The sequence below is a fragment of the Chionomys nivalis genome, chromosome 9, assembly GCF_950005125.1.
Source record: "Chionomys nivalis chromosome 9, mChiNiv1.1, whole genome shotgun sequence".
In the NCBI taxonomy this organism is placed as follows: Eukaryota; Metazoa; Chordata; class Mammalia; order Rodentia; family Cricetidae; genus Chionomys; species Chionomys nivalis.
Window position 1 is genome coordinate 12,631,115 of NC_080094.1, and position 120,266 is coordinate 12,751,380.

The 120,266-nt window shown below is 49.7% G+C and overlaps 1 protein-coding gene across 19 annotated transcripts; it reads left to right on the forward strand.

Annotated features, from left to right (window-relative positions):
• The first annotated feature begins 24,757 nt into the window (after nucleotides 1-24,757).
• Zmynd8 (zinc finger MYND-type containing 8) lies at nucleotides 24,758-119,906 on the forward strand. Of its 19 annotated transcripts, none has more exons than XM_057781605.1 (23): nucleotides 24,758-24,845; nucleotides 33,305-33,375; nucleotides 56,209-56,357; nucleotides 62,884-63,102; nucleotides 66,255-66,368; nucleotides 68,986-69,078; nucleotides 70,171-70,258; nucleotides 71,903-71,958; nucleotides 74,532-74,609; nucleotides 76,191-76,306; nucleotides 81,309-81,790; nucleotides 86,879-87,019; nucleotides 92,078-92,227; nucleotides 94,970-95,476; nucleotides 99,562-99,963; nucleotides 102,207-102,397; nucleotides 106,571-106,651; nucleotides 108,628-108,706; nucleotides 109,540-109,779; nucleotides 110,788-110,948; nucleotides 112,032-112,101; nucleotides 117,026-117,109; nucleotides 118,394-119,906. In XM_057781605.1, exons 1-23 carry the CDS (start codon nucleotides 24,832-24,834, stop codon nucleotides 118,540-118,542), a joined length of 3,735 nt encoding a protein of 1,244 aa, XP_057637588.1. In that variant the 5' UTR covers nucleotides 24,758-24,831; the 3' UTR covers nucleotides 118,543-119,906. The 19 variants fall into 19 exon arrangements, with proteins under 19 accessions (XP_057637588.1, XP_057637600.1, XP_057637594.1 ...); XM_057781617.1 differs by having other exon boundaries at nucleotides 99,562-99,804; XM_057781611.1 differs by having other exon boundaries at nucleotides 62,959-63,102.
• Nucleotides 119,907-120,266: the final 360 nt, after the last annotated feature.

Sequence of the window (120,266 nt, forward strand, 5' to 3'; positions counted from 1 at the left end):
CCAGAGTGGCTACTGCGAACCTTTCAACCTTCTGCAAGAGCTGAGCCCTTGCTTCCGCTCCAAATTAAAAACAAAACATCAAAACAACAAGTGAGGGCTGGGGACGTAGCTCAGTTGGTAGAGTCGGTAGCAAACACAAGGCCCTGGGTTTGAACCTCAGCACCACATAAACCAAACGCACACTCAGGCGCTCAGGAGATGGAGGCAGGAGGAAGTCCAAGGTGTCAGGATCCAGCTCCCTGGCAAGCCAGCCTAGCTCCAGCTTCCACGGGAGCCCTATATCCAGGGAGTGAGGCAGAGGGCCAAAAGTCACTGAGTGCAGGGCATGCATATGGACGGGTACAAGACAAAAAGTCAAAAATAAACCAAGAAAACAAAACTCTTGCCTGGCATGGTGGCATGCGCCTTTTAGCCTAGCAGAGTTTGAGGTCAGCCTGATCTACATAGAGAGTTCCAGGCTAGCCAGGGCTACGTGGTGAGACCCTGTCTCAATAAACAAATAAACAAACTGAAACTCTTCGGATACCATCAGTCCTCAAGGAAATCAAGGCTGAGTTGATTGGCAAACACCTCTGATCCCAGCACTTGGGAGACAGGGAACAGGATTGCCTCAAGTTTAAGCCTAAAGTTCCAAGCCAGCTACGACCCGTGCCATTCCAAATGCATGCAAAAATCAAGACCCATGCCATTCCAACTGCGTGCAAAAAGGGCTTCCAGGGCAACTTCACTGACTGTGACCTCTGGTTTGTTTGTTTACCTTTAATTTTTTTTTTCTTTTTTTTGAGATAGGGTTTCTCTGCAGAACTCTGACTGTCCTGGAACTCCTGCTGTAGACCAGGCGGACACTCATCCCCATACTTGGCTTGATTTATATTTAAATTGATATAAAAAAAAATCCACCCGTGTGCCTTTCTCTGTATCTGGGTAGTTGAGTCATTCTGATGAAATAAAAGTTAAGCTGCTATTTAAAGAGCAAGCGAGAGGGAAAGAGGCCAGCATCAGCTGTAGGCTGCCCAGGACAGCCACCAGAAAAACCTGTTACTCAAGTGGAAGCATCTGTTGGCACAGTCAGCAGCACCCCAGATGTGAGCCAGCAGGGTAGGACATTTGTCCTCACCCGACTTATAACCTTAAGTGGGTAGCTTTCAAACCGGTCTGGCCAGACAGGAAACTGCTTGGAGTTGGCAGACAGGTGGAGACACAGCAGCTTCCAATGGGTAGACACAGACAGGTAGCAGTCAGTCTTACTGTGAGTCTCTTTTCACTGTTTTTTTTGGCGGGGGGAGGGACTGAACCCTGGGTTTTATGTTCTACCACTCAACTAAATTCTCAAGCCCTGAAGAGAGCCTTGGCTTTTTCGTTCTCTATTTTTAATTTATGTTGAAATAGAGTCTCACATCCAGGCCTGGTCTCAAATGCACTAAGTAGCTGAGGATGTCCTTGAACTCCTGAACCTACTGCCTCCACTTCTTTTTGTTGTTGTTTTGAGGCAGGGTTTCTCTGTGTAGCCCTGGCTGTCCTGGAACTCACTCTGTAGACCAGGCTGGTCTTGAACTCAGAGATCTAGCTGCCTCTGCTGCCTGAGTGCTGGGAGTAAAGGTGTGTGCCAGGTGTGCCTGGCTTTTGTAGAGCTGGGGGTTGAACCCAGGGTCTCACACATATAGGCAAGTACTCCACCAATAAACCGCTTTAAAGAGAATATTTTAAAAACATTTTGTTGCCAGGCAGTGGTGGCGCACTCCTTTAATCCCAGCACTCAAACTCACAGAGATCCACCTGCCTCTGCCTCCTGAGTGCTGGGGAGAAAGACGTGTGCCCCCCCCAATAACACTTAACACTTTCGGAAGGAAGGAAGGAAGGAAGGAAGGAAGGAAGGAAGGAAGGAAGGAAGGAAGGAAGGAAGGAAGGAAGGAAGGAAGGAAAGAAAAGCCAGGCAGTGGTGGCGCACGCCTTTAATCCCAGCACTTGGGAGGCAGAGGCAGGCGGATCTCTGTGAGTTCGAGACCAGCCTGGTCTACAAGAGCTAGTTCCAGGATAGGCTCCAAAACCACAGAGAAACCCTGTCTTCGAAAAATAAAAAAAAAAAAAAAAAAAAAAAAAAAAAAGCCGGGCGGTGGTGGCACACGCCTTTAATCCCAGCACTCGGGAGGCAGAGGCAGGCGGATCTCTGTGAGTTCGAGACCAGCCTGGTCTACAAGAGCTAGTTCCAGGATAGGCTCCAAAACCACAGAGAAACCCTGTCTCGAAAAACCCCCCCAAAAAAAAAAAAAAAAGAGAGAGAGAGAAAGAATGAAATGAAAGTAAAGGAAAGAAAAGAAACATTGTCTCATTTGTCTCCTGAAGCGCAGGCTGCTCTCAGACTCTCTGTGCAATTGATTTTGTTTCTTTTTTTTTTTTAAATATTTATTTATTATGTATACAATATTCTGTCTGCATGTATGCCTGCAGGCCAGAAGAGGGCATCAGATCTCATTACAGATGGTTGTGGGCCACCATATGGTTGCTGGGAATTGAACTCAGGACCTTTGGAAGAGCAGGCAGTGCTCTTAACCACTGAGCCATCTCTCCAGCCCCCTGATTTTGTTTCTTATGACTCAGCTACCCAAATGCAAGAATTCCAGGCTGGTGTCAACCACAGCCTCAACCATTGCCTATTTTAACTCCTAACCATCTACCTCAGTCTCTTCATCTTGACTCCAGGCATTCGCCTAGAATGTTTTTTTTTTTTTTTTTTAAATATTCATTTATTTACTTATTATGTATACAATATTCTGTCTGTGTGTACATCTGCAGGCCAGAAGAGGGCACCAGGCCTCATTACAGATGGTTGTGAGCCACCATGTGGTTGCTGGGAATTGAACTCAGGACCTTTTGAAGTGCAAGCAATGTTCTTAACCACTGAGCCATCTCTCCAGCCCTAGAATGTTTTTTGTTTGTCTGTTTGGTTGGGTTTTTGAGGCAGGGTTTCTCCATGTAGCCCTGGCTGTCCGGAAACTAGCTCTTGTAGACCAGGCTGGCCTTGAGTGCTGGGATTAAAGGCGTGCACCACCACTGCCCCGCTTCCTAGAACGTTTTCTAACTTTTAGGATATCTGCCTGTCCATGTCAGGAAAAGGTCATTTCTTTGAGCCCTTGCTAGCAGGGTACCTGACTCTCAGGAAGTTTGAAATCATCTGTTCTGGGGCAAGTGTCAGCAGAGGCTTCATGGCCTCGAGAACCCATATGTCACTGGAGGTGTCTTTACATAAAGGCTCAGAAACAACTGTCACCAGGGTCCTTAAAAAGCACACTTCACTATTCAGTTCCCATGAGCTCATCCACCCTGAATAGTGTGGGAGTCACTGGGGGCAGGCAGGAACCTGTTCAAAGTCACGACAGTAGAAGATGCCCCAGTCAGGCACAAACTCTTTCCCGACAAACTTCACATGGTGACCTGAAGTGGCGGTCTTCTGAGGTCACCATCGGGTACCTCACCCGTGGCCGTCATGACTTCCTGCGGGTTTTAGTCAACTTGTTCTTTCTTTTCTTTTCTTTTTTTTTTTTTTTGGTTTTTCGAGACAGGGTTTCTCTGTGGTTTTGGAGCCTGTCCTGGAACTAGCTCTTGTAGACCAGGCTGGTCTGGAACTCACAGAGATCCGCCTGCCTCTGCCTCCCAAGTGCTGGGATTAAAGGCGTCCGCCACCACCGCCCGGCTTCAACTTGTTCTTTCTGAAACTTCAATTTAGCTAATCACTCCTTGCTTAAAACATTTCCTTCTGAAGATGTGACCCGACCCGCTGAAAAAGGTACCGAACCATGTAGCTAACATATACTAGAATAATGGGCTAATGTAGGTTATAAGAGTTAACAAAAAGCCTGAGCTAATGGGCCACAGTTTATGATTTTGAAAAAAAAAAAAACCCACTTCCTTCCCCAAAGGGTAGTCAGGTACCCCCTGGTCTGGTTCTCTCCTCACTTCTCTAAAAACTTCTAGCCATCTTTTTTTTTTTTTTGCCTTTTTCCCCTCTCCAAGACAGGGTCTCACTATATACTTCTGGCTGTCCCGAAACTTGCTCTTTAGACAAAACTGTTGCAGGACATTTGATAGCACTGTGAACCCAAGATTGCTTTATTTACTGGAAAATCCTGGTTTCCAGCTGTGGTGTGGCTCAGCCCTAGCACACAACTTTAATCCAAGAGCTTTCTGCTTGAATATTGTCAACAGGATTAAATAAAGTCAACCATAGGGGGGCTGGAGAGATGGCTCAGAGGTTAAGAGCATTGCCTGCTCTTCCAAAGGTCCTGAGTTCAATTTCCAGCAACCACATGGTGGCTCACAACCATCTGTAATGGGGTCTGGTGCCCTCTTCTGGCCTGCAGGCATAACACAGACAGAATATTGTATACATAATGAATAAATAAATATTAAAAAAAAATCAACCATAGGTCAAGAGGCGGAGCAAGTAACTAGCTAACAGGAAGCGAACATGGGATTATTAAAAAAAAATAGAGAAAGAGGGAGTCAGGAGGATAGATAGAAAGACATACAAATAGAAGGGAGGCTGGAGAGATGGCTCAGCAACTAAGAGCCCTGGCTGCTCTTCCAGAGGTCCTGAGATCAATTCTCAGCTACCACATGGTGGCTCACAACCATTTACAATGAGATATGGTGCCCTGTGGTTGACTTTATTTAATCCTGTTGACAATATTCAAGCAGAAATCCTCTGGCTTCCCAGGGCACCAGGCATGCATATGGTACACAGCCTTACATGCAAGCGAAACACCAATACACCTAACAGGAAACTAATTTTAAAAAAAGTAACAAACGCTCACGACATCTGAGTCATCCCTTTCTAGCCCTTGTTTGTGTTTTGAGACTAGATTCTATAGATCAGCTGCCCTCCAGCTTACTTGTATCCAAGGGTAACCTTGAACTCCTCATCCTTCTGCCTTCTCCTACCCAAGTGCCGGGATCAAAATCAGGACTGCAGCCATGATAACTAAAGACACTACCAAGTCAGCTACAGCCCTAGCTTTGGTTGCCTTTTTTTCCTCATTTATTTATTTATTGGTTTTTTCGAGACAGGGTTTCTCTGGTTTTGGAGCCTGTCCTGGAACTAGCTCTTGTAAACCAGGCTGGTCTCAAACTCACAGAGATCCGCCTGCCTCTGCCTCCCGAGTGCTGGGATTAAAGGCGTGCACCACCACCGCCGGGCCTTTTTTTCTCTTTTAAATATTTGTTTAGCCGGGCGGTGGTGGTGCACGCCTTTAATCCCAGCACTCGGGAGGCAGAGGCAGGCGGATCTCTGTGAGTTTGAGACCAGCCTGGTCTACAAGAGCTAGTTCCAGGACAGGCTCCCAAACCAGAGAAACCCTGTCTCGAAAAACCAAAAAAAAAAAAAAAAAAAAAAAAAAAAAGATTTGTTTATTTTTTACATGTACAGGTGTTCTACCTGCATGTATGCTTATTGGTCAGACGGGAACCAGATCTCATTACAGATAGTTATGAGCTACCATGTGGTTGCTGGGAATTGAACTCAGAACCTCTGGAAGATCATCCAGTGTTCTCAACCTCTGAGAGGCCCCCTTTCAAAGATTTTATTAAGGGATGTACATCACCAGGTCTGGCTAAAAGATTTTGTGTCTATGCAGCTACATGGAGGAGTATATATGCACGTGGGTGCAGATTCTGTGGGGGCCAGAAGAGGGCAGCAGATGCCCTAGAGCTGGCCTTACAAGCAGTTGTGAGCTACCTGAGTGCGTGCTGGAAATTCAAACTCAGGTGCTCCTTATGAACAGTAGGTGGTTTTTAACCCTAGAGCCATTTCTTCAGCTTTTGAGGGCTTTTGTGTTTGTTTGTTTTGTTTTTGTAGCCCAGGCTGGCCTCCCACTTGCTCTGTAGCTGAGGATGAGCTTGAACTGCCCCTCCTGTCTCCATGTGCTGGGATTCAGGCATGTACCACCACATCAGCCTCTCACCGAACTCTGGAAACTGGTCTGAGATCTCCTCCTGTTCTCCCATCTTCAAATGCCTCGTGCCCAGTTTCCTTCCAGAGCACAATAAGTCCTAGTACTGGGACCTCCTCATCCCCACAGTTCCAACAAAAGTCATGAAGTAGCTGGGGTGAGGTCTTCCGTCCTCTCCACACCTGAGGAATGTCTACCCCGAGGATCCTAAGAGTGGGACCTCTGTTCTATTACTGACATAGTCCTGGACATGGTGGGGTGATGAGCTGCGTCCTTGGTCACCATCTACTAGATGGAAGCAGACTTCATTCCCCAGGACCTCCAGAGCCGGGCGGTGGTGGTGCACGCCTTTAATCCCAGCACTTGGGAGGCAGAGGCAGGTGAATCTCTGTGAGTTCGAGACCAGCCTGGTCTACAAGAGCTAGTTCCAGGACAGGCTCCAAAGCCACAGAGAAACCCTGTCTCGAAAAAAAAACCAAAAAAACAAACAAACAAACAAACAAACAAAAAAAAAAAAAACCCAGGACCTCCAGACCCTGGAGGTACATACCCAATCCCTGCCCAACTTCTAATGTAGTTCCCTAGCCACGCCTGAACTTCCCTACTTGTCTCATCCAGGTCTGGCCTCAGCCGTCCCATCTTGAGAGGCCTCCACCCTCCTAATTGGCACTGCTGCTCATTCCCAATCTGTCTTCCTTCCTGGTTTCCTCCCTTGTGCTCAGCATCTGCTGACAGGTGGTCTGCTGCTGTCACTCACCATAACACAGGTTCCCGAAGCCAGCAAGTTGGTCTAGCTTCCAGGACCTTTGTCTCCAGCAATTGACAGCAGGACCTCGTACAGTGGACACTCGATAAACAGGTCTCTAAGCAAATAAATGCCAGCCCTAGTGACTGAAGCATGGGTGGGAGGTGTAGGGACACAGAGGGCGACGAATCTCTGTGAGTTCGAGACCAGCCTGGTCTACAAGAGCTAGTTCCAGGACAGGCTCCAAAACCACAGAGAAACCCTGTCTCAAAAAACCAAAAAAAAAAAAAAAAAAAAAGAAAAAAAGAAAAGAAACAAAAAGCTGGAAGTTGTGGCCCAGTTAACTGAGGGCCAATAGGTCCTAGTACTGGGCTGTCCCCATCCCAGCCTAGTACGCCAGAGAGCCTGCCTTTTTTTTTTTTTTTTTTTTTTTTTTTTTTTTTTTGGTTTTTTGAGACAGGGTTTCTCTGTGGTTTTGGAGCCTGTCCTGGAACTAGCTCTTGTAGAACAGGCTGGTCTCGAACTCACAGAGATCTGCCTGTCTCAGCCTCCCAAGTGCTGGGATTAAAGGCGTGTGCCACCACTGCCCGGCCGAGAGCCTGCCTTTGAGTCTCAGCACACTGGCTGGAAATCCCAGAAGACTGGGAGTGGAAGCAGAAAGACGAGTTCAAGGCCACCCTCCAGCCTCAACCAGTTCCTGGGTCACCAGGGCTGAGAAAGATCCTGTCTCAAAACAAACAGGGAGATGACAGGATGGAGGGATGGCTCCTATGTGGGCTGTTCTTGCAAAGGAACTGAGTTCTGTTTCCAGCGCCCACAGGCTACTTGGAACCACCTGTGACCCCAGCTCAGGGGATGAGGCCTCCTCCGGCCCCTGTCTCACGAGCACATAATGCCCTCTCCAACACAAAATACTAATATAAATAGTCCCCTAGAACCAACAAGGCAGACCTGGAGAGATGGCTCAGTGGATAGGAGCACTTGCTGTTCTCCGAGTGTCCGACACACAGCAGCCACATCAGAGGGCTCACAGCCACCTGCAACTCCAGGGTACTTGGCGGTGCCGTCTGTCATCCACACAGGTGGCATCCACAGACACAGAAATAAAAATAGTTCTTACAAAAAAATGTGATTGAAAATAAATGAAACAAGCAAGGCTCTGACTTGGGGCTTATAAAGTGGATCTGGGAGACCTGTCGGGGCTGGAGATCTCAGCTGAACGGGATTCCATCTGCAAGGTGTCTACGGCTTTCTTAGGAGTTCCAGGACAGCCAAGAGCTGGGGACGTAACTTGGTTTGGGGATGTGGCTCAGTTTGCAGAGTGCTTGTCTAGCAAGTGCAAACTCTGGGTGTCCACATACTGGGCACCATGGGGGAAGTGTCTGTGATTTTAGCACCGGAAGGAAGATGTGGGAGGATTGAAGTTCAAAGTCATCCTTGGCTAAGGCTGTCCTAATTGAGTCGCCAAGTTCCATATCACGATGAGCTATGGAGTGAGACCCTGTTTCAAAAACAAAGAGATTAGGTCTTTAATCTCAACAATCCGCTAAGGAGGCAGAAGTGAAGTCTGTGAGTTTGAGGCCAGCCCGGTCTATCTACGTGCTAAGTTCCAGGTCAGCCAGGGCTATGCAGTGAGACCTCAGTTACAACAAAACAAAACAACAAGGACAAGAACAACAGAGATAAAACACACAGTCAACGCAGCAGAAGTAACCCTGAAAAAGTAGGCGAGGCTGAAGTCTGGCCTTGGGCTTCCCGGAGGCTTTGACCTTCGGACCAAGAACTGGCTATAACTTTCTGTGTACAATATCAGTAGTGGTGCAGTAATCTGACTGATTGCATCCAGTTGCTGGAAGGGACATTCTTCCTGGGGCTGGATGTAGCTTAGCTGGTCCAGTGCTTGCCTAGCATGTATGAAGCCCTGGGTTCAATTTACTACCATATAAATTGAGAATGGAGGCAGGAGGCTCAGTTCAAGGTCCATCCTTGGCTAAATGGGTACATAGCCTGGGCAACATGAGACCCTGTCTCAAAAAAGAAAAGAAAAATTTATGTTGTTCTCTCCCCAATGAGGCTGTTCCTTTCAGTAGACTGATTTTCTACTTTCCATTTTTTTTTCCTTTATTGGAATTTTCGAGACAGGGTTTCTCCGTAGCTTTTTGGTTCCTGTCCTGGAACTAGCTCCTGTAGACCAGGCTGGCCTCCAACTCATAGAGATCTGCCTGCCTCTTCCTCCCGAGTGCTGGGATTAAAGGCGTGTGCCACCACCGCCCGGCTACTTTCCTTTTTTTTTTTTTTTTTGTTGTTGTTTTGAGATGGTCTTATGATACAGTCCTGACTGGCCTAAAACTTGCTTTGTAGGCTAGGGTGACGTTGACTTCATAGAGATTTGCCTCTGTCTCTCAAATCAAATACTGGAATTAGAGGTGTATACCACCTCGCCAATGATTTTTCTATTTCTAGGTTTTTTTGTTTGTTTGCTTGTTTGTTTTTTGAGACTGGGTCTCATGTAGTCCAGGCTGGTTTTAAACTTACTAGGTAGCAAAGGTTGGTCTTAACCTCCTGATTCTTTGGTCTCCACCTCCTGAGTGCTGGAATGGCAGGCTGGATCACTATGCAGGGTCTGCGAGCTGTCATCAGTTTGGAATGTTGAGTCACTGCCTTCAGAATCCCCTTCAGATGCTCCTGCAGGCTGTTATCCTAGCAGTCCCTGGGAAGCCAAAGGGACTTTGTCCTTGGGTTGCTGTCTAACAGCGCCCTCCCTGACAGAAACATTTCATCCTGCAGGGAAGCTCCTGAAGCAAGAAGGTGGACAACTTCAGGAAGTTGCTAAAATTGAGTAGGTTCACTAGGCCCCTCCCTGTCAGAGTCACTAATGAAAGCTAATGAAAGCCGGTTCTCAGAGAGACCTGCAAAGGACACCCTCCAGCCTGTGGAGCCGCCTGCAGGCTGTGCAGTGTGCTTCAGGTTCCCATCTCGATGAGCCGTCACCCATGCTGGGTGGACATCACCAAATAATGCGTCTTGAGTCATTTCTGCCCCTGTAAGTAACCCCAATAAAACCATTAGTTCACCGAGTTGGATTCTGGTGGTACCCATATTTTGGTCTGGCATGGGCTCCTGGCATGGGCTGAGTAGACAAGGGTGTGGTATCTTCCCCAGGAAAAGTCTTGTCACACAATTATACATACTATGCAGTCACATCTGGTACGGACTGGAATGTCATCAGGAGAGACCCAGAGACTGTGCAGACACTATTTCTAGTCCTTCCAATGGAATGGTAAGTCCTCAGTTTTCCTCTTCTGTAAGATGGGTCCAGCAGGACTCAGGAGAGGTATCTAGGATATACAGGAATACGAGCAGGAGGCCTAACCCTCTCCTAAGCAGCTGGTGTATTATCCCATTCAGCCAGAGTATAGAGGGGACTGGACACTCTTGTAGGCAGAATGCTTCATTGCCAGGTAGGTTTGATGGGACCAGAGGGGTAGGGTGCTACAGCAAACATGGGTGTCCTGTCCCAACCATTCCTTTTTTCTGACATTCTGATTCCCTGATGATGTCAGGATGGCAGAGACCTGAGCTGGGACCAGAGGCATTATGGGGTGCCACTGATCCTGAGTCTGCTGAGCAGGAGAAAGGGACAAGGGGGGCACCTTCTGACTCTTTCAGCTTTGGGCATTTCATCCACGGCAGCAGTCACTGCAGTGATGGAAGGAACAGCCAGTTCCTGGGTGGCCCACATCCTCACACCTCTGGTCCCAGCTCTCCCTACATCCCGGACTTGTTTTGCATATGGATAGATAGTAGCAGCTTCCTTTTGTCACAGAGGTGCCCCACCCCCAGCCTTGGCCTCCCCCCCCCCCCACACACACACCCCAGCAGGACTGGACTCCCTGTGCTACTTTTGAATGGAAAACAAGGATTTGGGGGATCCCGAAGTGTGTTGAGTCATTGAGTCATTGTCGCTCTCCAGATGGCTTTTGTTTTGTCCTTTGAGATGACCGGGTCTCTCACCTCTCACTTCGTAGCACTGCTTATCCTGCAGGAGCTAGGTAGCCCAGGCTAAATTCTAACTTCCTGGGTTACAGAGTAACTTCCCTCCTCCTACCGTGTGGTCCCAGAGGACCGGCTTGCATGGCAAGCACTTATCCCCTGGACTGACTTGCGTGTGCCCATCAGGTTTTAAAAGAGCATATTATGTGCCAGGGAGATACAAAATTGAGTCAGACATTAAGTGAGAAATCAGTTATAAGAATTTATGTGATTTTTTCCCCCTTCGTTTTCCACATTTTATTTCACGTGTATGGGTGTTTTGCCGGCTGTGTACCGCTAGTGCGCCTGGTCCCTGTGGAGGTCAGCAGAGGGCGTTGGATCCCCTGGATCTGGAGTTACTGACAGATGTGAGGAGCCATGTGGGTGCTGGGACTTAAATCTCTTCTTTTTCCCGTCCTTTCTCATGAGGTACTGGGATGCACTGAGCTGTATTCCAGCCCAGAGCTTATTCTCATATGTCAAACATCACTACGTGTTCATTTATGTTACTCACAAATGCTCCTGGACTGGCCTACATGGGCACTTTGAGACGAACTGATTTAATCCCGTCAGTGGTCGAGAGGCTCCTCTTGCCCCTAATTCACAAGCCCTGAGAAATTACTTACAGGAGAAGGATTTGTGTCCAGACAGCCCAGCTTTAGCGCCTTTCTGGCTGCCCTGTGCTCAGAGTTAGGCGCTCAAGTGGGAAAAGGGAATCTCGAAGGCCTCCAAAGGCAGGGGGAAGAATTTGAGACGGTCGCCTGAGAACAAAGGAAGACCTTTTAGGGGTTTTGGAGATGGGGGGTGGGGACAGGGAAGTGACCTGGTCAGAATCGAAATTTCAAAAGCTCCCAGTAGCTGGAGGGTGTGGGGGATGGGAAGAGTCAGGGCCTGGAGGCTGATGGGAGGCAGCTCCCTCCTATCCTGGGAACAGATAACTGAGGTCCTAGGCTGGTGTTGATCTGCCCATGGAGCTACGCAGTCGAAGGAGCCAGGGGTGGAAGATGTCGGAAAGGTACGTGTCACAGGGTTGGGGGTTGAAGGTCTCGGGGGCTTGCCAAACTGGACGGGTGGGATGTGGATGTATTTGGGAGGGGAACGGGATGGGACCGGCTCTGAGCTCGTCGTGGTTTCCATTATGTTGTTGGCGTGTTTTTGATGTTGCTCGGTTCTAATGGCCTCCTGCAAGTGAGTTCAGGTCCTCTTCGCATAAGATTTGTTTCTTGAGGTTTTAGAGGTGGAAGGGACCTATTTTTCTTATAAATGTCTTTTTCACATCCTGGAGCTGGGGATTGGAACTCAGGGCCTTGAGCACACTGTGTGAGCGCTGCAATGCTGGGCACACTGCCTTCCTTTTGTAGGTAGATTAGTGTCTCTGTGCCTGCTGCCACCCACCTGTGACCTGAGATATTAGCAGTACCCGCCTCGGAGGCCAGCTAGGACGATGCATTTGCGAAATGCACATGGATTAGCTCCAGCACTCAGAGGAATACTGTAGGTTTGAGCCCAGCTTGGGCTACACGGTAAAAAGGAAAAAAATAGTAACTAAAGATTGGTGAGATGGCTTAGCTGATAAAGGTGCTTGCTGCCAAACCTGCCAACCTGAGTTCAATCCCAGGGATCCCATGGTTGGAGGAGAGCGCTGACTCCTGCAAATTGTCCTTTGACCTCCACGTGAGGGAGAGCACACACCGCAAAAACACACACACACCGCATACCCCCACACACAGACAGAAAAACACAACAAAAGAAAAAATGTAAATAAAGAAATGAATCAAGTGTGAAATTTCAACTCCTGGGAGGTTGAGGGAGAATTATGGATTTAGATCAGCTTGGAATTCACGGTAAAAACAAAACAACAACCCATGACAGGTGTGGTGGCACACACCTTTAATCCCAGTCCTGGTGAGGCAGAGGCCAGCAGAGATCTCCGTGAGTGTGAGACCAGCCTGGTCTACACAGAGAGTTCTAGGTCAGTCTGGGCTACATAGCGAGACCTTATTTTTTAAAAAAGTATCTGGTACATGGTGAGCCTAGTGAGGACAAGCTGTTCTCAAAGGGAAAGTGGATGTAGTGTTGTCATGACAACAGGCTGTTGCCTTGGGAAGAGGTAAAGCCCATAGAAGTTGCCTCCGTACTGAGTAAGAGATACTAAGTAACCATAGTCAGTGACAGGAGGAGAGAACTCTTTTTTTCCCCTCTAGAGACTAGACAGGGTTTTTCTTTGTAGACTTTTTTTTTTTTTTTTTTTTTTTTTGGTTTTTCGAGATAGGGTTTCTCTGTGGCTTTGGAGCCTGTCCTGGAACTAGCTCTTGTAGACCAGGCTGGTCTCGAACTCACAGAGATCCGCCTACCTCTGCCTCCCAAGTGCTGGGATTAAAGGCGTGCGCCACCACCGCCCGGCTTTGTAGACTTTTTGTAGACTTTCTCAAACTTGCTTAGGCCAGGTTGGCCTTGAACTCACAGAGATTTCCCTTCCACTGCCTCCCCAGTGCTGGGATTAAACACCTGTGCCTGCCCTGTTGACAAGAGAACTCTCTCTCTCTCTCTTTGGTTTTTCGAGACAAGGTTTTTCTGTAGCTTTGGTGCCTGTCCTGGAACTAGCTAGCTCTTGTAGATCAGGCTGGCCTCGAACTCACAGACAGAGATATGCCTGTGCCTGCCTCTGCCTCCCGAGTGCTGGGATTAAAGGTGTTCACCACCACCGCCCAGCTGACAAGAGAACTCTTAAGAAAGATTTGCTTGTCTTTACTTGGACCAGCAGACCTCAAAACTCTTATTAATATGTGGGATATAGTAGTGAACTTGAATAACCAAGTTCCTGTCCCAGAAAGCAAGCCCCACAGACAGTTTTAAAAGGTGCTAAATGCCAGGAAAGAAATGAAAATGTCAGCGAGAAAACCCTAGAGGGCCCCTGGAGGAGGTGGCCTTTGGTCCTGGATCTGAAGCAGAAGGAACAAAGGTTCTGATATGACAGGAGGTATTTTCAGGAGACAGTAGATCCACTTTGGGACCCTCCCCACAAAAGTTGATAGGGTGAGTGACGCTATCAAACGGGAGGCAGAGGAATATTTATTTGATGTACAAGAGATAATCTTGTATGGTTCATAGTCATCTCTAAGCCAGAAGGTGCCAGGGTTGACGTACGGGACAGACACTTTACATAGAAACCATTCAAGAAGAAGCTGCTGTTCACAGGCAAATTATTTATTGATCAACTACGATGCCCCAGGCTTGTGCCAGCACTGGGGACAAGGCCAACGGGAGACACAATTCTTTGTTTTTATTCACGATTTCAAAATCGCAGAGAGAGAGAGAGAGAGAGAGAGAGAGAGAGAGAGAGACTGACTCTAGGAGAGCATGCTGGGTCCTAGAAGGAAAGGCGCGCGGGGGTGGGGGGGTAGAGGGGGGCTCAGAAATATGGGACCTGAGCTGTGGGAATGTGGTGGCGGTGTGGGGAGGTGGGGGTAGAGCAGGTTCTCAGGGCCTGGAGTGGGGAGGCTGAGAGCTGAGTAAGGAAGGAGGCAGGAAGTCACTGGCTAACCTGAGCATGGGGGAGGTGCTGGCCAGCCAGAGCCTGGGGAAGGTGCTGGCCAGTGTGTTTGCTCTTTTAGAGACAGCCTTAATTATGTAGCTCAGGTTGACCTGGAATTCATTAGATAGACCAGGCTAGCCTTAAATTCACAGAGACCCACCTGCCACTGCCTTCTGAGTGCTGGAATTAAAGGTGAACACGACCATGCCTGACAAGATTTATTTTATTTGGGACAGGGTCAACCATGAGGTTGGTCTGTTCTACTTGCTCTGTAACCCAGGCTGGCCTTAAACTCACAGATAAACATGTAGCTCAGGCTCGCCTCAAACTTGTGATCCTCTTGCCTTTGCCTCTTTACAGGCATGCACTACCCCAACTGCCTTATGCTTTGCTTTATGTATTTCTTTTTTTTTTTTTTTTTTTTTTTTTGCTTTATGTATTTGAGTGTTTGCCTGCATGTGTGTTTACACCACTGCTTGCCTGGTACCCATGGAGGAGGCCAAAAGACGGTGTCAGATCTCCTGGAACTGGAATTACAGAAAGTTGTGAGCCACCACATGGGTGCTGAGAACCAAACCTGTATCCTCTGCCAGAGCATCCAGTGCTTTCAAACACAGAGCCATCTCTCCTGCCCATTGGGTAAATATTTTAGATGCTGTGAGCCATCTGTCTCTGCAGGTGCCTGGCCTCCTGTGGGCACACAACAGCAGCCACAAGCTATCACAGGTGGACACATCTGTTCTGGGGCAGTCTCCTGCAGCCCAGGGTGGCCTTGAACTCATGTACTCTCAGATGAGCTCGAATTGATCTTTTCTCCAATTCCTGAAAGCGGGCGCCACAGGTGTGTGCCCACCATGCCGCCATACCTCACTCCGAGCCCTATTTCTCTCTCTCTCTCTCTTTTTTTTTTTTTTTTTTTTGGTTTTTCGAGACAGGGTTTCTCTGTAGCTTTTTTTGGTGCCTGTCCTGGAACTAGCTTTCCTATTTCTCTTTTGAGACAGGATCTGGCTATGTCGCCCAGGCTTGCCTCCTAAGTGAGGGGAAGCACAGGCCTGCATCCTCAAACCTGATTGCTTAGGAAGTTTTTTTTTTTTTTTAATTTTTCGAGACAGGGTTTCTCTGTAGCTACGGAGACTGTCCTGGAACTAGCTCTTGTAGACCAGGCTGGCCTCGAACTCACAAAGATCCGCCTGTCTCTGCCTCCCGAGTGCTGGGATTAAAGGCGTGCGCCACCACCGCCCGGAATGTTTAGGAAGTTTTGAGCAGACAGGCAACATGTCACCTTGTGGCTAGGATCCCCATGGCTGCTGGCCAGGTCTCATTTGTGTGCTGACCCAGAGAACTGAAGTCCCCCAGGTGCCTCAAGAGAGTAAGGGAGCACAGATTAGCAGGGTGTGGGGACAGGCGGCAGTGATGGGGGTGGTGGAAAACAGGAGCCTAGGACTGCCTTGAAGGCTGAGGGTGAGAGAGCAGGGTTGAGTGGGGAGAGATCCTGCCCCAGAGTTGCTGCTGGGCAGGCAGGAGGATACTGGCTGTGACTTGTTAGCTATCGGGTTCCAGGAATCAGGGACTTGGCAAAATCGCACCTGCAAGGCCATGTGCTTCTCACCGTAGGTTTCTGGAACCAAGAAGGCTTCCAGGTGGGAGTCAGGTAGGAAAGGCTCTCAGGATTGGAGAGCTGGGTTTTTGTTCATCAGGAGGACCCGGAGAAGACAGGGGAATGCAGCCTGGTGTCTGTCTCTGGGAGCAGCAGGAAGATGAGGTCTGGAGTCCGAGGATGCGGGGTCACTGAGGGCATCGTCTTCACTGGAGTGGTAGAGTACTGCTGAGGGTTCTGTGGGAACTGCAGCAGCAGTGACGGTGCTGATGCTGGAGCATCTCTGTGCTCGCTCGGAGTAGACAGATGTCCGCATCTTCCAGACAACCCTATGATACTTGTGATCCCAGATGAACCAGGGACATTATTTGGGATTCTGCAGCTGGCAGAAAGCACCAGAGCCAGGCTTAAGGAGGGGCTAAAGTCCTGTGTATACATGTCCATTGTTCTCTTCCTCCCTTCTCTCTTCCTTGGCAGGGTCTCCCATGGCCCAGACTGGCCTTGAACTCGCAGTGTAGCCAGGATGACTTTAAATTCCCGATCCTCTGAATCCGTCTCCCAAATGCTGGGATTACAAGCATTTAGCACCACGTCTGGTTTCTGTAGTGCTGGGGTTAGAATCTCTGGGCCTGCTGGGCAAGCTCTGCAGTACTGAGCCCCATCCCCAGGCTTTTTGTTTCTTTCATGGGATTTTCACTGGCACTAGAAACAGCGGTGGTGCAGACTGGATGTGGAGGAGAGCGGGGATGGGAAGCAAAGGATGTCTTGGGATACTTTGTCTCAGTCAAGATGAACGCTGACACAGTGATCACATCTTCAAGCAAGGCCCTCAGAACCTCACTTACTGGATGGCAGTTGATCTGCCAGGCTCAACCCCACCTCAGGAGGCTTTTGTATATGTTTCCTGTGCCCATTTTCTGCGCCAGTGTCCCAGCCTTCTTGGAAACAGTGCTATGCTTCTAGAGAAGCCCCTTCCCCCATGTCATTCCTATCCCTGTCCCCTACTCCTCTTTACAGTGCTCTGCCTCAATTTGACGTTTTATCATGTGCGTGGATTTCTTTATATCTTCATTGCCTCTTTGTTCAGCTGTTAGCTTCTTCCAAGCGGGATCAGCAGACACACAGCAGGCCTGGCACTAACAGGCTGGGGCACGCTGTGTCTATCTGCGGCTGCGTATAGACCAGCAAGCATGTCTTCCAGCCGGGGAGAGGTTAGCCCTGTGTGGTTGGACTCTTCTCTGGCTAGGAATGAAGTTATTGATGTGAATTTTTTTTTTTTTTCGAGACAGGGTTTCTCTGTGGCTTTGGAGCCTGTCCTGGAACTAGCTCTGTAGACCAGGCTGGTCTCGAACTCACAGAGATCCGCCTGCCTCTGCCTCCCGAGTGCTGGGATTAAAGGCGTGCGCCACCACCGCCCGGCTGATGTGAATTGTTTTATTTATTTTTTTAAATTTTCTTTTCTTTTTTTTCTTTTCCTTGAACTCAGAGATTCGTCTGCCTCTGCCTCCTGAGTGCTGGGATAAAAGTCGTGCACCGCCACCACCTGACTCCCATATCAAATTTTGAAATTATATTTTTATTTATAGTGTGTGTGTGCTGTGACATACAAGTACAGATCAGAGGACAGTTTATAAGAGCCTGTTCTTGCTTGCTACCAAGTAGGTCCTGAGGAGTGAGCTTGATGGCAGCTGACGTTACCCACTGACCTACCTCACCAGCTTCCAGTAAATTAAAAAGGCTTAAAAAAACCCATTTTATTACTTATTTTTGTGTGACTGTGTGGGACCCTACATGCCAAGGCTAGAGGCCAGAGGACAAATAAAAGTGTTGGTGTAGTTTTCTTCTTCTACCATGTGGGTCCTAGGGGTCAGATTCAGGTTACTAGTCTTGGCAGCAAGCACCCTTAGGTGCTGAGCTATCTCTTGGGACATTCATATAGTGAAAGCCCCCCCCCCCAAGATTCCATCCATCCATCCATCCATCCATCCATCCATCCATCCATCCATCCATCTATCCATCCATCATCTAGCTAGGTTTTTCCAAGACAGGGTGGTCCTGGCTGTCTGGGAATTCACTCTATAGACCAGGCTGGCCTCTGCCTGACCGACTGTCCCCCCCAAGTGCTGGGATTAAAGGGTTGTGCCACCACCACGTGGCAAGATTTTATTTTTTTTTTCGAAAAAACCAAAAAAAAAAACCATTTTATTTTTTTTTAAGTACGTGTGTGTGTGTGTGTGTGTGCGTGTGTGTATGTGTGCAGGCATTGCATGTGTTCACATAAATTCACGAGGACAGCTCCCATCATGTGATCCTGTGAACTGAACGCATGTTGTCAGGCTTCCTGCAAAGACCTCATCTCCTGAGCCTCTTACTGGCCTGGAGGGAAACTCTGAGGCTAGGAAACTGGACATGGGCTGCTATGTGCCTTAGCCACAGTGGTCCATGGGAGGGTGCATTCAGGCTTCTAGGTGGGTGTTGTGATGACCGCTCCCTGGGTAGGTGAGGAAATCTAGGCATGGAGAATTGTGGACCTTGGGCGAGGCTCTGCAGCCAGTGAGTGGAGCAGCTGGGATTCACAGCCGCCAGCCACACATTCAACCACTGCGCTGCCTTTCTGTCTCTTGATGTGGGGAAGAAAGGAAAAGAGTGAAGGGTGCAGACAAACAGGGCCCTGGTTGAGCTGAGGGGTGGGGGTGGGGTGGGAGAGAGTCAGAACCTGAATGTTTATCTGCCCAGAATCCTTTCTTTTGTATTTTTGCTGTGCTGAGGACAGACCCAGGGACTATTCTACCACTGAGCTAAATCCACAACCTTTTTTGCTATGATCTTGCTATGTAGCCTAGGCTGGCCTTGAACTCAGACTCCCAAATGAAGAAATTACAGACATGCTCTCCCACACCAGGATTTGGAGAAGTTCTTTCTGAAGCCAGAAGGAAGGAAGGAAGAGATGGACGTGTTAGGGTCCAGAGGAGGAAATGGCTTAATGTTTTGAGGTGGATTGGGGGAGCAGAGAGACGGGCTGAAGGGAGGAGGGACAGGGCAGAGCTGGAGACCAAGGGCAAAGGCCAGAGGAAGGGCGCCGGATTTGCTAGCAGACGGAAAGAACAGATGGGCATGCCGAGTGGAGTGAGCTGCTGAAGGAGGAAGGAGCTGGAACCAGAGATGGGAATGGTACCCAGCTGGTGAGGATGGCTGCTCAGTCAGTTGTGAGACCTGGCTTTTGCTGTTAGAGGGATGAGAATCAGGGAGGGAATCATGGCATTTTGAGGAGGGACAGGGACTGGACAATGGTTGCTGGCACCCTGGTGATTATGTGGTGTGCATACATTCTCTGAATTTGCAAGGACTGGATCAAAGGCTTTGGTAGGAGACTGGCAGGTGTCTCCTCATTCATTTATTCATCCATTTATTTATTTATTTGAGACAGGCTCTCTCTATGTAGCCTTGGCTGTCCTAGAACTAGCTATGCAGACCAATCTAGCCTCAAACTCACAGAGGTCCGTCTGCCAGCCTCTGCCTCCCTAATGCTGGAATTAAAAGTGTGTGTTACCACTCCTGGCCCTATTGTTTTGTTTGTGGTACTTGGGGATGGGATTTTGAGCATTTTTATGCCTGTTACACCCCATGGGTAGATGATGGTTTATAGAGCTTTAATAGCCGGGCGATGGTGGCGCACGCCTTTAATCCCAGCACTTGGGAGGCAGAGGCAGGCGGATCTCTGTGAGTTCGAGACCAGCCTGGTCTACAGAGCTAGTTCCAGGACAGGCTCCAAAGCCACAGAGAAACCCTGTCTCGGAAAACCAAAAAAAAAAAAAAAAATAGAGCTTTAATAATCTGGGGTTGTCACTAGGTTTGATTTGGGGCACCATGGGGAAGGATTCAGAGGCAGGTTTGAGCTCAGTGAAACCCCCACATCAGTATAGGACCCCAGCTTCAGTCCTGCTAACGTTGAAGCCATCCTGTGCAGTGTAGGATGTGGTACAGTGCCCCTGGACTCCCCTATTAGATCCCTGGAGCATCTCCACCCTCAGCTCCTAGATGCAACAATCCAGAACCTCTCCAGAGATTCTTACCACATGGCCTTGGGGAGGCAAGTGTTTTCCTCCATTGAAAACCGATGGTCTAGTGGGAAGGAGAGACAAACAGTAAAGCCACTGGGAAGGCAGAAAAGCAGGTTTGGGTAACACCAAATCACCCTCCTTTGTCTGAACCTGCGCTGTTCACAGACACACATATCCCACACCTGTGCTGCCGGCCATCTGCCTGATGGGGCACAGGCTGTTCAACCTACCACCTGTCCTTTGCCCCAACCCTTTGTATTGTTCCTCTCGCCATCCTTTTAACTCTGTCAGCCCCTTCTAGAGAGAAGTAAAACCACACACACGCACAAGCACATGCACACGCATGCTCATGCTCACACACATACACCCTCCCGGGGCAGACATCTTGTCCAAGGGAGGGACGAGTCCTGGCTGCCTGTTTGTGGCTGCAACAAGCTGCTGTCAGTTTCATCCTTGAAGGTGAGCCTGCTGTCATTGTCCCCAAGGTTAGCTTCAGTTCTAATTGACCAAACAGAAACAACACAAAACTGAGATATTTTAAACACCACCCCTGCCTCAGACCCCATCATTTACCATAACAGACAAGAAGCCTGCTGCTTGCCTTCTTGCCCAAGGCAGATAAGTCCAGGGCTCCTGTTCCCTAGTCACTGCTTAAGCTATCTTGGGATGCAGCTTGCACAGGCCGCTCCTCCTCCTGCTGCCTGGCTGCTGGCCAGAGGCTTTGAGAACATCTCAGCGAGGCCTGGCCTCTGCTAAGGGAGGCGCTGGAGAGGGAGGGAAGGTGGACCAGCCAGCCCTTCCCCTCCTCCAAGGCTAGCTGTCTTGACACCACATGGCTTCCCAGAAGTCGGATTCTGACCTTGTAAGCGCAGCGGCGGCGATGAGCTACGTGCACAAGCTTCTTTCTAGTTGTATTCTGAGACAAGGTCTCTCTAAGTCACCCAGCCGGCCCTCCATGATGCTCAAGGCTGCTTCCAGACTTTCCATCCTTCTAACTCAGCCTCTCACTCCACCCAGGAGCTGGGATTACAGGCCTGCACCACCAGGCTTAGTGAAAGAGACAGGCTTTAATATCGTCTTATTAGCTCATTACTTATTAATATCACCGAGGAGCGAGCTTGTCTAGGCCTCTGCTGGCTTTTCGATTCAGAAGTGTGATGGTTGTTGATTTTCCCCCTTCCCTTGCATTGTCGTGGACTCCCAACCTCAGCACAAAGTGCATTCTGGGTCTCACACTTGCCGGTGGGGGGTGGGGTGGGAGGGGGGAGGCGTCCACAGGCTTTTTTTTTTTAACTGTATCTCTGGTTTCTCCTCACTTGAGTTGTGACAGCCCAGAAGTCTCCAGTTGTAACCTAGGTTGGGGGGACAAGATTGCATCTGTCAGAATGCACAGATTTTGAGAACTATAGAAGCCCCATTTGAGGTGGCAATCTAGCAGGAGGATTGTACGGGAAAGGGAGCTTGGGCTTGCCCTGGGCCTCAGCTGTAATGGGCGGTTGCATCCGTTCAGTTCGATGGCTCCCAGCTCTGCTGCTCAGAATTCAAAGCCCACCTAAGGGCGCTCTCTCACTCTTTTTAATCGTTTATTTATTTTTTATTTTTATTTTTTTGATTTTTCGAGACAGGGTTTCTCCGTAGCTTTTGGTTCCTGTAGCCTAGGACTAGCTCTTGTAGTCCAGGCTGGCCTCGAACTCACAGAGATCCGCCTGCCTCTGCCTCCCGAGTGCTGGGATTAAAGGCGTGTGCCACCACCGCCTGGCTTAATCGTTTATTTTTATTTCATGTGCATTGGTGTGTTGCCTACATGTATGTCTGTGTGAGGGTGTCAGATCCCCTGGAACTGGAGGTACAGATCATTGTGAGCTGCCACGCCGGTGCTGGGAATTGAACCCAGGTCTACCTCCGGAAGAGCAGCCCGTGCTCTCAGCCGCTAGAGAAAGGAAAAGGGCCCGCCATTGCAGTCTCAGTTCAGCCTCACTTCCCGTGTCTTTTTCCAGAGGCCAAAATAATCCAGGGCTACTCTTGGATTGGAAGTCAAAAAGAGGCACCTGCTAGCTGTGTGACCCTGAGCTGCACGTGGCTTCTCTGGGCCCAGTTCAAGCTCTGTAGCCAATCCTTGTCCTTACGTGGCAGCCCAGCAGAGAGGCCTTCAGAAGTGTTTTCTGTTCGTTGCCTATCAGCCGCATTCCATCAAGCCTCAGATCAGCCTTGGCGGGTGGGCGGGTCTCAGGCTTCCTCCTCAATCTGTGTCCTTCCCTGAGTCCTGTCTGCACCCTACCTTTGCCTCCAGCCCAGTTACATTTCCCAGATAACCTCAGCCAAGCCTGAATGGCAGCAGCGTTCCTCAAACAAAGCTCTCCCAGTAGGTCGCCAGCAGGCCGTCAACTTCCTGCTCTTTGCCCCAGAAAACAGTTCAAGTGATCAGATGCAGGGAGAGAGGGAGGGAGAGAAGGGAGAGGGTGTGTGTGTGTGTGCTGCAATTACTTATGCACCAAGCTCTAACCCAGGGTACCCATGAACACTCCACTGCGTGTGTATTTCCTTCTCCAGTTGTGAAGTTAGGAGCCCATGAGCTCTGTCAGCAGCCCCGTTGGTGTTTATTTCCCTAAAGCAATATTTCATGTGAGCAGTGGTGGAGGCCGCTGCCACATGAATGGGAGGGAGAGGAGAATGTGCCCGGATTAGGCCTCTGGTTCCCCATTTTTGGTCCCAGTCAGGGTTCCCTCCCCAGTCAGAGCTGACTCCTCCCTCGGGGTGAGGGCAGGCCTGTTGTCCTGAGTGCCTTTGTCAGGCCTCGTGGCTCTGGAGATGTCCTCTCTGAGTCTTGGCCTCAGCCCGTTAAAACAACAAAATCCTGTCTTGTTTCCAAAGCCAGGGCTCTTTCCTGCAGTAGTGTGTTTAGATTCCTGGCTGGGTCTGGATCCTGATAGCAGATCCGCAGCCAGGGAGAAGGCCTGCCGGCCTGCTGGGCATCTGTTGTCCTTGGGGGGCAGGGAGAGCAAGCGAACAGCTCCATTCTTATTTGAGGAATGGTGGGGGGCAGGAATGAGTCCTAATTTCAGTCGCCGAGGGGAGACTTTATTGCTTCCTGGGTCCGCCTCCTGGTGTCTGGCTGAACCAACTCCAGCCCCCAAAGAAAGGTGTTTATTTAGCTTCTGTTTTTTTTTTTTTTAATATTTTGTTAATTAAGGACGTTGTTTAAAAAATAACTAAAGAATAGGAGAGAGGCTTGGTCAGTCTAAGAGTCTTCTCTTTGCCTTTTCTACAAACGCCCTTTTAGGAAGGAACAGACGTTGGCCTCCCACCCGGCACTACTGAAACGAGCAGAATTATAAGCAGGTCTGAGAAACTAGTTAATATTTTACTGGGGAGTAGAGCCAGGGATTCGGGGGGTGGGGGGAATTGCCAAGTGTGAGGCTGTGTGTGAAATCGCCTTTCCATCTGCCTTAGGGGACGAGAAGAAGCAGTTCTCTGTGGAAATAAATTGAAGCAAGAACCCTTATGAAGCCCAGGGGATTTGTCTGCCCACCAAACAGGGCCCAGTTCCCCCTCAGAACACACATACAGGGGCGATTGTGGCAGAAAGGGCTAACCTGTGGGTGTGCAGGCCTGACTATAATGGACGTTCTTGTTTCCTGGCTGGGTTTGACATCTTTCTCTGTCCCTCTGGATTTAAATGGCTTCTCAGACACTGCCTGTATGCCCTGGATTCAGAAGGTCCACGCCTCCTTGGGAAGCAGAGTCGAGACAGCAGTTAGCGCTCTCTCTCTCCCTCTCCTCTCTCTCTCTCTCTCTCTCTCTCTCTCTCTCTCTCTCTGCATCTGCCCGGAGAGCTGCAGCTGGTATTTTTCCACAGGCCTTTTCTGCAATCTCAGGGCCTAGTTTTTCCCAGCGAGGCCCAGAGTCCGAGAGAGGGTTAACAGGCAGGAAGCTGAAGGCATCACAGACTAATACGGAAGTCAGATTTTTGTTTAACTGACAGGTTTAGCAGGCCTCATCGGTGGGGGAGGGAGCTGGGAAGGGAGGTCTGTAGTTGGAGGCATGTGGCCTGCTAGCAACGCATTTGGCTTTTCTTAGGGTAAGCTTGGGGAGGGTTCCCCCACTTGCCATCTTGACAGAGAGACCCTTTTGGTTTTTCTTTGAGGACCGCCAGGAGGTGGCCTTGCAAATGGCTCTGTGGGCCTGCTTTCTCTAACAGGCACTTTGACCATGACTAGGCAAACTTGACCACTCCTCCCCACAGCAGCGGCTCCTCAGCTTTCAGGAACCTGGCTGCCCCTTGCTGATTTGTTGGGGGCCTCTCTTGGGCGCCTGTTTCCCCTCCCCAGCCCCTCAGAGGCCTGCATCTGGCCTTGCCCCTCTTGCTCCTTGTCTCCCAGGGGCTTTCCAGCCCTCAGCTCGACTTTCTCCTTTGGGACCCTCTCAAGCTGGCTTGTTCTAGAAAACGGCCCGCTTGGCTCCTTAGAAAAGGACTTCTGTGTGGGGGCAGGTGTGGCTGAGCCCTCCAGCCCACCCCAAAAGGGCTCTTCCCAGTGGCATCCTGGCCTCAGGCTTCGCTGGAGCAGGTCAGGCTGGCTGCGCAGGTTTGCCAGGACCGGGGAATCTCGCCAGGGTGTGGGAGAAGTGCGTGCGGGGGCCCCTTTCCCAAGTTTTTCTTCCTGCAAAAGGCCTAGCTTGGCCTGTCTTTTTCTATGCACAGGATGGCTCTTGCTCACCCGAGCCTCACAAAGATAATCGCTCAGGAAGTGTTTCAGCCAATCCGCGGCGGCTTTACACTCCGATTTGCCGGGGCAGCCAATCGGGGATGAGCTTTTATTAGGCGGCCAGATCATCAGCCGAAGTGCCAAACCCTTTTTCTGTGAGAACTAGGAGCCTGTCCTCCATGTTTTATAAGTATTGACATTACACAGTTAACAATGCATCCACAGAGGTAAGCTCGCCTTTTTAACCATCTTTTCCCCCCTCCCTGAGCCATGCGACTTGTGGGCTAGCAGTGTGATTTCTCTGTAGTCTGGCTGGGCCACACTCACCCCCCCCAGAGCACTTAGGCTAACTTGGGACTGTTTAGAGAGATTTTTTTTTTTCCTTTCTTGGGTCACATGGCTAAGTAGCCATTAGCCACAGCTTGATTTTACAGGCTGGTGAGGGCCTGGGACACTTTACTCTGTCCAGGACATAGAATTTCTGGAATACTTTGAAGCTAGATCCTGGTGTGCCAAAAGAGTAGCTATTATTTTATTTCCCCTTCTTTTTTTTTTCCCCTCTCCCTTCCTCTCCCTTCCTCTCCCTCTCTGAACAGTTCCCCCCCACCCCCACCCCTGCACTATTGTCTGCTCTGCCACATGCCTGCTGGGGGAAGAAAATGGAAGGTAAGCCCGAAGGTCCTCTCCCAGCCCTGCTCAGGACTGCGTGTGGCAGATAGCAGAACAAGCAAGCTTGCTTCTCCAGAGAGGTTCTGGGAAAGGCTGGGCTAAGTTCTGGCAAGAGAGGATGTGTGTTTGTTTGCAACAGAACCCAGGCCTGAGCAAGAGCTGCGCTCAGGGAGCCAGGCTGGCTCCTGGGCCTAGGTGGGTGGTGGCGTGTGGCTCCTCTTCCTCCACTGTGTTTCACACTTAACAACGACATTGTTCAGCCTTTTTTTTTCCTGACTTAGCTTTGGTACAGAGTGTTCTTCAAGTCAGCCTACAGCCAGCAAATGGTTCTCAAAGTGTTTTCTAGCCTCTGAGGGAGTTTTGGGAGTAGGGTTGGTGCCTGGGGGGTGGAGTGGGAGTGGGGATGGGGAGAGATTTTTGAATAACATCCTGCAGGAAAAAAACCTGGGAGGACTCTGACTCCTTTAGCTTTCTACTCTTGCATGATTTTCCATGGGCTAATGTTTCTTTTATCCTTGTTTTCTTGCCCCTCTTTTTTTTTTTTAAACCATTATATCATCTCTGGCCTCTGTTATACAGTGTAGAGGACATACCTGAGGCTCATGACAGCATCTCATACCCAGTTGCTGGGCTGTGTTAGTGGTGGTGGTGGTGGTGGTGTGCGTTTTTAATAATACCATGTAACTGTTTACAAAAAATTTTCCTTTTTGGTCAAGTCCCAAATCTGCCAGCTCGTTCTCTCTTCCTAACTGGAAAAGTGGGACGGTTGCTTGAACGTATGTTGGGTAAGTAAAGCAATCCATCTCCTCTGGCCGTGTAGCAAGAGTTTGGTGAACATTTGGGGTCTGTTGTAATGTGGGGGAGGTGGCTTCTAAAGAGTGCCTTGAGTGGAGGTGATGGCTTAAGTCCACTGTTGTTCCTGCTAATCTGCAGTTAGGGCTTCAGGTCTCACTTCCTGTTTACCCTGAGCTGGGGAGGAATTGCTGGGTTCCTTGTGACTGGCAGCTAGACCTGGAATTTTGTCTGGCTCTTTTGAACTCTGGGTAGGTGGCCTGCTTGTGAGGTGTGGACAAAACTGTTTGTTCTTAGGGGTTCCAGAGCCCCCCACACGGGGGTACGTGCCTGTGTGTGCCTTGTGTTGCCATATGTAATTTACGGTGTTTACATCTAGTACAGAATCCTCTCCACTCCCAAACTAGGTTTGGTTTAGGACTCACTGACCACCAGTTTTAGCCCGCCCCCCCCCCCCCCCCCCGCCCAAGCCTGCTCCACACTTCTCTGTGCATGCTGACTTTTCATTCGCCCTAATTCTAAGGGTGCAGTTAGAATCTTAAAGTGACGAAAGTCGACTTTTCTCTTAGCATGTATCTTCAGGGTCTGCTTGCAAGCTCATGACACTTATTTCCAGCTTTGAGATCCATGCAGCCTGCATGGAAGTGCGGCCTCAGTGTGCAGTGGTGGTCTCAGAGCAACTTCACAGGCTCACTAATCTTTCTCTTTCAGTGTTCAAGCAACTCACCCTTTGACATCAGTTGGAAAAGGTTCATTTAGTAAAGAGATCGGGACGAAATTATGAACTGGGCAGTCTGTGTGAGGCAGGCCAGCGTCTCTGAAGCAGAAAGACAGATGGGGTGTAATGTTCTCTGACCGGTGCCACTGGCCCACACAAGTTCTGCTACTCCCTTCCTTCTTATCTCGGTGCTGTAAATGGAAATTACAACCTGAGGTTCTTGTGGCCTTCCCCAGAACCAGTGGCTAATCAGAAGCCTCCTGGTTTGCCTCTTTCAGTATTTGCATAACTTGTCAGGCTGGAAGGAAACTTGAGGGCAAAGCAATTGTCCTCTGAAAGCTTGCATTAAAATGGCCCCCACAGGTTTGGAAAGCCAGGGTCTGTTTGTAAATGTGAACCCCAGCCAATTTCCTAACCCTGGCTCAAGCTGCCCAATTTTCCTCATGGCCACCACCATGCCCGGGTTGGTAAAAAGTTAATTGCTTTCGAAGTAGCATTCTTTTCCAGTTACTAAAGGGAGAATAAAAAAAAAAAATTACTGCATTGCAGTTGGACTCTGTGGGACCTCAGTGCTGACTCACAGACTAGCCCAATGGGGTTCCTTTTTTCCCGTGCACTCTTAAACCAATAGATTTTGGGAAAAGGTTAAAGATTGACAATTGCAGTGGCCTGAGTATAGGACTTCTGGAAATTTCTACTTTTTTTTTTTTTGTTCCTTTTAGGAAAGCAGGTGGCCAAGCTGAAGAGATCCTCCATTCCATCCCTAGGATTCCCCATCCCCCCACCTTGCTTCTCCTCATCAAGGTGGAAGGTTCAACACTTGTGCAAATTGCAGAGGGAAAACAGACTGAGGGGCTGCTTTTCCCTTCCCTTCTGCCTCCTTGGTCCCCAAAGAGGATTTACAGCTGCAGGGAGCAAATACAGACACTGGAGCTTTTGATCTCTTTCTCTCCCCCCCTCCTCCCCATCTTTCCTTCTCTGCCCCTCCTTCTCTCTCGCTCTCTCTCTTCCTCTGCCTCCCTCCCTCCCCTCTCTCTCCCCTCCGTTTGCCCCTTTAAGACCTTCCAGGATGGGTACACCATTCTGCTTCGGGAGATGAAGTGGCATTCACGTGGGGGGAGGGGAGTAACTGCTTTTATTAGCTCCAGAAAATGGCCAGTGCTGAGTCTTAACTAGGAATTAATTACATATAATCACTCAGTAAACTTTCTTCAGGGTTTCTTCTAATTGTAGAGCCAAGAACATTGTAGAAGTCTAGTGACTTTTATAATCAACGCTCAAAATGATTTGAGTTAGAAAGAAAGCAAGAGGTCCCTAGGATTATAAAGTAGGGGTGAAAACAATAGCTCCCCCCCCCTTTCTTTCAGAGAGCCAGTGCATCAGGTCTTAAAGAAAAGGTTGAATGTGTGTGTGTGTGGTGTCATAGAAGACTGGGTACTGGTGACCCATAGGCAAGGTGTGTTTGGGAAGTCCAATCTAGTCAAATGTGTGATCTCTTTTGTTTCTGTTTGCTTTCTTTCTCCTCCTGGCTCCTCTGGCCGAGGCACACGTTGCTAGCTCCTGGATCTCTTTGCCTTTGGTTGACCCTGAGAAGACACATTCAAGGGGCCCAGCCCCAAGACTGAGAAGTAAAAGGCAGTAGTGGGGTTTAGAAGCCTTCATGGTTTTTCTTCAAATGCAAAGAGCAAGTCAGGAGTCACCCTTGGCCTCAGGTTGCTGGGCTCTGCTTGCCCTTCCCCCCTCGGTTCTGTTTTCCTTACAGACAAACAGGGAGGCCCTGCCAGCTCTGCAGCCTGCATGCTGCCAGGCCGGCCCTTCCTACCCGGATCTCCTACCTGCAGACCGGCTCCCAGCCAGCGGCCTGGCCTCGCCCGACTCAGCCACGGGCATGGTGCCCTCCTTTCTCCCTAGGAGCTGAAAAACTGTCACCTTGAAACTCCCTGCTCCCAGCGTTGGAGGAATCCTGTAGCTCTTAGACCTTAGCAGTCAATGACATTGGCCACCATGACGTTATTATTAATAGTTCGGCCTGTGAAGGGGGGCTTTGCAAAAATGCATTGCTACCTCCCAGGCCCCATGGGGGGAGGTGGACGGAAGCCTCATGTGTGAGAGTCGTCCTCTGTGGACTAGGGTTCCTCCTTTGTAGACCCGAGGGGTCTGTCCTTGGTGATCCCTGTTAGCAGGGGTGGCTGCTGTATTTGGTGGCAGTTTTTAGGCTCACCATCGTTCTGAATTTTCAGCTTGGCCTCAGACAGAAGTGCAGCCCTGTCGCTCTGCGTCTCCTATGCCTGCTGTTTTACCTGGAGAGAAGGGATGTCGAGCTGTGCTGCTCTGGACTCAGAAGGGCACGAGCTTCCTCCCCTGCAGCTTGCTCTCTAGGACAGATCTGCGCGCGGAGACACCTGTCTGTCTCCACATTATGCCAGGGGGCTGCGTAATTCCTAACCTTCCACCCACCTCAGTGCAGGGCAAGGGGGCCCCAGCACAGTCTCCCGAGGAAGGCTGAGCGCCTGAAAGGGAAGGCTGGCTTTTCCTTAAGAACCTGTGACTTCACTAACTCCTGCCACTGACTGCAGTTTGTTGTTTTTTTTTCCCTTTTTCTTCTTCTTTTTTTATTCTTCTTCAAACGCTGGATTGTTGGTGTCCTTTGGTGGAGCGTTTTCTAGTTCTGATGTTTATGAAGGCAGCTTTGGAACTAGCAGGGCTCCTTAAACATGAGCTCAGCTATTGAACAAACTGCTACCATTTTAGCTCCAATACAGGAATGAGGCACTGTTGCCAGCCGCCATTTTAAGAATCCTGCATAAATAGCTTAGCTCCGATGACTGCCCGTTTTAGGTGAGTGATTATAGAAAGCGCTTTGCTAACCATCCCCCCTCCCCCAATTAAAGAAAATTATTTGCAGATTCAGAGGGGCATGCCTGCTTTTGTTTTGCTTTTGTTCCCCCCCTCTTTACATTTTGATGCTGACTGTTGTGACATGGAGGAGGAGGATGCTGTGTCTTGGGTATTAAGTATTTCTTACAGCCTGGACCCTTTTGGTATTTTTGAATGAAAGTAAAACCTGGGAGAAGCGCTTGGGAATGATGCATGATTCCTGAATTGCTGTGTGATCTTCTGACTGGGGCAGCAAGGTCTTCTTGTGCATGCTGGTTATGTGTTCTAGCTGGGTTACAGATTGTTGTAAAAGTCAAAGTATTAAGGGCACTTGGGAAAAGGAGGATCTACCTATTGTATATCCATCCAGGCTTCCCCCCACCCCCTGTCAAATAGATAAGCTTTCTCTCTCTCTCTCTCTCTCTCTCTCTCTCTCTCTCTCTCTCTCTCTCTCTCTCTCCTTGGGAAGTGTTGAAGGAGTGAGATGCCTGGGAATTACGGATCAACCCTGAGTCCTCAGAATTAATAATCAGAAGGTTTAAGGCTTCCTGGATGGACAGGAGTGCGGATACAACTTTTAATTGCTCCTTTCCTCCTGGTGCACGTAGGTTTAGAAGGAAGACCGGATTTCTTGCTCAGAGAATGAGTACGGGGGAGTCTTATTTTTTTGGAAAGGGAAAAGGAGATGAGTTGATTGTGTCTGCAGGTGCTGTATCTTCTTTCCGTAGCAGTTTGGATCCACCAGGGAGTGACTTGGGTAAATATGAACCTAAGTGCCGATGGTCGCCTGTATACAGTGTATGCAGCTAGTTGATACATTTTTTTCTCTGTTTGCTTATTGTAACCCTGTTCTTTATGCATCCATTCACCCCATCAGACCTTTACAAAAATAGAATTGTCAATTTCTAAGCAGGACTTGTTCCTTTGTTGATTGAAATGGTCAGCAGGGTTGTTGGGTTCTAGCAGCCTAGGAAGGGGGGGCTGTGCATGCTAGGACTTTTAACGTGTTAATGGCAAAAGTTCAAAGTATTTTCTTCCGTTGCAGTTTTCTCTCTAAAGATTGTTATTTGGCTACCTGCCCCCCACTTCCACCCCACAATCTCCAAACAGCTCTTAAACTAAATTGCCCAGGATCAGTGGGGGCATTTAGAAAGGTATCAATCTTTTCTCATCAGCTCTTGTGATATGATCCCCTTAGTGCTTAACATTGAACAAGAAAAAAAAAAAAGGAAGGATAAGAAACCGAAGATTGTAGGTGAAAAGCAGTCCCTTGCATGTGGCTATTCTAAATGACTAATTTTGTATTTTATTCAAAATGACTAATTTTGTTTTTTGGCCTATGCTTTTGTAAATGGAGTGTTTTTGTTTGTTTGTTTTTCCTTTCAAATTCACAGGCACTGCCATGTCAATTTAGTCAAATATAAGTTGTGCACTTGTGCAAGTGTGCGTGTGTGTGTGTGTGTGTGCACGCGCGTGCATGTTCTTGCACAGATGGGGGTTGCCTCTGAAGGGAAGGCTTGCTGTTTTGTGAAAAGGATGGTTTTCTTCAATTGTGCTGGAAATCCTAGGCTCAAAACCGGTGATGCTGTAGCTAAAGTCAGGTGACTATGGCGATCACTTGTAATGCCAGGGAAGATAAGCCAGCTTACCCCCCACTTCTGTTTCAGAATTGATTATCCTAAACTCAGCAGCAAACAGCCACTCCGAGAAACTACTTTGCATTTTCTTAGCTTCTCAGCCGCACTCCCGCCTGAAGTGTTCAGCCCTTCTGTGCTCTTACAAGCCACATAATTGTTCTCTCCAGTGCAGGCCTCCCGCCTTGATCAATACACCTTTCAATGTTTCCATCATGATAGAAAGCCTTCAAGGGGGTTTTGTTGCGGGGTGGGGTGGGGGCTCTCTGTGAGTCGTACTTATCCCCCCCCCCCCCGTACGTTTTAGTTGGAGCACAGACTAGCACTATTCCCACCCCTCAAAATATGGGTGGGATCTGTTTTAAATGCTTCATGCTGGAGAGGGGAACAGAATTCTAGTTGCTTTGAAAGACCAAGGTTTAAGGTTGTCCTTTTGAAGTTAACCCTCTACCCCATCTCTGCTGGCTGGAGGAATCACCCCTCCAGCCGCACCTGGGGCAGTTACTCAGCATTCTAGGCAGGGTTTCGGAGTTGGGTTTGCTTTTCCCTGGAAGCTGGAGTAGAAACTGTACTGTCCCCTGTATTGTTTTGCCTTGGTGACGTACTTAGGTCTGGCAGGCTGGTTTCTTTGGCGGAGGATCACCTGTGACAACGTGTCAGTATTTCTTTGGTGGTTTTGTCGTTGGTCTCTCGACAGATGCTGACTAAATGTCATTGTTACCAAGACCCCATATCACAGTGCTAAGCATGTTGTGTTAATATTTAAATTCAAACCTAAACTATCTCCCTCTCTTTTCTCTCTTGGGACTAGTTAGAGTCGAGGACTCGTCACGAGCCATCTTTGCTCTTTCTGCCTAGTTCCTGTTTAGAATTCTGCCCTCCCAGCACACTTGGAGCTCTCCCAAACACGACTCCATCTTACCCTGAGCTTCCAGGCCTGAGGCTGCCTTTTGGAGCTGTCCTTTGCCTTGTCACTCACACAGAACGCAGGACACAGACAGGATGGTCTTCTCTGCTCTCTTCCTGTCTGGCCTTCGAGCTTCCCAATGGAAAATTCCAGCCACATCAGTTGGTGATGCATCCGTTTCTTCTTACTGAGCCATGATTGCATAGCTTCTCATAGAAGTGGCATCCGGAAATGCCTGGAACGTTCTAGCACACCTATAAGAGCAGATCTGCATTTCCTTCGTTTGGCTTTTGAAGTATTAGGGGCTCGGAGGGGGGAGGGGTTAGAGATGACAGGACCTGCTCTTGTCTAACCTGTGTTCCAACGGAGAAGAGAGGGTTCTGGACAACAGACCCTCCTGGCTAAGGTGGCCTGCCTCCTTCCTTTCTTATCCCAGCTCTCCACTCAGCCTGTGTCTTTTCAATAATCCTTCCTCATTCCACTGTCTGTGCTGGATTGTAATTAGCCACAGTTAAGAAGGAAGCCATGCCTGCTGGGGTTCAGGCTGCCTGGAGACCCCGGGGTCCTGATTCCTGGGATAAAGGCTGGTGGAGTCTGGCCATGTTTTTCTACCTTGTAATTTAACCAGTACGTCTGTTTTCATGTTCCTGCCTCATTGGAGAGCTATTAGGTTCAGGATGGGGAGGCCATGAGTTAGGGATTCTGGGTATCCAGGCTCTAACCTGCCTGCGTGGCACCCTAGTGTCAGCAATGAGAGACTTGCTAATTTGAAGGCCGGGTTCTTTAGGCTAGAAGTGGGTAGGTTGTTGGAGTTCATAAACTAAAAACGTGTGCCCCCTCTCATCTTCTAATGAATGGCATGACAATTGAAATATTAATTTGGCTTTTTTCAAAAAGTATTTTTAGCGTTCTAGTGTTCTAAAGAAGTCCGTTCATCATCTTCACACTTGGTTGAAATCAGGTGTGCTCCCTCCCCTCACATGATGAGGGTCTGGAGGGAAAGCGGGTTTACTCTCTGGCTCTCCAGTAGCTGCCCCCACAGGGGTCGTCAGCAGCCTCCCTAAACAAACCTAATTTGTTCTATTTCAGCTTGGCTGAGGAGGAAATAAAAACTGAACAGGAGGTGGAAGAGGGAATGGACATTTCCACTCGCTCCAAAGGTGAGTGAAAATCTCAGATTATCTGCTCAGTTCTCAAGGAGGGGTGGGATTTCTTTTGTTGTTGTGGAGGGGTGAATGTGGTTCTCCGAGCTGCTGGGCGTGACACCCGTCGCGCTGTGTAGGGGCCTTTGATGGATGAACCTAATTTCTGGAGACATCATTCAGTCTTTCCTCCCTGCTGTGCCTGTGTAGGTGCACTGACTTGTCTGGAGTTGCCCTGTGGTAAATTTGGGGTGTGTGTCTGGGCCAGGGTGCCTGCGTGCCTCTCCCTAGAATTCTAACAGGCATCAAGGGTCTAAATGGTATGGTGCCTGCAGAAGCCACTGGGATCTGCAGCTGTGGCAGACTTTGTGATTTTAACAGCAGGCCTCTGGGCAATCCCCGGAGTGGGATGGAGCTGGCCGGCTTCATTGGAAAATGGTGGTCTTGGTTAGCCTTAACAAGGAGTGAGGACGCCAGGGCCTGCACTCAGAGCAAACTGTGGTGTCTGCTCTGCTGTTTACTCTGTTTGCTGGGAGCCTGTGGTGGACAGGGTCCGCCTTGCTGCTTGGTGGGAGAGTTTGTGGGGCACCCCAAAGGGAACATTTGTTTGCGCTCTGGGTGCTCACTGGAGCACTGTTTGCTGGAATAGCCCAACCACTGCATTGTTTTGTTCCTGTGCTGCAGCTCACTGCTCTCTCTGGGAGGTGGGAGGGGCTGCAGGGCGGGTTGGCAGGAAAGGTGCAGATCATTCCAGGAGGAGACTCTCATCTGGCCAGGATGTCATAAAATGTGGCATAAAATAATAAGGCACCTGGAAGAAAAGAACATTTCAGGGCTAAAAAACCCCCAAACCAGACAGCCACCCCAAAACCATACAGCCACCCACAAACCAGACAGCCACCCCCAAATCAGACAGCCTTATTATTTGGGTCGAGCTAAGGGTCAGGTGGTCACCAAGAGCTGGGAGAAGGAGGCAGGCTCACTGCCCTGTCCCTTGTCTCCATTGTCCCAGAATGTGCATGCCATCTGAATTTCATTGCTCCTGGTGGCAAGGAGCCCAGAGAGCTGGAACAGGGGGGTCCTTCTACCAGAGCCTTTGGGGGCAGTTGACCATGACTGAGAAGCCCTTTGGAGCCCCGCTGTTGGGATTTGACCGATGAGACAAGTGCCAGAGTAGAGAGGATGAGGAACCCTCTAGAGAGGGGCTGGGTGGTGTTGGGTTTCATCTTTGTCTGTCTTGTCCCTCCCTCCCTTTTCTTTTTAGAGTCAGGGTCTCACTATATAGCCCTGACTGGCCTAGAATGTGCTCTGTAGACCCTGTTGGCTCTGAACTCACAGAAATCCACCTGCCTCTGCCTTCTGAGTCCTGGGGTTGCCTGGCTCCTTTTGTTACTGTAAGCCCAGGTGTGAGCTACTTTAGATCTCACGCTCCTCCCGCCTAGGGTTGTCTGTGACACTGGTGAGTTTGGACTTTGTGGGACATCATGGACCTTCTTGTGCTGAGCCTGTCCAGTCCCCTTCTGAGGCAGGAGGTGTAACCCTGTGGGTTACGAGATTGAGTCTCTAATGGGTGGTAAGTCGGTAGTGTAGGCTGTATTGAGGCTGTCTATTTCATGGACTCCTTGGTAGGCAGAGTAAAACCCCCTCCAGAAGGTCCACAGTCGTGACCCCCCCAACTTGGCAAAGTCCACCAGGGGCCTGCCGTGCCCATTGTGGAGACATTTTCTGTCATTATACAATAAGAGGTCCCTAGTTCACAACTAAATGCTATTTCCTCTCTGTTGCTGGCCAGCTCTGGATGACCCGTGTCCACCTGCCTTTTCCCAGGGCAGTGAGGACCATTCCTAGAAAGCAGCTATAGGGCGAGAAGATGGGCTCAGCTGGTAAAGTGCTCGCTGAAGGTCTGAGTCAATATCTAGCACTCGTAAAAATCCTATCTAAATGTGAGACCCTCTTCAGAGAAACACAATGGGTGGACAGCTCTGAGGAATAACACCTGAAGTTGACCTCTGACCTCCACGCCTGCACACACATGTACACAGGCACATACCCTCACTCGTGCTTATCTTCCCAGAGCTTGTGATCCCTCCTAACACCCTTACTGTCTGGAGTCACCGTGACCCGCCCCTTTCGCCTCCTTTGCTCCTGCAGCACCCGTCCCCAACTTTCCTGACTTTGCTCCCCATGTCCTTCTGTTTGTCCTGGGAGTTTGTGTCCCAGTCTGTCTGGAACATGCTGCCCTGGGTCCTGGTAGACTGCTTCTTATCACACAGATTCTTCTCAGATGTTTGCCAGAAAGGCTTTTGGTGGCTGCTGGTTCTGAAGAAGTCAACTGCCATTTTGAGTTCTGTTTTTAAAATAAGTACATTTTAAGAGTTTTAGATTTTTCAAAAGAAAACTCATGGAGGTAGCACAGCTCCCACCCAACTTTACCCCTCTTCCCCATATCTGGATATTCTGAATTCATCCTCTAAAGCCCACACTGCGTTCAGAGTTCCTTAGCTGTCCTGAATGAGACTGTGCCACTATATGGCACCGTCTCCTTAGTAACCGTTTCTCAGACCTTTATTTTTGATGACCTTGACATTTTCCAAATTGTACTCCTAAAAGAGTTTTTTTTTTTTGACAGAGACTCATGTAGCTCACACTGGCCTTAAACTTGCTGTGCAGTCCAGGGTGATAAGTGCTGGGGTTACAGGCGTGTGCCGTCATGTGAGGTTTATGTGGTATTGGGAGTGGAACCTGGGACTTGCTAATGCTGAGCCACACCCTTGGTCCCCACACTGCAGTCTTTGGAAGGAAATTACTGAGCTACATCCCAGGAGCAGGAGAGTGTGTCCCTCGTCCATCTCCATGAGCACAGTGACTATATTAAAACTCTGTACAATAGAGATACTGTTCCCCTATGTCATCAATCTTGTTTTAAAAAAAGGTTTAAGACGGGCGTTGGTGGCGCACGCCTTTAATCCCAGCACTCGGGAGGCAGAGGCAGGTGGATCTCTGTGAGTTCGAGGCCAGCCTGGTCTACAAAAGGAGTTCCAGGACAGGCTCCAGAGCTACAGAGAAACCCTGTCTCGAAAAAACCAAAAAAAAAAAAAATTAAAAAAAAAAATAAATAAATAAAGGTTTATTTTTTAAAAAATTATGTGTATTGGTGTTTGTGTGCATATATGCCTGGTGCCCACAGGGGCCAGAAGAGGGAATTGGATCCCCTGGAACAGGAGTTATATAGGTGGTTGTGAGCCATGTGGGTGCTAGGAATTAAACCTAGGGCCTCTGGAAGAACCAATGCTCTTAACTTCTGAGCTGTGTCTCTCCTATGTGTTTCTTTGTTCCTTGATATTATCATGGACCCAGAGATCAGTTTTGTACTCTTGGTCATGCACCGCTACTTGGTACGCATTGCTTCTGTTGGACAGCCTGGAGTGCTTTGTGTTGGCCTTGGGGATCCCTAGGACAGCCGCTATCATCATGGGCTCTGCTTATGACTTTATGTTTGTGTTCTGCTTCAGGCCCTTTCTGGTATTAGAAACCAGGATCCAGCTCTGCTGAAACTCTTTCTTAAAAGCACACATACCTTAAAGCCGGGCGATGGTGGCGCACGCCTTTAATCCCAGCACTCGGGAGGCAGAGGCAGGCGGATCTCTGTGAGTTCGAGGCCAGCCTGGTCTACAAGAGCTAGTTCCAGGACAGGTACCAAAAGCTACAGAGAAACCCTGTCTCAAAAAAAAAAAAGAAAGAGTTTCACATAACCCATACTGACCATGAATTAATTGGTGTTGAAGGCTGGCCTTGAACTCTGGATGTTCCTGACTTGTTCCTGACTTCTGTCCCCAAGTGCTGGGATTACAAGGGCGCACGACCTGCCAGGGCACTCTTCTGACACAGTCACCCGAGTGTCGTTCATATTTCACAGCCCGAGCTTTGATCTCAGGGCACCGAGGTTCATAGAGTTGAAGTCTGTGTGGCCAGGATGTGACGTGGGTGATGTGTTGGCCACAGCTTATCCCTCTTTCACCCCATTTATCTCCGAGGTTCCCAGTGTGGTGATCCAGGCTGTGAACACGAATTGTCCCTTTAGACCCTCTTGTGGTTCTCAGTGTTTAGTGCTTCAGTCCCCAAAAGACAGAATCCTGTCTTAAAAAAAGAAGTAATTAATTAACCCGGAGAGGGGGAGGAGGAAGAGAGATTCATGCGTGTGCCAACCGCTGAGTGTGTGTCCTGTCTGCTTGCTCCTTTTCTGTTATGAACAGTAAAAGCCTGTCTGGACCGTTTGGGCAGGAGCAGTAGGATCTGTCAGGAAAGGGGTCCGTTGTCTCATGGTGGTAACAGGAAAGGCTGTCAAGTGGGCTGGATGGCTCACCGATCTCAGGAACAGTAGGGCACATCCGGGCCATGTGTCTGTGGCCGCCCTTTGACTGCTGTCTAGACACTTGGACCCACCCTGGCTGTCTCCACAAGGAAAAGAACATTCCTCAGGAGATGAGGTGGGGCATTTGGAGAAGCTCAAGACGTTCATCTGGGATTGGTTGTGGGGGCAGGGGGTGGACTCCAGCTGGCTCTGGGATCCAGAGACGGATAGTGATTGGTGGAGAGGCCAGGGCTAGTGCGCTACCCCTCAGCCGCCTCTCTAGCCCCCAGTTGAAGTGTTGCTTTGATGCATTTATTCTGGTGTGGGTGTCTTTGTGTCGCAGGATATCTATGGAAGCCAGAGGACAGCATGTGAAACCTGGTTCTTCAACTATGTGGACCCTAGGATCCAACTGAGGTCCTCAGGCTTGACAGCCAGCACCTTATCTTCTGAGCCATTTTCCTAGTTCAAGAACTGTTAAGGCTTTGTTTTGTTTTGAGATGATTTTCTGTTGCCCAGACTAGTCTTGAACCGTGGGCCTAAGGGAGTAGCTGGGATAGCAGACCATATGTCGATCCACTTAGCTTGGAATTCTTGTTGTTGTTGTTGTTTTGTGTTTTGAGACAGGGTTTCTCTGTGTAACAGTCTTGGCTGTCCTAGAACTTGCTCTGTAGTCCAGTCTAGCCTCGTGGCCTCAAACTTACAGATACAGAGTGCCCCCGCCCTGTGTGTATTTATTTATTGAATGTGTACACATGTTCCATTTTGTGTGTGTGTGTGTGTGCGCGTGCATGTGTCTAGATTAGAGGACAACTTTTTTTTTGTTTTGTTTTGTTTTTAGAGACAGGGTTTCTCTGTGGGTTTGGAGCCTGTCCTGGAACTAGCTCTTGTAGACCAGGCTGGTCTCGAACTCACAGAGATCCGCCTACCTCTGCCTCCCAAGTGCTGGGATTAAAGGCGTGAGCCACCACCGCCCGGCCTAGAGGACAACTTTTGGAAGTTGGTTTTCTTTTTATTCATTGTGTGGGTCCTGAGGAAGGTTTGGTGTGTGTGTGAAGGCACCCACCGAGCCATCTTACCGGAGCTAGTTCAGACTTCTCAAGTCCCATTCAGATGCTCCGTCCGTCAGCTGCTCTTCCTGTGTAATCACTTATTATTAATAGGCTAGTTCCCGAGTCTATTGCTTCCTTTATATCATCCCTGGCATTTTCCAGAGCTCTCACTTCTCAGGAGACAAAGCCTTCCTGCTTTCAAGATGTCAGGGTGACATTTGTGTCCGAGGGTGACAATTTGCTGAAAGTTACCCAGGCATAAATCACAAGCAGCATCCAGCTTCCAGGAGCCTTGGCACAGTGAAGGGTTCGTGAGTTCTTACCCGTGCCTGCACACAGTATCATCTGCACGCAGTATCCACACACAGTATCCACACATCGCCTCGCCTCATTGGTTTCCATCTCGCTGCTCTGATCTGTGCTTTCCCATTTCACAGTCTTGGAAACTGAGACTCATGATGATGAATGAAGTGGCCAAGTAGGACGCAGGGGTCTGGTTTTGTCTTTTGCTTTAAACCCCCAAATCAAACCCCTTCAGGGCTAGCAGATATACCTGTGGTGGCTGCCAGCATGGGGGAAATAGAAGGGGGTTACTGGGTGGGGTAGGGGTGTTCTACTCACTGCTCAGGGCCAGGAATTGGGCTCACTCGCGATGCCTGCTGGGATTGCCCCACCCTTCTCTTGCAACGGCAGCTCAACTGCAAACCAGTTTCTCGAGGATGGTGTATGAACCCGTAAACTCCTATCAAGGGGACAGAAATGGCCCACGGCTGTCATCTTGCATTCTCTGTGCAAGAATGGTCACAGCGTACTTCCTCGCAGGAGTTTGGCATTAACTGTGTGAGTCAGACAAGGCCCGGCCTCATAGGCCAGAGACTGGGAGTCTGAAAAGCAGTCTGGTTCACTTCCCCACACGGAGGCTTCCCGGTCAGGCCGCTTGCATCTCTATCCTGCTGCGTGTACATTTTGTGGGCATAATGGCGGTGTGCAGCTGTGCTGTGTCTGCCTTGTGTCACCAGCACGAGGGCCCGTTCCCCTCGGAAACCAGGCACAGATGTAGCGGAAGCCCAACATACTAAAATCCCAAACAGTGCCGTTCTTCCTGAGACTTGCTTGGTTTGGATGTGTTTACAGAGCCAGGATGCTGGAGGATCTACAATTAGAGCAATTTGCTAACTAGCCCCAGACCTTAATTAGCACAGGATCCTCTGTCTCTCTCTTGTATGTAAATTGAGACCTTCACAAAGAGATTGATTGTGAGCGCTGGCTGTGCGGTGAGGGACCCTCTGTCATTTTTCAAGAGATCTCTAAGAAAACAGAACCATCAATACTTTGAAACCGGGGCTGCAGAAGCTCCCGGAGGTTTTCTTTCAAGAGACGTTAGTAGTTTGAACTGTCCTGCCTCTGACGTCCCTGAGATCCCAGGAAGTGCAGCCTGCTGTGTGTAGGGCCAAGTGTGCGTGAATGAGAACTCTGATATTGTCCCTCCGTAATAAGGTCTAAATTTATCTCAGAATGCCGAAGCCTTTTGGTCACGACTTTCAGACTAGAAATTGCCTGCCTGCTCTTTCTTGGCGGGTGTTACCAGCTGCGCATCTGTCCTGCTGGGCGTGCTCTTATGTGTGCATGTGTGCCCATTCCTGTTCCCATACATAGTCATATGGGTGTGTACACGCGTGCATGTATGTGTGGAGGTGAACATTAGGTATCTCAGTCATTCTCTTTCTTTTTTATTCTTTTGTTTTCTCAAGACGGGGTTTCTCTGTGTAGCCCTGACTGCCCTGGAACTCTGTAGACCAGGCTGGCCTGGAACTCAGACAGAGATCCTCCTGCCTCTGCCTCCTGAGTGCTGGGATTAAAGGCGAGCACCACCACCGCCCAGCTCTTTCTCAAATTTTTGTATAAATTTGAAACTCACTCATGTATCCCTGGCGTAGCACAATGGTCTTCAGACAGTGTTTTCAGTTTTTTTTTTTTTTTGTTATTTTATCTTACTTTGTTTTTTGAGGCTCTCTTGACATACAACCCCAACTGGCCTAGATCTGGAACTCCACCTCAGCCTCCTGCCTTGATGCTGCTGGGGTTATCAATGTGAGCCACCGCCCCTGGGGGATGGCTCCTGTTCCCATGGACTGAGAGCCAGCAAATGATAACGGGTGTGACATTTTTCAGCACTCAGAGATATTTGGCTCTTGGAGCCTTGTCTGCTTGCCCTTGTTTTGGCTTCCGGGAAAGTAGATTTCGTTTTTAATTTTTTTTTTTAAGTTACATTCTGTGTGCTTGAGATTTGGGGCTGAGTCCTACTATGCTACCTGGGCTGGTCTCAGATTTGTGGACTCATAGCCCAAGCACTTTGTATGCCACATGAACTCTGGACATGGGATCCTACTGTCTTAAGCCTCCGAGTACCTGGGATTGTTCTACCAGGCTGGGCAGAGAGCATGAGGTATTTGGGGGTGAAGGTGGTAGTGGTGATACTGGGGCCTCTGCATGCTAGGCAAACACTCTTATTACATTACCAACCCAGCTTGTTGGCTCCATTTTCTTGCCCCCACCTCCCAAATGGCTGAGATATACAGGCCAACCCAGCCGGCCAGTCCTCTGTTGTCTGTGAATGTCTGTCTTACTTCGTTAATTTCTTTGTTGATGGGTATGACGTTATATCTGCTTCAGATGCTGCCTTGAGCAACCTGTATGGAGTGTGTGTGTGTGTGTTCTTTCTGGGTGCAAAACCTGAAAGTGGGGTTGTGGGATATTGGCTGGTGACTGTGTTTGCTCCCTGCCACACCCTCCCTGATTGTCTTATTGTGCAGTCCTGATACCCGCAGACTCTGGCCCTGTCCTTCCTGCTAGGTCATTGCTCTCCCTCTCCCTCTCCCCTCTCTGCTTCCTTAGCAGTTGACCTTTCAAATCTCCTTGAGCCATTTTTGGTTCTAGGACCTTTGTGCATATTGGACTTTTTCCTTTCCAGACTTTTTTTTTAAGTTACATTTTATTTATTCTGTGTGTGCACATGTGAAAAACCAGGCAGCCGACTTGTGGAAGTTAGTAGTTCTCGCCTTCCACCATACGGATCATCTGGATCACGGGGATTGAACTCAGGCTGGTGAGGCTTGGTGGCAAGGGCCTTTATCTGCTAAGTGCGCCACCCCTCTGCGCCACCTCCCCAGCCCCCTCAAGACTGAGGCTCAGCTGAGACGGAATCCTGCCTTTTGTTGTCTACCACCGTGCCTGCTCTCATCCGTACAGAATAGACAGAATGAACTGGACTTTGTCTCATGGCTGGAACGTCTGCCCTAGATCATGAAGCCAAAGCAGCCTTTCCACCGGAGAGATTGCCTTCTTTTCTAGCAAAATCTAGTGCCTGCGAGTAATTACTCGGCTTGGATAGCTGTGCCTGAAACGCTTGGTCTTGCTGCTTGCCTCTTCTCTTGTTTTTTTTATTTTTTTCCTCCCCAGAGATCATTGGTGCTGTCTCCAAAAGACAATCCAGTCCTCTCTCCCTTAAGATGAGGCTCTGGAACAGGGATTTAAGGCCTGCAGTGCCCAATACACTTGTCCCTCCTGTATCCTCCCTGACAGCCATGAGGGCCCCTTACCAGCAGGGAACTCTTCTGCTCCTCCTTGTAACTCTTCCTTGTTGCTCTCTGAGGACTGCCTTCCCCTTCCCTCACGTGTGTCCCCAGATACCAGGTTGCATGTTGTGTCGTGTGTGGGTCGTGCCCCCATCCCCCCAAATCCCCAGCCTTTTGTTTACACCTATACCTGTCTCTTGGTTTGCAGCTTAATGGCTGAACAGATGTTAAACTCTGGGTCCTGGGTTCAATTCCCAGCACTGTAAAACTTAACTTCCCTATAACCCCCCAAAACATAAACAAAATCCAAATGAGTTAGCAGGCTCCTGTAGGCTCCAAAGTCAAAACTGCCCTTGAAAGATCCCTAAATTACCTACCAAAGGAATCATCTTTGATCAGAATTTATGTGTTTTAGAGAATTGATGATATCCAAGCCAGATGAATGGAACGAGAAAAGGTAGTCCAAATGCACATTCTCAGGCCTCAGCGCTCACTGTGCTGGGGAGTCCCTCAGGCACATGGGAGGAATGGTACTTTCTCAAGTGTCCTGTCTGCCTGTGGCAGCTACTGATTATGTGTGATGTTGGGATTTGCATGAGGAGAATCATTTTTCTTTTCTCAGTAGCTCAAGCCACAGCTCAAGCCCCATGCCTTGTGCTCACGGGCTAAATATGGACTTTAGTGATGGACAGCGAGGTGCAGACAGGAGGCGGGCGTCCACTGTCACTGTGGAAGGCTATGTTACCATGCTGTGGCCGTGCTGTGGCCTCCAGGGATTAACAGACTCGTGAGCCCTGTGCTGGGTGTACAGGTGGAGACCTCGTCAGGGATGGCAGGGAGTAAGCTTCCCGTCAGTTTCTCTTGTGCTTCCTGTTAGAGTGTCCTTTTCTCTTGACTTTCCAAGTTGGCAGGGCTTGGTTTACTGAGATCTTTTTTTTTTTATTTTTTTTGTTTTTCGAGACAGGGTTTCTCTGTGGTTTTGGAGCCTGTCCTGGAACTAGCTCTGTAGACCAGGCTGGTCTCGAACTCACAGAGATCCGCCTGCCTCTGCCTCCCAAGTGCTGGGATTAAAGGCGTGCGCCACCACCGCCCGGCCCTGAGATCTTAAAAGTAGTTCTCAACCGTGGGTGGCCTGGATTGAGTAGACTATTTCTGGCCCAGTAACAAGGGCTCCCCCTCCCATGGCCTGGCCTGATCCCCTCTGGACCTTGGGTCCCTCTCAGCAGCTCTCAGTCCTCTGGGCTTCATGTGACCCTGCCTGCTAGTTACCCACCCCCACAGATCCTTAATCCTCGCTGCAGCTTGGGGATTGTCAGCCAGAATGGACAGGACTAACCTCAGCATTATGAAGGCCAAGACAGCAGGATCATGAGTTCAAAACAAGGCTGGGCTGTATAATTATGGAACCCCTGCTCAGTGGTGTGGTACACACCTTTAATCCCAGCACTCGGGAGGCAGAGGCAGGCAGATCTCTGTGAGTTCAAGGCCAGCCTCATCTACAGAGGGAATTCCAGGACTGGCTCCATAGCTACTGGGAAGCCCTGTCTCGAAAAACCAAAAAAGGGGTGGGTAGGAGGCTATGATGGAACACCTGCCTTTATTTAAAAACAATTCTTTTTCAAAAGCCAGGCCTTTTATTGGGAGGCAGAGGCAGGTAGATTTTTATGAGTTTGAGGCAATCCTGACCTATACAGTAAGCTCCAGGCCAGAGCTATGCCATGAGACTCTGTCTCAAAAGTAAACAAAACTTTTTTTTTTCAAGATTGAAATTTACACTTTAAAATTACGTGTGCATGCATGTCTGCATGTGGGTACGTACACATGAATGCAGGTACCTGTGGAAGTCAGAGGAGCTGGAGTTACAAACGATTATGAGTTGCTGTGTGAGTTCTGGGAATCGAACCCAAGGCCTCTGAAAGAGCAGTCAGTCAGCGTCTAACCACTAACCTATCTCTTCAGTCCCTTATCTCAGAGTTTCTTTCTTTCTTTTTTTTTTTTTTTTTTTTTTTTTTTGGTTTTTCGAGACAGGGTTTCTCTGTGGTTTTGGAGCCTGTCCTGGAACTAGCTCTTGTAGACCAGGCTGGTCTCGAACTCACAGAGATCCGCCTGCCTCTGCCTCCCAAGTGCTGGGATTAAAGGCTTGCGCCACCACCGCCCGGCCTCTCAGAGTTTCTTTAACCCCGTCTTGTGATTGCTTCTGGTCAGACATACATCTTGCGGGCACCCGTCAATCAGGCTATGTGCCCCACACTGGGCCTGGCCTGCAGGGCAGCCACACTGAGACTGAGCTCATAAGACAGATGGGTCAGTGCCTGACAAGTCCCAGGAATGACTGTCATGGAGCATAAACACCCCCACAACACGGGGAATGTGATGAGGAGCCAGCAGGCTAGGGTGTCAGGGAAGGCCCCTGGAAGTCACATTCCAGTCACAGGCTAGAGTTAGCTACTGTGGAGAAGATTGGGTACAGAACATTCTAGATGGAGGGAGGAGCCAGCTGAGTGCCAAGGAAATGGCTAAGTGACAGGGAAGAAAGGAGGTCAGGGACGGCTGGGGTTAAGGGGATTGGATAAGCAGAATTGAGCATAATGGCATGGGGTAGGAATGATCTTTCATTCTGTAGCCCAGGATGGCCTAGAATTTCCTGTAGCCCAGGATGGCCTTAAGTTCATGAAGATCTCCTGACCTAGTCTCCTGAACGTTGGAATCACAGGTGTGAGCCATGCTGGCTTTAGGTTTGACATTCTGAATGAATAATTAGAAGCTGAATCTCAGAGAGGTGAAAGTCACAGGCTGCCTGAGGTAGGACTTCTTGCTGGCCTGTTCTTTGTGCAAGAGCCTCTGAATGTGCAAGAGTGCACACAGGAGGAGCACAGAGGAGGAGCACTGGCTGACACAGTGAGGGAGGAGCGCACATCCAGAGGAGCACTGGCTGACACAGTGAGGGAGGAGCACATATCCAGGGGAGCATTGGCTGACACAGTGAGGGAGGAGCGCACATCCAGGGGAGCACTGGCTGACAGTGAGGGAGGAGCGCACATCCAGAGGAGCACTGGCTGGCACAGTGAGGGAGGAGCGCACATCCAGGGGAGCACTGGCTGACACAGTATGGGGCATAGGAGCGTTTCAAGCAGGCTAGGAAATTAGTCAAGTCCTGATCCTGGAGGGGTTTGAAGCCTGGTTTTGTGGTACCGTGCCAGCCAGAGAGGTTTTACCAGTCAGGTAGGCTGTGGCAAGCCATGGTGGGACACAGCAAGTTTTGGGGAACCTGGTTTGAGATTTCTGAGGCTTTTCCCTGGCTGCCATTGGTCGTTCTCTGTGCATTTGCTTACTGTGCCCACGTCACACACGTAGACCCTAGCAGCTACAGCTGAATTCGCTGGGGCTTAGAGAGATCAACCCGGCTCTTGGATTCAAAGCTCTACCAGGTGGCAGAGCCTGCCCCCTCCTGCAGCGTGCCATGTGCTATGGCAGTGTTGACGGGTGGCCCAAGCATGGCCGTGGCAATCAGAACCTACCCTAGGCAGCCAGGGTCCTCCTGGGAAGGAGGGTGTTGGAATGGCACCTGGCTGAGGTGCAGGCTAGGGTGGCCTGCATTATGTAAATGAGTTCCTACCTCATGAGATTCATGGGTCCCCCACTTCCTTTCCTGAATTGAACTATATAAGCACTACCACTGACCCAAGTACTGGCTCTGTGGGAATCTCCCTCCCCCACCCTCCCCCCACTGCCACACACACACACACACACACACACACACACACACACACACACACACACGGTTTCTCTGTGTAACCACCTTGGCTGTCCTGGAACTCTCTGTAGACCAGGCTGGCCTTGAACTCACAGATCTGCCTGCCTCTGCCTCCGTATTCCCTGTAACCTATTAAAAAAAGGCTTGGGGAGGTGGGTTAGTGAGTAAAGTGCCTGTCACAAAGGTGCCACCACCACCCAGTTCTGGGGGAATTCTTTAGTACCTTTTCATAAATAATAGTGCTGACATTTGGTAAGAGTGTGGGCTGCTCTTGCAGAGGATCTGGGTTTGATTCCCAGCAGCCACATGGTGGCTCACAACTATTTATAACTTTAATTCCAAGGGGTCCAGTGTCCTCTTCCAGCCACTTGTGGGTACCAGGCATGCATATGGTATATGTGCCTCCCTCCCCCAATATACCATAAATAAAATTTAAAAAGCAGCCTTCGCCTAAAATGAGCTACTTTGAGGAAGAAAGAGAAATTGCTCCTTGACCCTGCCCTCTCTCTAGCCTGTATTCATGGCCCCTGGTCTTTCTCCTGCCCAACAGGGACAGTTTGTCCTCTGGGCTCCAGTTACTGTATCCATAAAGTGGACACTCTTGGAGTCCGCTTTCTGGCAGAGTTGTGGTGAGTTGATAAATATCTTTGGCACAGCACTCCCAAATAGTAAGTGTTCAGTGGCTATTGCTACTATTGTGCCTGTCTGGCTGCACTCCGGAGAGACCAGAGCCTTCATTTTCCTAGTTGTCCCACTGACTTCACTGGCTGCTGTAGACGGTGCCGAGGCTCCTGGGTAGCTCACTGGAAGCTTTCAGGTACCAGGGCTTCCCAGCTTCAGCAGTGCTGGATGCCTTGGATCCAGTCCCTCTGTCTTGGTGACTGTCTTGAAGGATGCCGTACATCTCCCCACTCTTAAATGTCCTTGACCCTTTGTGACAAGCAAAAATGTCTCTAGGTTCTGTCAAGTCAACCCTGGGGACCCCTTTAAAAGAGCACTGGCTCTTCTTCCAGAGGTTCTGAGTTCAATTCCCACTACCTACATGGTGGCTCACAACTCTCTGTAATAAGATCTTATGCCTTCTTCTGGCATACAGACATGCATGCAGATGTACATACCTAAATACATCTTTTTTTTTTTTTTTTTTTGGTTTTTCGAGACAGGGTTTCTCTGTGGCTTTGGAGCCTGTCTTGGAACCTGCTCTGTAGACCAGGCTGGTCTCGAACTCACAGAGATCCGCCTGCCTCTGCCTCCCGAGTGCTGGGATTAAAGGCGTGCGCCACCATCTCCCGGCCCCTAAATACATCTTTTAAAAATACATTGCAAAGGCTGGGGAGGTGGCCTAGTAGGTAAAGTGCTTGTGGCACAATCCTGAGGACTTGAGTTCAGATCCCTAGGACTGTGTGATGCTGGGAACTGTTTGTGCAACAAGGAGGTTGTTCCTGCTGTGAGGTGGGAGTGAAGAGGGAGGCAGAGACTGGAGAATCCTGAAGTTTCTGAGCTAAATAGCTTGGCACACACAGTAGCAAACGAGACACAACCTCAAACACGTGGAGGGTGAGATTGTATGCATGCACAGACAGACACACACATACACCACCACACACAACACACACTCCACCACCACATGCATACAGACATACCGCACACGCATGCACATACCACACACCATCATATGCACACAGCACTCATGCACACACACATACCACCATGCACGCACACACACACACATACCTCCCACAAACAGCCAAGTGTGCAAACACAATTAGACAAGCCGAATCCCCATTTTCTGGTTTAAGTGTTCCTCCAGGCTGCAACCTCAGGATCCTTGTAGCCCCTGTATTGCACTCCCCTTAGTTCTTGACCTTTCCAGTAGGATTTCCTAAGGCCCCCCCAGGGGATTCCTGCAGTCCATTGTCTGGCTGCTCCTCCCCGCTGCTTCCTGTGTTTGGCTGCTCCAAGCCATGCTGCAGGGCAGGCCTCACACCCTGAGAGCTCTAGGGAAGGCCAGCATCCCTCTCACCAGGGTTATTCGGGCAACTTTCCTCATCTCTAGTCACCTTGCACAGAGAAGACAAGGCAAGCTGCCTGTAAGACCTGTTCCTTCCTTCCTCCTTGTTTTCTGGCATTTTCCTTGTCATCTTTAGAGTGACATTTGAAGGCTGAACCCTTTGTGCTTTGGGGAGCAGGGCCTGGTTCCCAGAAGCCCTGCTTTCTCTATCTGCCTCCTTTTCTGGGGTAACTTTATTTCCCCTTTTTACTCCTAGTCCACTTTTCAGCTTCAGCCACTGCCACACAGAGGTCCTCTTTTGTGTCTGAATAGCACTCCATTGCTGCAGTCCTCCCACCGCAGCCAGCGAGCCACAGGCAAGCCCGCGGGGGTGTGATGAGGGGGGATGGGGATGAATGTGCAGCTGGGTCCTTGTCCCAGAGCCAGCAGTGTTGGGAGGCCAAAGGAAGGACCTGAACTGGAGGCAGCCGTAGGACTAAGAGGCTGCGGTGGGGATTTCAGGCCCACTCTTCCTCTCCTATTGTTGGAAGGAGCTTGACATTTTCCAGTCAGGAAAGCACCAGGGTCCTGCAGCAGCTGAGGATGAGGAAGGCCCGGGCTACAGCCACTGTTCTGGTGATTGAGGGCTAAACACAATCATCTGGTGGCCTCTTTTCTTGGATGGTATCAATTTCTGTCCTGCTTGGTCATTTTGGTGGTTTGTCTTTTCCATATTGATTTGGTGTCTAGGGTGGAGGCCACCGTAGGCATGTATCTGCTAGCTTCTCCTGTGACCCAAGGAGCCTCACGGCTAGAGGGAAATGGAAACTCCTAATAAAAAAATATTAAGAGCATGTTCAAAATGCAAGCCACCTCCCTTCTCCACAGCCATCCTGTCCTCAGAACCGTAGCGATTGCGTGTATTTATTCCCGTCTACCATAATAAATGGCTCGGGTGCAGCGCGTGGACCACTTCCTGCATAGCCGTGCTACTGTCGAGGGTGATGAATTAGATCCAAAGCCTGAGGACACCAGGCAAGGCTCTGCCTGCCCTGTTGGAAAGGTGTCCTTGTGCTGCTGGGCGATCTAATGTGTCTAAGATCAGAGCTGGCCTGGAAAGTGGTGACTCTCAACTTGTGCTCTCTGCTTCCTCCTCCCCTTGGGAGAGGCCGCCGACGAGCCGGAAGCAGGAATGTCTGCCGGGAGCCTGCCTCTGTCCTCTTTTGGAACAGAGGGGCTAGGCTCTCTGAGTGACCAAGCTGCCTCTATGGCAGGTAAGTACCTACCCTCTCTGCCATCTGGACCTCACTTCCTGGTGTGGAGGCCTTCAGGTGAAGTGACATTTTGTCCTAAGTTGAGAGTGACCTTTCTCCCTTTTCCATCCACTTCCTGGTTTTGGGTGAGGAGCTGCTAGGCCCTGCTTCCTACTGAGGCTGAGTGCCTTTGGCTCCAGCGCTGGCAGGCCCATACAGGCTGGTCTCTGAGAGCCTGCCTACCTAAACTGTGCTCCCTGTGAGAGTGAGGATTGTTAAAGGGGCTCTGGCGGCGCACAGGGTCCATCCCCCCACCCATCCCCCCACGACATCCTTTGCTAGAGGTCCAGTTTCGCCCCTGCCCCCCTCTTCGCAACTGTTTTCTGCTCTGCTAGGAGGAAGTTCTGGGTTTTTGTTTCTTTATGATGTAATTACCCAGTGGGGAGTGCCAGGGATTCCTGGGGAGGGAGGCCCTTTTGGGTACCTGCTCTCTGGCTTTTGGAATAGCTTTGGAGATGATTAACGAGGGGCTCGCTTTGCCACTTCTGGGAGAGCTGGCCGCGGGTGGTCCTGTTTGATGCCGGCAGCACCGAGGCTGGTAGTGACTAGGAGTGCTGCCTCTGCCAGCCCTGGGTGCTCCAGCTGCTGCTAACCCAGAGGGCTCCACGGTATCCAGGATCGCGCCATGTGTGCAGAGTGGTTGCAGTCACGGCCAGGACTCATTTTGCTTTCCTCTTGCATCTTTTCATTATTTTCAACCCATAGGATTGATTTAGGATGCTCTTTGGAAGAGAGCTAACTCCCTTTAAACTAGCTAGTGATGGGAGAGGAGGAGGGAGGAGTATGGGGAATCTTTGTTTCTTATGAAAGAACCAGGAGCTGGAGAGATGTCTTGTCGGATAAGAGTGGGTGCTAGGAATTAAACCTAGGTCCTCTGAAGAGCCGATCAGGGCTTAGCCGCTGAACTCTCATTCCAGCTCCTCTTTTAACCTTTTTTTTTTTAAAAAAAAAAAAGTTGTTTATTGGCGTGGGGCCAGCCTGTGCTGTCACGTCTGTCCCCCTGCTCTTTGCACCTGGGCACCAGTGGCCTGGCTTTCTGCATCATTAAAGAAATTTAACACCCACAAAAACACACAAAGCTCCCACCTCTAAGCTTGGTGGCCCCTTTCCCCAGGGAAGAATAGCTTCCTGTGAGTTGTGTCACGGCATAGACCCCGGAGAGCCCTGACTCAGGCTCTGGACGTGTGTGTGTGTGTGTGTGTGTGTGTGTGTGTGTGTGTGTGTGTGGTGCCTGGGGTGGCAGGTTGCCAGGCCGAGGTGGAGATGGGAAGTGGGGTTGGGGGGGATGGGGTTCAGGAGTCTCTAATCTGTAGCATAGGGTAGGTTCTGATGCAGCCTGGGGGTGTGTGGGGGTGGGGTGGGCGAGTGCCCCCAGAGACTGCTTTAGAGAGAATGGCCTCCTCTGTGAGACTCTGCTGGGGTCCTTCCTGTCCCATTGTCTCCACCTGCAGTTGAAAGAGCTCTGAACCCCAGCCAGCCGCCCTCCCCCATCCCCATCTGAGGACTGTACTCCTTGGGTGCACAGTAGTGGGGAATGGAGTCACTCTACTGCCTGGATTCAAATCTGACACCAACAGTTGGTAATAGCTGCGCTGTCTTGGGTAAGTGGGAAATAAATTCGAAGCAGTTTGAACAGGCCCTCACTTGTGGCCAGGTTATCTTGAGGTGAAGTGTCCCTTAAGTCAAAGGACATGCAGGAACTGCTGAGCACGGTTATTTCTGGAGGTTCACAGGATAAGAGCTCTGGAAGGATTGCATCACATGCTTAGCTCTTAATACCCAGGAGAACGCTTACTGAGTCTTCAGGGAAATGTCACAAGGAGGGTAGGCTTCTGGTGCCTGCTTCACTTCAGGCTGTGTTCCTGAGTCACTGCACACGTCTCCTCCACAAGGCAGCCCTGCTCCTCACCCTTGTTAACACATTCAGAGCCAGATGTATTTTGAGGGGCGGTGGATTGAAGGCAGGAAGTTGGCACAGGGCCAGTAGGGCCAGCCTAGTAGAATCCTGCTAAATTCAAAGAAGGTGAAGAAAAAGACGAAAACAACGCCCTCTTGGATGCAAGGCGGGCCATTTCTCAGGGAGATAGCCTGCGGTGGCTGTGTGTCGTCACTCCAAAGTTATGGATGAGATATGCTTAGCAGAGTAGCCTGGTCAGAATCAAGTCATTAGAGAAGTACAACTCTGACTCAGCTTTTTGGAAGAGTTCCTTATGGTGACTTCATTACCATGACGACAGCTGGGTTACTTTCCTTCATTGTACAGTCACCGGATGCCGGGTTCTCGATGGAGCAGGGAGGTGTTTAAGCTGTAGGGCTGGCCTGCCATTTGGTATTCTGAAGAATAAGTCTAATGGCATCTTCTGATTTTTCTTACTAAGAGTCTTTTTGGAAAACTCTTCCTTGAGGGCAGCTGGACATTTAGCTCTTATATACACAGCTGCTGGGCTTCCCTAAGCCCCAGGGAGAGCCGGTGGTTTATAACAGCAAATAGAATTGAGGCCATCTGTTTGCCTGAGACAGGATCTAACTCTATAGCTCTAGATGGCTTGGAACTTGCTCTGTAGACCAGGCTAGCCTCGAACTCACAAGAGGTCTGCCTGCCTCTTCCTTTGAGTGTTGGAGTTAAAGGTGCAGGCCACCATGCCCAGCTTGAATTGAGGTTTTATGGTTTGCTGAGACAAGGTTTGAATGCTCAGACCTGGGTGATGGTGAGACAGATCAAATGGAATTCAGTGTCCCTTTTGTCCCCCTTAGGCTGGGACAAAACTCCCTTGTCAGGTATAGATTGCTCCCCCTCCTCCTGCCCCATTCATTTTCATGTATGCAAACTTACACAGCTTAGGAGCACAGATTTAGAGTACCCTAAATTTCATGGTCTGATGTGGAAGCAGTTTCATGGTGTTTTTCATAGTTCCACAGAACAAAGTCATAGATCGAGGTAAGTTGAGAGTACATCAGCGGGGATATCAGAGAGGCCGGTGCAGAGAGATGGGGAAGTTCTCCTATAGGCCACAGATGCTGTCTTCTGACGTTCTCACTGGGGGTTGGTGTGAGCTAGCGGTTTGCCACATTAACAGACTGTGAAAGGTTTTTCTCTATTGGCCACAGGCTGTTAGTTTTGACAGAGAGGTGGCCAGGGAATGGTGAAATGGCTCGAACTAGCCCAGGATAAGATGGTCAGCCTGTGGACTTGCATCATTCCAACCTCTCCACGTCACTGTTTCCAATCAGTCTGTGCAGACAGGGTTTCTTTTCAGGAGATCTCGTTCACATCCATATACCACAGGGCACGGCTCCAGGAGCTTGTACCACCGAGAGCAGCCGTGGGAGCTGGTACCACAGAGCATAACCCCAAAAGCTGGTTTTCTCGTTTTCCCCTGTGGGTCCTTGGGATGGAAGTCAGGTTTCATGCTCGGCAGCAAGTGCTTCTGACTGCAACTCTGTTCTTTTGGACAGCTCTGTGAAAGTCACGTTGGTTTACCCGCACCCCCCCCCCTAAGTCCAGGAAACTGTTTACAGGGGTGGCAGCATGTACTTTCTGGATCTTTGAGGTGTTCACCTGGAGCCATTCGAGGACTGCTGGCTGCCATCTCTCTCTTTCCCATATTGCAGATGGGGCCCTGAGAGGAGGCTTGGGGTCCTTCCCATCTAATCATGGAGTCCCGTAGCAGCGTGATCTATGGGATTTCCTATGTGTGTGGGGCTGACACTTGCACTGCTCCCCCCATCTCAAGCATTTGTATACACTGCAGCCTCTCAAACCAGGGATCCCAGCCCTTCCCCTAATGGCTGCTGATTCCATGGGTGAGGCCCAGTGGTTTGCATGTTTTTTGCATATTTTAAGTGCTGCTGGTCATCAGAACCATAGGCCCCCTAGGAGTTCTGGGGGGTGAATACCAGACCACCCTAACCTGTCTGAGCCTTGTCCCTGAGGCTGCACTGCCCTGGTCCAAGGTGCCCTACCCCTTTCCTGGTGGGCTGTTTTTGTTGCCAGTTCTTGGGGCTCTTAATGGGACTGAGTTTGGCTGAGGGCTGAGGTGTTTCCAAAGCCAGCTCAGAAACCTGGAGACACCCTAGAAACTGCCTCTTGTCTCCCATTGGCAAATCCTCTCCACCTAACCTCTAGTGGAGATTCTGTAAGTCCCGCCTTCGTCCTGTCAGTTTCTGGTTTGGATTGACCAGAGCATCATTTCTTTTGAGACATATTCTTGTGAGCCCCCAGTTCCCTGCATTAAGTACTTAGGCTCTGACACTTGAGCGGAGTTAATGGCGTGTGTTACATCCATGTAGAACAAACCCCAAACTCCTTCTTGAGGCCTTCGTGCCCTCGGCATCCCAGCCCCCCCCTGCGCGTTTTATCCATCTGTGACTTCTGTCTGGAATGCCTGCCTCTTTTACTCATTATTGCCTTTTGCCTGCACCTGCTGCTTTTCATGTGAAATTGAGCCTTCTAAATCCCTTTCATTTCCCGTACTTTGATAAAGTCATCTGGGTACATGATGAATACGGTACACTAGGGTATACGTTGAAAAATAATCCCTTTCCTCACTCCCTCCTCATGAGTCCCCGCCCCTGCCCCCAACCTAGCTGGACTTTGGCGTTTACCCTGGGACAGTCTAAGTGTTTTGTCTCCTTTAGGGGAGGGATGTGTTAGCCTCCTGGTGGCACTAGAAATGTTGTTTTGTGACTGAACCTGGGCTGGAGATGGTCAAGCATCAGTCCATGGCAAGATGCTCTGGTGCTGGTGCTGGGGTTGGGCCTGGAGGCTTGTGCCTGCTGGGCAAGTGCTTTGCCACTAAATGGCACCCGGTGGGGGAGGGGTTGAGATTGTGTGACATTCTGTTAGCCAGCCTGGTCTGGGACTTGGCAGTCCTGCTCTTTCGTGTATGTATGTGTGTGTGTGTGTGTGTGTGGTAGGCTTGTGTTGAGGTATGAGGACAGCCTTGGGCGTCAGCTCTCTCCTTCTGCCTTGTCTGAGAGAATCTCTTGTTTACTGCAGTATGTAGCAGACTTAGCTGGCTGGCCCTGGACCCTCTGGGATCCTCCTGCCTGCCTCACATCTTGCTGAAGGAGTTCTGGGATTCTAGATTCAGTCAACCATGTCTAACTTTACCTGACTTCTAGGCTCTGAGCCTCCTGCTTGCAGAGCAAGCACTTTACCTATTTATCTGTCTCCATAACTGCACCACAACGTTTTGAGACGGGTCCACTGGCCTAAAACTTACTATGGTAACCAGGCTGGCTTCAAACTCACAGGCCTTTTGGCTGTGTCCAACATTCTTCTTTTAAAGATATGTGTTTTTCCTACAAGCGTGTCTGTGTACCCTGTGTGTGCAGTTCCTACAGAGGCCAGAAGGTGGCACGGATCACGTGACAACGGAGTTACAAATGGCTGTAGGCCACCATGTGGGAGCCGGGAATTGAACCCAGGTCTTCTGAGAAGAGCAGCCAGGGCTCTTCACGGCTGAACCATCTCTCCATCCTGCACTCAGTGTTCCTTATGCACACAGTGTTCTATTGTTTAGCTGCCATACATTAAACCACTTCTTGGTGGTCACTGGTCATGGCAGTAAAGGGCAGAGTTGAGACGGGACATCTGCTGACATCCTCGTGCTCTGGGGTCCTTTTCTGCTTCTGTGACTTCAGTCTCTCAGGGTGCACCCTTATCCCCAAGCTAATGAGCCCACCATCAAGCATGAGCAGGCTGTGACTCTTAAGGGGAATTATGGGTGGATGGAGGTGGAAAGACGGCTGGCCGAGTAGAACCAAAGGCAGGTAGCCTGGAGTGGGGTGGTACTTCTTAAGGTGGGCACCAGTGAGTGTTTTTTGTCTTGATGCCTTTGGAGGAGGAGGTGGGTGGGTGGGGCATGAGAACTTTCCAGGGGGAGGGGCTGTCTTAGCTGAATGAATGAATAAGCGTTGGTGGCTCTATTTCCTTAGAGTGTTTTTCTGCGCGCCTTGATTTTGCTGTTGGGCGTGGTATGGAGAAGTGTTTCTTGGTTGTAGGAGCAACATCTCTGCCTGTGTGACTACTTCTTATAACTTGATTTTCTTGTTGCTATGACCAAATACGTGACAAGCAACTTAAGGAAGGTAAGGTTTATTTTGGCTTCCATCTTGAGGGGATATAGTCGGCCATCTTAGGAGGCCCGGTGGTAGGCGGCTTCATCTGTGGTGGTGGGGGTGTGCGGTTGGGCTCCTCAAATCTACTCACCTCTGAATAGGAAATAGAAAGCTGACAGGAAGCAGGGCATAGCTCAAAAATGTTAGATCCACACCTAGTGACCCATGTCCTCTGATGAGGCTCCGTCTCCTAAATATACCGCGGCTCCCATAATGTTGCCACCAGCTGGTTGCCAAGCGTTGAAATACTTGAGCCTGAGGAGGTTTTTCACGTTCAGACCATGGTCATGGCCTTGTCATCAGGGCTGTGATAGCGAAGGGGGTTTTGTTTAAATAGTTGATGTCTTTCCATGTGAAGATAGTTGATCAGCTACACAGCTGTAGCAGGTGCCATCGCGGTCTATGGCCTTGCTCTGTTGCCTTGTTTTTAAGAGAAGCCAAAGATCTAGATGTTTTGGAGCTTCCCCTATTGTGTTCTTTGGCACCAAGTTAAGAGTTTCCATAAATGTTACGTAGGCTGAAGAAAGACCCATTGACCTGAAGGAGGAGACAGGTAGATTCAAGGTGGGAAACTCTGACATGTCACTCGGAGTTTGGGGACAGGGTGGCTGTGACTGTCACCTCCACACCCTCTCCAAGTGACCCAGGTCTCCTTGACAGCTTTTCAAACATGGTCTTCTATGTCTTTTTCAGATCCTGGCTCTACAGAGCGAACGGCTCAGAAACGGAAGTTCCCCAGCCCTCCACATTCCTCCAATGGCCATTCGCCCCAAGACTCCTCCACAAGCCCCATTAAAAAGAAAAAGAAACCCGGCTTACTGAACAGTAGCAATAAGGAGCAGGTAAAAGAGCCACCGCGAGTGGCTTCGGTACCGGTGGGATGGGGGCCAGGCAGCAGTGGTGCCGCTTGGGTTTGTGGCGTTGATGTAGCAGGCGGCCTAGCACTAGCTGCCATTTCCATAAAGGGCAGCTCAGAGGAGGCTTGTGCAAACAGTTTTTTCAGTGGTGTTTCAGATCTGTTTTGGGGACAGGATAGATGGAGCTGTGAACCAGACTTGGGGGGTGGTAGTCATTGTTTTTGGAACAGGCTGGAGTTTTTCCTAGGGTTAGTTTTTGGTGGTCTCCCAGTTTTCCTTCTCTCTGGGCTAAGACAGGGGACTGCGTGGCTGAGACCATTTTCTCATCTGTAAAATGTTGGTCAGCGGGGGAGAGACAGTGCCGTGTCTAGCTTTGGTCACGTGTCCCTGTCCTTTTCTCTGCACTACAGACCCGCCCTCCTGGCAGCCAGCGCTGTCAGCTGCATGGAAAAGGCTGTCCTCTCGGATTTTATGTAAAGAATCTTTTAGCTTTCCATCCTCCGGTGCAGGCTAGGTAGTCTTCGGATGTGAACTGATGAGAGGCCCTGTGAATGGACTGGGTGTCTGTCCTTTCTGTGACTGTGAGGCCTTCAGTGCTGATTCTTCCATCTGTTCTGTGTTTTATCACGGTCTGGAGTGGGCTCTGGGGAGCAGGGGTCGAATTTAAGCAAGATTGCTGCTTTTCCGGGAAGAGGGCTCACAATGGTTAAATGCCTGAGGCCTCACGTATGTGTTTCTGAGCGTAAATCTATTTTCACTCCTTGAAATTATATAGCGAGCATGGCCAGCTCAGCCTTGGCTTTGTGGCTTTGGGCAGTTAACCTCTTGTGTGCGATTAGCTTTCTTATTCCCAAGATGAGGATTGTGCTGCTGTCCAGTCCACACGGCTGCTGGGAGCACTGATTGAGTACCATTAATTAATGATGCAAACAGGGTGACCGAATTTGAAAACGAAGTCTGACTCTAGCAATCTTTTTCTTTCTTTTTTTCCCCCCTTCTTTTGTAACCCTGGGACTCTGGCTCTAGCAAACTTAAGGTCTTTGCACATATCAAAACCCCCTAGTATCTCAAAAAGCATTGTAGACCCACAGTGTCTGACATGGAAGTCACAAACCATGCGTGGCTCTCTTGGGCAAGAGTGACTGAGAAACTGAGTTTTTCAGTTAATTGAAAATGAATGGCTGCCACAGAAGGCACGGATATGGTCATTTTGGAAGGGCTGTAACTGTCTCTGGTAAACGGGAGTGCAGAGGTGTTCCCTCTTCTGGGTCTCAGGGCAAGTGGGGTTAGCTTTGCTTGTCTGGCTAGTGACTTCTGGTCCTGTCACCTGGGAGCCATTATAACTAGTAGGAGTAAAGACTCAAAAAGAAACACGGGGCTATGGTCATGGCTCAGTTTGTAAAGCATTTGTCATACAAGCTTGAGGACCTGACTTGCATTTGAGAAAGCCTAGAACCTATGTAAAAATGCCCAGTGTTTGCTTGTAATCCCAGTGGTGGGGAGGTGGACACAGGGGGATGGATCCCTGGCGCTCACTGGTCGGCCAGGCTAGCCTACTTAGTGAGTAGACTGTCTTAAGGAAGTGGAGGGCCTTCTTAAAGAATGACACCTGAGGTCATCATTGTCACCCGGCCTCCACGCAGTCATGAGCTTACACATGTGTGTCCTTGGGTCTCTGAGAACCGGCTGACTTTCTGTTAGTGGGTCCATGTGAACATTCTTCCCTCCCTTCCTTACCCACATGATTTCTCAGCCAGGCTGTGGCCGTCCACACCTGCCCTTCTAGCACTTGGGAAGTATCAGAGTTCAAGGCTAGCCGAGTCCCATGGGAAATTAGAGGCCATCCTAGGCTTTGTAGTGAGTTAGTGGCCAGCCTAGGCTATCTACCTAGCAAGGCGTAGTCTTATATAAGCAAGTAGCGGAAGCCACAGTCCATGGCCCATCTCCAAACTCGCCCACTTCAGCCGTTTCAGCTTCACGTGGGTGGTGATTGCCTGTCACACTGTCGTGTCCTGCATTGCTGTCCTCAGGGTTTGACAGAGAGTGGGACTCTATGGCTTAGGTATGGGAGCAGAGGGGCGAGGGTGAGGAGACCAACGAACTGACCTTGCCTCTAGGCCTCTAGGGATTTGTCAGCAGGGTTGCAGAAGAAAGACCCTCGCTCTACCCCAGGGCACATGACCTAGCTCCCAGCATCGGGGACACTCACTGTGTAATCAGGTCACACACAGGCTTTCTCTTGGAGTTTCAGTTAGATCTTCAAGAGGGCTTTGGGTATGTATTGTCTATGGTTGATTGGCGGGGAGATTCTACTCACTAGGCAGAAAGAAGAGTCCTTGCCCTTTGAATCCTTGGTGGTTTCTAGCATATTGGCATTAGCAGAAAGGGCCAGTTTTCATGCACGCTATCAAGGGGATCACCAACTCCCATGGTGTAATGATTAACACTCTGGACTCTGAATCCAACGGTCTGAGTTCGTGTCTCCGTGGAGCCTGTTCCTTGAGGAAGAGACCTGGTCAGTCATCCTCATCAACTTAGATCATGAAACTCGATATAAACGGCTACCTGAGAACGCTTCGGCATTGCCAGGAGCGTGGTTCACCGTTTTCACTATCGGGGGTCACAGAGAGTTACTTATTTAGAGATAGAGGCTCGTCATGTAGCCCTGGCTGACTTGGAACTCATTATATAGACTCATTATGGCTTCATGCTCACAAACACCCCCCTCCCCCGCCCCTGCCTCTGTCTCTGGAGTGCTGGAGTTAAAGGTGTGCGCCACCATGCCTGACATACATTTATTCATCTATCTATCTATCTGTCTGTCCGTCCGTCCGTCCGTCCGTCCATCCATCCATCCATCCATCCATCCATCCATCCATCCATCCATCCATCAACAGGGTTTCTGGAACTTGCTCCGTAGACCAGGCTGGCCTCAAACTCCCAGCGATCTGCCTGCCTCTGTCTCCTGAGTGCTGGGATTAAAGGCATGAGCCACACTACCACCTAGCCATGCCTGACTTTTTAAAAGATTTATTTATTATTTTTAAAGTTTATGTTATGTGTGTTTGCTTGCATGAGTTTATGTGCATCGTGTACGTGCAGGGGCCTTTCGAGGTCAGATTTCTTGGAATTGGAGCGGTACGAAGTGTGTGCAGCCATGTAGGTGCTGGAGTCCTGCTGGTCTGTTCAACCCTGCTACTTACTAACCTTAAAGATTTATTTTTTCATTTTATCTGTATGAGTTCTGCCTGCATAGATGTACACACCCCACTTGTGTATAGTGCCCATAGAGGCCGGAAGAAAGGTGAGGGATGCCCTGGAAGTTGAGTTAAAATTGTGAGCTGTGGGTGCTGGGAACTGAACCCAGGCTCCCCCTAAGAGCAGCCAGTGCTCTTAACCACTGAGCCACCCCTCCAGCCCTTCGCTTATTATTCGTAGAGAATCTGGACTAGACAACATCTGCCAGCTGTAGTGTGGATGAAAACATCCCTGGAGTGAGTGAATAGGCCTTTTCCATTTTCTTGTTAAGCTGACCTGGGGCAAGAGCCAGGGAATAAAAACATTTACTCTGTAACCGTAACCTGCAATTATCCCCTTGTCGCTCGGGCTGTGCGCTTTACTGGAGGCCGGTTACATACTTTAAGCTGGGAGAGAGAAATCAGAATTTATTTTACCTGAAATTGTTGGCTTTTCCTTTTAAAACCTCCACATTTGTTTTCAGGTTGTTTTTTTTTTTTTTTGAGCAGAAAACAGAAACAGCCCATTAGGGGAACATGATTGACAGGGTGACTGTCTCTGCAGCTGCTGACGCTCGTGGAGTGGGGGGGGTCCCTGAAGAGAGCAGAGTCACTTGGTTGTCCCTTTGGTCCTGAGGATATCCACTTGGGGCGAGGCAGATAGGAGCCCGGGGGAAACTGGGCCATTAAAGAAACAAAAGCAATAGTAGAAATGGGTTGGGCCCAGTGGACCCTTGTGTCATATTAGGTTACCCTGAGTTTTGGTTTTACTCTTCTGTTATTGAGATATGGGGTATTGCTAAATCACAAGGCTACAAGGCTGCCTTTAACTTATTTGCCACAGTACTTTTTTTTTTTTTTTTTTTTTTTTTTTTGGTGGTTGTTGTTTTGTTTTTTGAGACAGGGTTTCTCCTTGTAGTCGGGGCTGTCCTGGAACTTAATCTGTAGACCAGGCTGGCCTCAGACTCACAGAGATCCGCCTGCCTCTGCATCCCGAGTGCTGGGATTGAAGGCGTGAGCTATCACCACTGCCTGGAAAAACAAAATGTACCATTTACAGAATGTCCCAACAATGATATTCCTCTGTGGGTCACCTGCACTCCTCCAGTTGAACTGAAATAGGGAGATTAACTGGTGGTGCAGGAAGATGGAGCAGTTTACTTAGAAGAGAGATTTAAAAAGGTGAGCGAAATAAGTCCCCAAGACGCTCCCTGAAGGAGTGTGGGAGGACCAAACAAGTGTGCAGAGCACTGACTCATCCTAGAATCCGGGAAGAACTTGGGCGGCCTGTATCTCTGAAAGCTTTCTCATCCTGGAGACTCTAGCCCAGTGTTTCTCAACCTGTGGGTCTAGACCCCTCTGGGGTCAAATAACCCTTTCACAGGGCTTGCCTAAGAACATCGGAAAACACAGATATTTACATTACGATTCGTAACAGTAGCAAAATTATAGTTATGAAGTGGTAATGAAAATAGTTTTATGGTCAGCACAACATGAGAACAGTATCGAAGGGTTACAGCATTAGGAAGATTTGGAACACTGTGCTAGCTGTTCAGATAGAGACATGGGGTGTGGCTCTGTGTGCTGTTAAGCCCTGGGCTCAGTTCCAGGTGCTGGAGGGAAAGCAGTGATAGATGTGAACACAGAAGTCTGGACCTATTGGGAAGGTTTGTTATTTTGGTTTTGTTTTTTGAGGCAGAGTTTCTCTGTGTAAAAGCCCTGACTGTCCTGAAACTCACTCTCTAGTCCAGGTTGGCCTCGAACTCACAGATCTGTCGATCTCTGCCAGAGTGTTGGGATTAAAGGCGTGTGCCGCCACCACCAGGCTGAGAAGTCAGATGTTTAGTCAACAAAATGTTTCAACTGCTTTTCATTTTAGGTCAGTATCAATAAATGTAGAAGCGTGTAAGAGCAGTGACCACAAGAAATGTAATAGCAGACCCCTGTTCATTTCACACATATACACTTTTAAAAATTAAATACAAAGTGGGAGAGTGTGTGTATGCATGAATGTCTGTGCGTGAAAGTGTGTGTGTGTGTGTATGTGTGAGTGTATCTGCGTGAGTGTCTGTGTGAGTGAGTATGGGGTTCTCTCCTTCCTTGCCATGGGTTCCAGGGATCAAACTGGCTTTTATAGGCTGGCCTTTACCTGCTGAGTCTTCTTGTCAGCCCTTGTTTTGTTTTTGAGACTTGGTCTGCCTTCATAGACTGGCCTCAAACCCACAGTCCCTCTGCCTCAGATCCCAGACACAGTCTGCTCTATGTGTCCATATTATCAGAATTTGCAGTATGCAGCCAGTGTGAGATCTTATTGGAGGAAATGGTAATATTTTACTGTCAGGGAGATTGTGTTGTGTAAATGTGATATCTGTTGCGGAGGTCTGGTTTCTTTATCTCCCTGTGGGTTCTGAAGGTCACATAGCTTTTCCAAGGCCCTTTGACAGTCCTCACTGGGCTGGCTGCTCGTGGCTGCTTCTTCAGGCTTTTCTGTGTTTGGCTTTGCTGTGTTCTCAAATGTCTCTTTCTGGAGACGCGTTTCCTGATGCGGCCCTGTAGGAGGATGTCTGCTTCTCAAGAGCTGCCTTGCCCTTTCCTCTCTCTGCCGTTGTTAGTTCTGATAAGGTGAGCAGGCTTCTTGGCGGATGCGAACACCCTGCTCCAAGGATCACGGCTCTGGAGAGCCTCTTGGAGATACTTTCTACGCTGGAGATATGCTTAAACAATAGAGATAATTTCGCGTGAACCAAATCTAACTGTTTCTACCCTCCAAATAACTACTATTTAAAGCACACTAGGGCAAATTGCCAAACCTACATTAGCTGTGTAAATCTGGGCTCATGCATGTTGGGCCCTTCAGTTTTTGTAAGCAGTGGCGGTGCCGCCGCTTAATACCAACACATTGGGACTCTCAACCCCATTTTACAGATGAGAAAATTGAGGCTGGGAGGGAGGTAGCGGGAGACATGGCCCAGGCCACGCAGCTGGCCAGTGGGGAGGGTTCAACTGTGCATTCGGATATGCTCTTGCTGTCTAGCCACTAACTCTCAGGTGCTAGCCTTCAATCTCTGGCCTTCTAACACAGAGGCAAGGGGCCCCACAAACTGCTGCCTGGCTCCGGCTGTGTCTAGTTGGGAAGTGGAGGTGGCCTGGCTGTGGAGTGGGTTTGTGAGGTGTGTGATGTTGGTGTGTTGTTTGTGATGTACTTGTGCAAAAACGACTGCTGAGAAACCACATTTGTTTTGAAACCCCACCTGTCTTTCTTGCCTACATTTCAGTCAGAGCTAAGACATGGTCCGTTTTACTATATGAAGCAGCCACTCACCACAGACCCTGTTGATGTTGTACCGCAGGACGGACGGAATGATTTCTACTGCTGGGTTTGTCACCGGGAAGGACAAGTCCTTTGCTGTGAGCTCTGTCCCCGGGTTTATCACGCTAAGTGTCTGAGACTGACATCGGAACCAGAGGGGGACTGGTTTTGTCCTGAATGTGAGGTTAGTTCCCGATGAATGAGTTCATGACCTTCCTCATTTCCTCTCCTTTCTCTTTTCTTCCTTTTATTTTTTAAAAATTTCAAATAATCCAAATAGAGGGAAAGAGAAATGTCTTGCCTCCTGCCTGCTCTACCCTGGCCGCCCCCTCTGGGGACCCGCCTCTGCGCTGGCTGCAGTGGGGCAGCCCTTGGGAAGACATGTCGCCTTGCCTGTCCCCGCTTCTTCACAAGCCTTGGGAGCGCTTTCAGACCTGCGGCTGTGCCTCTGCTGCTTCTGCCGTGAGTGCCTTAGAAAGGGACCTTGTAGATCTGTAATGGTTGACGATGCCATTTGAAAAGATCCCGGGCTGTGTTTCCCTCCTTCCTTCGGCTTTGAGTCCTCGCCAGCAGCCCAGCTGGGAAGACCGCTCTGGTGTGTGTGTGTGTTCCACGTGGCGACGTCTCATGTTAACTTCCGTGCAACAAGCATTTCTCCAGTGCCTGCTAGGTACTGGGGATTCAACAGCGCTTTCGACAGAGAGGAGGATAACCTTTTATTATTATTGTTTCTATTTGGACAAAACTCCAAAGACAGTTACTTATAATAAATAGGTTGAAGAAATGTGGAGAAAACGGACTAAGAATCCAAGCCTGGGAAGGTCACACCGAGATATGAGGAGGATCTGAAGGGCATGACGTCTGGGCAGAGGAAGCCGCAGGTTCGGTACTGCGTTCTAGAGTGAAGGTAGCCCACCCCGCGTCTCCTCAGCAGCAAGGGTGAACTATTTCGTCACGCAGCTGACTGCCTGAGCTCCCTCTGTTCCACGCAGCTCGCTGATGCTCTCTGCACTGCTGAAAACAAGTGTCAGTCGCTCACATCATCTCATAGAGCATCTCTGGGATTCCACCGTGCACTGGATTAGATTAGCGTCCTGTGTGAGAGGGACGTGTCACCTAGACGTGTGTGTAGGAGGAACTCAATACAGGAAAACACGCTCGTCTTGCCACTCTTGGGTGGGGAAAGGAGAAAAAGAAGAAAAAATACTCGAAATTAATTAGACTTCGAAACAAATGATGATGGCCCTGAAGGGGTCTTGTGTCTCTGTCGCAGCCAGAGCCAGCTGACGGCTCCCTCGGGGTTCCTCCAGACAGGCTTGCACACTCTGCTGCCAGTTCCCTCCTGTTTAGAGCTAGCTTACCTCCCCTTAGTTTTGTGGGTCCCTGAGCCTCCAGCAGTTTTCTTCTGTCTTGAGCATCCCCTGCTTTGTCCGAGTCCCCAGATAGAGTGTGGTTGAGATAGGCTGCCATCTTTGCAAGCGATGCTTGTAATGAGTGCTGTCTGAGACGCCACAGTGTGTGACCACCCTGTGTGGGAAGTAGCCAGTGAGTAGGGCCTGCCAGGCTGTTGGGAGCCAAGTTTGCTGTCTCACCATTTAAGATGATGGCCCTTCTCTGTCCCCTAGGCCATGGTTTCCTTAAAAGAATAGCACGTGTCCTAACCTCTCCTTTTTTAAGTGGGAGAGTTTTTTCCTAGTGTCCTCCAGCTAATTTGCCCTTGGGCTCCTTGGTCAGCATTGCTCACCAATTCCCCTGTTGAAAAAGCTTGACTGAGACTCCTATCCTGTGCTAATCCATCAGTCCCTGCCAGGAAGGAGGAAGAAGCTTAGAGGGGGGTAGGCAACGCCCTCTATGCCCACTATGGTTCTGCAGCACCCAGAAAGAACTGGGATCCAAGCATGCAGGTCTGCTTGCTGTGTGTTCAGATTCAGGGCCCTATTTCCCCCGCTCCCCACCCTGGAGTGAATAGGAAATGCAGCTGAGACGATCAAATGGGGTTGATTTATATGCTCTGCACCGTTATCAGTTTTTGAGTGACTCTGGCCCTTTTCTTGACAACCAACCACACTGGGAGTTCACTGGAAGGTCGGCCCCTGAGCTGTGACAGATGGAAACTGGTTCCAAATTACCTGGAGGGAATGTCTCAGCTCTCCTTCCACAGAGAGGCCAGAAGAGTCCCCGACATTTTAGGATTTGCTATTTTTTTTTTTTTGTTGTTGTTGTTGTTGCCACGTAACCCTCAGAGTCCCCAAGATCTGGTATGAGGCTTCTGTGGCAGTCTGGTTCCACTTGTTTTTCTGGGTCTTTTCTTTGATAGGAATGTCCTTTCTGAGATGACCATTGTGAGCTGGGTGTGGTGGCACATACTTGTAAGCCCACTTGGGAGGCTGAGGCAGGAGGATTAGGAGTTTGAAGCCAGCCTGGGCTACATAGCGAGATTCTTTCTCCAAAGAGAGAAGAGAATGGGAGGGGAAGGAAGGAAGGAAAGAAAAGAAGAAAGAAAGGTAAGGAATAGAAACGGGAAAGAGAAAGAACCAGGAAGCCTGGATATGGTGGTGCACACCTTTAATCCCAGCTCATGGGAAGCAGAGGTAACTGGTTCTCTGTGAGTTTGAGGCCAGTCTGGTCTACAGAGTGAGTTCTGGGCCAGCCTGGTCTACATTACTGAGATGGTTTTCAAAGAAGGAAAGGACAAAGGAGAGGTTACCTCTTATAGGATGCCCTCAGTGGGTTCATGTTCTTGGGCATGGAGAATGAGGCGTGTTTCTCATTAGCTGATCCCTTTCCCTTAATTCTTCTACAGTGAGTTCCATTCCCCTGCATCAGCAGTGTTCTTGAGAACGGGCCATGCTAGCCTGCTCATCCGTAGCTCAAGGCCCCCAGAGGATATGACAGTGGCTGTGAGCACGCCTTCTGTGTTGCTATTCCCTCCATCTACTCTCTGTGGCCTTTCTTTTCAGATTCAATTTTTTGGAGGGGTGCCTGGCTTTTTGAGACTGGAACTCACTCTGTAGACCAGGCTGGCCTCAAACTCCCAGAGATCCTCCTGCCTCTGCCTCCCGAGTGCTGTGATTAAAGGCGTGTGCCACCCCCTCCTGGATCATATTCAGTTCTTAAGACCCAAAGGTTGCAGTCTGCTATCTTGCCAGGTCCCAGATCATTACGTCTTCACAAGTCTGAATCCTTTCCTGATGCAGTGTACGTGGATCGCCGTTCTCAGACGGGAACTGCATTTACTTCTGAGTGCAATAACAAAACTAGAAGGAGAACAGATGCATTGGCTGTGATGTGTTCCCCTAACAGACCTGTGTGTGTGTGTGATTTTTTGACTTGTAGAAGATAACAGTAGCAGAATGCATCGAGACACAGAGCAAAGCCATGACGATGCTGACCATTGAACAGCTGTCCTACCTGCTCAAGTTTGCCATTCAGAAAATGAAGCAGCCAGGGGTAAGAGGACTATGCCTGCTGCTGTCAGCATCATGGCGACAGTGGCTTCTGTTCTGTTCCTTCCATGCCCCACGTGTTCCTCGGTGGCCTTGCTTTTCAGGCACACTGACATACCCTTGGGGTCTTCCTGTATATCCAGACATAAGACGCCATCCGGGAAGAGTTTAGTCAGGAGACAGTTGCTCATAGGATGGATGGGGTAAGGGATGGTTCTGAAGAGTTATGAGGTCAAAATCACAATGGTCAAAATCACAAGGAAGGCCTCTGCTCCTCCCCACATGGGATTTTCTTGAGAGCAAAGTTACCGCTCGCTCACCCTAGTGAGACTGAGCCAGTGAACTCGCGCACTTGGCGATGCTGCCCTTCAGCAAGTGGGGCGAGGTTTGGTCTCTTCTGTTTGAGCAGTGGGGAGAGGTGGGTGTGCAACTCACAGCAGCACCCTGAGAGCCCCTGTCACCACAGCACATGTGTTCACCATGACGGTTTCAGGAAAATGTCAGAAAATACTTTGTTTTATTTTTCTTGTGGTCATGGGGATTGAACCCACAGAAACCCTTCCCCCCGTTTCCCAAAGACATTAAAATTACTCCCTTACTGCATTTTTCATACAGATGAATTCAAGGAAAATTTGGGTGGGGTTCCCCTTCTGTTTGTACAAAAGCACCCTGTGCGCTAGTGAAATTCCTTTGAGTTTGTTTTCTAAGTTCACAGAAATGTGGACTCTTAGTTAGGGCTCACCCGTTAAACCTCTTTCAAAAGAACAAACGTGGCCATCGAGTGGTCCAGTAGGTACAGATACTTGCTGTGAAGTCTGCTGCCCAGACTCCGGATGGTAGTAGAGGACCAGTTCCCCTACATTGTCCTCCGAGTTCCACATACATACCCGCACATGTCTGTGCTCACACGCATACACTAAATAAATGCGATAACACAAAAAACAGAAGCAGAACAAAAGCAGCCATTTATTATTATTACTATTATTATTTTGGTTGAATGTGATGAGATGTTGCTTCTGGTTCTTTTAGTTCTTTAAACTGTGTCTGCTAAAGACCTGTCTATATAAAAGGGTCATCTAGACCAGACAACTCAGTAGAGATGTTGTCTTTTTTTCAGGGGAGGTGCGGATACTGGGGATTGAACCCAGAGCCTTTCTCATGCTCTACCACTGTGCTGCGGCTCCAGCCCAACTTTGTGCGGTTTTTGTTTTTGTTTTTCCCAGCTGGGTGTCTCTGTATAACAGCTCCGGCTGTTCTGAAACTGGCTCTGTAGACCAGGCTGGCCCCAGAGATCCACCCGCCTCTGCCTACCAAATGCTGGGATTAAAGGCGTGTGGCACTACCACTTGGTGCATGGTATATTTTAAAGAGATTTGCTTAGTTTTATGTGCATGAGTTTTTGCCTGTATGTGCACCATGTGTGCCTGGCGTTCAAGCTCAGAAGTCTTTGGAACTGGAGTTAGAGATACTGTGAGCCATTGTGTGGGTGCTGGGACCTGAACCTGGGTTCTCTGCAAAAGCAGCCGGTGCTCTTAACCACTGAGCCGTCTTTCTAGTGTCTGTACTGATAGTTGTCAAGTTATCTTGGGCTCGTGTGTGTGTGTGTGTGTGTGTGTGTGTGTGTGCAGTTAGGCAGCCACTGAATTGCATTCCTTGCCCTGGACCATCTTTCTAACATTTTACAGTATTCAGTGCTTTTATTTCTTAAAGGTTTGCGTGTGCATATGTGCACATATGTGTGAACCCTACTTGTGTGCAGGTGCCCAAGGAGGCCAGACAAGGTCATCAGATCCCCTGGAGCTGTCCAGCTTGGGTGCTGGGATCCGAACTAGAGTCCTCTGGTGGAGGACAAGCAGGCTTAACACAGAGCCGTCTCTCCCAGCACCTCTTTTTAGCATGTTTATTGTTTTTAAATTTTTTTTATGGCTTATTTAACTTTATTTTATGTTCATTGGTGCGAAGGTGTCAGATCCCCTGCAACTGGATCTTCAGACAGTTGTGAGCTGCCATGTGGGTGCTGGGAACTGAACCCGGGTCCTCTGGAAGAGCAGTCAGTGCTCTTAACCACTGAGCCGTCTCTCCAGCCCTTTTTTAGCATGTTTAAATTGAGAAGTTAATTCCTGCCATGGACATTGCCCCTCGAGCTGATGTCTTAAGTGGGTCAAGATCAAAAACTTGCTCAGCCCGGCTGCTTGAGGGAGGAGCAGAATCTCACTTGTAGGTTTCCCCCCAGGTCACACCCTATGGTCACATTTAGGGGACATTCTTTTGATGAGTCAGTATCATTTTATCCTCAAGTCAGCTTGTGCTGGGGTGTGGCCTGCACAGCAAGTGCCCTTTAGAGGCCCAAAGTGGGGGACAGTGTTGTGATTGTCAACTCTAATGGAAGAAGGCAGAGGCTACGCACAGAAGTTGGAACAAATAACAAAACCACCCGGGCCCAGGGCTCTGTGAGTGGGTGGAGTTAGAAGATGGGTCACCTTGAGCTTTTTGAGGCCATCTTGTGTGGTTATTTCTGGAGCTGTGAAAGGTTGTCCGGTTTCCAGCATCCTTTACTTTCCAGGCGTGGTCTTCATAGCAGTGATGGTTTTTGCGTGTGCGCATGTCTCTTTCTCTTACAGACAGACGCTTTCCAGAAGCCCGTTCCCTTGGAGCAGCATCCTGACTATGCAGAATACATTTTCCACCCCATGGACCTTTGTACCTTGGAAAAGGTTGGCCTCCATCACAGGGCCTGGCCGAGGTAGCACAGGTGCCGAGACGGCTGAGGCTAATCCCGTTCCCTGTCCAGGCTCCAGTTAGATTATTTCTTGATGCTGTCCTGCTCTGTTTCATTCGGATAGAATCCTGCCTTCTATGCCCCTCCTCCGTGACCTCCTCCTAGGGGATTGCGGGGATTGTTGAGCCACACAGGCAGTGCTTTAGAGCGGTAGTCCCAGCTTCGGAGAATTAGTGACTTGATTGATTGGCTTCTCACTTCTTTCGGAGGCGCTAATGAGAGCAGCAGGAAGGAGAGAGAATGACGTGTTTGGAAACCTCCGGTTTAGCAGTAAAGGGGCTTCCTAGAACTGAATTCCCTTTGCCCATCAGGCTGTTTCTTTAATGTCCGAAGAGCTTTGCTAAAATTCCATGGTGAAAATCACACTTGAAGTGTTTGCTTGAGCAGACAACCCTCATGCAGATTTCCCAGCTCAGCAGCTAAATATGGTAGGGTTGGGGCTGGCGTGACTTCGCCTGCGCAGGGTCTTGCCTTTGATCCCCCAATTCTGTAAGAAAACAAAGACATCCATAAAGTAGAACATGATGTCATAATGTCTGTATTAATAATCCCCCCTCCCCAAAAAAGCAGTACATAACATTTACTTTGGGAAACTCTGTAGACCCTTATGGTATGCTGGAAAGAGAAAGCAGTAGAAAACGACAGGGTTGGATTCTAGCTTCAAGCGGGGCTTTGGTGTCTTCACGTTGTCCAAAGTACCTCCCTGGCTTGTTGTGAGAGGCCTGTGACACCACAGTGACTTTATTAGTAGTGATACTCAGTGCCATGAACTGTTGCCTTCATTGGATGCTGCTGCTGAATAAATGACATCATTTTCAAGATGAGATTGTTCCAGTCATTGTGCTGACTCTTGGGTGCACTTTATAGGGTTATAGATCTTGAACCTAATAGCATTCTGGGAAACGAGTCAGAGAGCACCGATTAATTCGGCCGATGGCTTCTATGACAGGCGTAGGGGACCTGGGTGTTAGCACTGCTGTCTGTATCAGCATCCATGGTCATGCTGCTCTCTGGCTTCTCTCCCTAGAATGCAAAAAAGAAGATGTACGGCTGCACGGAAGCCTTCCTGGCTGATGCCAAGTGGATCCTTCACAACTGCATTATTTATAATGGGGGTGAGTAGCTTGGAGGTTCCCAAGGAAGAGAGTGTGCTTCAGAGAGTGTGGCACACAGTCTTCCTGTCCTTTGTTGAGATCAGTCAGGTGTCATGGACTGGAGGGATGGCACAGCTCTCTTCTGTCCTCGGCGGCCATCTGCGTTCACGTGTACACCCCTCCCCCATATATGTAATGGAAAAGAATCTTGGAAATAATACCAGGCTTAGGTGGCTGAGAACATAGATTAGTCAGCAAAGTGAGGATCTGGGCTTCCATTTCCAGTGCCCGTAGAAAAGCCAGGTGTCACCGCATGTGTTTGTCACCCTAGCTGTGGGAGGGGGGTATAGAGGGAGGGGACTCTCCCTGGAGGCTGGCCAGTGCTCTCGGATCAGTGAGCTGCAGGTTCAGTGAGGGACCGTGTCTCAAAACACTTGCAGAACAAACCGGGAGCGCACCTGATACCGATCCCTGATTATCAGATCAGACAAATGTGCTTGGACTCCTGTGGATGAGCTTAACACCTGTTCCAGCTAGGATGGCCAGTGGAGTGGGGCGAATGGAGGACAGGGATGCTTATGGCGGCCATTACGGGTTTCTTCCTGTACACTGCTGCTTATTTAGTTCCTAGCTGTGTGTGTAGGTTCGGATAGTGAATACTCTCGTAGACGCATGTGTGTGGGGTGTGCACCTGTGTGCGCGCGCATGGGCGAGGCCTGAAGTGTCTATCCCAGGTTCCATCTCAGGTACCACCTACCTTGGTTATTGCTTGTCTGCTGGGATGGTGTCTTCCCAGGTCTGGACATAGCCAGTTAGGCTGGAATGCCTGGCCGTGGAGTCCTTGTGCTTTTGGAATTTTTTTTTTTTTTTTTTTTTGGTTTTTCGAGACAGGGTTTCTCTGTGGTTTTTTGGAGCCTGTCCTGGAACTAGCTCTGTAGACCAGGCTGGTCTCGAACTCACAGAGATCCGCCTGCCTCTGCCTCCCGAGTGCTGGGATTAAAGGCGTGCGCCACCACCGCCCGGCTGTCCTTGTGCTTTTGGGGCTCGCGAATACTGACTGAGCCATCTCCTCAGACCAACAAATTTACAATTTCTGGAAATACTATTAGGGCAGAGAGAACGCAGTCCTTTGGCCATCTTGACCTCTGCTTTAATGCAAAGGAAAAAGGCCTGGCTCTGGACCAGATGCTCACATCATTAGCTAAGAGTTCTGGTAGAGGGAGGGACTCCTCCTGATGCTTAGCCATTAAGTAAGTGAGAATCATCTTGTCTGTTTTTCTACACAGCTACTGGTGGAGTCTTAGCAAGGCACTAGGCACTCTTTCCTTTTTGCATTGTGTTCTGAGATTATAGGGTTAAATAAGGCTCCTTTCTGCTAATTATAGCCTTTAGAATGTCAGAGTACTTTGAAATATTAACTTCATCTATAGGGAATTCCACACCAACTGCCCAATTGTAATACGGTAACAAAACTTGGTCCTTGATAGAAAAGTCAGAATCTGAATCAGTGTTGGAAGCCTGAAACCTCCTTTTTTTCTAAGCCTTTAAATGATGAATATACGTGGGGGTGAGGGGAACAGGTTAAAATTTTTCTAATGCAAGTGTAATCCTGAGGCAGGCGGCTTGCTGTTTGCTTTTGAAATAATCCAGTTTCCTTCTCCTTAGGAAATCACAAGTTGACGCAAATAGCAAAAGTCGTCATCAAGATCTGTGAGCATGAGGTACGTGTACCCTGCCCAGGGCAGCCCAATGGGTGGCTACAGTGACTTCTGCATTCTCTGAGTTGTGTACAGCTTCTTGTCTCTTCAAGCGTGGGAAAATAGGAAAGAGGGGCCCCTAGTGGTCCAGGCCCGTGATCTAAAGGGAATGGGTGGGAGGAGATTGAGCCCGAAGCTGTGGCAAGTACAGGGGATCCTGAGTTTTCTCTGTTGTCAGTTTCTCAGCTTTGCCCTTTGCCTCCACATTTGGGATTGAGGGGTTGAGGCGGTCCATGGAGTCATTCATTCCTTTTAGAGGAGTTTGTAGTTTTGAGTTAAGGGAACAAGCTTATAAAGTGTCTGCTTCTCCTCCCTCCCCCCCTTTTTTAAATAGGGTCTCGTCATATAGCCCAGGCTAACTTTGAACTTGCTATGTAGATTAGGCTGGCCTCTGCCTCCTTAGTACCAGGAGTAAAGGTACCACTGCTCCTGTCACATGGCCTGGCCATGATGGTGCAGCCCCTCAACCCTCCTTCCCCAACCTGATTGTGTGGTTCTCAGGCATGAAATTCACAGATAACAATGTGTGTGTGCTATGGTCAAGAGACTGGATGGCTTTGCTAGTTGGTGGATCTTTCCTGACTGCTTTCCAGAATAGCTGTAGCTGGATCTGTATGGCAGTGTGTGTTCTTCCCGACACCTTATCAAAGGTTTATCTATTTATTTAAAAAAATTGTTTTTATTTTACATGCATTGGTGTTTTGCCTGCAGGTATGGCTCTGTGAGGGTGTCAGATCTTGTAGTTACAGACAGTTGACTGCCATGTGGGTGCTGGGAATTGATCCTTGGTCCTCTGGAAGAGCAGTCAATGGTTTTAACTGCTAAGCCATCTCTCCAGCCCCCTATTTATTTTTATTTATGTGGGTATGGGTACCTGTGTATTTATGTACATCACAGGTGTACAGATGCCTGAGGGGGACTGGAGGGCAATTCCCTTCGAACTGGAGTTAACATGTGGTTTCAGACTTCCTGAGGTGGTGCTGGGAACAGAACCCAGGTTGTGAGCAAGCTCAGCATGTGCTTTTAATCTCTGAGCTTTTTCTCATGCCCGTCTAAATTTAAAAAGTGTGTGTATGTATATTTCTTCCATGTGAGCACGGACAGCAGCAAGTCACTGTCGTTCCTGTCTGAATTGCGTTGGTAGCGAATTGTGACGGAACTCACTTTGGACTAGTACGAGTTGCGCGTTAGGAGGCGCATCCCCGCTCACTCAGTTCCTTCTGTCTCCAGTTAACCTGGCTCAGGAGGGATGGGGATGGGATCGATGTGGGCTACAAGACGCAGATGTAACAGCACCTGTTCCATGCCTGCGTCCTGCATGGTGGTAGGAAGCAGAGAGAAATACAAGACCGCTGATACTGGGAAGCTAATAGCCACTGAGTTTGGTGAGGCTTTAGAGTCTGCTGCCAGGGTTCAAATCCCTGCCCTGTCTCTCTGCCACTGTGATCTCTGGGGTAGGTTACTTGAATTTTGAGGGTTTCATCTCTCTCCTCCATACTTTAAAATGAGATGATAGTAGTCCGTCCTTGTCCCACTGATGAGGAGTGAGTGAATTCCCAGGCGTGGGAGGTTGAGGTGGGTCTGGTTGTGGTCAAGGTGGTATGACTGACTGTAGATGTCACGGGACATCTAGATGATGTATACTAAATCTGTGAAGTTTACTGCTGTGTGGATTCTGTGTTATTCATCATCCGTGACTCCCTAGGAAGAGGCGCAGGCCCAGGGGCATGAGTGATGTTTTTCTGAAGCCTCTGGATTAGTGCCAGGTAGACTGCGACTTCAGGTCGAGGCCATTGGTTCTGAGCCTGCTGTCCACCTACCCGAAGGTACCATCTTAAAAAGGATGGGGGACAGCTACTGTGTGGTTGAATGTTCTGGTTGTCATTAGCGCAAATAGAGTGTGTTGACGCGGTCATGGTTGACAGTAATGTAGAGATTGAGCGTGGAAAATGGGGGAGGTGGAGAGGAGAGATTCCAGACAAAATTGGTCTAGCTGCGATTCTGTAGGTGGGCAGAGGTCAGATTACTCATGGCCTGAATGGAGCCTAGCAGTTGTTGAAGTTTTTTGTTAATTTCTCAGTTTAGCTTCTAAGGATACCAGGCAAAGTGCACATACGTATTCAGGCAAAACTCCCTTGCTTCCTTCACTCCCTCCCTCTCTCCCTCCCTCCCTCCCTCCCTTCTTTTCTCCTTCCTTTTCTCCCCCTCTCTCTATAAACACACACACACACACACACATACACACACACACACACATCAGAAAGCAAACTGTGCTGTGTGCACCACTGTGAACCTCTCGTTCCCAGCATTTGGGAAGCTGAGGCAGAAGGATCTTTTGATCACGTTGAGGCCAGTCTGGGCTATGTGGCAAGATTCTATTGCTATCTCCCTGCCCCCTAATACAAGAGGAAAACCCAAAGAAGAAAATCTGACCTTGAAATCAAAGTACAACACTTAACTACCAGGGATTTACTGAGGGCTGCCAGACGGGAGGCCGTCTCTGGGGCTCCACGCTCTAATGTGTTTTTGCCTTACAGATGAATGAAATTGAAGTATGTCCAGAGTGCTATCTTGCTGCTTGCCAAAAACGAGACAACTGGTTCTGTGAACCCTGTGTAAGTTGGACTCGATCCCTTTAATTCATTTCTGCAACTCTGGTGCCTTCAGTGGCTATACCAAGAGGGACCTCTTCGGGGATTCATGAGATGAGGTTGTGGAATTTTATAAAATGATCTGTAAAAATCAGGGTAGAGTGGAGCTAATTGGGCTTGGGCAAACCTCTTGGGCTGAACTGTTTTGTCCCAGAGTTAAGCATCCTGGTAACTAGGTTGACTCAAGTGGGATGCGGCTAGTGGGATGCAGGTCACAGGACGTCAGAATCATGCCTGCAGTTTTCTGTGTCATTCTTAAGTCTGCTTCAGTCTGTTTGAAGACCTTTGGACATACGTCCCTGGAGGATTGTCAGGGTCTCCAGAGAGACCTCATGGACTTTGTTTCTCTTACAGTGTTGGGCATTGATTGGATCAATGTATGTTTATTTTAAGCAGTGGTTCTCAACCTTCCTAACGCTGCGACCCTTTAATACAGTGCCTCATGTTGTGATGACCCCCAACCATAAAATTATTTTGTTGCCACTTCATAACTGTAATTTTGCTACTGTTATGAATCCTAATGTAAATATCTGTGTTTTCTGATGGCCTTACGTGGCCCTGTGAAAGGGCCATTTGACCCCCCAAAGGGGTCATGACCCAGAGATTGAGAACCGCTGTTTTACAGAGGTGCACGTTGCAGGGTGGAGTGAGTATACATGAGAGAAAGGCAGGGCGGAGGGTTGGAGAGGGCAAGACTGGACAAGTGACAGTTAACACACAGCTCAGGTTTCTGAGCCTCTGGAGATAAAGACCAGCTCAGCCCCAGCCCTGGGGAGTCCCCGGCAGATGAGCGCCTCCTGCATAGCTCTACGCGGTAATGAACAGAGCCAGGACCTGAACCTGATTCTTTTCACTGTTTCAACACTTTTTTTTTTTTTATAAATAAGTCAGGATTTCTTTGTGTAGCCCTGACTGCCCTAGAACTCAGACATCTGCCTGTCTCTTCCTCCTGAGTGCTGGGATTAAAGGCCAGTGCCACCGTGCAAGGCTCACTTTCAGCTGTTAAGCCCTCCACAGCTCTGCGTGGCTGCACACCTGCCAGCGAGCACCTGTGTGAGGGCCCTGCTGGCAGCTGTCCTCATTTTGTGCGTGACTCGTGCCGTTTTGCCTTCTAATCACTGTGAAAACACCATGGCCAAAATCAACTTGGCAAGGAAAGGGTTTATTTCTTCTTATAGCATCATCCAGGGTCGTCACAGCAGGACCCAAAGTAGAAGCAGTGGAGGGGGCTTGTTTCTCATGGCCTGCTCAGCCTGCTTTCTTATAGAGCTCTGGACCACCAGCTCAGGGGTGGCACCACCCACCACATCGGCCATTAATGAAGAAAATGCCCCACAGCCTTGTCTACAGGCCAGTCTGATGGAGGCTTTTTCTCATTTATAGTCTTATAGTCGTCCCCCTCCACAAATGACTCTAGCTTGTGCCGAGTTGACAAAAACCTACTCAGCAGAGCCTGTCTCCTCGTGTTCAATTTACCTTGCTTGACTTTAATGTGTGTCCCGCTGCCAAGTGGAATGCCAACTCTGCATTTTGTTCTTCTTCTAGAGCAATCCGCACCCTCTGGTCTGGGCCAAACTGAAAGGGTTCCCATTCTGGCCAGCGAAAGCTCTGAGGGACAAAGATGGGCAGGTTGATGCCCGTTTCTTTGGACAACATGACAGGTGGGAATTTAAAAACAGACTCCGGGTGGAAGCCTGGGGATTTACATCGGATGTCAAAGGTGGCGGAGCCGGCTTGCTGTTATTTCTGCTGTTTTTAAAAAACAAATTCTGCCTTTTATTCGTAATGACTATGGCTGTTGTTCTGTTTATTGTCACAACTGGTGTTGCAAAAAACATTTCATGGTTCTGTGTTAAGCCCAGTGAGGGGAGAGCTTCATTCAGTCCCTTTAGGAGTCTCAGGAAAGAACCTGGCCTCCATGGTTGTGTTGATGGATCTGGCTTCGGAATGAGTTCCATGACCGTGTGAGGTGCTGCTGTTTGTCCTGCAGTTATTTATTTATTTTGTTTTCTGGAGTGAATTAAACCTCTGTGCAAATTACTTTTAAAAGTAATGCCTTTTAGGGACCGGAGGTAGTTTCCTAGATTGCCACTAAATGCTTCTCTTAGTGCTAGATGGAGTAGTACCCTACCCCTTTCTTCATATGTAAAATGGGAAATGATGGGGCGGGGATGGGGATGATGATGTTTTGACAGGTGTGAACCCTCCCTCCCAGCCTCCCCACCCTCCCCTTCTTTCCTTTCCGCACAGACTGAACGGAGTTATGGAGTCATTCCAGCTAAGAGCAGCTCCCATTGCTTTGGCGCCCTGCCTGCCTGTGAACTGTGGGTAGCCAGAGGTGCTGCTTAACGCGTTCCCTTTCAGCGAGTCACTCAGGATTGCGTGAATCCAGGGCACCTTCAGAGCCGTCCCCCTCTGCTGGGACGATGTAGGAGTGAGTGCATAGGAGTTGAAGTTGTGTCCCACACAGAATATACATATATGAATATGTGATACCAGCATCATAAATAGCGGTTACTCTGTGAATTTTTGATTGATTTACAAATCAAAGGAGAAAAAGAATTTTAGGAGATTTATTTTCTTACAGAAATCCCAACAGTCCAAAAAAAAAAAAAGTTTGAGGCCAGCCTGGTCTAGTTCCAGGACAGGAACCAAAAAGCTACGGAGAAACCCTGGCTCGAAAATCAAAAAAAAAAAAAAAAAAAAAAAGAAAAAAAAGAAAAAAGAAATCCCAACAGGTCCCTTGTCTCACCGAGGTGGTACTGGCTTTGGGTATCACACTTTAGTTTTGACTCCTTCCCCTGCCTTTTTCTCGGGGGAGTGTCAGGGGCTCATGTAGCTCAGGCTCCTCTCAATGTGTTTTATATTGGAAGGTGACTCTGGGCTCCTGGTCTTCCTTCTTCTGCTTGAGTGCTGGACTTCCAGGCATTCTCCTTGAGAGAACCCAGGGCTTCCTGCTTGCTAGCCAAGCCCTCTACCAAGTCAGCTCCATCCCCAGGCCCTCCCGATCCCATCCTGTCCTGAATTTCAGCATTCCTTCATTTGAAGGAATTTGCTTCCTTGGGCTACAGCGCAATTGTTGGCAGGCAGATACTTGTCCAAGTGAGCTGCTAGGCCGGCTCTCTCCCAGCTGTAGGAAATGCTGGGTGTGAGGTACTGGCTGACAGCTGGAGGGGCGGAGTCTCTGGAAGGGCTGTGCCTGTGATTTGACCTGGGGTAGAGGAAAGCAAGGATTTGCTTTTTGTTTCCGTAGCAGGAGGAGCTGGTGACTGGCTGTGCCCTCCACATCCCATCACAGAGCCTTTGTGTTCATAGCTTTGTTTGCTTGCTTGTTTTTTGGTTTTTCGGGACAAGGTTTCTCTGTGTAGCTTTTGTGCCTGTCCTAGAACTAGCTCTTGTAGACCAGGCTGGCCTCGAACTCACAGAGATCCACTTGCCTCTGCCTCCTAAGTGCTTGTGTTCATATCTTAATAGTTTAAGGCTCTTCTGTGGGACAGCATTGTGGAGTCACCTTCAAGGGTGTGCATCAGTGTGGCACACCAGCGTGTCCCCATTTACCAGATGGTCCAACCGAGTTCATGGCTCTGTTCCTTTTGTGTCTGTCCTGCCAGCCTGCCAATGAAGGTGTCCTTGGGCACACAGGCCTCAAAGGCATTGATTGTTCTCTGTGCCAAGGCTGCTGCCTTAGATGTATGTATACAGTATATCCCTTGGTCTTGGCTGAGAGCCAGACCTTTCCTGTTCTCTTGCAAGATCACGATCCTTCTCAGCATCTGCAGTGTTTTGCTGTTTCCTCTTCTGGCCTGTGCTCACCTAGTGTGCTTACTTTGGGCAAGGTGACCCTGCTGCGGATGTGTGGACAGTCCACAGTGCCATGGTACCAACACTTTGGAGGCCCAGGGTATTCCTGTGTCTGGGAGCTGATGTGTATATTCTCCTTAGGGGAATGAATTCTTGGTTCCTAGACAGGAACTCCTCTCCCCATCCCCTTCTAGACAGGGTTTCTCTGTATAACAACCCTGGCTATCCTTGAACTCACAGAGATCCCCCTGCCTCTGCCTCGAGTGCTGGGATTAAATGTATGTGCCATCATACCCAACCCTAGATAACCAACCCAGGAAGGCCCATCCACAGCCTGCTTTGCTAAGATGTGCTGAAATTGTGGTATAGGGATCCATGGGAGTCATAACAGGCGCCATAGCTGTTGTTCTTAGAATGCTTACTTCACTCAGTGGTGCCAAAAGCAAAAGCCTAGGCATACAATGGCGAGCTGGGTCAGGCTAAGAAACATCCCAGAACCCTACATTCAGATTGTCAAGTTGATTGGCTGGAGAATGAACCCATGGAGGCTCTGGCGGTTATGGGACACCTTGAAGTCTCCCTCTGTGCGCTTTTCTGCCTTTTTTTCCCTTTGGGACAGGGTTTCTCTGTGAAGCCCTATGTTGTCCCTGTAGACCAGGCTGGCCTGAAAGTCAGAGGCCTGCCTCTGCCTCTTTCTCTCCAGTGTTGGGATTAAAGGTGTGAGCTACCACGCCCGGGATGCTTTTTATCTTTTAAAAGAATTGTTTGATTGATTTTAGACACGTGTACCATTACCTAAAACTATAGAAATTCTTATGCCAAATGATTGCTAAGCCTTAAGAAAAATACTCTTTAGCCTTCATGTGCCTACTGTACAATTGAGGAGGGGATTCTTGTGTAGCCAAGCTAGTCTTGGATTTTGCTCCTTCTGCCTCAGCGTCCTGAGAGCTGGGGTTGCAGACACAAACCCTGTTCCCAGACACCAGGCATTTTGCTGCTCTTTGAAGTTGCTGCTTTCACCTCAGTCTTCCTGGTGAGAAAACTGAGGCCCAGGGAAGGCAATACCTTACCCAGGGTCACTCAAAGGAGAGCAGTTCTGTGGCTCCTGCCTGAGGCCTTCTGTGCTGAGGAAAATCTCTTTTTCTTTTATTCTTGCCTAGTAGGCCTCTTAAGGCTTTTGGGAATAGGGTAGGGGGTGGGAGGTAGTTTTGGCCCAGACAGGGCAAGGGCCTTGGGCCTGTGGCCCCTGACTGGGAAGGCCCTGTGCTGACTCAGGACTGTTGAGTTTGCTTTGTTGGAGTTCCATTCTCCTAGGCAGGAAGTGTCTGGGGCCGCCCTGGGGACTCTGGTGGCTCTCACTTCTGCCTCACCTAGCCCGAGCCCTGTCTCTTCTTACAGCTGTTTGACTTCTGCTCAGCCTTGTTTCCCCTGCTTAGACATGAGGGTCTTCAGGTTCCAGCAGGAAGGTGTCCCTAGTACTTCTAGCTGTGTGTTTGGGGGTTCTCACTTGCAGCCAGGCTTTGTGCTGAACTTGGCCTTTGCTCAGGCCTCCTTTCTCACTCAACATTTCCCTTCACGTGTAGGAATTCAGTGCCAGCTGTTGAGGTGGTGTAAAATGCTGTAGAAGAAAGCCCAGAGAGGGCTGGGTCCAGAGTCCTGTGTGGGCGCTGTGGATACAGCCGGGCAAGTGTGTCTCTTACAAGTGCACGTCACTTCTTTCCCCGGCTCCCCCCACATCCCATGGCTTTATGCCAGACTTAGGTTTGAGATCCAGGTACCCTAGAGTTCCTTGTCTCCATGGAAAACTATTTGAATGAGGTTGAGACTGTGGAGTTAGGAGTACAGAATTAACAAGATGTTCTGGTGTCCCCCGTCCACAGGAGCATGGCTGGGTGTTCTCAGTCCGTCCTGCGGTCATGAGATAGGGTGGGGGTGCTGGTTCTGGAAAAGCACCTCACTGCTTTTGGTTTTGTGGGTCTCTGCAAAACTTCCTGGAATGTGGGGGTCGATATAGAGGAGAGCAGCAGGTGGAGCGTGTCCACCCCAAAGCCAAAGCTACTTTTTATAAAGAGTGCTCCCCATGTTTCTTTTCTCACATGCTGCCAGGTGTGGCATGGAATTTAGGAGGCGGAGGCAGGAAGATTCTGAGTTGCAGGCCAACCTGGACTACATTGTGAGAACTGAGACACTCAGATCAATCTGAAATTTGCATCTCCTTCTAGGAATATGAACTTATAAAGGATAGTCCCATTTGGAATTGTAATTAAAAAAAAAAAAAAAAACCAGAAAGGAGGTCCATGTTCAGCTGAGCAAGATCCGGGAACTATGCCCTCTTCAGATGTGTCGTGGAGGACTCTGACTGGTTTTCTTCCTCTCAAACAGCAGAAAACCGAAGGGATTGCTGCTCCTTTTATTTTTGGTTTTTAACACTCATTTGTTTACTCCTTTATGTGTGTGTGTGAGCACCACGGCGCATGTGTGAAGCCCAAAAGACGACTGGAGGGAGGTGGCTCACGGCGGTTCTGCCAGAGCAGGGCCTGCCTTAGGCTTGGCAGCAGCGCCTTCACCTGCTGAGCCATCTTGAAGGCCTCCATTGTGTGCCTGACAGATTAAGATGGCCAAGTGTGGAGCGCTTTCACGTCCTGGCTAAGTTTTGTTGTTCGTGTTCCATCCCTAATACCTCTGTGAAGTGGATCATTCATTAACCATTCAAAACATGCCTTTTATTTAAAAAGGAGAACCCACATTTAAGAATCTTGGCAAGCGCCCGCCAGGCTAATTTGGTTTGCATTAAGAAAATTAAAAATAAACAATCCTGGGAATGAGCAAAGCTGACTCAGTCTCTCTCTTTTGCCCTCCTAGAGCCTGGGTCCCCATCAATAATTGCTACCTCATGTCTAAAGAAATCCCCTTTTCTGTGAAAAAGACTAAAAGTATCTTCAACAGCGCCATGCAAGAGATGGAAGTTTACGTGGAGAATATACGGAGGAAGTTTGGGGTTTTTAACTATTCCCCGTTCAGGACGCCATACACCCCCAATAGCCAGTACCAAATGCTGCTCGATCCCAGCAACCCCAGCGCTGGCACTGCGAAGACAGACAAACAGGAGAAGGTGAAGCTCAATTTTGACATGACAGCGTCCCCCAAGATCCTCCTAAGCAAGCCCCTTCTGAGCGGGGGCGCAGGCCGCAGGATCTCCCTGTCCGACATGCCACGCTCCCCCACCAGTACGAACTCTTCTGTGCACACGGGCTCCGATGTGGAGCAGGACCCCGAGAAGAAGGCCCCATCCAGCCACTTCAGCGCAAGTGAAGAGTCCATGGACTTCCTTGATAAGAGCACAGGTCAGCCCCAGTTGGGAGAGTGGGGTAGGAGGCTGTTGGGTGCACTCTGGTTCTCGGTGCCTCACCCGTGGGCACAAGCAGGCAGGCCACCACAGCCATTATGAGGTACAGTGATGGACTTGGACTTGGTGAATAACTGGATCCCAGACACGAGGGAAGTGTTCCCAAAGGCCATTCCTAAAGGGTGGAGATGGGCAGAAATCCTACAGGGCTCGAGGCCTCTTGCATTGATCCTCCTGCCACCAACTTCGAGTGCTGGGATTACAAGTGTGCCCACCACAGTTGCCCTTTTAAAACATTGGCTTTAAGTGAGAGCGCAATAAAAAGTGTGTTCGTGCGCAAGCCCTGCATTTCAAAAACCAGGGTTTTATAGAAGCTTCTGTTTAATTTAGTGTCTGTCATCTCTGGGCTGGTATACATGACTTAAAACTTTGTGGCAACATTCCTTGTTCATTGAGACTTGTCCCTATCCTAAAAATACACAACCTTACTTGCTAATCCTGAAAGGCGGCCTTATAAAAGAAAAGCAGACTGGGTGTGGGAGCACATTGCTGTGTGGGGAGCATTTGGGAGGTAGAGGCAGGAGGATCAGTCTGTTGAGTACATGCGAGCTTGTCTCAAAAATGCTGAAACCAAACCAACCAAACAAAACCCTCAAAAAAGAAGGGATGACATTCAGGATTGTTTGGCTCTTCCAAATTGCACCCATTCCTGTGTGTGTGGGGGGGTAGGTTCTGTGTTTTGGCGTGGCTGTAGCTATGGACATTGGTAGCTGAGTTTCAATAAAACTTTATTGATGTTGGTTGGTGAAAACCGAAGCCTGACTTTCCTGTAAGTTTATGCGTTAAGAACTATTGAATTGGGCCGGAGAGATGACTCTATGTGTAAGAGCACTGGTTGTGCTTGGTGAGAAACTGGATTCAGTTCCCTTCATCCACATAGCTGCTCACAAGTACCTGTAACTCTGGTTCAGGGACTCTGATGTTCTCTTGTGACCCTCTTGGACACCAGCCATGCAGGTGGTGCAAGGCATAAATGCACATATTGGGGAAAAAAAGCTATTGAGTTTTTTGTGCCCTCCCCTGTGCTAAATACTAAATACCCTGCTTAAATAGCAGGCCACACAGGGACAGGGAACAGATTGGGCCCATAGACCCTTGTTAAGGTGGCAAACCTGCCTGGCCACACCACGAAGCAGGCCTACTCCCTGCCGCTGCTCCCTCCTGCCCTCTGCTGTTAGCAGCGATGTCAGAAGTTAGAAGCTAGTGGCGGGAGAAGAGGACATACACATTCATTTAGACCCCTACAGTCAGGGACAGTTGCCATCACGCTGGGGTCCGTCCAGAATGCCAGAAAAGTCTACCCTGGCATAGAGCGAAAAGCCATGTAAGCAGCTTTCAGAAGCCAGGGTGCCCAGTTGTGCTGTGATGGAGCACACGTAAGCCTGAGAATTTAGGGCCTTGCCCTGTAGACTCAGCTGTCCTTAAATCCACAGAGTTCTGTCTCATCGTGACCCGCTGTGTCTGCTCATGTGCATTGGTGTGTAATGCCTGCCCAGATGGCATTCACAGAATATTTGTGTGTGCGTGTGTATGTGGGCATGCATATCTACGGCACTTGTGTGGAGGTCAGAGGAGTCGCCTTTTGCCACTACATGGGACCTAAGAATTAAACTCAGGTCATCAGGCTTGGGGGACAAGTGCTTATACCAGCTGAGCCGTCTTGGTGGCCCCATGTGTTTGGCCTTTTGATTGCAAGTGCATGCTAGCATTAAGGTCCAGAAACCCAGAACCAGAATGGCAAGGGCTTCTGGTCAGCTGATTCTTGATGCAAATGCAGACGCAGCATGGCCAGATTGCTGCTATAACAGGAGACACCTCTAATATATATAATGGCAACTGTGTACTGGTTCATTTTGTGTACATGCAAGTGTCCCTGTCCTCTAGCTTCCTTCTGTTGCTGTGGTAGATGCCCTAGCCAATGTACATGGAACTTTATCTACAGAATTAAGACAGTGGCTTTACCCGAGACTTTCATCACATGCAGACCGGTGCCCTTTGGCCGCCTGCAGCTTTTACCATGCTTTGCATTTTGCTTTATTTTTGAGACTCCGTTAGGTTCTACTCTGTAACCCTGACCGGCCTGGAATTCGCTGTATAGACTAGGTTGGCTTTGTGTGTGTCTGGGTGTTTTGCCTGCATGTATGTCTGTATCGAGTTCCAGTCCTCCGTCTCTTCCCCCCACCCCCATTCGTGAGCGAAATTTTTTAAAGAATTCTTGTAGTGGTGAGTTTGTTGGTAATGCACACTTGAAAATTCCTCACTTGCAGGCCGGCAAGATGTCTGTTGATTGTCTTGTGAGCGTGGGGGCCGGATTGAATGTCAGGCGTGGTGGTGGTTCACGTCTGTAATCCCAGTGCTGGGCAGGAGATCAGGGTGGGTCCCTCAGCCTCCACCAGCTGGCCTAGCCTGTTTTGGGGGAGTTCTAGGCTCATGAGATGTCCTGTCTCAAAAGACAAACAAGCAAACTCTGGCCACTACATGCTTGTACAGAGAATGTGCACATGTATCCTGCCCAACAAACATGCACACAGGGCTCGTTTCTTCTCAGTTCTTCGTATAACAAGCACTCCACTTCTGTCTGTTCCGATACTATGGAAGTAATAGTGATCACCCCAGCAACAGGCCACAGGGAAAGGAAGGCTGCCTGCCCGGCTGCTAGGCCAGGCAACCCGTCTGCAACTCCCTCTGGTAAAATGGCTTTAATATTTGTAAAACTTCACCCTCAAATAATTTTTAATGTTTGTTGAGCACTGGCCTAGTGACAGGGGACATGCATTTAATTGTTATTCCCGCTGGGCGGTGGTGGCGCACACCTTTAATCCCAGCACTTGGGAGGCAGAGGCAGGCGGATCTCTGTGAGTTCGAGACCAGCCTGGTCTACAAGAGCTAGTTCCAGGACAGGCTCCAAAACCACAGAGAAGCCCTGTCTCGAAAAAGGAAAAAAAAAAAAAAAAAAGTTATTCCCTTCCAGAGGCCAGAGGTGGGAAAGGATTTCCTCGTGTGCTCCTTGATTCATACCTAGGTCTCTCAGCTCAGGAGCGACATTCGAGACCAGATGCTAATTCCTCCTTTCTTATTTATGGCCATGAATATCTTGCTCCCATGCATGTAGGTATATTACAAGTGTACCATGTGCATGCCTTGCCTACGGAAGGCAGAAAAGGGTGTCAGATCCCAAAGCACTGGAGTTACAGATGTATTGGTGCTTGCCTGCATAGATCCTCTGGAACTAGAATTAAAAATGGCCGTGATCACAGTGTGGGTGATGGGAATTGAACCTGCGTCCTCTGTAAGAACAGCAAGCGCTCTTAACCGCTGAGCCACTTCTTTAGCTCCCAGGCGATAGTTCTTCATGGTGGGGACTTTCCTGTGTCTTGTAGGATATTTAGTGGCATATTTAGTAGGATAGTTAGTGGGTTCTCTAACTAGATGCCAGCATGTGTTGGTGAGGATGGTGCATGGAGGAACTAAAGTCTAGTAAGGAAATTGGAAGTTGATGCCAGCAGTGAGTGCTGACGCCACACTGACTGGATGGCCGGTGCCCTTGGCGCAAGTGGCTTGTTAGACTCAGTCCTCACTATAACCTGATAGGTAGGTGTAGGTGCATCCCTGTGTCAGGCTGGCTGTCCCCGTCCTTCTCTCCAAGGAAACTGTAGGCTCACCTTGCCTAAAGTCAGCAGGGGCTGGGATCTGAACCCTAAATGCCCACCTGATTGAATCCAGGTCTCTCTAGTCTTAAATCTTAGAGCTGGAGAGGTTGCTGGGTGGCGGGCAAGAGTGCCTACACTTGCTAAGGATACAAGTTTTGGTTCCCACCATTCATGTTCTGAGGGATCCAATGCCTTATAAGCTCAATGGGCCCCTGGACTCACATGTACCCCCGCTCCAAGACCTAGAACTGGAGTCGTACCTACCCAGCCAAGTGCGGGAGCTTTCTTCCTCCTCAGAATGGGTCTCGCTGTGTAGTGTTGGCTGGCTTGCAACCTGCCGTATCGCTGATCAGGGTCTTGAACTCTTGATCTTTCTGCATCTGCTTCTCACTGCTTGGATTACAGAAACACCGTACCTGGCCTACATTTTTATAATCTCTGCGGGTGTCTAGCTTCTTACCTTTGTGGATCGTTCACATCTTTCTGTCAGGACCAAATCATCTCACTTCAGGTCATGACCAGTTTGTTGTTTTTAGGGTCCAGGATCCATACTGGGCAGTCCCAAAAAATGTGTGAGGATAAATAGGTCTGGACTGGGTGAGTTTTTTGTTTTTGAGACTGGGTTTCTCTGAAGGTTTGGAGCCTGTCCTGGAACTAGCCTACTTGTAGACCAAGCTGGCTTACAGAGAGATCTGGCCACCTCTGCCTCCCAAGTGCTGGAATCAAAGGCGTGTGCCACCATCGCCAGGTGACTGGGTGGGTTCTTAGGAAGCTGTTAACCCCTCTAAAGCATTTGGCCTTTGTTCTGCTTGTTTAACCAATGAAGGAAACCATTTCAAAGTAATTTTAAAAGTCTGAGACGTTTGGTTCATGGTCTGCCCTTCCTGTAGGAATTTGAGCCTCACAAGGAAGAGGATATTTTGCCAATACCCCTCTTCCTCCCGTCATCTGGTACCCAACTTTCTTTTGTGCATCCTGAGAAACCTTGAGCCAGGGGCTAGAACTCCCTAGGGCTTGGCCAGTGGCGCATGTAGACTGCTGGGTAGCCCCTCAATCTCCCTCTAATGCCTGGTCCTGACCTGTGGTCTTGGTGAGGGACTTGCCCTGGTCTCTGAGATTTATACCCATGAATGGGCCAAGGCATTTCAGGGGTAATTTAGCTGCTTTGTGTTTAATAGGCTGCCTGGCTCAGTCACCCTGTTGTTTGGTGACAGCCCTTTGCTGGCAGTTCATGGTGACTCTCCCTACTGGATCTTATCCAGGACACCCTTGAAGAACACCTTGTGCCTTCTCTCCTGCCCTCAACCCAGAACCTGTGAGCTTTGCTGCTTTACTTATTTGTGAAGCTGGCTTCTAACCATGACATGCTTTTCCAGCTTCCCCAGCCTCCACAAAGACGGGGCAAGCAGGGAGTCTGTCCGGCAGCCCGAAGCCTTTCTCTCCGCAAGCACCGACACCCATCATGACGAAGACAGACAAGACCTCCACCACTGGGAGCATCCTGAACCTGAACCTGGGTCAGTGGCGTGTGTGCGTTTGGTGGCAGTGACTGCTTCTACACTTTGCCCTTTGTGAGTGGTTCTTGGCCATTGAAAATATCAGAGCTTTGGTGAATCGGAGGCGAGGGGTGAGCTGGAGGAACAGGGTGAAGGTTTTCCTGAGAGGCCTGTTGGATGGAAAGGTGTTTTGCCACAAATTATCCTGGGCCTGTCTTTACAAGTGATCCGTGTAAACCAGTTTCCTCCTGTGAAAATACACGTGACTGACGCCAAGTTTTGTGAGTCTTACCATTTCTGGGTGGGTATTCTGATAGTTTCCTTAATTCTTCTTCTACTTACTGTTTTATGAGTATGGTAGCCCAGCTCCTGTGGAGGCCAGAAGGCATCAGGGTCCCCTGGAACTGGAGTTACAGATGGCTGTAAGTCGCCATGTCAGTGCTGGGAACCCAACCAGGATCTGTTAGCAGAGCTGGTGCCCTTAACCCCTGAGCCACTTCTCTGGCTCCTTGTTATGTTAATTTTCACCTCCTGAATTACTGGCTTTTATGTCCACTGGCCTTCCGTTGGCTGTTTTCTTTGCATTGTTAGGGGTCAGACCTAGTTCTTTGTGCGTGATAGCTGAGTGGTCTACCTCTGCAGCTCCTTGGCTTTTTGGGACAAGGTTTGACTGTGTAGTGCAGCTGCCCTTGAACTTGCCCTAGCTGCTCAGGCCTGCCCTGGATCTCAAGAGACTTCTGTCTTTACCGCTCAAGTGTTGATTATAGGCATGTGCCGCTGGGCCTGGCTCCAGTTGGTGTGTGAGACAGAGTGGGGAGGAGAGGGGAGGATTGGATTTACCCCTGTAGTCCCAGCTTGCTGTTAATTTTCTATATAACTTAGGGTGGCCAGCATACATCCCAGGGAGCAAGGGGCAAAACGTGAGATTCTGGCGGGGGAAGAGACATAGTCTGACGTGGGCCTCTAGCTTCCATGTTTTGCTGAGTAATTGAATGCTGCCACCTTGTGGTCGGAGGCTGGAGGTGCAACTAAGTATCCATTCCTATTGAGGACCTTGGCACAGAGACCCACAGCCCCGGTGGTTCTTGAGGTTGAGAGCTGGGGTTAGAGTTTTCAGAAGGAGCAAGTGCCCTCGGCCCCTGGAGCAGGTATGGACCAGTTAAGGTAGAGCAGGGGGCAGGAGGACACTGAGAGGAAATATCTCCAGGGGTTTGTGATGCTCCAGTGAACTTGGACAGAACATTTCCTGGGGGGAAGGAGGCTCCTGTGCGCAGTACTGTGTGAGTTCATGGCACCCCCAGGCACATGCCACCTGCAGTGCTGTTGTAGATGGTAGCACAAAGACCTGAACAGGTGGTGTAGGTTCCCGGGGTGACAGGGGCAATCATCTTTGTCACCCATTTGCAGCCTGGCTGGGGGACAGTCAAGGTCCTTCTAAGATTCCACCCAGAACCACCAGCTGGCTCCTCACTTGATTCAGAAGGGAGCCACTTGCTGTCTCGGGGACATTTGTTCTAGGAAATGTGGTTTCTTTTTTCGGGGCCGCCTCCCACCTGCATGCTCTGAACAGAAGCGGCGAGCAGAGGCGTTCTCACGTTGACATTTCCTCTCTGCCAGTCATGCCTGGCAAGAACAGCTCCTTCTGTGAACTGGGGGCCCCTGGGCATCCTAGCGACACTGTGGGTCTTTGAAGCTTGGCTTGATGGGTGGGTGGTGCAAAGGTGGCTGCTGGGAAGCCATGCCTTCTGTCCCATCGTCCCCCATAACTCCTTCTGGGGTACACGTCTCATCCTAGCCTGTGGGGGCGAGAACATTGGGTACAAGGATAAATTCCTGGGGTGGAATCTCAATCTCACAGCGAGAGGCTCTGATGGGGATCCAGGAGAGCACGGTCCGTGGGTGGGAAGGTTGAAGGGCAGAGGGCAGTGCTATATTAGCTGTCTGCCTGTGTGACACGTGATCCCGAGTGCTGGAGGCTGATGGTGAGATCATTGTCCAACAAAGCAGGCCTCTATTAAAAAGAGCTCAGGGAGAGAACCATACTAGGGACGTGTGAGGCAGGCCAGCAGTTGCCTGGGTTTGACTCCAAATTTGGAGTGCATTATTTTACTTCTGTCTTTTCTTTCTGAGGCTATCCTTGACCTCTGCCCACTTCTGTCTCTTGAGGGCTGGGATTAAGGGCATCTCTCTCCCTGTTTCTTCTCTTTCATACATTTTTTCCCACGCCTGTGTGGAGGTCCAGGCATGCTTGGGAAATTGTTCTCTCCACCATTCAGGTCCCAGGGCCAGAACTTTTGACCCTCCTGCTTGTTTTCACCATCACTGAGGGAAGCGGCCCAGCTGGTTGGCACTCTTGACACTGCCTTGTGTTTGTCCGTAGTGCTGCTGGCACCTCTCTCTCCTTCCCTTTCCACTGGTTGACACTGTCCCCTGATTTCCATCTCCTCTATGTGTCTGTACCTTTGGTTCTCGGTTCTGAGGCAATATTTGTTCTCTAGAATGTGGGTGTCCCTGACTGGGGGTGAGGCTGGGGCTAGGGTTCTTACTATCCCTGAACCAGTAGGGCAGTCACCCCACCACTGTGACTTTCCTGAGCCCTTTGTCATCAGTGGCATGTCTGTATTCACGGTCCCATCCTGTCCCTTCTTCCCCACACTAAGGCTCCTTAGCTGCACCCCTGGCTTCCTTTCCTCAGAAGAGGCTGTCTATTGATGCCAGCATAGGAATCTGCCTCGGCTGGGTTTAGCATGTGTTTATTCTAACCCCAGTCGTGGGTAATCTGGAGCCTCCATCCTTCCGAACAGATGTGAGGTTGTTGTCCGTTTGATACTGAAAATAGCCATGATGAAGACGTTGCTGCCGACGCGGCCTCGTGGGCTTGACATTTGGAAATAGTTGCCAAGTTGCCCTGTGAAGTTGCTATGCTTCATGCTCCCTCGCAGAAAGGGAGGACTATGCCTTTCTGTCTCTAGACTGGCTATTTTTCCTCCCTGGTTTCCATTTATAGCTGGATCTGTCTTTATGTCTGAAATGTTTAAAATGCTGGCAGCGAGCAGGGAGCTGGAGTTACTCCCGGTATAGAAGGGCAGCGGTGGACCTCCCTGCAATGAGGGAGACTGCTTGCTGCTTTCTTCCCACAAAGGAGAGGCAAGAGTTCAAATCTCGCCAGCACTCCCAGATTGTTTGGCTTATGTCCCCAGAAGCCTAATCTTAGGCCTGACCCCCCAGCCCTAATGCACGAGATGAATAATAATAGTTTGGATAAATATAATAATTTGTTTGCCAGGGAAGCCTAATTTTGTAAAATGCAGGGGGTATTTTGCATTGTAATATTACAGTATTTAGTCTTTGAGACATAGGCTCACGCAGTAGTCCAGGCTGCCCTGTTTGCCGGGTAGGTCAAGCTGGCCTTGAACTCCGCAACCCACCTGCCTCAGGGTAAAGTTAAGGAGCGCTTTTATACTGTCAAGCCAGCTCTGTCTCCTTGCCAGTAACTCACAGAGAAGATAGGGCCAAAGATAGGGTCACGTGGCCCTGAGCCTCCTCTGAGCCTCCTCTGATGCTTCAGATGCTTGGAGCCAAAGGTGGGTGTCAGGAAGTAGTTTTCCTTTTCGTTCCTGGTAGATTAAATAACCACGCCCTTCCTGGAAGCCCCCTGAAGCAAGCCTTCTGTGTGTGCTCTTAAGAACATGTGTAGAGGAGGCCATAAAGATGGATGCTAGGTCCAGAAAGCAAGGGGAGATCTGCAGGCAGGAATTGCTCCTTCAAAATCCCTTCCAGATGATTCCAGCTAATCCCGGATGCTCTCAAGAACACCTGTGCCCACACAGAACCACGGGGCCGCTTGTCTTGATGTTCAAAGGTGGCGTCTGCACTTGCTATGAGAATATTCCATTCCTTCCCTTCCTTCGAGGACCTTGAGGTGCACGTGTGTGTGTGTGTGTGTGTGTGTGTGTGTGGTCTCATGTGGGAGGGATCATCTCACAGAGTGGGTCCTTCATTGGGGTGATGCATGAATTGGAGCAGTTTGGGGCTTCTTGTTGGCAGGGGCTTTTGGGAGCTGCCTGTTGTTAGAGAATGCTGTGCTATGGGGAGGGGGTGCTCAGGTCAGAACCAAAGAGGAACTGGTGAAGGCCTTGTGACAGCCCTTCTTGTCCAGCTCTCTCTCTGGTCACTTCTGGATGGCCTGTAATAGCAGCGGAGGCCCTGAGCCTGTGGTAGCATGAAGGAAATGCAGAGCCAGCGGGAAGTGGTTCTATCGCTGATGGGATTCTGACCCATGTCTGGAATCAGCTGGAGGGGGTGGTGTGGGGAGCAGGCCAGGAAGGACTTTGAGCTAGCTCCACCTGCAGGTCTTCCCTCTATTCTGAACCGCCACAGCCACCTCCATTTCCCCCTCTCCTCTTCTGAAGTGCTGGGCACTGCGGAGAAGTAGGAAACAATTCAAACAGTGAAGTCACCGGCCCTTAGAAACCTGGTCTAGCTGGTTGTACAGCCAGCCCTTGGCAGAGGTAGCTAGGACTGTCAGGCCAAAGAACTCCGGTTCTTATTTGAGAAGACCTTTTGGCCCAGGTCAGTACCACGAGAGCCAGCCTCTGCCTCTCTCCGCCGGCCTCGGGTGCTGGCAGCCCACCCGAGCTAGAAAGGACATGTCCCCTAATTCCCGTCTTTGTTCAAGCCTCTGCTGGCCTGGGAGTGAAAGACAGCAGTGATCCATGCTCACAGTGGCCTCTGGGGGCGCCATGCCTCTTGCTATAGGGAAGCTGTCTCCATGCTCTGACCATGCAGGTGTTTCCCTCTTGTTTTGAGATGGGATAGATTGTTAGCAGCTTTCTCTCTGCAGCTGAGATCCCAGCCGGGATCAGCATTTTCTAGACTCAATCAATTGGTCTGGGGGAGGAAGTAAGCCTGCCATGTGCTGCCTGTTACCCTGCGCCTGCGCCCTGGTCTCTGGGCAGCTGGGTATACTGTTGTGGTTGAATGATAAGAACACGCTTACCACCCTGCTCACCTGAGTGCTGGTGGTGCTTGCTGTTCCCCTGGTGCGTGTTCTGACGAGGATGTGGTGGTGTCTTCCAGATCGAAGCAAAGCCGAGATGGACTTGAAGGAGCTCAGCGAGTCAGTCCAGCAGTCGGCCCCCGTCCCTCTCATCTCTCCCAAGCGGCAGATTCGAAGCCGGTTCCAGCTCAACCTGGACAAGACCATAGAGAGCTGCAAAGCACAACTAGGTGCGTCCCCTTGCCTGCCTGCCTGTGCTGTGGGCACCATTCTCTCTTGGAGATGCACCTGGATAGAAGGCGTGGCTTGCTGCGATCTCACCGGCTGCTGGGGCCTCGTCTTTTTTTCTAGTTGGAATGCACTGCGTTTCTATGCCGGAATTATTTCAGATTTGCTAGTTGGTTTTCCAAAAGGGCCTTCGGAATTCTGGCTGAGGTAGCCCGGGAACCTCAGGTGCAAATGTGAAGGCACCCGTTTTCCCCAAACTCAGTGATGTCACTACATTGTTCTTTTTTGTTTTTTTTTTGTTTTTGTTTTTTTTTTTTCGAGACAGGGTTTCTCTGTGGCTTTGGAGCCTGTTCTGGAACTAGCTCTGTAGACCAGACTGGTCTCGAACTCACAGAGATCCGCCTGCCTCTGCCTCCCAAGTGGCTGGGATTAAAGGCGTGCGCCACCACCGCCCGGCAACATTGTTCTTGAATGAATCTTAAAGCCCAACCCTCCCCTTCCAGGTGTGTGCCCCCATCTCATCTTCTGGAAGTCTCTGTTTTTTTGTTGGCTGGCCTCCTTCTTTCTTGTCCCAAAGAGGGGACCTTGGTTGTGGGCCCTGCCCTCTACGGAAGCCTCTAAATGGAGCGATCTTTTACAGGGATTTGCCTTCTCAATGGAAGCCAGGCTTCATATACATAGCTTATGTTCTGGAATACGGATTGAGGTAGCAAATTAATCTGGGAGGTCTGAGGAAGAGCGGTGGGTAGTAGGCCCCTGGAGCAAGGGTCATCCTGAGGTGGAGTCTTTGGTGTCAGTGGGTGCCCTGGGTCCTTCAGTGAGAAGGGAGCTGTAATTAGGATTATCTGGGGATATCACTGAGTTCTAGGCTTTTTAGGATCAAATCTCTGGCTCTTGAGAGTCTTGACCCCTGTCTTCTAGGGAAATGAGTAATAGTGACAAGCAGAGAAGGGAGGTTTATTCATTGTGGCTGCACCTGGAAGAAGAACAAATAAAGAGATCCTAGGTAGGACATTTACGTTTAACTAGAAGGTCAGAAGTTTGCGTACCTAAGCAGTCCTGATGAAGATATGATCCTCCCATTAGTGACTCATCATTGCATCAGCTCTTGTGAGGTATCCTGGCAGTCAGAACAGTGTGAAATCCCTTTCCCAAACACAAGTCCCTCTGGTTGGTACCAGGCATCCGCCTTACCTTCATGGAGTCACTGGGGAAATGACAGTTTCTTGGGCCCACTGTTTCAGTAGTGAGATGGTACCAGGGTCCCTGTTAAGGTGTCGCCTGCCAGCAGCATGGCTCTCCCTAGTAGGGTCCTTGTCCCATTGGGACACTTGATAGGGACTGCGGTCAGCCATTCTGGTGTCGCCTACAGCCTTCCATAAAGCTCGATCATTGCTAGCAAGAATTTCCCTCCTGGAGAGAAAAATGTATAGCGCAATAAAAACAATTATAAAAACCTTTTCCCTCCTTCATTTACCACCCCCCTCCTGGACCTACCACACTCTGCTGAGCCCTGTGTCTGGGTTATTCTGGGAGCTGTATAATAATCCTCAGCTCCATCTTAACAGATGAAAACTCCGAGGCTTAAGAGCAGCTCATTTTCCCAAGGTCCCATAGATAACAGTTCCTGTCCCCTGTCCCCAATGCTTGCCTACCAGTAGCACAAGCCTCTGACTGTACAATCATTCCAGACCTCATGTTTGCATGGTTGTTGGACCCTGGGGGAGGCAGATACCACACTCCACCAATTCTCTTGACCACCCGTCTGTGTCCTGACTCTGCATGGCCCTTGTCCTTCCTGAGTTTTTCTTTGATGTGTACAGATCATGGCAGAGAGCTGGCCGTTGCACTGGGGTAAAGGTGGTATGAAGAATTGATTGGATTTTCATTCTTTTGGGTTTGTCCTTATTTACCTCCTGCCTGAGCTGGAAGCATGCACCAGGTGTTCGTGACACCTGCTATTCTGTCTCCTTAGCTGGGAGACATGCACAGGTGTGCTTTCCTCTTGCCCCCCCTCCCCCTTTGTGAGCGGAAAGGGCAATGCATTCAGATGAACCCTTGAGGCTTTGGCGTAGCTCAGAGAGCCAGCTGGAGGGCTGGGCACCCAGTCATCTGGAGATCTGCCCCCACCTAAGGGGTGCAGCAGATTCTGCCCTTGCCAACTGCTGCTTGCTCCTCACATCCCAGCATCCCCAAAAGTCTGGTTCCTGTGTTCTTTGCACAGAAGCCACCACCTTGAGGCCTATGTCGATATTCTTCCCTTGTGACCTGGGGAGAGAAATTTAAGTTTTTAAAAAAGGCAAAAAGACAATGCATACAGGCAAGCCAGTGCTGCCCAGATGGGAAGTGTGAGGGCAGACGGGCTGAGCATGGGCTGAGCAGGTGGCCACCACGCTATCCTACTAAGGCTCTGACCTTCTGGAGCCCTGGACACAGGTAGAAGCCTGCCTGTCCACACTTCGTAGGAGTGCTTGGTCAGGATCCCGGCCTTGTTTGCTTCCCAGTGGATTTTCTTTATGACTAGATGCTTGGCTTCTCTGGGCCCTCATACCTCTGCACCAGAGTTGCAGACTGAACTTAAACCTGGCCATCCATCGATCCCCCCCCTTACTTTCTTTGGGTCTTGATCACCTCCCAAGTCCTCTTCCTTGTTGCCCCCACCAAGATGGTGATGCCACTTGAAATGCGGGTGAATGTTTCACTCCTGTCTTTATTGTGTGGCTCAGCTGTGTTTTCTACCTCAGGCATAAATGAGATCTCCGAGGACGTTTACACGGCCGTGGAGCACAGTGATTCAGAGGACTCCGAAAAGTCAGAGAGCAGCGACAGTGAGTACGTCAGCGACGAGGAACAGAAGCCCAAGAATGAGCCGGAGGACCCTGAAGAAAAAGAGGGGAGTCGGGTGGACAAAGAGGCCCCTGCCGTTAAAAAAAAGCCCAAACCCGCAAACCCGGTGGAGGTCAAAGAGGAAGCAAAAAGTAACTCGCCAGCCAGCGAGAAGGCAGAGCCTGCACCCGCCAAGGACAAGGCCAGCCTTGAGCCCGAGAAGGACTCAGAGAAGGCAAAGCCTTCGCCTCACCCTACAAAGGACAAGCTGAAGGGGAAAGATGACACGGATTCCCCCACAGTGCATTTGGGCTTGGACTCCGACTCCGAGAGTGAACTTGTCATAGACTTAGGAGAAGATCCTTCTGGGCGGGAGGGTCGCAAAAACAAGAAGGAGCCCAAGGTACCATCACCTAAGCAGGATGGTAAGTCATGTACACAGTCCCCAGATGGTGACTTTTGTTTAGTGTTTGTTGTTGTGTGAGGATCGAACTCAGGACCTTGTGTGTGGTGGGCGAGTGATCTACCATTTAACTATTATATATTACACTTTGAGTTTGTGTGGTTGCGAAGCCCAGTGTGGCAGGGAGTATCTTGGTCCCCAGCTGGCACAGCCAGAGCCATGCATGATGACCTGCACGTGGGTCTGCTCCATCCTCAACACAAGAGAGATGAGTCCACTGTCGCTCGTAGCTGCTTCTTGTGAAGTTCATCTTAGCCTTAGGTCTGCCTGCTGAAGGCTTTATATAGTTCAAAGGATGACCTTGAGCTTTGGATTCTTCTGCCTCTAAACCCCGCCCCCCCCATGTGACAGGCCACTAAGCCCGATTTAAAGGTGCTGGTGCCCGAACCCATGGCCTTGGAACCTGTCTGAGCTACATGCCCCATCTAGGTAACCGCCTTTTAACATTCAGACATTTGGGTTGGGCTTAGGGGTTAAGGCTCTCAGTAGAAAGATCTAGATTCAGATTCCCTTCTTCTCCTGCCCTGCATGTGTATTTTCTTCTTAGGAGAGGAATCCGTTAGTCATGGTACCAAAGCTTCTTGGGGCATTGAAAATGGAAGAGACCTTAGTTGGCACCCACTGAACAGTCTGTTCTGTGTACCCAAGCTCTGGGATTCTTTGTGTTTTGCACTGGAAGTGGTCTAGGTGCAGCTCTGGCCTTTAGCCACTAGATGGCAGGAGCACTTGCCCATCAAACATGGCTTTTCCTAGTGGGCAAAACCTTCCGGCCTGAGGACTGTAGCCTGAATCTTTTCTGGCTTGTTGCTATTGTGATGATATTGTCTGCATGCTGGCAACCTCTCCAGAAGGGCTTGGGCAACAGCAAGGTTTTGGCTGGGCAGGTGGGTGGCCAGAACACTCGAACAACAGCATTTAGCCAGGGCCCAGAATGACATCACTTAAGTACACCTTACAGGGTAGCCGCCAAGCTGGGTGTCCTTGTTAAGGGACAGCTAGCTAGGTGTCATTTTAGATGTGCTTAGTTTCTGACAGCAGCCAATTTCTCATCGTAACCCAGGAACAAGGTATGAATCTGTGTCCCCCCACATTCTTGTAGCCTGGTGGCCCCTGTTGTCTTGCTGTGCCTGAGAACCTTTTCTCTGTGGGGTGCACAACTGGGCAGCCTGGAACCTCAACTCTTAAGAAAGATTTATTGACAAAGGAAGAGAGAGCCCAGCAGTGGTGGCACAAGCCTTTAATCCCAGCACCTGGAAGGCAGAGGCGGGCAGATCTGTGAGTTCGAGGCTGGCGGAAGAAGGGAGAATGAGATACCTGTAATGGGGAGGAGCAAGGTGGAGAAGGCAGAGTATGCTCGAGCTAATGCTTAGGCCTGTTGAAGCCCTCAGAAGTCTATCTGGGGTGGGAAGGAGGTAGAGCATACTGGTTACTGCTCAGTAGGCGTAGCCTCCTCCATGTGAGGATTGTGCTCCTGTGATACGGAGAATCTCCCATTCTTTTTGAAAGAGGCTGTGTGTTGTCAGTCAGAGAACAACTCACGTCATTATTTGTGGTGGCAAGTGTCTTTACCCACTGAGTCATCTTTCCAGCCCCGAAATACACCTTTTGATTGACTTGCCTTCTGCCTTGGCTTTGGGGAAAGGTTTTATATGCAAATATGTACTAAGGTAGGCCTGGTGATACAAACTTTTAATCCCAGCACTTGGAGGTAGAGGCAGAAGAATTAGGAGTTCAAGGTCACCCTTGGCTCCATCAGACCCTGTCTTAAACCAAACAAAACAGTTTCCATTTTGGTTGTGAGCTTCCTAGCAGTGAAAGCAAAAAGGAAAGCATAGTTCCTAACAGAGTTCATACTTTTAAAAGATCAAAAGCATTCTAGCATAACTATTCCTGGTTTTGATGTCTAAGGGAAACTTTTGTTTTTTGTTTGTTTGTTTTTGATTTTTAGAGACAAGGTTTCTCTGTAGTTTTTAGTGCCTGTCCTGGAACTAGCTCTTGTAAACCGGGCTGGCCTCGAACTCAGAGATCCGCCTGCCCCTGCCTCCCAAGTGCTGGGATTAAAGGCGTGCACCACCACCGCCCTGCTAAGGGAAACTTCTGTAGACCCAGAAAACCCTTAGTGGATGGTAGAAGACCGATAAGGGCAGTTCTAGGATACAACACTATCAGAACAGCTTTCCAAGACTTGAGGCAAAACTTACTTCTGTAAACCAGAGTCCCCACGGTGCCCCACGCTCGACAGATGTACGTGAATCCTCTTTGTCGGAGGTGGTTCTACTAGCGAGTCTACAGCCGTGTTCTGGTCCTGAAGTGAAGAGCTTCGTGGACCGCAGCCACTTTTCCACCCCGGAGTTGGTGCGTCGGCAGATGAAGACCCAGTGCTCACCACTGGGAACTCCCGGACTACCCACCACTGAGGGCGTTTCCATCCTCACTGGGCCTTTAGTTCGTCCTTATAAATGCAAAGCTCTGACCTCTGGCTCATTCATTTAAAGGGGCTACTAGGCAATCTGCATTTCTTTAGAGTGATGGGTCTGCACTCTGGGCTCTCTTGGACAAACAAATTCCCCACAGCTATCTAACCACCCCACCCCAAACACCTGGATTCTCCCCATTGAAGAAACTATTGAAGAAATTCCTGGAATTTGTCCCCTTGAGGAAATTTCTGTACTCTTGATAGCCCCAAGCCATAGTCTGAGGAAACTCTCCCAGAGAACACTCAGCCTTAGCTCTTGTCTCTGCTACAGTTTTCCTTTGGGAAGAGACTGCTATCAAGTGGATACACCTCAAAAACCCCCGTCCTGAGAAAAGAGCTGACTTCTTTTTTTTTTTTTTTCCCATAAAAGTGAGCCAGGCTAGGTAGTAGCAGTGATAATAACATTCATGTCTCTGGCAGAAACACAGTCCACCACAGGTAGTAGTTTCTTCATGTTGGATCCCTTGCTGGGCACTACATCTGACCTAGGGCAGACGGGCTGTGTGTGGTGTCTGTCAGGTCAGCCAAGAGGGCCAGCCGGACCCCGCGGCTTCCTCATGAGCTTAACTGAACGCTGGTCTCCAGAGGAGCTTGGTGCTCACCAGACAGGAAACCATCTCCTCAGAGGACCCGAAAGCCTGCTCTAGGTCCTGTCTGGAATAACCTACGTGTTTTTCAGGGTGATCTGAGCCTAAAAGGACAAGCTTCATCCTCACGAAATGCCAAGGAGTGTGGGCTATGATGGCAACCCCCCCACCTTTGTTTGTTTTCTGAGTACCCTGGGTGGGGTGGAGTGCAATCTGACACCCTTGCAACTACCGGGTCCCCTTCATAAATGAGCTCAGAACCCTAGCTCTGACCCATGTTTCAGAAGCTTCTCCACTGACTTCCCATTGTGCTGACCCTCCAATCCTGCTCCCGGTCTTTGTCCACCTCCTGACTTATTAAGTCCAGCTGAGTACAGATGGTTGGTGTTTCACCGTGAGCTGCATCGTAGCCCCTGATAAAGTCAATAGTCATTACAGGATAGGAAATCTAGTATTGTTTGCTACCCATGGAGGGCCACGTCAGAAACATCTCAATGCAAGCTGAAACTGGGCTGTAAATTCATGCTGAATGTGTTGGGGGAAAGTTCTCAGGCCTGGGGCTGAATTCCATTGTTAAATGTCTCTCCCAGAGACTTTGTCTATGATGAAAGTAGATTAGGTGTTTGTTTGTTTTTTTTACAGTTGACAATCAGGGCCATCTAGTCTTGGAGTCCATGCCCTGTTAGCTTTCTAGCCCAATGGTTTCCTGGTGAACTGCTCCTGGGCTGGGCTCTCCCTGTCGTCCACAGTTGTACCACTGGTTATTACTCCAAAGGGGGCTGGGTCTTGCCCTCTTTTCTTCCCCTAGAAGACTTACCACGCCTTGATCTGACAGAGGCTGTGCTTGTCCTTGGACCTCCAAGGGGCGTTCTGTTGTCTGCCTATACTGGGTTTGACCCAGAACTGGCCAATGGCGTGAAGTCCCTGCTCATAAGTCCAATCCAGTTTCTGCTTGTTTCCATGCCTGCCTGGCTGCACCTATAGGTAAACCGCCACAGTCTATTGCGGCTGGCAACCAGTCTCCCCCAGAGACTCCTGTGCTCACCCGCTCGGCCACTCAAGCACCCGCGGCTGGCGTCACGGTGGCCGCCACCACCAGCACAATGTCGACCGTCACAGTCACGGCACCAGCCACCGCCGTCACGGGAAGCCCAGTGAAGAAGCAGAGGCCGCTGTTACCGAAGGAGACTGCCCCGGCCGTGCAGCGGGTCGTGTGGAACTCATCAAGTAAGTTTCAAACGTCCTCCCAAAGGTGGCATATGCAGAAGATACAACGCCAGCAGCAGCAGCAACAGCAGCAACAGCAGCAGAGCCAACAGCAAAGCCAGCAGCAGCAACCTCACTCTTCCCAGGGGACAAGATATCAGACCAGACAGGCTGTGAAAGGTACCTCGCCCCCTTCTGTTCTCTGTGGCACCCACCCCCTTTTTGCCACATCAACAGGAGACAAACCACCCATTTAATTTTTTCCCTGATTCCTCTGTGCCATGGTCATTGCGGGCCTTACCCATATCATATGGTATTATTATTATTTTTTTTTAAAACTGGCTTGCTATTCACTATTTACTTGGATTTTTGTTTTATTTCAGATGTTTATTTTTCCATTTTATAAATGATACATAAAAGTCTCCTCCTTACAGAGGGACAGAATACGCATGTAGAACTTTGAATGCTAAACGTGGGCCCATTCACTATCCATGACATTGCTCACCCTTCTGTGATGATCATGAGTAATTGTGAAAATCCTTTCCCAGTGCATGCATATACATATGTTTTTATATCATACACTATTATACCATTAAATATTACTTTCTTTTTTTTAAAAAGCAAAAATGGTACCGTTCTTGATTTTTTTTTTCTCCCCTCCCACCCATCAGCATGTTTTAGAGGTCTGTCTGTGTCTTATTCTTTTGGACTGCTGCATAGTATTCCCGGATTTATTGAAAACATCCCCCTGCTAGTAGACATTTAGAATGCTTTCAGGTTTTTCCCCCAGTATAAGCTATGCTGCAATGAATATATCTTTGTGTAATATGTCTTATGAGTGTGAATGAACCCCTAGTCCTTTTGGAGGACAGTTTGTAGAGTATGTGAAGTGGGTAGGTGACAAAGGTTCCTTTAAAGAAACTAGTACTCCGTTCCATGTAAAAGGTGAGCAAGCCTCACTGCAACCACAGCTGCATGGTCGATTCTCCCCTCAGTGCTGGAGGCCTATCCCTGGCCTACAGCTGATGGGCTAAACCCATTTTGTGGGTCTGGACAGCATCAGTGAACCCACATTTGGGAGCAGTAATCTGGGCCTGGTTTCTTCGGGGAAAGGAACTTCCTCCACACCCACCCTTTCTCCGATGCTCCCTCCCCCATCCAAGCTTGCCCCAGTGAGGAAACGTCACCGAACTGGTGTGAGACCCGTCCCAGGGACCCGTACAGGGATTCACGACCGCTTGGATGGAGAAAGCCTGAAGAACTGGGCAGGTCAAGACTGAGCTGGGCATAGAAGAAGCTTGTGGAGCTAGCTTGAGATTGGGACCGCCCCTTGTTGGATTCTGTCTCTATAAAGGATGCCCCTGCCAGTGGGATAGGTGGGCACAGCACTCAGACCGGGTGGCAGTAGAGTCCTCAGCTTTCAGATAGTCGGTCCTATGTTGGATTTGGTAAAGTTTATTTCAGCTGGTAAGGGCTGGTTTTAATTGACAGTACGCTGCTGCCCCATAAAGTGTCTGGGACAGACTCTACCACAGGCCTTGTGGCCAGTTGGGCCACACTTTGACTGGTAAAGCACTCCTGCACCGCTTGTTCATTAATATGGCTAAGCATTGGTTTTGATCACCCATGGCATACCGTACTTCTAGCCACAGTGGCAGGGACTGAAATCAGTGAGCTGTGATCCTGTTTTGCCACCTCGTAGAGTGGTAGGTGTTGATTTTAATGACTATTGAGCTGTTGGACTTTTGAAGTCATGGGTGTAGTTTAGACTTAGAACGCCTGCCCAGTATGCCCAAGGCCCTGGGTTCAGTTCCCCAAACTGCAAACCTCCAAAAGTGTCAAAGTCTGAGATTTTAACAAGCCAAGGAATATTCCTCCCCTCAGTGAAAGTGGTGGGGAATGACTTTAATTAATAGAACCCGGTACTGTCCCCGTGAGAAAGGAGCCCAGCAGGACCTGTGCAAGGGTAGCTGGCAGGGAGCAGCTGAGAGAAAGGGAATTTAAACATTGTAATGAGAGCAGAAGGGTTTGTGGGTGAAGCGGTCTGGTTTTGCCCATGAGCGGCCAGACTCTTACCATTGCATAGAGATGGGGAGACAGTGGCCTCATATCTTCAGACATTGACTGTGTCCACCTGTGTGTGTTTTGGTAACCTGGCTTTTTGAGGCTGGATTAAATGACCTAAACTATACCACCTTGAGCTCACAATGTTTGCATTTGCTCAAGACTTTGTAGTTCAAGGTTAGGGCCTACTCGAGCAAAGAGTGCCAGAGTCTGGCTCCAGCTTGGTCAAGGTGAGACACTGGCGTTAGTAGTTCAAAACCTGGCATTGGTTACACGAAGAATTCCCTTTCTTACCCCTGCTATGTGCTGGGGTGCGCTTCCTCGCATAGGTCGGGTGACTGGACCCTTTGCTTTTGTAGCTGTCCAGCAGAAGGAGGTCACCCAGAGCCCATCGACTTCCACCATCACACTGGTGACCAGCACTCAGCCAGCAGCTCTGGTCAGCAGTTCCGGCTCCGCAAGCACCCTGGCGTCTGCCATCAATGCCGACCTGCCCATTGCCACCGCTTCAGCCGATGTGGCTGCAGATATTGCCAAGTACACCAGCAAAGTGAGTGGGTGGTGCGTGGCTGTGGTGGGCTTCTTGGGGCCAGGACCTTGGTGCTTTGCTCAAAGGCTAAGTTGCTGGCTTGGCGGGAGGGTCTCTAAGGCCGATCTTGCATTTGGGTTTCAAGTTAGTTCATCTATTTCTTATTTTTTTCGTGTGCTGACAGTGGTCAAACTAGGGTTTAGAATAAATAGACCGTGCAAGCATCCTACTGTCAAGTTGTATTCCCAGCATTATTCTTCTTTATCTTGAGACAGGGTCCTCCTGTAGCTGAGGCTGACTTTGCTAAGCATCTGGGGTTGCAGATATGCTACCATGCCTCTGCCCACCTTAGGTTAGTCCTTGCTTTCTCCTGCGGAGATGTGAACAGATGTCTGTTTATGCCACAAAAGGCACCAGTGACAGACCAGAGAAAATCCCTGCTTAGTGGGCCTGTGAGTTTATAAGGGCTAGGCATGGGACTGGGAGTGATTCAGGCCTAGCTGCATCATCCCAAAGATGGCAAGGATGAAGAAATCACCTCCCTGGCTCTGATGCTCACCCGGCAGGTGGTGAAGCTGCGGAAGTCTCTCCTCAGTTTTATATAACCTCAGGGCCTGTGACTTCTGTAATTTTGTGAAGCCTGGAAGCCTGGTGGAGACACTTCCCCGCCAGGGCACCGGGCCAGTCTTAACTGCGAGAGGGCTGGGTTTAAAGTTACTACAATGCAGGCACAGTGTATCACTGCATCTCCAGCTGCTCATGCAGGACAGATGTGAAAGTACTGGAGTGAGACACTGTCCTGTGAATAGCTGACCGAGGGCCTGCTTGCTGGAAGAAGGCATGCGGAGCCAAAGTGAGAGACTTCAGTGTGGCACCAGCAAGGTGAGATGCCAGGAACCAGGCGGGACTGGGCTTCCTGGGTCCTCTCAGCAAGTCATCCACTCTCTAGGACACAGTCCTTGCTGGTGGCCTGGCCGGCAGGATTGCCTACTGTGTGTGAACTTGACCCAGTCCCTCTTTACTGGCCAAGGCTTGTATGATCATGGAGACCTCTGCATGGCCTGCAGGTAGATAAGTGACAATGACCCCCAGGGTCCCAGCTGCACTGGTGATTGGCGGGAATGATGCCTGGGGAGGGAGGCACTTGGTCCGTCACGGCCAGGCTAGCCAGTTGCCTGCTTATTGGACATATCGCTGCCGATCATTTCATAGCTAATGAGAACTACTTTCCTATTTAGTAGATTACTGTGTGAGCAAGATCAGTTTGTGTTTTCACTAATGAGGAAATGAGTGTTTAGTAATTAGTGGGTAAGTAGTTCAAGTTACAGAGGGGCAGGTGAAAAGGGTGGAGAATAGTCTTTCTCCGGGTTTCCTCCCTCCCTCCCTCCCTCCCTCCCTCCCTCCCTCCCTCCCTCCCTCCCTCCCTCTTTCTTTCTTTCTTTCTTTCTTTCTTTCTTTCTTTCTTTCTTTCTTTCTTTCTTTCTTTCTTTCTTTCTTTCATTTGTTTTTTGAGACAGGGCTCCTCTGTGTAGCCCTGGCTGTCCTGGAACTTGCTCTGTAGATCAGGTTGCCCTTGAACTCAGAGATCAGCCTGCCTCTACCTCCTGGATGCTGGGATGAAAGGTTTAAAGACGGTGCCACCACCAAGTTTTCACTCGTTTTTAAAGCATACCCTGTCTGGCACAAGGGTTTTTTATGCATGGTCACCCTGGCCCAGCCAATCTTCCCCTGGTTTTCTCACTCCATTGATGTATGTATCCCACACTTGGGTGCTGTTGTTCCTGCTACCTGGGAGGAGTCTCTGATAGAGATGTGAGTACCAGAGGTGGGCTGGAGAGATGGCCGAGAGGTTAAGACCACGGGCTGCAGGGCTGCAGCTGGTCTGTGGTGGTGTGCACCTTTAATCACAGTGGGTTCAAGGTCAGCCTGGCCTACTGGCCTAGTGAGTTCTAGGGCAGGCTCCAAAGCTACACAGAGAAACCCTATCTGGAAGGAAGGAGGGAGGGAGGGAGGGAGGGAGGGAGGGAGGGAAGGAAGGAAGGAAGGAAGGAAGGAAGGAAGGAAGGAAGGAAGGAAGGAAGGAAAAAAAGAAGCAAGAAGCATGGGCTGCTTTTCCAAAGGTCCTTAGTCCAGTTCCCAGCAACAACATGGTGGCTCATAACCATCTGTAATGAGGTCTGGTTCCCTTGTCTGCTGTGCAAGCAATATATGCAGGCAGAATGCTATAAACAGTGAATAAATCTAAAACAAAATGATACAAAAGAATGTGCACTTTGTGAGCCTTCCCACTGGAAAGGGAGGGGTGGGCCAACAGCTAAGGGCTCGCAGCCCCCTTTCTCTCTGCTCGATAGGTGCCAGCACTCAGGTAGGAGGCAGAAGGGACATTACACATACACTAATTGGTATGTATCTGAGTTTGGCTGCTTCATGAAACCTAGAAAGTGTAACAATCTTTGACCATAGCCCCTAATGCCCAGGTGTGGAGTGATTGGCATTTCTGCGACCGGTCCAGAGCATACAAATCCATGGAAACATAAAAGTGGATAAGTGGTTCCCAGGGACCTAGGTGAAGTAGGGGGGGTAATGGGTACATTGGGGGTTATGCTAGCTAGTGTTAAGTCATCTTGACACAAATTATAGTCATCCAGGAAGAGTGAGCCTCACTGAGAAAATGCCTCCGTAACATTAGGATCCAGGCAGGCCTCTAGGACATTTTCTTAATCAGTGATTGATGGAGAGGGTCCAGCCCATCTTGAGTGGTGCTACCCCTGGGCGGGTCCTCCTGGGTTCTATAAGCAAGCAGGCTGAGGGGATGACGTAGAGGTTAAAAGCACTAACTGCTCTCCCAGAGGTCCTGAGTTCAAGTCCCAGCAACTCACATGGTGGCTCACAACCATCTGTAATGGGATCTGGCATGCAAGCATACGTGCAGGCAGAATATTGTATACACAATAAACAAATAAAATCTTTTTTAAGAAAAGTAAAAAAGAAAGAGAAGAAAGCAGGCTGAGTAAGCCATATTGAGCAAGCCAGTAAGCCGCACTCCTCCATGGCCTCTGCATCAGCTCCCACATCCAGGTTCCTGCCCTGTTGGAGGTTTTGTCCTGCCATCCTTTGATGGTGAAGTGTACTGTGGAAATGCACTTACACTCTTTCCTCCCAAGTTGCTTTGGTCATGGTGTTTCATCACAGCAACGGTGACCCTAAGACAGTGAAGAATAAGGGGAGAGTGGGGTCCCCATCTGTGTGTGTGATGAAAATGTTCTAGAATTGCTTATACTGCTGACGGTATAACTCCAGACATGCCAAAAGCTCTTGTGTGTCTGAGCGTGCGCAAGAGTTGGCATATAGCCACTGAAGTTAGCACCTCAAAGCCAGCAGATTGTGCCCTGTAGCTGGTGGCGCAGATAATGTATTAATTTTATCTCATTAAAATACTCTTGGGTTCAGCAGGATAGTTCAGTGGGTAAAGGTTGTGCAAGTTTGGCCTGACTTTGATCCCTGGAACTCACGCTAAGGTGGGAGGAGAGAACTGACTCCACAAAATTGTTTTCTGACCTACACTTCTACTTGAGACACACACACACACACTTCTAACAATAAACTTTAAAAGAATGGTCTTGGGGGGATGGAGGTGTGGCTTAGTTGCTAGAGTGCTTGCCCTGCATTAACATCTGGACTCAGCCCTACTAGTGAATTTAAAAACTGGGTGTGGTCAGGGGCTCAGCGTCGTCAGCTACAAAGTGATAGTGAGGTAGACCAGATGGATGCATGAGGCCCTGACCTTTTTTTTTTTAAAAAGAAAGACTGTAATTTTTATTTATTTTAAATTTTGTTTTTAAGTTTTTTTTAAAAAAGGAACTTCATGCAACAAAAACAAAAGTCTCTTCCTTAAACCTGCTGTTTCGGCTCAATAGGACACACCTGGGGGTGGAGTTTGGCCTCTAAAAGCGACTCTAGGTGGCTTCCACATTGTTTTCAGGGATTCTCAGCTCAGCAAGGGGCCCACCTGTACACTATAAGTCATTTAGTAGTCCCTCCCTGCTGTCAGCCATCTTGGCAGACTAAAGCGCCTAGGTCCTGGGAGGAGCACTGTACCCCAGACATCACTAGCTTCACGTTTGCCTTCCTGTCTCCTACTGAAAGCCACAGAGAATCCCCCTTCACATAAGGCTTCTGTTTTTATCTTTTCAGATGATGGATGCCATAAAAGGGACAATGACAGAAATCTACAATGATCTCTCCAAAAACACCACCGGAAGCACAATAGCTGAGGTTAGTGGCTTCTGGGGAACCCCCAGCAGTTTGGGGCTCGAGCCAGGGCCATGGGAAACTGGACTGGAACCCCTCTGGGGGCACTGGCTCCAGGCACATGGCTTGCTCTTTGGCTGTGAGCATCGGTGGGGCGGTTCATTAAGCAGGTGGCTAGGGTGACTAGTCCTGCTTCCTGCCTGCATCCTGTTAGATCAGTGGGACTGGGCAGCAGCTTTGGTGTGTGTGTGTGATCAGTCCTATAGTTTCTCCAATCCCCTGACCTTTTTTCAACCCCTGAACCCCACCCCCAGGTTTCTTTGTGTAGCAGTTCTGGCTGCCCTGGCACTCACTGTGTAGACCAGACTGGCCTCGAACTCACGGAGATCCGAGTGCTGGGATTAAAGGCGTGCGCCACCTCTCTGCTTGAGGACAAGTTCTTCCTGTGTAAGAATTTGTGCGCCAGAGGCACCGTAGCTCAATGACCAAAGACAGGCAGTGGTTAAACAGTTGAACTAGTTACTTACGAAGTCACCTCTTATATAATTAGATCACAGAGCATCCTTGTATTCAAAGGTAAACACAAAAAGTCATCCCTGCACCTCCCTCAGAGGCCACTCACCTGCTAGTATCTGTGTGCACAGCACGGTGCTGGTAGTGGCCTGGTGGCCTATATTCAGCCATCAGGTGACACACAGGGAGCAGGGTTACTTGAGGCCACTGGAGATGGCGCTGCAGGGTGAGAATGAATCCCAAGGGGAAACATTGGCCTTTGAGACAGGGTTTTCTTAAAGGTGACACAGGACAGTGCGAATATAAAGGCTTATGAGAGACCCTGAAGAAATCAGTGGAGATTTCAGAAGAAACAGGCATTGTGCATGGGGCATGGGGGTATGTCTGTGCATTGTCTACGTAGGACCCTCAGAAATTGCCTCTCTGTCCCCAGTGACTGGGTAGGGATGGGGGCAGGGAGATAGGATTTCACTGTGTGTCCCTGACTGGCCTTGAACTCAACTGAGTTCAAGTAAACTTGCCTCTACCTCCTGAGAACTGGGATTAAAGGCCACTACACTCAGCCCTTTCTGTTCCTTTTGACCATTTGTGTGTTGTTGATGTTCTGGTCCACACATCTCTCCTGAAATCTAGGATTCAGGCTATGCCAAGATGACTGCACCCTCCAGCCCCTATCCCTTCTGTACTCCTCTGTGTTGACATGTGGCTGTTCACTCAGTTGCTCAGGCATGTGGCACAGGGGACCCTCGGCTCTGGGGCATCCTATGCAGGTTGGAGGGTGTGGAGCAGCCACTGGCTCTCTTTCCCCTCCCGAGTCAGCAGTGCTACACAACCGTGACAACCCAGAATGGCACCAGGCATTATCACTGTCGTGCGTGGGCAGGTTGCCCAGGTGGAGAGCAACCATAGTTTGGGTTTATTTTTCCCTTCCAAATGAGTGACCCCAAATTTATCCCTCCCCAAGATCCTTTTGGACTTCAGAGATATGGATTTGGGATGTCAAGGATGATACGTGGGACACTTGGACTTGTGGGGCGGGGTGGGGGTAGAAGTGGGTTAGAGGGGTCCGTTTGCTCCCCAGGGTCAAACTCAGGTCATCAGGTGTGGCACCAGGTTCCCTTACGGGCCAGGTTCTCTCAGTAGCCCTGTTTTCATGTGGTTTAAAGAATCATGATGCTAATTAAACTTTTAATATATTATTTGGTTTTACCTCTTGCAAATTTGCAGGCTGTGTGGGGGGGGTCTATTTGCTTTTTCTTTCAGAACCAGGATATTCAAGGGTCTGTCTGTCTGTCGTGTGTGTGTGTGTGTGTGTGTGTGGATGAATGTGAATGTGACCGTGAACCCTTCCCTCCTATCACACAACCCACGACCTGAGCTGTGGGACAGTGGGCTCAGAGCCAGGCTGCCAGGCAGAGCTTGGGGACAGTTCTGAGGGGGACCAGCTGCTACGGATGGCGTCTTAGGCTCAGGTGTCCTCTCTGCAGATTCGAAGGCTGAGGATCGAGATTGAGAAACTGCAGTGGCTGCACCAGCAGGAGCTTGCTGAGATGAAGCACAACCTAGGTGAGTCCCGGGCTGTGGGAGCCACTGGCTGCTTTGAGACTGGGCCCAGATGTGAACAGGGCTACAGTAGACTGTTCCTGGAGTCAGGGAGAGCACAGTCCTCAGGGATCTGGGGGTGGGGTGGGGTGCAGATCACTTGTAGGGATCTTGGCCATAAGTTCCTTTACCAACTTGGTGGCCCTTTTCTTGTCTTTTTAATTCAAGAAGAGCTTGTGAGGAATTGAGGGCCATCCCATTTACATTCTATGTAAATGTTAATTCTGCCTGCAGTAGAAGCAGAGGAATCTTCTGGGAATGGGTGGTTTGATAGTTGCCCCATTAGCATAGTGATCAACCACATTGTTCCCTGGCAGGGTCATTCAGTGTCTCAAGACTAGTTGTGTTCAAATGCCTTTATTATCTGTGCCTCAGTTTCCTCGTCTGTGAAACAGGATGGTAGAGCTTATCCTTGGGAGTATGATACTGCCTATGTTACTAGTCTAAAGTGCTTAGTTAGAACCACGCCCGTACACAGTAGGTGCTGTCTAAGTATTTGATTGACAGGAAAAAAAAAATAAATTGAGAGCAGATGAGTATCAGTTGAAATTGTTTGAAGAGCTTGTGGAATTCCTGCAGCTTGAAGTTACTCTGGGTGACATCACTGGGGCTCCTGTTACCTACATACCGGGCAAGTCACTGACAGTGTGACAGGCCATCAGACTTGAATGATGATGTCCCAGCTGAATGACTGGCCCAGGATCACCACACTAGATCGGGTCAGTGTGAACCTATGGGTCTGATGCCCAGTGTGCTGTGCTGGGTCAGGTGACATAGCTGGTGTCCTCCTTCTCTAGAGCTGACCATGGCGGAGATGCGGCAGAGCTTGGAGCAGGAGCGGGATAGACTCATTGGCGAGGTGAAGAAGCAACTGGAGCTGGAGAAACAGCAGGCGGTCGATGAGACCAAGAAGAAGCAGTGGTGTGCCAACTGCAAGAAGGAGGCCATCTTTTACTGCTGCTGGAACACCAGCTACTGCGACTACCCCTGTCAGCAGGCCCATTGGCCCGAGCACATGAAGTCCTGTACCCAGTCAGGTACCAACAGGCGCCTGCCAGGGAGGCTGCGGGGTGGGCTTTTGCACGTATGCCTGCCAACAACTGTTAGCTCCGATACACAAGAGATACAGTCATGGGGTTACATGTCAGACCTGGCACGGGCTCTGCCACCTCCAACAGCCGGCATGGCAGAGCTTTTGACCAGGTGATCTAGCCCCAAAAGTCAGTGGTCCTGGCATCGAGAACCTCTGTTCTTTGTGGTAATAACAATCCACAGCCTTAAACCGGATGCAGTCCCATTTCTCAGATTAAGGAAGAAGTGTTTGTTGGTTGGGAACTGGTTTGCTGTTAGGATTGCCACAGTAGTCATCATCTCCTGGGCCTGGAGCCACCAGGCACCGCCACCTGTCGGCATTTTTAGTGGTTTTAAGTTGTATGGTTAGTTTATGGCAGCGTGACTCTGGGGTATTCTCAGCCATGTTCAGTGATGTGCAATGGTGGGAGGGGCGTGGCTCCATGTGGCTACTTTAGATCTCTCTACTTTTTTTGTGGCATGGTGAGGTCTGTGTCTTTAATTCCTCTGCGTTTTTCTATTCACTCGGAACCTCTGTGCCCCTCTCAAAGGATGCCAGTCTCTGTCACTCTCCCTCAGAAACAAGGTCTCTGGGCTGAGGCAGATCTAAGCCTAAATGAAGACCAGGGCTCCCTTGAGGAGCGGGGGTGTCACAGCCTGGCTCCATACAAGCTTCCTTTGCCTGGAGAACAAGCTCTCCTCACTTAGCAAAATGATTTAACACCTGAATCGCTAAATATTAAACGATCTATTTTCGAATAAAGTTGGGAACTCTGGCTTTTGGAGACCATGGCCCATGCCAGATCTTCAGATGGGGGCTGGGAAGGACGGAACCTGGTAGGTCAGGTAAGGATCAAGCCGTGGGGTCCTCGAGGTGTGGCACAGGTTTAAAGCGGGGCTCCAAGTGAATCCTGAAACCATCACACATGGCTTGGAGCATCCTCGTGAGCTCTCTCTTTCTCATTGGTCCCTAGCTACTGCCCCTCAGCAGGAAGCAGATGCTGAGGCAAGCACGGACACAGGAAATAAGTCATCCCAGAGCGGCTCCTCCTCCAGTGCACAGTCGGCACCGTCAGAAACGACCAATGCCTCCAAAGAGAAGGAGACATCGGCGGAGAAGAGCAAGGACAGCTCGGTGAGGACCCTGCACCAAGGACCCGCTCTGTTCCTGACGGTCTAGGCTCTTTCTGGCCAGTGTGCCCTAGATTCCAATGACATGCAAGAATGTGGAGCCTGGCGGTGGTGGCGCACGCCTTTAATCCCAGCACTTGGGAGGCAGAGGCAGGCGGATCTCTGTGAGTTTGAGACCAGCCTGGTCTACAAGAGCTAGTTCCAGGACAGGCTCCAAAACCACAGAGAAACCCTGTCTCGAAAAACCAAAAAAAAAATAAATAAAAAAAATAAAAAAATAAAAAAAAAAAAGAATGTGGAAAGCCTGGGTGATGTTGGGGGGCCCTTCAGTTGTTCTGTAGGGTCCCTCAAAATTCAGAAGGGGGCATCTACTAAGACCTTTTGCAGAGGTGAAATCTATGTTCCTTCCACTGAGCCTGGAAGCTACCAGCCACCTATCACTGTGGAGGACTAGATCTTTGGCTGGTGTGACCAAGGATCTGCTTATTTTAAAATCACTTGAGATTTAAGTGTCCCCTGTGGTCCAGCGTGATAGCACTGAACCACAGGGACACACACAGCTGCTTGATGTCTGTGAGGTATATGATAAAAGTTAAATACACAGGCTTTATTTTATTTTACATCATTGCTTACACATTTAACTGTGTATTTCAAGAGACCAAATCATTAGATGGTCAGTCAAAACCCTATTGACTTCACAGATAGTGTGTCACCTATTAAGAGACTAACATGAAATTAAATTAACAACAGATTGGTAGCGTTTTGGGCAGTATATACCTTCTTTGGACAGGTACTGGGTAGGTCTGTGAGTGGAGCTTTGGAAGCAGTCAGTGTTCTAGGAGCCAAAACAGTAGGGATAAATGGGGCATCATTCAGTGTTCTAGGAACCAAGACAATAGGGATAAATGGGGCATCATTCAAATGCCTTGATCTGGCCTTTTTAATCTGAGCATAAGATGTGTGGCCTTCCATCTATTTTTGTCTAGTCCAGGTAGAGGCCTCTTCAGGTGTCTTGGGTGGGGGGAGTAGTGAGCCCTTCCATGATTCCTGAGGTTCTATGGTCCCATCTTTTTGTTTGTATTTCTAGACCCTGGATCTTTCTGGCTCCAGAGAGACGACACCCTCCTCCATTCTCTTGGGTTCCAACCAAGGCTCTGGTATGTCGCCCCTTGGTGGGCAGATGGTGTTTTGTATTTCACTTGGTCAAGTTGCAGGGAGTCAAAGACTTGGGGTACCTTGGATGTGTTTGGATGGGGGTGTGGCTAGGCAAGGTGTTATCTGGGTGCCTCCTTGCGTTGGTGACCTGTGTGTATTGTGTTTACTGAGAGCACCCTTCTCTGGGACACAGGGTCTGAGGTCTTCAGGCCATGTTTGATTCATGGAAACCCTTAAAGCCTTTAGTGATGAAGACGATGATGAGTAGGGCCTCCCCTGGGCTCCCCTCCTAGCCGTTGTGGGCATCTTCTCTTGTGGAGTTTGAGCTACCTTTCCTTCCTGGGAGTCTTGGGTGTCTTTTCCCACATCCTTCTGAGCTTGTTCCCAGAGTTTAGAGCCATGGCTTCCTTTTCAACAACAGTTTTGGGCAAACGGAGGTTCTCTTCTGTCTTGGCTCCAAGATCTTTCAGTCAGCTGATTTTCTTTAGCTGAAAACCAAACGTTAATGTTTTATTTCCGCACAGTGAGTGTAGACAGAGGAAGGTTGCTCGAGGAGGTGGCTTGGAGGAGTTGGAGGAAGATATAAACTCACTAACTTTATTGGTTTGGGTTTTTGTTTGTTTTTTGTTGTGGTTTTTTTTTTTTTTTTTTTTTTTTTTTTTTGATTTTTCAAGACAGGGTTTCTCCATAGCTTTGGAGCCTGTCCTGGAACTAGCTCTTGTAGACCAGACTGGTCTCGAACTCACAGAGATCCGCCTGCCTCTGCCTCCCGAGTGCTGGGATTAAAGGTGTGCGCCACCACCGCCCGGCTGTTGTGTTTTTGTTTGTTTGTTTGTTTGTTTTTCTTTTTGAGGCAAGGTTTCTTTGTGCCACCCTGGCTGTCCTGGGACTCGCTCTGTAGACCAGGCTGGCCTTGAACTCAGAGATCTGCCTGCCTCTGCCTCCTGAGTGCTGGGATTAATGGCCTGTGCTTTTTAAAAAAAAACGTGCACATTTGGGATGCGATAGAAGTGAAGACTGCTGGTGGACAAAGCAGCCCCTCCCCCCAATATCTCCTGCAGTTCCTCTGTTGCTAAGCTCAGAGGGCTCTGTCGTTCCACGATGTTATTAACATCAAAATCATTGTGAATTCTGGTCTTTGGTCTCATGATCCTCCTGCCTCAGCCTCCTGGGCACTGGGGTAATGGGCCTGTGCCACCTTGCCTGCCCTGAGTTCTGCTCTTCACAAAGACAAAATGGACGGTGTTCTAGCTGTTTGGTGTCTTAGTATGGAACACGTTTAAAATCATGTTTGAAGAGGCGCCTTAATGGATCTTCTACTTTTTAATGGTGATATTTAAATAAAAATAAAGTGAAATAAAAGGAGTCATGGTGGCTCACGCCTCTAATCCCAGCACTCAGGAGGCAGAGGCAGACAGATCTCTGTGAGGTCGGAGGCCAGCCTGGGCTACAGAGTGAAGCTGTCTCAAATATAAACACACAAATAAGCCCATTGAATTAAGATAAAGAGGGCTGGAGTTGGGACTCTGGGGTGCTGTGGGGGGTTAGAACCGTGAAGTGACAGTTAGGGGTGACCTTGGGGCCCTGCTGGGGATCTGCTAGAGGATTCCTCCCCAAGTGTCCTATGCTCTACTTTCGAGACCAGGGCAGCCACACTTTTTCGCTGGAGGCTGTGTGCAGCTGTGCCAAGTCACAGACCAAACAGAGCCACATGCATGGCAGTGTGCCAGCAAACCCCGGTTTGTAGGAGTGGCTGCCTGCTTGGGCCTTGGGATTCCCTTTGCTGACCCCTGACCTGGAGCCTCTTGGGTCAGAGGGAGTGGAGAAAATACCTTTGAGTGGAGAGGAGGCCTTCCTTCAGGGGCGTTTGGGAGGGGGTGGTAAGCAGAGCCCCAAGGAGGCACTGCCCTGCCGGGTCACGTTGTCCCTGGCCTCTCTGAGAAAGCAGCTGCTGTGATTGTCAGGGTTCACAGGACTTGACTTAGACACCCAGGTTGCTCAGCTGATGATGTCAAGGCTGGGGCATCCGTGCAGGCGTTCCTTCCGTAGTATGCCAGATGCAGTGGGTAGCCCCCACAGAATTGCTGTCAGTGGAAGGCAGAGGTGGTTGCCCAGGCTCCTGGTGACCTTGTTTAATTAATCCCAGTACTCCTTCCTGTCCCTCCCTGCCTCCACCTGGGTCTCCCTGGCCCTCCTTTCTGTCAGGAGCCCTGACAATGAACCCAGGCTCCCAGGTTTCTGTTTCCTCAGCATGCACACCTGGAAAAAACTCAGCTTTCCATGTTTTCCTCAGCTGCACTTGAACCCCCAGAACTCAGTGGGAGGACACCACCCGTGGGAACAAACTCCTCCCTCCCATGACAGACAGTCTCGGTCACCCTGGCACAGTTCCTCACCTGCTTGGCCATCTTGTTAGGTCCCTAACATGACCCCCTGATTCCCTACTCCATAATAGCAGCTTCTCAAGTTCTTGCTCCCTGTCAGACCTGCCTGACCCTCCTCCCCGTCTCCGCATCCGTTGGAGCATCGGGCATGGGCGCTGTCCTCTGCAGGGCACCAGCACCTCCCTGCCTTGGCCAGCCAGGGTGACCTCCTGCACCCTGTTTCCACCATCTCCCTTCTCACGGCCCAGGTGCCCTTTCTTGGTGCCCTGCCTCCATCTCCCTTTTGGTACCCTGTCTCCATCTCCCTTCTCGCTGTCCTCAGCTCTCTTAGTTGGCTTCTATTTTGGCATGTCACTACTGTCTCCAGATGAAGCCATCCACCCAGCTACAGTGGCTCAGGCCTTCAATCCCAGCACTCAGGAGGCAGAGGCAGGCCTGGTCTACATAATGAGTTGCAGGTCAGCCTGAACTACGTAGTGCGATGCCATCTTGAAAAAAACTCGAAAGGGCGTTGACAAGCAAGGGCATTTGAGAGTCTAAATGTTGTGAGTTTTATTGTTATTATCATTCTCTTTTTTCTTAAAGTTCTGGGCACGGATGCCATGCTCGGGAGAGCCCTCATAGACTGGCCTATGCCAGACTGGTGCTTTCCTCTCTGAGCCCCAACCTAGCCGGCGTGTGTCCAGATAGGTGGAGATTTCCAAACAAGCCTGGTCTCGAGTCTAGGGTAAAGAACGAGGCAGGGGCAATGGAGAGGCGGCTCAGTGGGTACAAACACGAAGGCCTGGGTTCTCCACCCCTGTGAAAAGCCTGGTGCAGAGAGCATGCGCCTCTAATTCCAGTCCACAGCCCAGAGATCTCTGAGGCTCACTGGCCAGGCACAAACTTTAGTGAGAGACCCTGACTTTAAAGCAACTTCACAAATAAATAAATAGAGACAGAGAAATGATTGAGGAAGGCACTCATCATTATCTCTGGCCTCCACATTCACATGTACCCCATCTCTCCCACTTCTTACCCCCACAAACTCCTCAAGAGCAGGATGGAGAGGAGGGGAGGGGAACTTCCTCACTCTTGACACATCAGTTAGTGCCAGCTCTCGGTTCTGGAGTCACTGCCGATGACGTATCTTGGAGGAGGGAGGAAGGAAGTGGTCCTGAGCTGTGTTGTCTTCTGTCTGGCGTCAGTGTGGGCATGGAGGGGTCTGTTGGGACAGAGATGTTAGGAGGGGCACTGGCTTCCCCAGTAGGTGGACATGGGTTTCTCTTTGTCCTTTAGACTTGATGGCCTTTTGGGTAGTATTAGGGATTGAGTTCAAGGCCTTATGCATGCTGGGCAAACCATGGAGTCAAATCTCAGCAGCAGTTTGTACTCAAAGAGCTTTAAGCAGAATGTCCTTGAATGTGAGCACAGAGACTAGACTAGAGCTGGCAAGTGTCTTCTGCCCGGCTCCAGTGCCGCGCTGGCCCTTTGGGACTTCCCCAGACCTGCATTCTGGCCTGTCTTTATCTGTGGGCTTCCCCTCCCGCTTCCTGATTTCTGAGATCGTTGCTGTACGTGGCCCTACCACCCCCAGCTGGGTGAGCCTACCTACTCCCAGTCTCGGGAGAGGCCGTCTTTTCTTGGCCGTTCACCTCCTTCCTATCCGTCACATCCATGCTGGCTCCCCTGCTGGTACCCAGACTGAGAGCAGGCACACTTGGCTGTCCTTTCTCACCGCCTTTCTCTCTGAGTGTGAGAAGTTGCCATCGCACAGCTCCATTTGCAGTGACTGTGATGCCACTCGTTGCCTAGGCACGTGGTCTGCTGTGGCGACACTTGTACTTCCTCCCCTTCTTTCTCTTAGCTCCACTTCCCCCCTGCTAGCGGCGTTGGTGGCATAGTGGTGAGCATAGCTGCCTTCCGTTTCCCCTACTAAACCCTTCAGGATATTCGTTAGCGTACACACTCCTTCCGCTTGCTGTGGAGCCAAGACTGGCCTCAAAGTCATGATCCTCCTGCCTCAGCATCCCGAGGGTTGGGATGACAGGTGTGTAGCAGTACACTTGGCTTTCCTGAGGATGTGGTTTGTGAATGTCCTTTTATTGTGGCCTAGGTTTAGTCAGCTAGTCCCTCCTGGCTGCTGTCCCCTGTTGTCCTCAGTGTGCCACCTCTGCCAGCCTTCCTGTTCTTTATAGATAACAAGTCCATTCTCTGCTCTACTGTGTGGTGTCTGCCACCCTCATGCACCTCCACTCAGCCTCAGTTTCCCTGCTTGAATCAGGCTCTTGGCGGAGCTTATGGTTCGGAGAGTTTTGCTCTCAAAATCCAGAGAATCTGTGGCTTGCAAAATATGGGGTCGCTTTTATGTCCCTGTGTGTCTACTTCCTCCCTGCGGTGCTGTGTCCAGAGACCCTGTTTGTGGTTTGCACACATATTCAAAAGCCCCAGCCACTGGCGGGCACATCCAGTGTACCACAGCGGTGACCACAGCTGTCAGCTCCTGGGGTTGTGTGGAGTTTGAGCGGTGACAGACTCTAAGGGTACCTGTGCTCTTCTTCAGTTAGCAAGAGGTGTGACAAGCAGCCTGCCTATACCCCAACCACCACAGACCACCAGCCGCACCCCAACTACCCAGCCCAGAAGTGTAAGTATGACGCTGTCTCGGGGCAGCTGCTGCAGGGGAGTCGTTCCTGGCATGCAGAAGCCTCGTCGTGTGTCTGTGTGTGTCTTTGTGGGCGTGTCCTGTTCTTTGAGTCTTGTCAGTCTTCCTGTGGTCTGTACCTCTCACCGCCTTTGCAAGCTGCCATAGGACAGTGTAGGGTTGGCGTTTTGGGGCCTTTGTTTTTGTCTTAACCGCAGTCGACCTTGTCAGCCAGCATCCTGCACCCAGGCCACTTGAGGCTCAGACCTACAGACCCTGGGATCTTGAGTTCTGTTTCTTCAGTGTGCCTGCTGATCTTGGCTCTCCCCAGAGCTGGAAGGACTTGGTGGTGTGTGACTACAGCTATGGCAGTCCCTCAAAGACATTCTGGAAGATTATAGTGTAACTAACTGCCCGGAGTAGGAGCTCACCTAAGAGGGCGGGTTCGAATTGCCTTTGACTGTGAGAACACTGCCCCCTTCTGGCTGAATATAAAAGCAACTGGAACCTTCTCTGTACAGGCTTTGTGACAAAGTGCCGTCCCCTAGGGGCAGCAACAGCCTTCCTCACTGGCACCCTGCCATCTTGACACTCCGATAAGCTCCGGAGAGTTGGAGAATCTGGAGCTCAGCGAATGGTCGCAGCCACCAGCGCTGCCCACGGATTGGGGCCATTGTCCTCTTCCGAGATAGCTTCTGAGGCTCTTCCTTTAGCTTCCTCTTTGCTTCCTCAGCCACTACCTAACTTGATGCCTATATGTCCTCAAAGCCATCCTGGGTGTCAGTTGGGGTCTGTTTCCGTCACTGTCCCACAGCACGATCCTTACTGGGAGTCTGTGGGGTTCATGTCCAGGTAGGCTTAGCCTTCTCATCTGGTCCTCATTTCTTCTCTTTTGCCATCTCTTCCTGGTTTGAATGTGAGTCTTCTAAAATTAACTAAGAGTCCTGTGAACATCAGTAGACCATGTGCTAGGTTCTAAGAGCGTATGGGCCCTGTGGTATCATTCAGTCACTTCACAAGGGCAGGGATTCCCCGTCAGTGCGACACCACCGCTCACTAACCTTCACTCTGGAAGCGTACCATGTACCACCCTGCTGGTCCTCCAGTTAGCCGTGGTTGAAGCCTAAAATTCAGCTCTCCCTCTGCTCTGTATACCTATAGATATCAAGGTAGCTGTAGCGCAGCCATGGTGGTTGTACAACTGGAGGGAGGGAGGTGGCTCCCGACTGCGGGATAAGTTGAGGGGAGGTGGGCAGGGGAATTGAGCTTGCCATCTTTCCTCCACAGACCATTCCCGGAGCAGCAAGACCGGTTTGTGGAGCAGCAGCGAGGAGAAGCGAGGGTCAGCCCGCTCTGAACACAGCGCAGGGACCAGCACGAAGAACCTCTTGCCCAAAGAATCTCGGGAGTCTCGGTTAGACACTTTCTGGGACTAGGGTGCATTGTGAGCCAGGATATACCTCCCTGTGAGGGGAAATAAACCCAAACCACAGGAAGCAACAGAAACTGGAGAACAGCCACCATTCAAATTCCCAACACTCAGGCTCTGCCCGTGGGCTTGGCTGCAGGGCAGCAACTTGACTCCCTCCCAGCATGGGCCTTGGCTGGGACTGCTGGACCTCGTGAGCCCAACACTTTAGGTGTAAGTAGGTACACTTTGTGACGTCACTGACCTAGCCTACCTTCCTTTTTCATATCTATACTGACCTTAACTTATAAGAAAAAAAAAAGAAAAACAAGTTATATATAAAAGAATTCTACAACGAAAAGAATGTTTTGCTAATCCAGAGGGCTGGCTAGTTAGCTCTCTGGTATCACTGTGGTGTCAGGGCTGGGCCCAGGAATGGCTATTCTCACACAGGTCCTCCTCCTTGGATATCCAGAGGTTGGAGGGGGGGTAGCCACTGTCGCTCTGCAGCACACCACGACCGGGGCTCTCAGGCTGTGCTGTCCTGGACCCGCCACACCAAGCCATCGGCCCCTCGCAGACCCTACAAGACGATGTTATGAAACACAAGCTCGCTGGGCTCGAAGGACACAGAGAGAAGTGTGTGTGTTTGTGATTTCAGCTATGGTTCCCCAAGGGGCAAAGCAGCCTGCTGTTTATACAAGGTCCCCGTGAGCAATCCCTGCTCCATCATGGATGCAGACGGCATTCACGTGGGGATGCCCCTTCTTGCTGCCAAGCGCTTTCCATAAACACTCACACAGATTCGTGAAGAGATAACACGTCTCATAGCAAGAACCCAAAAGCAAGGTGCACGGTGAGGACATGTGAGCCCGTGGATGGAGCATGTATGTATAATTTATATGCTGGAGTTCTACGTTTTTTATATAAGCATGAAACACAGGCAGTGTGAGAGAAAGCCAGGACCAGTCATGCTGTCCCGTTAACGCTACGTCTGCTGTAGGTTCCCATTTTGTATGTTGTGTAAAACGAGCATCGATCGAAGCAACAGGCGATGTGTGTATATGAGAAAAATTAATTGTATATCATTCCAGTACATTCCGTTGTACATTTTAGTCTTTGTTTACTTTCTCTTCATTGTTGCTAAGAGAACGCAAGCTGTGCATTGTCCAGCTAGTTTACCCCACTAGAGAAGAAAGGAAGAAATGCCGGAGGAGAGCAGGAGAGAAAGAACATTCGTGAATTGCAGTTGTCAAAAAACAAAACAAAAAAAAACAAACAATCTAGCCTAGCTGGCCTTATTTGGGAAGCGTAACTGCTTTTAGCATATGGGAGTATTTTTTCACATTTTCTTTGTATAAAATTTGTATTAAACTTAAATATCTTTTTTGATGATGGTGTTTCTTCATGACTGAGCCAGTGGTCTCTCGCGGTTACAATCTTTTGGGTTCTCTCTTCTCAATGTCCCAGTTTTTTTCAGATTCTTCACCTTTTTTTTTCTTTTTCTTTTTTTAAATTAAACTTTTGACAAAACAGTCTGATTGCGACAGTCTCCCATGGGTCAGGGTGTGGCTGTGCCAGGTTTGAATGGCCAAGCACAAGAGGAAGGTTCCCCTGAGGTCCTGGGCACCCTACTGGAGTGGCCTGGGCAGGAACTTTCTTCTCTGCTAGGGTAACTGCATTCTTCCTGAGGCAGAGGGCTGGACCACCAGCCTCCCCAGGGCCAGGCTGGGAACAACTGGTCCATCAGCC

What these genes read in the sequence shown, in the direction of transcription:
- Zmynd8 (XM_057781604.1), top strand. An exon ending in ACAGTAGCAATAAGGAGCAG is followed by an intron (nt 56,358 to 62,883) that starts GTAAAAGAGCCA and finishes CCTACATTTCAG; the next exon opens with TCAGAGCTAAGACATGGTCC. An exon ending in CATCCTGAACCTGAACCTGG is followed by an intron (nt 87,020 to 92,077) that starts GTCAGTGGCGTG and finishes GGTGTCTTCCAG; the next exon opens with ATCGAAGCAAAGCCGAGATG.